Source organism: Eptatretus burgeri, chromosome 10 (assembly GCF_056783735.1).
Source record: "Eptatretus burgeri isolate ZD-2024b chromosome 10, Ebu_testis_v1, whole genome shotgun sequence".
Classification (NCBI taxonomy): Eukaryota; Metazoa; Chordata; class Myxini; order Myxiniformes; family Myxinidae; genus Eptatretus; species Eptatretus burgeri.
In genome coordinates this window covers 49,634,319-49,771,818 of record NC_140970.1, presented here as the reverse complement: position 1 = coordinate 49,771,818, position 137,500 = coordinate 49,634,319, and the positions used below count along the sequence as shown (strand labels likewise).

The following is a 137,500-nucleotide window of genomic DNA, read 5'->3' as shown; positions in this document are numbered from 1 at the left end:
CACACTGCATGGAATGCCTGTTACGGGTGCCACGGTGGCAAAGTTTTATCCTGTATCTTTTGGAGGTTCTATCAGGTTTTCCTTTGTCCTCGCGCCTGTTTCTAGAGCATTTGGTTTTTGCATTTGCTTTACAAAGGTTATATGTTTCTCTTTGTGAGTTTCAAAGCAAAATATATTTGATAATACCTGATTTCTGAGCCGTTTGCCGTATTAATGTGTTTTCTAAATTTCCAAAGTAAAATTTTTTCCACCCATCACAAGCAGCTGTTTATAAAGAATAATGTTTGTAAATATCTCCCTTAAACGTCGATATAAATGTAACGTTGTTTTTCGATAAAAGCTACTCAAGGTTTTTGGGTTGTATACAGAATGTACTTGCAGTTGGTAATCACACTGACTCCAACCTGCCGATTCCCGAAAAATTACTGATATCGGCCAAGCGTGTGTGTGTGTGTGTGTGTGTGTGTGTGTGTGTGTATGTGTGTGTGTGTGTGTGTGTGTGTGTGTGTGTGTGTGTGTGTGTGTGTGTGTGTGTGTGTGTGTGTGTGTGTGTGTGTGTTCACAAAGCATAACATATTCTCTCTGATTACTCCGCAACCCCCCGCCCCCCCCTTCACTCTCTCTGTCGTCTCTGGACGTATCCGGACAGTCGTTATGTCTGGACGGTGGATATCTCCATTTGTGCCTGGACGGTGGTTATGTCTGAGCAGGGTTTGTCTCCAGATGTGTCGGATGGTATTTATCTCCGGACGTCTCCGGATGGGAGTTTGTCTCCAGACATATCCGGATGAGAGTTTATCTCTGGACGTGTCCGGAAGGGAGTTTTTCTCTGGACGTATCCGAGCGGTGTTTATGTGTGGCGGGAGTTTGTCTCCGGACGCATATCTCCATAGGTGTCTGGACGGTGGTTCTATCCGGGCGGGGTTTGTCTCCAGACATGTCTGGATGGGAGTTTGTCTCCAGACGTGTCCAGATGGGAGTTCGTCTCCGGACGTGTCCGGGCGGTGTTTATGTCTGGATAGGAGTTTGTGCCCGGGCGGTGTTTATGCCTGGACGGGAGTTTGTCTCTGGAAATGTCCAGGTGGTGATTGTCTTTGGGTGGTATGGCTGGTAGAAAATGGATTCTATGCCACGCTCGAGTCTGTGATTCATCAAGGAAAGTAGATGCAGACGGAGGCCATTCAGCCCATCACGCCTGCACCACATCAACGTCACACCATTTTTTGAGCACAAGATTAAAAAAATTTTAAGTGCAATTTTTTAGGCCTCCGGTGGCATTATGTTTTTGGATTGTCTGTCCGTCCGTATGTATGTACGTACATCTGTCCATCCATGCAAATTCTCCATTTTCTCTGCAACCGCTTATCTGATTGATACGAATTTTGACCATAGATAAGACTATGGATGCATTCTATGCCACGCTCGAGTCTGTGGTTGACCAGTGCCCCAGGCGAGATACACTTCTCGTCTTGGGGGATTTCAATGCATCAACTGGAACTGATAGGGATGGTTATGAGACGTGTGTTGGTCCCCATAGGTCTGGAACTGTGAACCAGAAGAGCACAAAGTTCCTTGACTTTGCAAGAAGTCATGGACTTAGGGTGGCTGGTTCATGGTTTCAGCGTCCACAAGCTCATCGCTGGACTTGGTATTCCAATGCTGGCGGTGTGGCAAAGGAGATTTACCATGTGCTCGTCTCGTGGATGGTCACTGGAGGGATGATCCAGAACTGCAGGGTCTACCGGAGTGTTCAGTTCCTCAATACTGACCACCGGCTTGTTGTAGCAACTCTTAAGTCGCAGCTTCAATCCATGAGAATGGTGCCATCCCAGCCGAGACTGGATGTTGGCAAGCTCAAGGATGAGAGGGTAGCTGAGGAGTTTGCAAACAGGCTGAGTGGAGATTTTGGGGGGCTGGGTGCTTTGGGGGATCCAGAAGAGTTGTGAAGTGTGTTCAAGCCCACCGTCCTTGATGTTGCCGGTAAATGTCTTGGAACTCACCAGAGAGCGTAGAAGAATTTCGTCTCTCAAGAGACACTGGATACCATTGCCCAGAGTTGAAGGGCCAGGCTGAATAGCAGAGCTGAGCTGTTCAAGGAGCTGAGGCGCAAAACTGTACGTGCACTAAGGGTGGACAAGGAGGCCAGTTTGCGAGGAATCTGTGAGGAGGGAGAGCATCAGCTGTGGTCAAGTGATTCTCATCCCGCTTTCAGGGGAATTAACGCTTTGCGTTCATCCAAGCCCATCCCTCGGTGTACTGCAGTTAGAGCAGAGGGTGGTGGGCTCTTGACAGAGGAGTACGAAGTGGCTGTCGAGTGCAGCCTGTGGCTGCTGGTTGCATCATCGTTTGGGACGTGGCTATGCCGCTGATGCAGTGTCGCCCTTACCAATGCACTGGTACTCATTTTGCCGACATCGGAAGGACGACAGGCTGAGTCAACCTCCTGGTGCATATTAATTCAGCAGCCAACGGGGCTTTAACTCAGGACCCTAGGATCCAAGCCGTCACCCTAACCACGAAGCCAACACCAGGCTAGTACGAAGTGAAGGCCCACTGTGTCGTTTACTTTGAGCGGCTGTACCAGGCTGATCCACCAGCTGTCGAGTTGGACGTCAGGGGTGTTATTATCCCTATTGCTGACCCTCCAATCAACTGTGGTCCACCGTCGTTTGTGCAAACACAGGCTGCAGTGACCCATTTCAAATGGGGTAAAGCTCCAGGGATCTGTGGCATCCATGCTGAACTTCTCAAGGCTGGTGGAAATGCTGCACTCATTTCATTGCATGCAGTTATGTGCTCTGCCTGGAACACAGGAATCATCGCAACTAACTGGAAGAGGGGCCTTGTTGTCCCTCTCTGGAAAGGGAAGGAGGTGGAGATTGGGACCATACTCTGTGCAGAGCGTTGGTGCTGCCGAAGCAGTCTCCTTGGCTATTGGGCACAATCCTGGACGGGTCGCCACTCCGACACAGTATAACAGCATGCTGGCACACATTTTGCCGAACTCGGAAGGATGACAGGTTGAGGTAACCCCAACTGGTTTGAATTCAACACCTGAGCAGGATTTGAACTCAGGACCCGAGGATCCAAAGCCCACCACCCTAACCATTAAGCCAACACCAGGCATAAAAGGAAGGGTGATTGCCAAGATTGCAACAACTACAGAGGAGTGATGCTGCTCTCAGTGCTGGGCAAGGTCTTTGCTCAGATAATTATTGATCGGGTTTGCCACCATCTGCTTAAGCAGCGTCACTCCTCGGTAGTTGTTGCAGTCTTGGCAATACGTGCGTGATTTAAGGCATCAAGAGCAGTCAGGCTTTACACCAAAGAGGTCAACGATTGGCCATATCCTTGCTCTTCAGGTCCTCACCGAACGCAGATGAGAGTTTCGGCAGGGGCTGCTTGCAGCCTCTGTTGATCTCTGAAAAGCGTTTGATTCAGTGAATCGGGATGCCCCCTGGAGGATTTTTGGTCTTCGTGGGGTGCCACCACTCTGACCGATTTGATGTCTGAACTCTACTCTGGTACTGAGAGTGCTGTGAGATGTGGTGATACCATCTCTGACTTATTTACAGTTGTTACTGGAGTTTGTCAGGGGTGTGTACTGGCCCCCACACTTTTCAGCACTTGTATGGACTGGATTTGAGGGAGGATGTCGGAAAGATCAATCGTTTGGAAATGTCAAGATTTCTGACCTTGATTTTGCAGATCATGCAGTCATCTTTGCAGAGACTTTAGATATCCTTTTGGGGGCCTTCGAGGTTCTGAATGAGGAGTCGGAGCTACTGGGATTGCGGGTTTCCTGGGTCAAAACAAAGCTCCAGGCTTTCAATGACATCTTGGATGCTGCTATCCTGTCTGTACCTGTTTGTGGTGAGGATGTTGAGGTCACGGAGAGATTCACTTCCCTTGGCAGTGATATTCATGTATCTGCTGTGCTGGCTGAGCCAGAGGTCAACAGACGTCTGGGTCAGGCCTGGGGAGTTCTGGATTCACTGGATCATGGGGTGTGGTACTGCCGGTACCTGTGTGGGAGGATGAAAGTCCGAGTCTTCAGGTCCTTGGTGCTTCCAGTCTTGCTATTTGGATGTGAGACTTGGACTCTGACCATGGATCTGAGACGGAGACTTAATCGCTTTGGTACCAGGTCTCTTCGGAGAATCCTTGGCTATCGCCGATCGGACTTTGTGCCCAACGAGCGGTTGCTGAGAGAGACTCAAATGAGATTTGTTACCTGCATGGTCCGTGAGTGTCAGCTCTGGCTGCATGGACATGTGGCTCGTTTTCTGTCCGCTCACCTCCAGCCCAAACTGCTCAACCGATAGTTCTGAAATTTTCAGAGATTAATGTCACCGACCCTGCAATGGTCACGTATTGAAGTTTCGGAACATTCGGTCGACCGAAAAGGTCTGCATAGGCCAATGGGCCGATTTGAGGCAGATTTTGTAAAATCCTCAAATTTCATCTGATTGACTTTAAATTTGAAGACCATTTGCACATCAGGTGGCTGAATTCAACCAACTATTAATATTGTGATCAACATCGGCCAAAAGGCCAATTTGGGTCAAATTGTGCCAAATTTCCTTAAAAAATCCTCAATTTTCATCCTCTTCAAATTTCAAATCAATGGGAAATCCTCTTCAAATTTCAAGTGAATGGGATGAAAATTGAGGATTTTTTTTCGGAAATTTGCATTCCTCTTGTCCTTTTTTTTTTCTCATTCTCGGAATTTATTTCTGCAATTACCCTCTTTGCTATCTCCTTGTTTCTCTTGTGTGTTTGGAATCGCCGACAGTTTCTTTTTTCTACATTACAAAGCATTCATTCCTCATTTTTAGCTCACTTGGAACGTGGTCTGTCTGTCCGTTTGTCCATCCGCCAATCCACAAATTCTTGCAATTTCTTCTATGAAATTACACACACGATTTTGATGAAACTTTACCACAAACTTCGTCACCCCGTGTGTACCAAAGTTTGTTCATGGCATTAAAAAAATCAGACCCGAGAGGGGTTGATGGGGGTTGCCCCCCAAAATCGGTATTTGCTTTCTTCTCAGAAACCACAGATGCAATTCTGATGAAACTTGACCACAACTTTCATCACCACTGATGTGTCAAAGTTTGTTCACGGCATTAACAAAATCTGCATCTAAGAGGGTCTGTGGGGGGCGGGGGGGGTGCCCACCAAAATAAGTATTTGCCGCCTTCTCCTAAACTACAGACACAATTCCGATGAAACATTTCCACAATCTTCATCACCCGTGATGTACCAAGGTTTATTCACACCATACAAAAATTGGGGTGTATGGGGGGGGAGGGTTGGGGAGGTTGAATTTGCTTTCTTCTCCGAAACTGCACATACAATTTCAATGAAACTTGACCACAACCTTCAACACCCATGATGTACCAAAGTTTGTTCATGCTATTTTAAAAATCAGGGTTGAAGGGGATTTACTTTTGGGGGGGGGGTGTTTGCCCCCCCAAAATAGGTATTTGTGATAACATTGGTTCATTGGTACATTTGGCTGATTTCATCCCACATGTTGACTTCCTCCTCAGCATCCTTATTCTACCAGGTGAGCATCAGGGGTATTGCCCCTATTTTTAATACCTGCTTTTAACTTGTGTGTTGTTTTTTTTTTCTTTCTCCATATACCCAGCCGTTCCTTGCTTTCACTTGCCATCTCAGCAGAAGCATTTTTGACCTTGCGGGCTTCATTCGCTCGCTCACTCGCCTCAATGTCTGCCGCCCATTGGCTGTTGGGCATCGGGGATCGGCACCTCTCCAACATCATGCTTTCCCACGACTCGGGCTGCCTCATTGGCATTGATTTTGGCCACGCGTTTGGCTCAGCCACTCAGGTTTTTACTCTCTGATTTTCCCCTTTTTCAGTTCCACAATCACATAATGCCAAAAGTATGAAGTAAATTATTTTGTTGCGTACTCCATTACCTGTTCGTCTTACTCCTTTCCTATGACCAAAGACCTCCAGCTCTGAATCCCATGCGCTGTCCATTGTACAGCCACATTGCTCTTGTCCATTATGATCTCTAACATCATATTCTCGGATTTGGAGTCTTCCATTAGGTTACTCACTTCTCATTTTAACAGGTCTGAATTATCAGATACGTCTGAATTTTAACGGCCATTTTGTTGGTGCATGGGAGCACATTTGCATCTCAAAACAAGTTACCTCTTGCCTAGCATGTTAAGCTGACTTCCTGTCTACATTCTACTTCTTTCATTGTTAGGGGTTTCATTCTACTTGTGTACGTTTAATAGCTTTCATGCAAGTGTTTGCTTTCTCCAGCAGATTACTCTCTATTTTTATCTGTTCCTGAGAAACCTGTGTCCCATGCTTTGTTGCTCCGTCTGCTTTCTTGTCTTTATTGGTGTGTGTGTGTGTGTGTGTGTGTGGGTGTGTGTGTCTTTGTGTGTGTGTGTGTGTGTGTGTGTGTGTGTGTGTGTGTGTGTGTGTGTGTGTGTGTGTGTGTGTGTGCGTGCTCATGCGTTTGTGGTTTTTAGCTCACCTGGAACATAGTTCCGAGGAGCTGATGGGATGGCCCATCCGTCCATCCACAAATACTTTCAACTTCACTGAAAGTACACAAATGATTTCGATGAAACTTTACCAAAATGTTCATCACTATGTATGCACGAAAGTTTGTTCATGGCATTAAATAAAATCCATCGGTATTTACTTTCTTCTCCATGGCATATTTCGTGGGTTGTCCATGCCTACCAGTTGTTCCCTGGTTATTTTACCCAGCCGCTACCAAGTGAGCTCCCAATGGTATTGCCCCGATGCTTTTTTTTTCTGTAAACACACAAGGAAATATGTACTTTCTTATTCAACCACTCTCATAATTGTCTTCAGCATCTCCACAGCAAATTTGGCTTAAATAACGATGTTCTTCATCCACTCCTTTTTACGAGATATTCAGGGACCTGAGGCGTAAAACTGCACATACACGAAGGGTGGACAAGGAGGCCTATGTGCGAGGAATCTGTGAGGGGGTAAAGCCTCACCTGTGGTCAGGTGATTCTCGTCCTGCTTACAGGGGAATTCGCACATTGCGTTCCTCCAAGCCCATCCCTCGGTGTACTGCAGTTAGAGCAGAGGGTGATAGGCTTTGGACAGAGGAGTCCGAAGTGAAGGCCCGCTGGGCCAGTTACTTTGAGCGGTTGTACCAGGCTGATCCACCAGCTGTCGAGTTGGATGTCAGGGGTGTTACAGTCCTGATTGCTGACCAACCAATCAACTGTGGTCCACTTTCGTTTGTGGAAAAACAGGCTGCGGTGAACCGGTTGAAATGGGTGAAGCTCCTGGGATCTGTGGCATCCATGCTGAACTTCTCAAGGCTGGTGGAAATGCTGCACTCGTGTCGTTGCATGCAGTTCTGTGCTCTGCCTGGCACACAGGCATCATCCCAACTGATTGGAAGAGGGGCCTTGTTGTCCTTCTCTGGAAAGGGAAGGGTGATCGCCAAGACTGCAACAACTACCGAAAGGTGATGCTGCTCTCAGTTCAGGGCAAGGTCTTTGCTCAGATAATTCTTGATAGGGTTCGCTACTATCTGCTTGAGCTGCAGCGTTCAGAGCAGTCAGGCTTTACACCAAAGAGGTCAACGATTGACCGTATCCTTGCTCTTTGGGAACTCACCGAACGCAGGCGAGAGTTTCGGCAGGGGCTGCTTGCAGCCTATGTTGATCTCTGTAAAGCGTTCGATTCAGTGAATCGGGATGCCCTCTGGAGGATTCTTGGTCTTCGTGGGGAGCCACCAAAACTGATCGATGTGATGTCTGAACTCTACTCTGAAACTGAGAGTGCTGTGAGATGTGGTGGTTCCATCTTTGACTTATTTCCAGTTGTTACTGGAGTTTGTCAGGGGTGTTTACTGGCCCCCACACTTTTCAGCACTTGTATGGACTGGATTCTAGGGAGGATGTCGGAGAGATCAAGCTGCGGTGCATCGTTTGGGAATGTCAAGATCTCTGACCTTGATTTCGCAGATGATGCAGTCATCTTTGCGGAGACTCGAGATATAATTTTGGGGGCCCTCAAGGTGCTGAATGAGGAGTCAGAGCCACTGGAATTGCGGGTTTCCTGGGTCAAAACGAAGATCCAGGCTTTCAATGACATCTGGATTCTGCTATCCTGTCTGTGCATGTTTATGGCGAGGATGCTGAGGTCACGCAGAGATTCACTTACCTTGTCAGTGACATTCATGGCTCTGCTTGCTGTGAGCCAGAGGTCAACAGACATCTGGGTCAGGCCTCGGGAGTCATGGATTCACTGCATCATGTGGTGTGGCGCTGCCAGTACCTGTGCCGGAGGACGAAAGTCTAAGTGTTCAGGTCCTTGGTGCTTCCAGTCTTGCTCTATGGATGTGAGACTTGGACTCTGACCAGGGATCTGAGATGGAGACTTAATTCCTTTGGTACCAGGTCTCTTCAGAGAATCCTTGGCTATCGCTGGTCAGACTTTGTGTTCAGCGAGCGGTTGCTGAGAGAGACTCAAATGAGATTTGTTACCTGCATAGTCCGTGAGCGTCAGCTGCGGCTGTATGGACATGTGGCTCGTTTTCCTGATGCTGATCCTGCTCACCATATTCTCTCAGCGAGTGAGCCTCGTGAATGGAGGAGGCCAATGGGCCGACCATGTGCCTCATGGTTGCAGCAGGTGAATCAGCATCTCAAGGAGATGGGGATGGGCAAGCATCTGCCTCGGGGATGGCCAGACCGAGGCCCTGCAGTACCGGCGGAAAGTGGATGCAGCGACGTGCTGCTCCTGCGCATGCTCCCACACCCTACCTGACCTTTTTTTATCAATGATTATCGATTTGCTTGAACTTCACTCTCCTCCTTTCTCTTCATTCCTCTTCACAGATAGTGCATACCAAGGAAGGGTTAACTTGCTGAACAGTGATGAGAATTTTTTTTTAAACCAAGATAACTTTTACAAAGATGATGTCTCCTCCTTTCACGTTTTGTGGAATGAGACACATGGGGGACAAGTTTCTTTTCTAAGTGTCATACATGGATATGATGCGAGAACCATGCAAGTGTATTGTTTGAAATTTGATAAATTGCATAGTTGACCGATATACACTGTTTGACTTGATGGCTGTGATTACATGCTCATGCTTCAATTAATAATCATGAACCTGAAACATTTATCCAACCCACCCCAGTTCTTGCCTATCCCAGAGCTTATGCCATTTAGACTCACACGGCAGATCCTGGGAACACTGCAGCCATTTGGTGAGGCTGGATTACTGCGAGCTTCCCTAAGCCGCAGCTTACGCCGTCTGCGCACTCACCCAGATCTCTTGCTAAGCACGATGCAAGTGTTCATTACAGAGCCTTCACTTGATTGGAAGGTGAATTTTAATGCATAACATTTTATTAATACAACAAAATTTAAACATGCATTTGAATAAGATAGACATTATCAAAGCTTTTCGACTTGCACTCCTCAAGATAAAACTGCAAGCAGATGATTAAAAACCAAACTCTCACTTATAAAGTTACAATGTAATGTCCTCAACGTTGATTGGTTAAGAGAAATAAAGGACGATATTACCTGTGGTGGAATCACAGAGCATCTTGAATAATGAGTCAGGGTGGGGGGGGGATGGGAGGGGAGGGTCACGTTCAGTTGTTTTTCCCATGTGTTGGAACTTGGACACATCACTCAAAATCACAGCCATTTTATCAACGTAGTCACTCTTAGTCAGAATAACCACACCAGAGCCTTTATTTGGTCTACAAATCTGGATTTCAGGATTGGATTTGAGGTCACGTATCGTGACCAGGCAATCACGCTGCATATGGAAATCAGACAAATTGTACAATGGAGGCCACATACATCAGGTCAACCAACCCTATTCTTTGTAGACAGAATTTGTCTGAACTTTATATCTATTTTGGCTATTTTGGCTTGACTGTGTGACAACTGTACCAGAGTCATCGTTGAGTCATCATGAAAACCACCCCCTCCCCCCACTACTAACCCTCAGCTAATTAGCATTATGTTTCTGCCGGTTCTTGGTGATTTATCTCCACCTATTCATTATTCATGATAGTGCATTCCTGTTTCATTTCCGCTGGTTCATTTCCACCTACTCCTTATTCATGATGCTCTATGGTTCCACCAATCAGGCAATCTCGTCCTTTCTTTCTCTCAACCAATCAACTTTGAGGATGTTCCTTTGTAACTTTATAAGTGAGTGTTTGGTGCTGTTTCTTGATCTGCTTGCGGTTTTATCCTGATCAGTGCAAGTCGAAAAGCTTTGATAATGTCTATTTTATTGAAATGCATCACATTTTGCGGAATACAGTGGGAAGAACCACAATGCCCTCAGCAGCATTAGTGTGCAAAGTGGTTCCAAGGAGCTTCATCAAATGCTCTGATCTGCAAAATAATGTGGTGTTTTCTACAGGAATGGGTTTTTTTCTCATTGTTTTGAGTGATGTAACATGGGGTCTGCTTCCTTTTAGGGCTTTGAATTGAAGCAGCTGAGAAGGGGTGGTCAGTGGACTGAGCTTGTGGATACGACGGAGGTCGACTGGTTTCCCCGGCAAAAAATAAGCATCGCACGAAGGAAACTGGAGGGTGCAAACCCTGCAGCCATCACCTGGTTAGTACCTAATATGATCTTTACAAGTCATCAACAGACACCTTAACCGGCTCAGTGGCTTAACGGCTCGAGATTCTTTGTCTGGGAGGTCGGCTGTTCGAACCCTACCTCAGCCAAGTCATCCCAAAGACTTTAGAACAATTTGTGCTGCTTTCTTGTTTGACGCTCAGAATTTTAAAAGGAAGAGCACGGACAAACAACCAACTGGTGCCAATCATAGTGCAGGCTTGCTGGGCCTAATGGCCTCCTCCTGCATTGAAGTTCCTTTGAAGAGGACTTATCTATTATGAAAAGGTGTGTGTGTGTGTGTGTGTGTGTGTGTGTGTGTGTGTGTGTGTGTGTGTGTGTGTGTGTGTGTGTGTGTGTGTGTGTGTGTGTGTGTGTGTGTGTAAAAAGCAGCATGACCTTGAGCTTTAGCTTTAGCGGTTCCTGCTATTGTAGAAAAACAAAAATGGTACTGTTGGAAAGTTAATGAACAATTTACTTGGTTCGAAAGTGAATAATTAATTTACTTGGAACAAAATTTTGTGCCTGTTTAATCATAAAGATGCCTGTTTTAAAAGCCTGTCTTTTTCTGGGATTGAGAAAGTAGTGGGAACTTCAGCTTTATTATTATTTTTTTAATACAATGTCGAGGCTCGTATGAGCATGTGCCAGAACAGCGACGCACTGTTCTGGCACATGCTCCCATACCTGACCTGACCTGCTCGTATGAGAGCCAACACACAGATTGTACAATAAGGGGAGCAGGAGAGAAGAGGGGTGGGAGAGGGAAGGAAAAAAACAGTGGAGAACACAGACATAAGGAGATCTGTGGAAGGGAGAGGGATTGGGCAGGGTACATAGGGTCAACAGGATGGACACTACAGGGACTTTCAGGTCCTTACACGACAGGGACTTTCAAGAAGGAAAGCAGGGAATTTGAAGGAGGTGGGTTTGGGGTGGATTAATGGGGGAAGAAAGGATCATGGTTTTGGATGTGGGAAGATAAGAGATGGTGGTGAACAGGTGTTTTGAAGACCTGGTGGGAAGAGTGGGATTGAAGAGTGTGCGGGAATTTGTTCCAAAGGCGGGGAAAAAAAGGAATGAAAGAGTGAAGGTGAGCGGTGATTTTTGATTTTGGTAGTTTTGACAGATGAGGGTTGCTGGCGGACCATAAGCGCCCTGTGGAAATATGGCGGGGTTGGGTGGGGGGGGGGTGACATTTTGCAGAAAGGGCAGGTGGGCTGAGGCTGGAGATGACATGCAAGAAGACAAAGAGCACTGACCTGCCTGCAGTGAGAGAGAGAGTGAGAGACCTAAAGACTCAGGTCATTGCAGGTCAGGTCAGGTATGGGAGAATGTGCCAGAACAGCGCGTCACTGCGTCCACTTTCCGCCGGTACTCCAGGGGCCTCCGTCTGGCCATCCCCCCAGGCAGATGCCAGGCCCATCCTCCTTTCTCCTTGAGATGATGGTCACCTTCTGCAACCACGAGGCATGTGGTCGGCCCACTGGCCTCCTCCACTCATGAGACTCCCTCGCTGAGAGAATCTGGTGAGCAGGATCAGTGTCAGGAAAATGAGCCACATGTTCATACAGCCGCAACTGACGCTCACGGACTATGCAGGGAACAAATCTCATCCGAGTCTCTCTCAGCAACCGCTCGTTGGACACAAAATCCGACCAGCGATAGCCAAGGATTCTCCGAAGAGACCTGGTACCAAAGGAATTAAGTCTCCGTCTCAGATCCTTGGTCAGAGTCCAAGTCTCGCATCCATAGAGCAAGACTGGAAGTACCAAGGACCTGAAGACTCGGACTTTTGTCCTCCCGCACAGGTACCGGCAGCGCCACACCCCATGATCCAGTGAATCCATGACTCCCCAGGCCCGACCCAGACGTCTATTGACCTCTGACTCGCAGCCAGCAGAGACATGAATATCACTGTCAAGGTAAGTGAATCTCTCCACGACCTCAACATCCTCACCACAAACAGACACAGACAGGACAGCAGCATCCAAGATGTCACCGAAAGCCTGGATCTTAGTTTTGACCCAAGAAATCCGTAATCCCAGCGGCTCCGACTCCTCATTCAACACCTCGAGGGCCACCAAAAGGATATCTAAAGTCTCCGCAAAGATGACTGCATCATCTGCAAAATCAAGGTCCTAGATCTTGACATTCCCAAACGATGCACCGCAGCTTGATCTCTCCGACATCCTCCCTAAAATCCAGTCCATACAAGTGCTGAAAAGTGTGGGGGCCAGTACACACCCCTGACAAACTCCAGTAACAACTGGAAATAAGTCAGAGATGGTACCACCACACTTCTCAGCACTCTCAGTACCAGAGTAGAGTTTAGACATCAGATCGATCAGTTTTGGTGGCACCCCACGAAGACCAAGAATCCTCCAGAGGACATCCCGATTCACTGAATCGAACGCTTTACAGAGATCAACATAGGCTGCAAGCAGCCCCTGCCAAAACTGTTGTCTGCGTTCAGTGAGGACACGAAGAGCAAGGATACGGTCAATCGTTGACCTCTTTGGTGTAAAGCCTGACTGCTCTGGACGCTGGTGCTCAAGCAGATGGTGGCGAACCCTATCAAGAATTATCCGAGCAAAGACCTTGCCCAGCACTGAGAGCAGCGTCACCCCTCAGTAGTTGTTGCATTCTTGGCGATCGCCCTTTCCTTTCCAGAAAGGAACAACAAGGCCCCTCTTCCAATCAGTTGGGATGATGCCTGTGTTCCAGGCAGAGCACAAAACTGCATGCAACGACATGAGTGCAGCATTTCCACCAGCCTTGAGAAGTTCAGCATGGATGCCACAGATCCCTGAAGCTTTGCCCCGTTTCAACTGGTTCACCGCAGCCCGTGTTTCCACAAGCGATGGTGGACCACAGTTGATTCGAGGGTCAGCAACAGGGATTGTAACACCCTTGATGTCCAACTCGACAGCTGGGGGATCAGCCTGGTACAACCGCTCAAAGTAACCGGCCCAGCGGGCCTTCACTTCAGACTCCTCTGTCAAGAGCCTACCACTCTTGCATTGCAGGAGATACCAATAATCCAAAATGGCTTGGTTTCCACAACGTGAAGCAGAGAAAGGTGAGAGGCAGGAGCACCAGCCCAGAGGGGAGAGCAGTACTCCATTAGGCTGCAGACGAAAGTTTTCTATGTGGTCAGGAGCTCAGCTGTGCCAAGGAAGGACTTTGCACGATGGAGGATGCCCAGTCAGCGACTTGCTTTGGAGGTGAGGTTGGAAATGTGGCTTTCCCAGGAAAGTTCATGACAGATAGTGAGATCCAGAAGCTTGAATGAATGCTTGAATGATCCAGAAGCTTGGCAGAGTGCCAGACAATGTCAAAAGCACGCGATATGTCTCGGGAGATGGCTCCGATTTCATGTCTGGCATTGAGGACCTCCATCCATTGTTGGGAGAGCAGAAGCAGCATATCCAGGGTAGAGTAACCAGGTCTGAATTCAAATTGATTATCGGAAATCAAGCCATTGGAGACAAGGAAGGATTTCATGTCTGAAGCGATGATGGATTCCATAACCTTGCTGAGGACTGAGAGAAGGGCGATTGGTCTGTAGTTGCAGGTATCTATTTTTGCACCTTCTTTATGCAGATCGGTAATGCTTGCTGATTTTCAAGCAGATGGCAGATGACCTTGGGCAAATGAGAGGGTGAATAGAACAGAGAGAGGGTGAGCAAGAGCAGAAGAGCAGGCTTTGAGGACACGTGGGCTGATGCCGTTTGGACCGGTTGCAGAATCTGAGTCGAGGTTTGACAGAAAACTCTCCATGTTGTCAGAAAAAAAGGACACAGAGTCCAGGGACAGTTGGGTGTGACTGGGTAAGGTGGGTACAGAAAGTGATGTGTTTGGGACACAAGATTTAGAAGCAAACACGGAGTTTAGGCATTCAGCCTTTTCACGTGCAGTGTCAGCTGTGTGGCCATTTGAGGTAAGGGAGGGGGTGGGGGGGGAACATACACGAGAAACAGACTTAATTAGTCATCACCAGGATTTGTAGGAGGGAGACAGGTTTGAGAGTTTAGACTTGAGATTGGAAAGATGTTTTCTGACTCTCCTGAGGGTAGACACATACTTGTTCTGAGCTTTGTGGAAGGAACTGAGATTGCCTTCAGTTGGATTTGCCTTCCATGAGGCAAAGGCAAGTTGTTTCAAGACAACTGCCTCGCCACAAGCTTCAATGAACCATGGGGGGAGGAAGGGGTGGACAACCGAAGACGAGATGGGATAAATCTGTGCGTGACAGAGAGCAAGTTTCTTTGAAAGCATTCCCAGGACGAGTTGATGTCGGAGAAAGTGGAGTTGGGAGACCAGTCTTGAAGTTTGATAGCTGCTTGAAGATCCTGCCAGTCAGCCTGAGTGAAATGCCAGACTCAATGGTGCTGAGGTGGTTCTCTAATAACAGCCAAAGAGATGTTTATTTTGACCAAAGGAAATTTGTTTCCGTTTACTCACAACGGTGCCTGTTTTAAAAGCTCCACTTTCCGGGATTTAGCAGGAATGGGAGGTTAATGTAGCAGTAAAGAGGTAGCATTTATTATTCCGCAACAGCTGAAATTGTTTAGAAGGACAGGGGAGGAACACAAAAAATTATACAGGGTGGCCATAAAGTCTGGAAACATAGGTGAATATGCATTATAAATGGTTTATTGACATTGCATTACAATACATGATATGTTCAATGTGTTATCCCTCATAAGAAATACACAGTTCAATGCGCTGTGCAAAATTGCAATGAACGCGGTGCATTAATGCAGCATTTCCATTAATCCCTGCACATGCATCGCATTGAACTGTGTATTTCCTATGAGGGACAACACATTGAACATGTCATATAATGTCATTGAACATATCATGTATTGTAATATAATGTCAATAAACCATTTATAATGTACTGGACAACCCGTGAACCCTAGGTCTGTCCTTATTTTATTTTTTTTCGGAAATTTCAAGGGGCGAACCCGAATTTAGGTTGATATTTATGAGAAAAAATATATTTATAAAATATGAACCTGAAAAAGAATTGTCTTGGGGTTGCTACCAGCTGTCAAAAATTGTAAAAAAAAATGTGCATTTTTATGGTTTTTTTGTATTTTATATGTCAGATATTTTTCATGAATTTTTTGCGTGCTTACTGGTTTGTTCGAACGTGAATAACGTGAACACGAAAAAAATGTTTTTGATCCCAAAAAAGTGTTACATATGTCCCGAAACGTGGCTCAAAAATGGGAAATTTTTCCATTTTCAACATGAAATTATGTCTTTTGTTCTTGTACTGACACGGCTTGTTGTACGTATGAGATATTTATTGTTTAGATCTGTTCATGAATTCCAGCATGACGGAATCACCATTTGCACGAGACTTTTCTGGACTCAGATTCATATTTTCAAGTTATATCCCAAAATGTCATGCTGATAATGATTTTGTCATGACAAACATGACCAATAGGAATGATCAGTGGAAAATAAATTCCAAGACAAACAGCACTTAATTAGTAATCATTAATTGAAATTGTGTGACGGAATCACACACCAAAGGACATAGGTTACTGGAAGGTATCTTTATTACGAAAACTCTGCTCATATGCCGAATTCTTGCAACTGTGCGATACATATCGCAAAAGCTCAACTGATGAACTAATGAATTTCACCCGCTTGCTGCTCGAAAGTAGTCTCATCCAATTTTCCCGGCCGGTAAACTGTCGTGACGGAATCACAAAATATCCGTGACGGAGTCATGAGTGCAACTTTTTGATAAACAAATGGAATGGAAGCACAAACTATTCAATATAAACAACAAAACACAATGCATGAACGTACATTTCAGATACACCTGCGTAGACTACATGCACTCATCGCAGATGAAGTCCCCAAGCCCTTCATATGCTGAGCACTTTTCATGTGTTCACAGTTTGCATACACAACACTGTATCCAATCTTCGAATACAGGCTCAACATATTGTTCATTGCAAAAAATGCAATACAAGTTGAAAACGAACGAAAAGGGCAACACATGCGCTGGTCGTAGTTCGGCGAATTTCAACTTTTTGACAGATACGTTCGGATGGTCTTTGATGAAGAGCTGGTACGCCTCGCATACCATGACAGTTAGATGCCGTTTTGTCTCTCTTTTTTTTGGTTGACCAGGAGACCGGCACTTGCCACGCACATATAAGGAGAATACACAGTGGCGTCTTCGTCTTCTTGGGTAACAAGTGTGAGTCTGTGTTTGCGCATCGAGAGTTTAGTGCACTTTCGTAATTCCCTGAGCTGGTTCTCCGTCATTTGCAAACGGGCCGCAGACTTCCATGAATGTTCCATTGCTTTTCAGCTTCATGATCATTGCGATTGCTTTTGATCCGCGCTCTTCTTTCTCTCTGACGTTCGGCCGCTGTTTTTGCCATTTTCAATCTGAATGTTAAAGGAAAATGGATGGGGATAAATACATCATTGAATGATTATGATTGTTTGAAATATGATACTTCAAATTGATTCGAACAGAACAGAAGACCCCTAAGAACCAGGAACGCATGTGACGGAATCACATGGAATTGTGATTCGGTCACGGAAAACCGTGATTCTGTCACGGCCCGTGCACGTGACCTGGAGGCGGGAATATCCCTAAAACAGTTTTTTTGCAAAAAGGGTCAATTTTATGATTGGTTACTAACAGTGACGTGAATGAATCCTTTATTTTTGAACGCAGCGTAACTTTGATGTGCACCCTGACGGAATCACAAAATTTGCAAACCGAATGACGAAATTAAATGGCCAAATTTATCGGGTCATGGCGGTTGCATGGCAATAATCTAAAGTAATTCTTTGATTCATGTTGTGCTCTGTCTCGTGCTCTTTCCAACGATACCATGGATGCATATCTTACCTTGCGAATAAGCCACATGCGTCTGGATTTAAAGTGCCGCAGTCAGTTCGAAATGCACGCCACTAAAATTTCGTGGGTACGATCCGGATGTAACGTCATCATAGGTCCACAGCAAATGCAAACTAAATCGTTATCATTTAAAACATCAAAAACATGAAATTTGGTATTTTATTGAAATGTAAAACGAATTCTGCTGTCGTCAGAACGAAAAAATTTTTTTGCATCGCTTGTCCAGTTTTACGTGGAATTCATGTGTTGTATTGTCTGCTCATTACTCCATTGAATCACTGAGTTCATCAGTCAGTGACTGACTGACTGCCGTCAATTTCAGGTCTGGTATCCGGTCATTCAGGCATTTAGCGAAATTGCCTTTCATGAACTAATGATAACTATTCTGTCGTTTCAGAAGATATACTGAATTCAGACCTGACATTGTTAAAGCGAATAGATAAATATTCCAAAGTAAACGTTGATATATCTAAGGCAATGGTGAAAAAGTTGCTGGGACAGCTATGGTATTTATCGGTAGAACTGATACCATTATGTCTATTTGACTGAAACGTGTCAATTGAGACAAAAAGAAAAATATCTCAAATTCTAAAAGAACAAGACAATGACGATGATGAAGCACCGAAAAGAGCTGTTGTTCACCAGAAAGATATCATGCGCCGAAAACTGGAAGATTTCGCATCTCCGAGAAGCAGAAGTTTTTTTGATGTACTGCATTTGAACTCTGACTTTCTGCACAAAGACCCGGATCAATGGGAAACTGAAGATGGTTTCGTACAGAGCCGTACTATCGTCAGCAAGCTGAAAGTTGTGAATGACTGTGCAGAGCGTGGTGTAGCCCTGGCGACTGAGTACAACAGTCTTATTACGTACGATGAGGAGCAAAAGCAGTACCTATTACAAGTGGTAACTGATCACCAAAAACGATTGTAAGAAATCAACTTTGAACAAGTGAACTATCGCTCTTGTCCCGTCTGTTCAAAGACCCTGTCTGCAAACTGCGGAGTTCAAAAAACGCGAAAAATACATAAATATTGATTTTTTTAGACTTTTCAAGTTTCACTGAGATGGACTGGAAAAATCTTGCCAAGTTCAACAATATTTTTCTGCAGTATTTCAGATTCTAATGCACCAGAAAACATCACACATTACATGTTAATGTCATTTTGGCATAAGATTAAATAAAAGAAAAATATAAAATGAATTTCTTTTTTTTCAAATTTCGATGGACGGTTGCAACCCCTAAAAAAAATTTTTTCGGGTTCATATATTTTTATACATTTTTTTTCTCATAAATATCAACCTAACTTCGGGTTAGCCCCTTGAAATTTCCGAAAAAAATAAAATAAGGACAGCCCTAGTGAACCCGTTGGGTTCCCGTTGTGACAGCGGTTGATGAAAAAAATCATTTCAAGAAAAAAAACATAGCTCCAGTGAACTATACCGCTGAGGTTGTTAGCATTGATCAAATACTCCCGAAGAGTACTTCACCGAATCGAGAATTGATTTTTAATTTTTTTTTCGTTGCCCGATTTGAACAAAACTTGATACTGCACACCGTAGGAGAATGGTAAGGTGGCCCTAAAATTTTTGCGCTATTGTGTACCGTTTTGGCTGTATTATGGAAACATACATACATACATACATACATACATACATACATACATACATACATACATACAATATGAGAGTTTTAGTAATATATAGAAGATATCCACCTGTTTCCAGACTTCCAATTATGGCCACTCTGTATATAGTAATCTTTCTCAAAGCAATAGAAAACTAGAAGCGCACTCGATAGAGCACATACTTCTGCCAGGCTGATTTAGTTTACTTTTTGCATCCCACTGATAGGCCAGGCTGGATCTGGTTCTAGATTCTGACCTGAAATAGTATTTTATCTGCTTGTGCTCATCACCTAATAAACTCATCCACAAAGTTTTGTCTCAATACGTCTGTAACATTTTGAGATATCATGCTCAAAATCAGTTTTGGCCGTATCACTCAATGGTGAAGAATCACTTTTAAAATGTTCAGATCCGGATCCAGAATCAGAACTTCACCTCAATTGAATCAATTCTTCCTTGTCACACACCCAACCTGCCCACCACGTTTCATAGAATCCATCCACAACTTTTTGAGATATCTTGCACACAGACAAGCAGACAGGCAGTGGTGAAAACATAACATTCATCCACCTTCAGTGGGCAGAGATAAATATATAAAGTGCATGGAAGGAGCATTCAACAACCACAATCACAGCCATGACATGAACTACGTATTATAAAAGATCCTTTTTCACATGTTTTACTTCACTTTACATCCTCATTGACACTCACAGATAAACATGCAATATGTTTGTGAAGTACAATATGATGCATTTTCATGAGGTCCAATGCCATGCAAAAGTATTCACCCTCCACCAATAATGCTACATTTAGATGAATTATGAAATATGTCGAAACAATTTTTCCAAATGAACTTTTTTATTCATAACTGAAGGGATCAAACGAAACACTTTTAGTGTTGAAGGTGGTTACATGTCATGAATACCTGCAAAGAGTATGTACAAATAAAAATTCAGTTTTCTTGTAAAAGTACTCAGCCTCTGAGGTCAGTACTTGGTGGAAGCACCTTTTGCAGCAATGACTGCTCTGAGACTTTTTGGGTTGATTTCTACCAGCTTCGTACAGTGAGATGGTAAAATCTTTGCCCATTCTTGACGTGAAAATTGCTCCAATTCTGCCAAGTTTGATGGGGATGATCGTCGATGGACTGAAATCTTCAAGTCTCACCATAAATGTTCAATTGGGTGCAAGTTAGGACTTTGACTGGGCCACTCAAGAATATTTATTTTCTTCTTATTCAGCCACTCCAGTGTGGCTTTAGCTTTGTGCTTCAGATCACTGTCCTGCTGAAATGTGAATCTCGTACCCCGTGGCTGACTGGCTGGCTGACTAAAGTAGGTTTTCATCAAGGATTCTCCTGTATTTTGCACAGACCATTGTCCCTTCTATCCTAAGCTTGCCAGTCCGAGCTGATGAAAAAAAAAAACCCCCATAACGTGATGCTGCCACCGACATGCTTGACTGTAGGAATGGTGTTGACTGGGTGATGTACAGTGTTAGTATAGGCTGTTAGGCTGTTGCCAGATGTAATGCTTTGAATTTATATGAAAAAGTTCAGTTTGTCTCGTCTGACCACAAAACTTACGTCCACATGCCTGCAGTATCATTAAGATGCTTTTTTGCAAACTCCATACAAACTTTTAGATGTGTCTTTTTCAGTAATGGCTTATTTCTTGCCACCTGTCCAGAGAGGCCAGGTTTGTGAATGGAACAAGATACTGTTGAAACCCCCACCTCAGACATAGAACCTTGCAGATCTTTCAAAGTCATTGTTGGATTTACAGTGACATCCCAAACCAGTTGCCTGCTTGCCCAGCTGCTGAGTTTGGGTGGGTGATCTGATCTGAGTAGAGTTTGGATGATATAATACGTCTTCCACTTCTTAATGATGGATTTCACCGTACTCAAAGGGATAATGAGTGACTGAAATCTATTTGTATCCCTCTCCTGAACGGTGCTTCTCCACCACTTTATGTCTGACTTCTTTGGAAAACTTCTTGGTCTTCAAGTTTGCCTTGTGGTTGATCAAGTGAGTTGTACTTTAAAACTTCTTAGATAAGTGGGGGAGCTTAATTTTCAAGTTAAACCACTGATTACATCCAAGTGAAACCTATTATACTTATTTTGTAACTTTTCAAACAAATAATTTGCTCCTGAAGTGATTTTGGCTTAATTTGGCAAAGGGTTTGAATTCACTTCACTCGCACACACTTCACTCAAACACTTCACTCCGCAAAACACACGGTAGCATTTGTTGGGGTGGTGCTGAGGTGTCGTCCACCAAACGGCAGTCTATTCAGGTTAATCTGAGGCAGTCCCTTGGGGTGGGTGCCTGGAATCCTATCCCTAAGAGATGGGGAAGGGCCAGGTGTCTTCCCGGGGGATGTCAGATGGGGGCCCCTGGTGTACTGGCGGGAAGTGGACGCAGCAACGTGCTGTAGCACATCCATCCATTGGGACCATACTCTGTGCAGAGCGTTGGTGCTGCTTAAGCAGTCTCCTTGGCTATTGGGCACAATCCTGGACGGGTCGCCACTCCGACACAGACCAGCAAGCTGGCACTCATTTTGCCGACCTCAGAAGGATGACAGGCAGAGTCAACCCCACCTGGTATTAATTCAACAGCCGAGCAGGATTTGAACTCAGGATCCTAGGATCTCAAGGCCACCACCATAACCATTAAGCCAACACCAGGCATAGTGCATGCTCCTATTGTATGTATGTATTTTTGAATACTTAGGCACCTGAGTATAATCTGATTTTCTCTATCAATTGACCTTATTCACATTTCACCTGCATTTTTTTTTTGCTTTTTCACTTTGAAGTGGTTTATGAAGATTATATATCAAGTTTGATTTGAAAGCATCACGAAATAAGTTTAGGTGGCATGAAAATGTGAAAACTTTTAGTAGGGGGATGGAGGGGGCGTGAATGCTTTTGCAGGCCACTATATGTGCTCTACCGAGTGCCGTTCTTGTTTCCAAATGCAATGTCAGTAATTATTCTTTCCTTTCACAACTTTAACTGCAAATATGATTGTCGTAAAAATGGAAAAGCAAACTTGGGGACGTAGATAATTGACTGGTAATGAAAGAGGTGCGATTTGGCAGTCCAGATGCTTATCAGAACATGTCAGCAATGGCTTAAATATTTTATCATGTGAACTGATAAGAAGGTAATTTTTTAATCTATCGTTGTAATCCTTACTGGAGTTGGCTTAATGGTTAGAGTGGCAGGCTTTGGATCTGAGGATCCCGAGTTCAAATCCCACTCAGCTGTTGAATTAATACCAGGTGGGGTTAACTCGGCTTGTCATCCTTCCGATGTTGACAAAATGAATGCCAGCATGCTGGTATCCTGTGTCGGAGTGTCGACCCATCCAGGATTGTGCCCAATAACCAAGGAGACTGCTTAGGCAGCACCAACGCTCTGCACAGAGTATAGTCCTGATCTCCTCCTCCTCCTTACTGAGTATTTTCCTCTTTACAGGCTTGTTCTTTTATGGCTATTGCCACTACTACTACTACCATGACTTATTTTAATGGCCTCAATTATTCCCATTTTCTTGTGGGGAGGCCTGGGAACGTTTTTGGCCCAAGCTTTTCATGAATCATCTTGCCAGGTCTGACATATAACTGAAAGTGGCACAGATTTGCCATTTGCTTTGGGTGCTGGTGATAATTTGTCCACTCTTCACAAAAGACACCTTGGCATCTTTAACTTCCACTAACGGCCAGTGCTGGAAGACGGGTCCTCCAGCTAAACATCCTTCCAATGGATGGCGAACACATCGATGCCTCTTCCTGCATGCGAAGCACCAGGATGACAGTTTACAGCTGTGCCGAGATCTGAATGCAGGCCACACAACTCAAATGTGAGTGTACCTAACTGTAAGCTGTCCTGCCAAGCCTCATTTTATCCCTTTTACTGTGCTGAATATTAAGTACCATAATGACTGGTTTGAAGGAAAACCCATTTTTGTTTTGAAAACAGCAAACACAAAGTGTCAAAACTTTAATGTGTTAATAATTGCAATGCCTTACCCCTACCCAGTGAGGAACTTAAGCTGGGCCATTCTACAAGTTCAGCTCTGTGTGCTCTTCTCGCTGTTGCCAAAGGAGACCCCACACACAATGTCCGTGCTCGCTTACAAGACACAAATCTCTCACCTGAAGATCAAGCTGACTGTCTACTCGATCAAGCAACTGATCCCAATATTTTGGGCCGAACATTTGTTGGTTGGGAGCCCTGGATGTGACCATTTGCTGCCGTCCGTTTGTAATGGAGAAAATGAGGTCATTTGTTTTAATTTTGTATTTGCATCATCACAAAAATCTCCAATCAGCTTTATCATTCATGCTTTTTTTTATTGTGAAATAAAGTGGTACAAAGCCGACAGTTTACTTTTGTCAGTTTTATGAATCTAAAGGATGCATTTCGATAACAAACTATTTCAATGTGTTTATCATTAATCATGCTGACATTGTGCTCTGTCTCTCAAGCCTGTTGCTTGGGTAATACAAGGCCATCTTCATTCCTTGATTTCTGATTTCTTCCACTCTTACAGTAAGTATACTTGTTGCTATCAATGGAACCCTCCCCTTTCCTCTCCTCTTCTAACGAAGGCTGGAGTGCCCCAAGGAAGTCTTGGGCCCTGTCTTGGTCCTCATAAGCATAAAATTACCTCGTATGCATAAGTTCCTCATATATATATATATATATATATAATAAAATAGAAAAGTGCAAAGGAGAAGCAAGGGTTACATGTCAACATGAATGAAACTAAGGTTATGGTGAGTCGGGAAGAAGGAGAAAGGAAAGAAAGCAAACAATGGCTTTGTTAAATATGCGGAAAAGGTGTGGGATGGAATTAAATTCAATGCACGGGCAGTGTTACAGACGGTGTCGCAAATGTGTGGTGGTATCTATCGCAGGAAATTTGATTAAAATATAAAAAATAAAGCTGGGATTTTCATATGTAAAAGATGTGAGGATCGGTCATTTCAAGAAAATGATGAGCAAGAAAAATATGATCCTAAGCTCAGAATTAAATTTAGAAAAAGTTAAAAGTTTTTGTTACCTTGGAGACAACAAGAGGAACAGAATTTGCTGTTAAATCAAGAATAAAGTCAGCTTGGAATAAGTCGAGACAACTATGTGGTTTCATGATGCACAGAAGCATTCTATTATCTGTAAGGGTTAGTTTTTTTTTTAAGCCTGTATCAGACCCGTATTGGTGAATGAAAGTGAAACATGGGCAATGCGGATTGAAGATGGCAAAAGAATGGAAAGAACAAAGATGAGAATGATATGATAGATGAATGTATTGTCACTGAAATAATGAATTCCGAGCTCAGACATCAGGAAGATAAAAAATCAATACAAGTGAAGAATAACTTCAGAAGTAAAGATTTGGTTTGCCGTTTGCCTTCCCAGCAGTCAGTCAGGAGAGGAATTTTTTGTTGTTCATGGTGCCGGCTCTTCACGAAGGACACCGTGGGTCCACCAACTAATGCTGGCATCTGAGACGCCTGGTTTAATGTCCATCTGAGGAGTTGCATTCACATTGATGCCTCAACTGGCCTGCAAAACACCAGGATGACAGTCTTTAGCTGGGCCGAGATTCAAACATTGACGAGGCGGCTTCAAGGCAAGTGTGTGTGTGTGTGTGTGTGTGTGTGTGTGTGTGTGTATATGTGTGTGTGTGTGTGTGTGTGTGTGTGTGTGTGTGTGTGTGTGTGTGTGTGTGTGTGTGTGTGTGTGTGTGTGTGTGTGTGTGTGTGTGTGTGTGTGTGTGTGTGTGTGTGTGTGTGTACCTTCAGATCTAAGCCATCCTTTAACTTCAATAAATTATGCTGATGGAAATGTGATGGATGACAGCTCTGATTTTATGATTACCAGTTTCTTTGAGATAAAGCCAAGATGGAAGCCTGACCCACACTTCCATCCCACGTGCCTCAATAGACAGGAAGTTTGTATGTGTGCTATTTCCATACAAAAGAGTTTATTGTGTTTTCCAAAAGTGTTACTTGGAAGGTATCTGCATATAACATCTCACATGGTACTCGATTTAATTTGGAAATTTTCACGAGATATATGTGATCACAAAGTCAATGCCAAGGGTAAGCCTCCCCGAGCTTACCCTTGGTGATGGTCTGAAACCTACCCTTGGGCCACGATCCAATGATCGTCATAATTTTTTTTGGGATCACCATATGACCTTGATGTTCAACATTTAACCCTTTGAACGCAAGCAGCCGTTTTACCAGCCGTAAGTTCAACCTCCATATACCCAAGCGGCAGGTTTGCTGGCCGCTCTTCAAACCTCCAGATACCTGAGTGGCCAGATTTTTCTCCAGGGAGTCCAGATTGGGGCAGCTCAAAGTCCAAGGAGCTCAGGATTCAAAGGGTTAAGGATGGAGTGTAAATTAAGAAAATGTGTTCCCGTTTACAATCTATCCATAAAACACCCAAAATCATGAAAATTGGAGGAAAATGATTCAAGTTATGATCAAAAAGTTGGTTTTTGTTCATCAACTAACAATCCGAAAAAATTAGGTCAAGGACATGAATCAAATATCAGAGGGACAACACAAGTGCATGTCATGATGATGGAGAACTGATTGGAAGGCCAAGCGGTCTTTGAGATAACGCAATGGCATAATTGAGTGATGACAAAAAAAGTGTTTTTTTTTTTTCAGACCACCATTTCACCTTGATCTTTAACTCGGAGGGGTATGATGTAAATTAAGCGTAATTACACCTTGCTCTGGGCTATACAGAGAGGGAAATTTCGTTTTCATCGGATAAACCTCATTCGAGTTGTGGTGAAAATTGTTAAAATGTCTATAATTAGGTCATGACCTTAATTAGGTCAAGGTCAAAAATAATTGGTCAACCCCGCATGCTTTGATGCAAAATTTCATTCTGAATGTCCCTGCTTGCTCTGAGATACAGCTCAGAAATTTCAGATATTAGGGGTGCTTATATATAATAGATCCTGGGATCTGTGTAATCCATGCTGAACTTCTCAAGGCTGGTAGAAATGCTGTATTCGTGTCATTGCATGCAGTTCTGTGCTCTGCCTGGAACACAGGCATCATCCCAACTGACTGGAAGAGGGGCCTTTTTGTCACTCTCTGGAAAGAGAAGGGTGATCGTCAGGACTGCAACAACTACCGAGGGGTGATGCTGCTCTGTACTGGACATGGTCTTTGCTCGGATAATTCTTGATATGGTTTGCCACCATCTGCTTGAGCACCAGTGCTGAGAACAGTCAGGCTTCACACCAAAGAGGTCAATGAATGACCGTATCCTTGCTCTTCGCGTCCTCACCAAATGCAGACGAGAGTTTCGGTAGGGGCTGCTTGCAGCTTATGTTGATCTCTGTAAAGCGTTCGATTCAGTGAATCGGGATGCCCTCTGGAGGATTCTCGGTCCTCCTGGGGTACCACCAAAACTGATCAATCTGATGTTTGAATTATACTCTGGTACTGAGAGTGCTGTGAGATGTGGTGGTACCATCTCTGACTTATTTCCAGTTGTTTCTGGAGTTCGTTAGGGGTGTGTACTGGCCCCCACACTTTTCAGCCCTTGTATGGACTGGATTCTCAGGAGGATGTCGGAGAGATCAAGCTGCGGTGCATCGTTTGGGAATATCAAGATCTCTGACCTTGATCTCACAGATGATGCAGTCATCTTTGTGGAGACTCTGGATATCCTTATGGGGGCCCAAGAGGTGCTGAATGAGGAGTCTGAGTCGCTGGGATTACGGGTTTCCTGGATCAAAACAAAGATCCAGATTTTCAATGACATCTTGAATACCGCTATCCTGTCTGTACCTGTTTGTGGTGAGGATGTTGAGGTCACTGAGAGATTCACTTCCCTTGGCAGTGACATTCATGTCTCTGCTGGCTGTGAGTCAGAGGTCAACACGTTTTTTGTTGGGCCTGAAGAGTCATGGATTCACTGGATCATGGGGTGTGGCACTGCTGGTACCTGTGGAGGTGGACGAAAGGCCGAGTCTCTCACGCACAATATATGTTTGGCTGCCCTGATGAACCCCAGTGCCAGGGGTTTCTGCGCACGCATGCCGAGCATTCTTGGGCGTAATATATCATTTCAAAGGTTGTGTGTTGGAATGAACTGCACAGAGAGGGCACAGCATCAACTCTGTTATCATGCTCTCATACTTGTCCTTATTTCTACATTGCCATAATTTTGTGTAGACATGAAAGATCCCACCATGTTTCTGCTTGAAAAACACTTGGTATGCATTTGTGTTGTGTGTTAGCAATGACAGCCCACACAAAGGATCCTTCACTAATCTCCTTTAATCTGTGGACGTATCTCCTCCGAAACTGCCGGACGGATTGTCGCCACTTTCACCATGCGGGTGCTCTGTGGTCTAATGAACAGCATAGGCTATGTGAGATCGCGCCACACGGACAGGTTTGGGAATTTTTGGCGATTTTCTAATTTTTACATTAGTTTGCATGGCGACGTGACGTCACCGCTGACAGGCGTAATGACGTTATGACATCGGCCGTTCGTTGACGTCATTACGTCTGTCGTCGACAGACCGTCTCCACTGAGAGACAATGCCACTCCGATAAAACAGCGTCTGCAATGTAAAACCCTCTTCTGCACATGCTGACCACCCCAGAAGGTGAATTTGACACAAAAATGTCACAAGAAACATTGTATACAAAGAAATTCAATAAATCACATAGTGAACACTGGATATATATCGACGTCCTAATGAACCCTCACTTTAGAAACTTCGCGAAGAGCGCGGATTTGGCTAGTGAGTAATTATACTTACTAGTATATGCCCGTATGTGCAAACCAAAAAACTTAAAAAAAAAAAAACTTTCAAACAACCACACAGGCCGTTCCTTCGCTCTCGTAAACAACGACTGGATTGGGGCATTGTGCTTATCTATAAATGCGCATAAGAAATTGATAAATTATTAGAATACAGTAAGTCATCACTATCCGGAAGTAGTGCGTGCCCATACGGAATGTTCACATCATTCCACGAATTATCGCTTGCATTGAAGTAACAACTGCTGTGATACTTACACACACAGAGTTAATTAAAATCAAGTTTACCTCCCTGTCTTTGCGAGCCATGACATTCGCTGCCATTGACCATTGCCACTCCTCTGCCACGGTGACTCGTCCTTTCCCCATCGGCTACGCCTGCGCAGCAACGTGTCCTGTCATTGGTTTGGTAAATAAATGGCAGTAGCAACGTGTCTTGTCATTGGTTGGTAAATAAATGGCCATAACTTGGGAAGCACTTGTCCGATTAATATCAAACCTTGAAAAGGCACATTCTCAGGTCCCCAGCAATATATCTGGCAAGTTTCAATTAGATCGGACCAGTGGTTGTCGAGAAACAGCGGTCGCAGACACACACACACACACACACACACACACACACACACACACACACACACACACACACACACACACACACACACACACACACACACACACACACACACACACACACACACACACACACACACACACACAGCTGGAATTGAAGATAGATGAATGGTGGTGTATGAATATAATGCGCTTTGCTTGTTCATTACGGTATCCGACTGCCTCAAGATAAATGATGCAACGCGGGATTTTCGTGCTTCTTGTTTTTCTCCTACAATTGCATCTTGGACTTTCTGAAGCCCGAGGGTCCAAAGTCACAATTTTGGTGAAGTGAATTTAATTTTTAAAAAATCAAAGAAAAAGGAATAGAATCCAACAGCTCGAGCAACCAGAGAAACGTAAAGAATCTCTTATTGTGAAATTCCTGTCGTCCATGACGGTATAGTTCGCGGCAGCACATTTTTTTTTTTATTTTTTTTTTTTTTTTATTTTTTTTTTTTTTCGATCCTGTTCCTCTTCCATTTCCCCCCCTCCCCATTTTTTTTTATATAACTGCCGTGTGCTCAACTCGGCTGTGTCGATGTGTACTTTGTTTAAATTTAATCTCTGTGCTTGGCATGCATGACAACTAAAACCATCGTGTGGAGGAGGTAATTGTGACCTGAAGATCAACCTTTGCGGGCCTTATCCGACGGTGTGTTCGTTACCCGCGGCGAGCAGGTACCGTGCTTTTCGGCTTGCTGTGCTTTTTTCGGTGAATATTCCTAGTTTTTTTTTTTTTTTAGTCAATTGGTGAAGAGACGCTGGATTGGGATATCGGAGGTCACGTGGTTTTATTTCATTCTTGTATTCATGTTTGAACGTGCCGTAACCTCTTTAAATCCGATTCCATGAAGTAAAAGTTTCTTCATCGAGTCGGGTTCGATGTTCGCGCAGCAAACGGATCAACATAATGTGGAGACGCGGAGCCAAGGAGGATGATCTGCACAGCCAGGCGCTTCCCGTGGAGAACGCAAACCTTGGAGAACCTTTCGATCCGCTCGTACCTCCGCAGACCCCACAGGAGTATCTCAGACGAGTGCAGTGAGTATGATTTTAACAGCTTGAGAGGCCATGGTGCTCCGGGGCTACATCCAGCATGCGAGGGATATGTGGCACTAACAGTATTGTTACGGATCTGGAAGCCATGAGCACTCAACATTCAGGTCCCAAAAGTCAGTTATTCCGTTAAGTATGTGTGAAGTCAGATTCCCCTTCCTTTTGTCTGGTGGGAGGATCAGAAACGTGCGTTATGATTTTTTTTTTAGTTGGGTTATTAAATCCAACCATCCAACAAACCGACAACACCACTGAACGAGCGCTTCACTCGCCGAACCGGCGACTCACTGGCCGAGGCAGAATCTCTGGCAGTTCCTTCTCGGCTTCCACAAACTTTGTTACTTCTTTTTGACGAGTATGGGCATGCGTGGAGTGGGGGGTGGGGTGCCCCCCCCCCGGCATGGATGAAACCCCGTCCAGAAAGGGTGGACCCATGGGAGCCTTGTCCAATCAGGGCAAACCAAGGCCCCTCCCCGCTGAGGGAGGTCCATAAAATGACCGACACGTCCTCAGCGGAGAGTTCAGTGCAAGAGGAGTTTGGTGGACGAAGGGTTTTTGCTGTTACGAAGGGGTGGTTACGAGGAGTGGTCACAGGAGGTCTACGTTGTTGTTACGAATGGTTTTCTTTTTTTTGCTGTCACGAGGATTGAGCAGAGGGCCATCGAGGTGGCGAACGTGTCTCTGCTGGCCCTCTACAAGGAAGGACAGAGCGACCCTGACCCCCCTCCGTGGACCCCGATTATTCGCCACCCTAACTCCGCCACGGGCCTCGAGTTCCCCACGCGCAACTGGGGATCGGACCAACAACCTTTGCCAGGTGCCGCATCGCGGAGCACGCCCTCCCTCCGACGACCAGGTACAAGTTGAACTCTGACCCCCAGCTCATCTCACTCATCGGCTGGAGGGTCGAATAAAGAACCTCAGGTTTTCTTTTCATTTATGTGTGTGTCTGAGTGTGTTGGACCTGTCTTGGAAGTAGAACTGCATAAGTATTTTTTCCCATTGTAAATTCTTGCGTCGAATATTCGCTTTAAGTCTCGCTTCTCTTGTCTTTTATTTACTGTAAATAAATTATTAGAAATGTTCCCAGCTCGTTTCCGTCCTTCCTTTATTTGGTCCAGCATGGTCCGGGTCTGAGTTCAGACGGGGTTTCATCCCCGATAATCCGTTAATCGTAGCCGGAACGTCCTGGGCAGGAACTGCATCCGAGCCGGAGTTGGTGGTTGGAAGTTGATACTCCACTGTAGCTGGTCGAGTGATCCGGTTCCGAGGGCGTGAATCCCCGCTAGCTAAGACTGCGTGGTTACTTAGGTATATTGGATCTAGACAATTAACCCTACGCCACACGGTCGAGATATTGGCGTTTCACGGTTGATTAATCGACCCGCCGGCTTTAGACTTATCAGGAGCGACGACCTATAAATTCCGGGGAGTCTGGTGGGAGATGGCGTAAACTTCCCCACCTCGCGGTCGTTCTCGCCACCGACCCCCAGCCCACAACAGTATTCAAGGGGTTTGTTGAGCTGATAAAAGGGTTCACTACGTAGTCCTTTTGGAGAGATAGAGTGAGAACATGAGATGTGTTGAGGTTGAAAGACATTCCAAGTGTTGGACTCACTCCTGATTCTATCAATGTCTGCAGAGAGGAAAGAGGTGACTCCTGCCTACCTATCTCCAGGATGAGGGATCTCCAGGGTGGCAGGAATGGAGTCTTCAGCAAATAGATGAGCAGGATTTTTCCATAAAAATCTTGCTTTAACGAAAGACATTGTGGGGAAAAGGGCTGGCAGGATGCCCTGTACGTTTCTGTAAGAAGGAGAGCGTGCATGTAAACGTGGAGGTGTTTCTGTCTGCGAAGTGAAGTGCAGTCAAGCACTGCAAAGTGGAGTTGTCCCATTGGCAGTCGCTAATCGGGCCCTGTCCCAGAACAGTTTTGGGAAAAAAAGGAATTTTTTTTTTTAATGCAGCGTGGGTGATGAGCTCAGAGTGCAAGTCAAGTGTCCTGAAGGGGGTGTTAAGAGGTGCCAAACGGTGTGTTTTCAGGACCAAAAGGTGCTGATTAAGCTCTTCTGGTAGTTTGGTGGATTAAGTGCCTGGGATTCAGGCTTTGGTTTCTTTCTGACCACGTTTCTTATTCTCAGGCACTGCCATGCAACTCAGAGCAAGTTCAGCTCCAGGGGCCAAACTGTTGCTCTTGTTCAGTGTTCTGGAACTGTGACATTGAACTTTATGTTATTCTCCCCCACATCACCTCCTTTCATCCTGACCAGGATCATGCCCATGACACTTTGCTGTTGTGGAAAGACTTGGAAATTTTGCTCTTATGGAAAGCGATTGAGGTTCCATGTCTGTTTTGGAGGTTTTTTTATTTGATACATTTTTATTTTATTTTATTTTACAAGATTTAAGACTGGCTGAAGTGGAGCTGAATACACAAATCGCACGTCCGTCTGTAAACTAATACATGCCATGACGGACTTCACTTCCGACAGCCACTGAGCTTGAAGGAGGTGACGTCACGTACCAGCGACGCCATCGTTTATGACGACCTCGTTTTTCTTTCCACACTTTGCGAGGCAGTTTGGTTGGAATTTCCTCCACCCCATGGATGCCATCCCTTGTGGTTTGTCTGTGCTCTATCCTTTAAATGCTGAGCATCAAGCATTGGAAGCAGTATGACCATTTTTACCCTCGCCAGAGGAAAGGGTTTTGCATTTGGGTCCGTTTGTTTGCCCGCACAGAACTCTCATGTTTTTTCTCTGCAACCGCTTGTCGGATTGAGATGAAATTTTCACCATTGGTGTGACGACTAGTGTAGAATGTTTTGATGTTAATTATGACATCATAGTTCACGTGGTGTGGCAGCCATATTGGAGAAATGGAAAAATTTTGGACCTCTATCTCTGAAACCACACAAAGGAAAAAAATTGAAACTTAGCACACAGCAAGTACTCATGGGTAATGAGTGATTTTTTTGATGACATCATAGGTGCCATTATGACGTCATAATTGCATATGTAGAACGGCACATCCAATCAGTATGAACAATTTTGAGGGTCATCTTGAGATAAAATGGTCCACAGTAAAAAAAAAAAAATTAATGACGTCATCGGTCACATGATTCGGTAGCCATATTGTTTGTTTTTTTTAAAACCTTCTAAAGTCTTCTCTGAAGTGGCTGAACAAATCGAGGTGAAACAGTCCGACCGCCTATTCATAAGGAACAAATGGTTCACACATATGTTGTCATAGGTCATATGGTTTGGCAGCCATATTGGATTTACCCAAAAACCTATAACAAAGTACACCACTCAAAAGAAGTCCTGGCGAGTGTCTGCAATCTGATTGCTCTTTTTCTTGTTCGTCTTGGTTTGACTCCAGGTTGGAATCAAATACCTTACAGAAATTCTATACTTTCTAGATATTCCCTATTCTCTGAGATGTTCTCTTTCTTTTGTGGCAGAGCAACATCCACACTCGCACAATGTCCATCCAAGCCTTTTCCAAACTCCTGGAGTCTCATTTTTTTCTGTACAATTTCTAATTGTATTTTTCAATTCTGCCCTGCATACTTATTTGTTTTTTGTGAATACATTTACAGAGAGAGGAGGGAGGAGAGCGGGGTGGGGGGGCGAGAGAGGGGGCGTCACAATTCAAGAGAGGGGGAGACGTCACGAATGGCGTCACAATTAATGTTTATTTATTTTTTATTATTAATTTTTTTTTGCACGATTGACGGTCCGATCTGATTGAAACTTGCCAGGAATATTGCTGGGGACTCGTGGATGTGCCTTTTCAAGGTTTGATAATATGGAATAGGCAAAGCCTAGAAGCGAACGTAGAATTTTTCTTGCATTCGCTTCTGACTTTACATAAAACTTGTTCACAACTGTATACTTGCCAACTATACCGTGGTACGTGTTAGCGCCGCACAGCTGATGATTTTGACGCAATTTCCGGTTACTTCGGCCTGGATTAGGGATCAGCGAACAAATAATGTAAATCACGATTAAAAAATATTTCTTGATGATGCAGGAGATATCTTTATTAAAATTAACTTTGGGAAAAAAATAATTGAATAAATAAACGATCACTTCTAGTCAAGAATAAAAGAAATTAAAAGTTCCGGAAAGAGTTTCAAAATAATTCCCGGTTATGTTAAATACAAAAAAAAAATCAATGTCACCCCCAGGGTGACCAGTATCTTGCCAAAATGTGAACATGAGTGACATTTATTCGATTAAAGTTACTCAAAATAAGGGTTTCGTCGACCTTGATGCTTGACCTTTTTGTGACCTTGACCTTTATATTTTCGTACGGTTAATGGTATCTCTCCAAGACCGTTGTACATGAAATATCAAGAGATTTTGATGAGAACTGAGGAAATAAAATTTTCATGAAAAATCCGTTTTTTCGTCATGGCGTCATCAAATGACGTCATAGCGTCAAACTTTTGACAGATCTGGAAAGCACTTATCAAGCGCTTTCATATGAGGTATTACTCGATATGGTATCTAAGATTTCAAAATTTGACCTTGGGGTCAAAAACTTTCGACCTCCAGCGCTAACCATGAAGGTCAAGGCCGATCGCCACCAAAAATTAATCAGCTGAGCACCAGACCATGAACTATATTCCCATGAAGTTTGAAGACGATCCGATCAAAATTACTCAAAAAATAAGGGTTTCGTCGACTCCCCTGATTTGCGACAAAGTGACCTTGACCCTTGACCTTGACCTTGTAAATTTTATGCGCTGAAAGGGACCTCTATAGGACTCTGATATGCGAAGTTACAAAAATTTCCAATGATAACTGTGCTCTGCAGAGTGATCGATACGTGATTACAGACAAACAAAAAAAATAAAAAAACATACAAGCTGACTAACATATCTTGCTAAAACTTCCTTTTGGCAAGATAATAAACACTTCCTGTCATGAAAAAAAAATCACATTCGGAAGAAAAGAATTAACTTTGGGAAAAAAATAATTGAATAAATAAATAAACACTTCCGGTCATGATCTCCCGGTCATGAACATTCCCCATGACAAAAAGTGGAAAAAAAAAAAATAAAAACGGAAGCAAAATGGTCATAGCCAACAACACGGATTCACAATTGCTAGGGTATTGTGTTGTTTTTGTTGTTTCCTATTCTCTCATGTGCACGCGTTAAGTAATATTCACAAGATAGAAATAAAACCCAATCATGTTTATACACACCGCACGACGTTTAACCACAACCGGAAGCAAAAAGTCATAGCTAACAACACGGATTCCAAATAGCCAGGGGTATTGTGTTGTTGTTGTTGTTGTTGTTGTTTCCTATTCTCTCACGTGCACGCGTTAAGTATTGAGCTCACTTAATTCCCTATTAATCGGACGAGCGGTTCCCAAGTTACGGCCATTTATCTGTCAACCAATATCTGCGAGGGGGGGGAGGATGGGCGAGACAAGGGGGGGGTGCAAGAGAGAGGGGGCGAGAGAAGGGGCGAGAGAGGGCTGCACATACTGGCACTCACTTACGGGCCCGTACTAGTGTTAATAATGATGGTAAAAGAGGCTGTGGGTTAACATAGTTGCTTTTCTGTGTCATTCCAGATTGAACATCTGAAAGAATCCTACTAGCCAACTGAAGCAATGGCCAGTTCAGAGAGTCAGGCAGTAGTGCAACTTTTACCTGTAAAGAGACAGAAGTTGACTAACTTTCACAAGTGCATAATTTGTCAGATGGACTCAAACGAGACACTGAGGAAAGCCCGAGATACCTCCATACAGACACTTGTTGCAGCACTGGAACTCCGACGAGATGAAGTATACGAACGTTTAAAATCAGATTTTGACAGTTTGGCAACCACGGATGTTAAATGGCGCTCAAATTGCTACGAAAAATGGACAAGCAAAGAAAACCTGCATTACTTGCAGAGGAGAAGATCTGCATTCTCACCGACACCAGCAGAAGAATCTAAGATTGGCACACAATCTGAAACAAGTTTGATGGAGACTTCTAGGATATCCAGGTCCCAGTCAACGTCCAGTGACTGGACTATGTGCCTCTTCTGCAAGAAGAAAACACACAGAAGGGTAAAGGAGATGACCATGGTCAGAACTTTCCAAGCCTGTGAAACTATTGTGCAAGCAGTGACCGCAAAGGGCGACGAGGACATGTTACGGACTACTGGTGTTGTCAGTAACGATCTCGTGGCAGCAGAAGCTAGATACCACAGAGCTTGCCATGCCTCATACATCAGCAAAGCTAATCTGCAGTATGCTGGCTTCCATAAAGGGAGACAAGAAACTTGTTACGATATGGCATTCAAGCAATTGGCTGAAGATATCTCTGCTGACCTGAATGGTGGGAAGGCCTTTGATATGACAATTCTTCTGGACAGATACAATCATTTTCTGTGTGGACAGGCAGTGGCAGTTGACAGCTACACTACCCAGCGACTGAAACTTCGACTAAAAAAACACTTTGGAGATGACATTGTCTTCCATAAGCCATATGATCTTAGTAAGTCCGAGCTTTTGTACTCAAGCTCCATATCCCTTCAAGATGTCATCAACTCTGCCTATCAGTGTAACACCGCAACAGCCACGGGTGTACCAAGAAAACAGCCCACAACAGCGATGGATGATTGCGACAGGGTGAGTCTGCTGTACCGTACTGCGAAACTCATCAAGTCTGAGATCAATGAATGCCAAGACATATCAGTCCGACCACCTAATATCATGGATCTAACCCTAACAAAAATCCAAATCTGTGATACCAGACAGTCTTTACTGGCTACTTCGTGGGTCTTCCAGAGCTGACTGTCTGTCACTGCAAGAAGTCTCTATGTCGCCGAGCCGACTGTACATGTAGAACCAACCACATGCCATGCACAGAAGCATGTGCATGTTTGGCCGAAGAAACTTGTGAAAATCCAAGAACAATCTTTGAATCCAGTGGTGAAGAAGACGCTGAAGTTACAACAGATGACATCTTCATGCTTCCATGGCGAATGTGATTCCTTGTTGCCAGACACAAATATTACAAACCGCTCTAACGAATGTGCTTCCGTGCAACCATGCACAACTATTATGATTCGCTCTCACTAATGTGCTTCTGTGTTGTCATTCACAGCTCCCAGTGTCGATCATGATAACTATTATCATCCACTATGATGAATGAGTAACTTCCGTGCTGCCAAAGACAACTATTATACTCGGCTTTCACTAATGTATTTCCGTGTTGCCAAAGGCAACTATTATGCTCGGCTCTGATGTATGTGCTTCCGTGTTGCGATACACTAGTAAAAGACGAACGCTAAAAATAACAGTTACAGTTTTCTTTATGCGTGCCTCTGTATGTATATGAATTTCTGCAGAACAATACTTTCTTAAACGTTTGATTTCCAAAATGTATACATACCGGTAGTAATTGAGAAACACCGTTCACCTTCATATGAGAACACAATTAAAAATGTCAAAGTTTGAATTAGTGTGATATTTTAGCTTTGGTGATGCCATGGCAAAGGCCATTTTCAAATAACTGTACATACTCTGATAGAGAATTATAATAGGAAGCCAATGATACCTCAATATTGAAAATTGGTTGAGTCTAGACAAAGATATTCACGTTTACGTTACCCCTCCCCCTAAATTTTGCTAGCCCACAGTGACCCTCTTGGTAAGTACCCTTGGTATGTATAATGTCCTGTAGAATTTTCATGATGCCACAATTTGAAACCACATACTACCTGGAGATGTTCTAGAGGGTCTATTCTACCACCCTGTCAAGTCAAACCTTTTCTGAAAGGGGTGTTGAACGGATTTCCTTATTTGGCCTCATATGAGAAATGGCTGCTGGACTATTTGCAGAGTAACTCTGTTGAAAAAAAAGATGACGTGTAATGCTGGCTACCACCAGGTGGCGTTTCTGGCATACGTTAGCATGTTATCTGCGGATAGACAGATTAACAGACAGACTTGAATGCAATACACTCTGGTAAGGGTAATAACCAACTTGGAGTGAAAAAACAAGTCTTCATTCAGAATTAACAACCAGATCTGTACTGAGCTATGCAACTGATTCCTCAGTTTGATTGGTCATCCCACTCAAACACAGCTATCTGTAATCAGAGAAGTCATGGATGAATATTAAGGCTAAATTGGCTTTAATGGTGAACACTCGGGGCTTCATCTTGGCCCCTGAATCCCCAAAATTGCAATCGTAATAATAATAATAATGTCAACAACCGACCACCTCCCCCCCTTGTTTTACAATAACAGTGGTGATATATAAAGAATTATAGGCCCTATATTGCAGGTATGTCACCTGGAATCGAGTTAAATTTTTGTCTTTATTGAGATATTGGCCGGAATAGGTATTGTAACGGACTCTGTCTTCCTAACGGATGAAGCGAGACCACGAGGGATCAACTCCCAAGACACCAAGCAAGATGTGGTGCGGTGTGGTTAGCATTTATTAATTTAGATGCATAGCAGTTTCAGTGCACGCACGGTTCTGAGGGGAATTTGATTATGCCAAAGAATGATGCCGTGGGGGCAAAATGCACAGAAACTCACTTTCAAAGCAACAGGTTTCATATATAATTAATGGGGTGAGCATAGTAAAGAGAATAAGAGAAACCTGATTGGCATGCTTAGCCTGGACGGTGACGGTTTCAAATGGGAATTCTTACCTGGGCAGAGACACAGGATGAACTGAATGGTTGACAATGGTGTGCAGTCATACCCATGGTGAGTGTCAGGAGGGACAATGCAAGCTGGTCTCGCGATTTGGCAGACACGCCAATGACGCTTTGCAGCAAGCTTCGCCCTTCAGACCCTTCTGTGGTGGTTTGGTATGTTTTGCGTCTCTCTTTGGTTTTGTGTTTTTCCCCCTGGATTGGCTGTCTCCCTCTCCGTCTCTTCACACTGGGGTCTCCCTGGTTCTCTTGCATCTGCTCACTGTGGCGTCTCTCTGCACGTCTCCCCGTTTTCAGGGTGTGGTTGCCGTTGATTTTTCTAGCCAGGCCTCTCTATGCCCTGCGGAGAGGTCTCTCCCCATGCCCTGCAAATGACACGACACTTGCTCACATGGTGCATTCACGTAAGCAAGTGTCGTGCATGCACTCTCTTTGCCGAGGTCGCACACGTTGAAGCACCATTCTGCCAGAACATGTACAAGGGTTCTTCACAGCTCACGTGAATGCACCATGTTCAAGTGCAGTTATATAGTGTGAAAGGACAGTGGGGGTGATTTGAGAGTTAGACAGACACGAAGGTGACGATTACTATACATCCGATCCTGGTCTTTGCTCTTGGGGTAACAAACACTTATGATAATATTCATTAAGAGAAAACTGATGAATTATTAACCCCTAAGTGATTTTCATAACACTTTTCAGCATTTGTATAAAGTTTGGCAAGTTATTAAAAATAAAAAATTGGTTGTCTTTTATTTCTTTATTTAATTTTAAATGGTATTTGCACTGTTGGTCAAGGTTCTAACGGAAAACAATTTATTCTTCTTTTCCGTTTGCCATGACACCATGTGCTACTGTTCGCTATAACAGTTCCAACCGGGTCTTGGTGATCCTGGACTTTAACAGTATTGTGTGCGTGTGCCAGCCATCATTTGATCCTTTATCCCTGCCATGTGCATTTGTGCTGTTTGCAGAGTTGAAGCTTCACACTGTCCAGATGTTGTTGTGGCAGAAATCGACCCGAAAAAGTTGAAATCAAAAACGCAAGCTGTTGTCTCGAGTGTAAGTCTTTGTCAAAGCCTTGATTGCTTGCTACTCAACTAATACAGCCTGGTGTTAGCTTAGCAGTTATGGTGGCTGGCTTGGGAGCTTAGTGTCTGGAGTTCAAGCCCCTGTTAGCTGTTGAATTAACACCAGGTGCGGTCGACTCAGCTTGTCGTCCTTTCGAGGTCGACGAAATCGGCACCATTGTACTGGTTATAGGGGCATTGCATCAGTGGCATAGCTATGCCCTCAAGCAATGATGCAACCAGCAGCCATAGGCTGTACAAGAAGAAGAAGAAGAAGAAGAAGAGACACAGCTGATGATCCAGTTGTTTTAGTATTTAAAGAAGTCTGTGTGTGTGTGTGTGTGTGTGTGTGTGTGTGTGTGTGTGTGTGTGTGTGTGTGTGTGTGTGTGTGTGTGTGTGTGTGTGTGTGTGTGTGTGTGTGTGTGTGTGTGTGTGTGTGTCCTATGTCGTTTGTTACCTCTGTCACCGAAGGTGAAGCAGGTTATGTTTTCACCCTTCTCTGTCTGTTTGTTATTTGCAAAATCGAAGACTTTTTAAGTATATTGATCAGTCGATTTTGTTATTCTGTCTGTTTATCACCTTCAGATCACAATTTTAAACCGATCTTCACAAAACTTCACCACATGATAGAGTTTGTCATAAAGAAGAAGTCTATTGATTTGGAGGTCAACATAGGCCAAAAGGTCAACAGCTTAGGTGTTATTTCTAAAATCCTCAATTCTCAATTGATTGACTTGAAATTTGAAGAGGATTCATATTGCAGGTCACCGAATTCAACCAGCCAATTATTTTTGAGGCAACATGGACCAAAAGGCCAACATAGGTCCAAGGTCAACAACTAAGGTGGCATTTCTAAAATCCTCAATTTTCATCCCATTGACTTGAAATTGCCTGGTGTTGGCTTAATGGTTAGGGTGGCAGGCTTGGGATCCTAGGATCCTGAGTTCAAATCCCGCCTCGCTGTTGAATTAATACCAGGTGGGGTTAACTCGGCCTGTCATCCTTCCGAGGTCGTCAAAATGAGTGCCAGCTTGCTGGTATACTGTGTCGGAGTGGCGAGCCGTACAGGATTGTGCCCAATAGCCAAGAAGACTGCTTCGGCAGCAGCAACGCTCTGTACAGAGTATGGTCCTGATGGATGGATGGATGGACTTGAAATTTCAAGAGGATTTGCATATCAGGTCACTGAATTCAACCAACCAATTATTTTGAGGTGAAAATTTGAGTACCGTGCTCTGTACGTCGTCGTATTCTTGTTCTGTCTGTGTGCTTGTTTGTTTGTCAATTGCCTACAGGTCACAATTTTAAACCGATCTTCATGAAACTTCACCAAGTTGTAAAGTTCGTCTCAACTGAGAAGCCTATTGATTTTGAGGTCAAAGGTCATCTTGAGGTCAAATTTCTAAAATCGTCATTTGTTTTTTCATCCGATTGACTTGAAAATTAAACAGCAATTGCAAAGTGCATTACTGAATTGGGAAACCAACTATTTTTGAGATCAAAAGGTCAAACTTCTAAAATCAATTTTCAACTGAAAAATCGTCAATTTACATCCTATTAACTTGAAAGTTGAACAGGATTTGCATAGTCCATCACTGAATTGAGAAAACAACTTTTTGATGTCAAAAGGTCAAACTTCGAAAATCATCAAATTTCATCTGAAAAAACCTGACAGTTTTCATCCAATTGACTTGAGCTTTGATTAAGATTGGCAATTTTGATTTTAACGAAATGGACAATTTTATGTATCCATGGCAACCTTTGTAGAGGGCGTGGATTTTGCAATTATCGTGCTCTGCACGACGTCTCTTTTTATTTTTATTCTTGTTTGTCTGTCTTTGTGTGCAGGATATCTCAAAAAGTTGGAGACAAATTCGGCCGAAACTTGGTGGACACATTGGGTGTGTGACAAGGACGAACTGATTAGATTTTGATGACTATCTGAATCCGGATACGAGAATTATTTTATTTTTAAAGCAATTCTTCACCATTGAGAGATTGGACCCAAAACTATATAGTACTGTACAGCATGATATTTAAAAAACGTATTGGACCCAATATGTTCTCATGGATCAAGCATTACGTGGCGGAGGTATGTGCTCTACCGAGTGCCCTTCTAGTTCATAATGTATTTATCTTGCCGATCCATATTTACCTTCGCATTCTGCGAAAGGTTATGTTTTGGTCGGCGTGTATTTATTTATTTATTTATTTATTTGTAATCTTGTGATTCGTATAACTCAAAAAGTATTAAACCGAATTGCATGAAATTTGGTGGGATGATTGGTTATTAGCCAGGAAGCATTCGATTAGATTTTGGGATTGTTCGGGTCAAAGGTCAAGATCAAGGTCACGAAAAGGTCAAAATCGTCTTTTTACGATAACACGGTCAATTTTTATTCAATTTGCATGCAACTAACGCCAAAATGTTCAGAATTCAACGCCTCATCTTGTGATATGCAATATGACACAATGACGCCCATACTCTTGTTACCAGTTAGGGGTCAAAGGTCAGGGGGGGTCACGACCTTGAAAAATATGCGGTTTTTGTCATAACGCGGTCAATTCTTGTCCGCTTTACATGAACCCAGCACCAAAATGTTCAGAATTTAATGCCCAATCTTGTGACACAATGACGTCATAACACATGTCACCGGTTGGGGTAAAATGTCGGGGGGGGGTCACGCCCTTGAAAAATATGCGGTTTTCGGCATAACTCAGTCAATTCTTATTCGATTTGCATGAAACCAGCATCAAACGAGATTACCTTCTCTTGTTGAAACGTTGTAGTCACCGAGCTTGCGAGTGAAGACTCGCCAAAACGACGTGAGTTGATTGTTGTTTAGTCCGTAGCCCCCGAAAGTCGGGGGGGGATCATAACATTATAGATATGTTTTGTGTCATAAGACCATTCATATGAAACCAGTTCCCCACACTCATACCAAGAACAAAAAAGTAGTGGCGGCGAAGGTATGCGCTCTATGAGTGCCCGTTCTAGTTTTCTCATGTTTTATTTATTTATTACTTATGTTATGTTCTGTCCCTGCAGAGAAATCACATTCTCAGTTTGGTATATGTTTTTCTATCTTTACATCTGCCTATAACAGTTGTTTTAGAGTTCAGTGAAGGCTCAAAATTGTTGAGAGCTCCCTATTCCCCGAGCTTGCACATTTCCTTATTTTTCTTTCTTTGTAAATTAATCTTTAAATGTTGATTTAAATCTTGGCTATTTTGAGCAGTTCGACTTGCTTCTTTTTCAATTGGCTGGTTCGGATTGGCTGGTCAATTCCCATAGCTGCTCTTTCACATTGTATGTGGATGTAGGCCACAAACGCCACCTGGTGGTAGCTAGTCCACAAATACACGGTATATATTTTTTCAACCGAGTACCTCAATAAAGTTTGTACAATTAAAATGTGAGTACCTCAATAACGTACGTAGAGTTAAAATGTGAGTACTTCTATAAAACCACACTAGTAGGGTAAGAATACTGATTCTGGCTCACTTTTCCCCATGTAAATGAATGGGGGATTTTCAGCGATTCATATTTTTTTCCCTAAAAATAAACCCCCTTTTTATCCCAAGGTATATTTATTTGTCTCCCCTTTTAACCTGGAGGTTGAACCTCATTGAATTGAACACCTGGGGGTTGAACAGCTCACTCATTGAACCTATAAAGATTTGTTCATTCTCAAATTCCTTCAATAGTTTAATTTTCTTTGCACAATAATCCCCATCTAAAATATTGACAAACAAAACATTTGAATCTTTATATTTTTGAAGATACCCCATTTGTGCCATTACGAAATGATAAACTTCTCTTAATGCTCTCATCTGACCACCTCCTGAGCCACATATCATTTTGAGATTATAGTAAATTGTTTTTTCATTGTTCAATTGATAACCATCAAAGTTTTCAGTCCATTCAAGGATATTCATTTTTTTCTTTACATCCTCTAACTTACTAGTTTTTAAATTAATTCGCTTATTTGTTTTATTTACCTTTGTTTTAGTTATTTTTTCAATAAGACTTATTTGATATTTTTCACATTCATTATGTTTTCCATTTATATACCAAGACTGAGATTTTCTCCACTCTTTAGTTTGATTAATACTTGGTTTAACCATTTATATATTGTGAAAAACGCAGCGGTAGCCCTTAAAAACCCTAACCCATCTTCCCATCGTTAAAACATAATCTATTTTATACACTCTATCATACAATATCCATATGGAACACAATCTATTCCATTATCTAAAATAAATCTCTTATCATCAAAGGCTCCTAATGCCTTTTTATTTACTTCTTCACTATATATGTTATGTTTATAACTTCTTATTGTATTCATTTTCCTATATTCTTCTTTCTTATTCATCAAACAATTATAATAATTTCTAAAAGTTATTGATTTCTTTATTACATATTTCTTTATTCCCTTTAACCTCTTATCAATCTGTTCACCATACTTATAAGCATATGCCTTTGCTCTCAATCCAATAAACTCACTCATTACTTTTCCACCCAACTCATCCTTAAACTTACCAATAACCTTTTCATTCTTTTTGGAAAATAACTCACTCTTCTTGCTGAAATTACTTGTATCATATACTCCAATATTTTTCTTCATATCTTCATAAACATCATCAGTTTTTATATCTAGGATAAAACTATCAGTATCCATATACAACAATGAAACATTTTCACCATACTCTTTCTTTAAGTCATTATACAAATAATCATACATCAATATCTTTGATAAATCAAGAACTGTTGTTCCAATATAAATTGGTTTATCCATTACAATACTTTCCTTTTTCATATGAATTGCAGAAAAGTTCTCTGAAAAAACCTCTTCTCTCTCAAAACTTGGTTTATTTATCAATCTCGAAGCTTCTTTCCAAGATGTTGCGAATCTAATGTTTTGCCTGTTTCTAACATTTTCCATAGTCTTTCCAAATACAGCATTATTCATTAATTTATAAAAGTCCCCTTCAAATTTTACTTTTGTATTTGCTCTCATATCTGTATTGAATTGAATATACTTTTTCACCCAAGGACTTTGTTTAAATTTTAAAACTCTATGAATTTTAGCTACTCTCAATCCTTCTCTCAAAAACTGTTTTAAGCTTCTCTGATGCAAAACATATCCCTCTTTATCATAGAATGTTGTTAATAACTTTTCTGTTGATTTACCTTTAATATTAAAACTTTTATGATAATCACTTAACCATTCTTTCTTTGGGGTTTCTTTCTCACATGCAAAAGGAAGATCTTTATGCTTATTATGAAGATCACTCGGGTACCTCAAATCAACTTCAAAATAATAACCTTCTTCTTCGTCATTCAATTCCTCTTGAGAAGAAATAACAATATTCATCAAAGCCTTTTCATAATCCTTTTCTTCCACCCACTCTAATTTACCATAAGGCAGAGATTGAGACATTGCCCATCCATACAAATTATTAGCATCAAAATACATCAAATAATTACTATCTTTTTCACTATCATAATTTGGAAGATATTTATTATTTGCTTTAGCATATCTTTTTGAACATACTTGTGATATTCCACCTCTCTTGGACTTCTCAATCATCAAAAGCATATCCACATCACTGATTAAATCTATATCTTGTTTTGTCATTTTCAACATTGCACTCCAAGCTAAACCAGGAGCTGTGAAATAGTGGGCAGGATCTAATCCATAACAATTTTTATTATGACAGAGTGATCTAAAAGCTTCAAACACATCAGCTAACAATAAAACATCTGTTTTTAGATATAAATCATGATATTCTCCAAGGTTCTTTATCTTAAATATTTTCCATATTTCTTGTGCGTGTTTATATTCCTTATCACTTATCTCTTCTTCATAAAGGTTATTATAGAAACTTTCTTTTGAAGGAAGTTGTGTTTCTTTAAATCTCATAAATGAATCCATATAATCATAAGGATAAATTCCCTTACTTGTAAGAATTTTCTCTTTACTTTGAATTTCATTCCTTGTTTGAATTTCCTCTCTCGTAAGAATTCCTTCTTTAATCAGAATTTCATCTTTAATCTGAATTTCCTCTTTAGTTCGAATTTTCTTTATAATTAGAATTTCATCTTCAGTTAGAATTTCCTCTTTACTTTGAATTCTCTCTTTAATCTGATTTTCCTCTTTAGTGAGAATTTCCTCTTTTGGAAAGAATGAATTAAGATTTGGAAAAGAGTCCGTGGAGCTTAGATTTGATGCGAGGTAGGCTAGTGGTGTTCCCATAAACTTGTAAGAATCTAAAAACCTAATACGAGTTATAGGTTTTGTGAATATCATTTTTGAAAATGAAATATACTTTTGACTTGTGTTTGTTATAGCAGAAATATTCCCTGGTGTTTTTGAAAGTTCATTTATAAATAGATGTGTATCATAGTTGGCGCTGTTGTGAAGAAAGACTGGAATAAAAGAAGGTAATTTATAATTAAGATTACAACAGGAATGAGCGGGACCTCTATATTTACCAGTAAGATGACAATGGTCTCTAACTTTAGACTCCTTAATTTCCCCCTCACAAATATGACAGATATTGTTCATTCTAAATTCTAATTTTTCTTCTTTGGTTAATTTCATCGGTTCATTTGTTTCTTTCATTAATTTAGTGAGTCTTATACAATCCTTTTCTAATCGTTTTACAAACTCTTGTGAAGCATTTTTTCCACGATAATGTTCAAGTTTGTTATACTTTTCTCCAACAGATGATTTGATATAATAACAGAAACCACAAGGAATATGTTTTTGATATTTATTTGTATATGGTTCTTTTAGATTAGGAGAAGCAGTATTTATCTTTTTAAGGATACATTCAAAATCAGCGTATATCACAAATGGGTGCATGATAGATTTATTATAATCTTCAAAATAAATCTTTTCACCAGGTTTAGGCATTGTAATTACAGCTGATTTATGATTACTACAATATTTTGAATGTTGTTCTAATCGTTCTTTTGTATGAAATGAATTAAGACATCGCTTACAAGGATATATTTTGTTTGCTGTTCTGAATACCTGAGAAGAGATTAATCTTGATAAATTATTGATGTATGTGTAATGTGAATTCTTTCCAACACTAAAATATAAAAGGTCAATGTGTGTTTCTTCATTTTTATAGTTGTTTGAAATTTTTAATATTTGAACTTTGTTTGTATCCGTTAATCCATATACATTAATAGAAAGATTATTCTTTTTCTCAAATTTAGGAATATCTGTTAATGGCATTGGGAATTTAAAATCTTTAATGTCCAAGGTATTCTCATATTTCATATATTGTTTTACTCTTTCTGAATTACATTTTGGTGGATGTAAGTGAGCAAGAACAGACCAGAGAAAACATTTATTATCATTGTTCTTAATATTAACAACTGCCTTCTTTAGTTTTATTTCTTTTGGTAATTCAATATAAGAAGAAGCTTTAAGAGGGTTTGATTTTAGAATGTGTATATCTAAAAAGATGATTTTTTTAATATTGAATCCACTTCCTACCACTGTATTATCAACATCCTCCTCTTGTCTTGATAGTTCTTCATAAACCCCACTATTCAAAAAATCTTGAAATGATGTTATAAAATGAAGATCTGTTCTCATATAAGGAGTTTGTTCTTCATCTTGTCTTTTCATATTCATTTTCACTCCCATATAAAACTTTAAAGTTTTTATTTCTTTTAATGTCTTTTTAATAAATTTTTCAACATCGGGTTTCACTATTTCAATTGATTCAGCTATTGATGATGGACTGGGTTCTCCAAATTGAAAAATCCTTATTTTTATATGCCCTTTAAATGCCTCATCAGTGTTTTTAATATAATAGTCTCCCTTTACTTTAAACTCATTTTTCTTGTGTTTTTGTGATTGAAGATGTTGATTATAACTACTCTTCAAAACATCCTTTGAACAGATATCACAATGTTTTCTTTCCAACTCAAGAGGAGATATTTGATGAAATAGATTAAATGTGTGTTTGTTGGTTCGGAGGTGTTTTCTATAATGTTTATATTCGTGATTACAAACATCGCAGTACGTTGTATTCACCATATTTATAGAATAAAACTTTGCTTAAACTAAAATTTTCTTGATGAAAATTTCGTTTAATTTATAGGTGAATCTGTGCTTAAAAACATTTTATCCTCCAACTTTTTCACTTAATAAATACAATGTTTCAAGACACAAAAGACAAGTTTCAATCAATCTCTTCATCTGTTAAAGATACTGAGAAATATGTCAAGGATGTAAAATTGAACAAAGATAAATATAACAACTATTGGATAAAAACTATTATGGTAAATAATATGAGTTCTTCAATTTCCTTCAGTGGAAGGGCTTTTAGTATACCTGGTAGAACATCAATTAAAGTATCTCTAACAAAAGTTTCTCCTCTCCTTCTAGTAATATATTCAAAACTAGAAAAAGCAATGAAACAAGAAAAAGTATCAAAGAACAAAAACCTTATGGATGAAGCTTTAGAAAGAAAAGATAAGACCATCTGTAATATGCAAGGAGAAATTTGTATTTTTTTCAACAACCCTAAAGATGTAAATCTTGATGAAATAAAGGATGTTAATATATCAGGTGAAATGACATTTCGTTCAATAGTAGTTAACGATAATTTTAAAATTACCTTTAATATAAAAAATGTTGTCGTTGAATCTGATAATGAAAAAAAGTATATCGATATCGATGGTAATATACAACTGAAAGTATAGATGAATTTCAGTTTAAGTAAAGTTTTACTTTATAAATATGCTAGACTTTCCTGATTCTCCATATGACAAATTTGAGAATTGTCCTGCGTGTGAAAGACAGGGATTAAACACAGAGTCAAAAGCCTATAAACAATGTATATTCTGTGATTATCTTCTAATTAATGATAATAAAAAATATAAAAAGGAAAATAATTCTTTTAGATTTACACCAAAAATGAATTACTTTACAAGATTGATTAGAGAAATGAATGTAAAGTATGAGGATGATAACACACCTTTCCTTACAAGGGAAGAAACTGAACGTATAAGAGAAATGTTCAAAGGATTGTTGTTGTATATTATTCATGGATGTAATTTTCAGGGAAATATCAACACAAGATATTGTATAAATAAAATAATGGATTATCTTGAAATTAAACCTGAACTTAGGATAAAATATAGAGTTTCTAAAAAAGCCAATAATAAATTAAATAACCTGTTTTTCAAATATATAAATGAATGATTTTTTACCTATTTGGGAAAATAAGATAAAATTTAACAACCATAAAAATCTCCCAAATTCATTAAGATGTCTCATAGTTGGTTCAAGTGGATGTGGAAAAACCTGCTTACTTTTAAAAATGCTCCTCACTCCCAACTTTTTAGATTATGATAATTTAATAATTTTCACAAAGTCGAAGTTTTCAACCAGAGTATCAACTACTCTCACAAGGTTTTAATGCTGGTCTTCAAAAAGAAGATATAATAGGTTTATTTAAACGTCAAAAAAACCTAAATGATTATAACATTGAAGATATAATTCAACTATTTTGTGATACACAGAGATGTAAAAAGAAATCAAATCTTATAACTTGTATTCTTAGTGATAATACGGATGATATACCGTCTCCCCAAGATTTGGATAAATCAAAAAAGAACCTCGTTATCTTTGATGATTGTGTTAATGAGAGAAACCAAACGGTAATGGACAGCTACTACACAAGAGGGAGACATTCTTCTTGTAATTGTATTTATCTTAGTCAATCGTACTTTCAACTTCCTCGTCGTTCCATCAGAAACAATGCTAATACTTTTATTTTATTCAAGTTAAATTCAATAGATATCAATAATTTTTGGAGAGATAATTGTTCTACATTATGTAGTAAAAAGAAATTTGAGGATTATATGAAGCACACGACTGAAAAATATAAATATATTGTTGTGAAACAAGATGAGATATTAAGGGATATATTTTTTGTTTTATAAACAATTACATATATAAATGACAACTATTATTATAAATCTTGTGGGTAAATCTGCTTCTGGAAAAAACTTTCATAAATCAAGGTTCTTGTGTAGTACAAATGAGAATATTGTAAATTTACTTAAAAAAACACCCCGTGATACGCATTGTATCAACAACAACTAGAGCAATAAGACCTGGAGAAGTAAAAGGTGAAGATTATCACTATATTTCAGTGGAGGAACATATGCGATTGAGGAATGAAGGACAAATATTTGAGGAGGTTTCTCTTGGTACAACAAAATATTCACATTGTAAGAGTGAGTTAAAGAAACTAAAATCTGGTGGTGTTGGGATATTAGAAACTAATCCAGAAGGAACGAGACAAATTATTAAATATCTGAGCGGAGTGAAGATTTTATCATTCGGTTTTGATGTTGATGAAGAAACTCAACACAAACGTATGAAAAGCAGAGATGCAAGGATTAGTGAAGAAGAAATTACAACTCGCATTAATGTTAATAAAGAATTTGATGAAATATTTAAAGAAAAGGATTTATTTGAACACATCTACTTGAATGATGAAGAAAAGGAAAATTTCCCTGTTGATCTTTACAATTCATTAAATGATATTTTACAATAAATAAATGGATACAAAAGAAAGAGCAAGAAGATTTAAGGAACATCAAGAGTTGGTTTCAAAAGTTGTAAAACAACAGGAAGACATAAAGAAGAAACGCAGACAGAAACTAACTGGCGAAGAAGCATTTGAAAAAAAAACAAGAGAAATTTTTTAAACCACTTTTAAAAACTTCCCAAGAAAAAATGAAAGATGTTTCCACAGTTCCCACAGTAGAATATACTCCTAGAAAGCTTCAAATGTTAAAAGATTTCAGTCAAATGACGGAGGAAGAATTAGAGCATATTGGAGAATTAGAACATGATGAAGGTTTATTTCAACAACTGGAAGAGATTAATCAACCCCCTGATTATATTGTGAATGCTGTTCAAAACAATGAATATTCAGCGGATTCAAAAACCAAAGCAGGACTCATTCCAACAGAACAACCAGCAATATTTCATCTTGTTCAAGAAAAGGTATTGATATTTAATGATGAATTAAGGTTCTTAAGTTCTGCTCAACCCCTGTTAAACTAACTCCGAGATTAATGTTTCTTCTCACAAAAGATGGAAGACAAGGTTCAACTGTGAGGGATGAATCAAAGTATATTGATAAACCATTGGATATGGAAAATAATGATGATAGAGTATATATTGATTTGCTGAACACTCTAAATTATAAGGTTATTCTTTCTGGTAAAAGTAGGAAGAATGAGAAGGAGAAACACATTATTCAGGCTTTAAGTATCCTTGGTTCAGGTATTAGTTTTCTTCCAAATGACCCATCGCAATTAGTTAATAGACTGTTATTGTTGTTCGGCAGTAAGAAGGCTGGAAATAACAATTGTTTTAATGAAGCATCAGCCATTTTAGACCAGTTGATGAACATGAAAATAATTAATAAATCTCAATATAAAGACATTTTATCTCATATTAAATAAGATGAGAAGCACAATCCTGAGTTTTAATTTCACAACAAGCGACCACACATCTTCATTCCCATACCCACTACAACTTGACACAACAAAAGAATATGAGGCATCTTTATTGTCCATGGAGACTTATAATACCTTATTTAATATAACCGAGAAAAATGACAAGTTTAGTTATAATCCGGGAAGTGGATACAAAACGATAACAGTCTCACCGGAGCATACGAGATTTCTCAAATATCTTCCGAAATTGCTCGTCTTATGAAAGAACAGGGTGATGAACCAAAAAATATTGTTATAAACATTCAAAAACATACTTCAAAATCAACGATTAAAGTTAAAAATAACTACAAGGTTGATTTCACAATTGATAATTCATTTAGAGAGTTATTAGGTTTCTCCTCAAAAAGATTGAAACTAATGGGACGTTTTACAGTGATAATGTCATTCAAATATCCTCAGGAATAAATTCGGTGTTAATTCACTGTGATTTGATTGATGGTGCTTATAATGATGGATTAAAAACAAATACAATATTTTCATTCAGCGCATACTCAACCCCAATTGGTTATAAATTCAATATGGAGCCTAAAAATTTGGTTTATCTACCTGTGTCAGGAAAAACCATACACAGAGTAAATTTTAGGATAACCGACCAAGATAATCGTGTGATCTCTTTTAATGGAGAAGTTATATCCATCAGAATTCACCTACGTGAAGTTTTTCAATAAATAAATACGATGGTTATTGTGAGGAAGCACGAGTTGGGAAAATATAAAATAATTACAGGGGATGGGATGTTCCTTTCCCGTACTACAAGGGTGAAGGTATGTATCTTGGTAGAGGATACTATAAACCTAAGAGACAAAGGGGTGTTGGACATCAATTTAGAGGAGATGGGATAATTGATACTCTCATGGGTATTGGTTCAACTATTCTTAAACATAAAGACCTAATTGGTTCAACTGCTTCTGCTGTGGGAAATGTAGCAGGTGCTGTAAAGAGTATAAAAGATGCTCAGAAAGAATCTCATAAATTACAAGCAATAAAAGAAATTAAGAAAGGTAAAACTCAGTTGTCCCCCCAAGAACGACAGAAAATAATTCAAATACTTGGATCAGGGTTTCAAAAGTTTTAACATCTTTTTTCCTAAATAAATACAAGTATGGAAGCAATTGATAGTATCTATGATTTGGATGATACTATTATTATCTCAAACTCCACTAAAAAAGAAGATTACTTCAAGGTAAATGCAATAACTGGAACAGACTGGAATACAAATGGTACAAAAAGTTTTGAAATAAATAATCAACAAACCTATTTGAATCTCTCCGAAAGTTTCTTGTTGTGTAAATTTAAATTCACTAAGGCTGGGAATAACACAAACGCTACACTTGTAAATGATTTCTTCTGGAAAATGTTTGATAGTGTGCGATTGTATATTGGAACACAAGAAGTTGAAGCGGTTGATTATGTCTCTGCTGTATCTGAAATGATGAAATTTACACTCTATACATTCAGTGATAGAATGGGAAAGGGGTCTGTCGAAGGTTTTATTCCTGATATGTCAACGGGAACAAACACAGACCCTGGATATATTCAAAGGAAAGGAATGTATAATGATGATACAAAAGCAGAAAATAGTTTTACTGTGGCAGTTCCTCTTAAAGGTATATTTGGATTTTGTGATTATGATAAAGTTCTGTATGGTCTTAAAATTAGATTTCAACTACAAAGGAATGATAATGAAAATAGATTGCTTTTTGGTGTTGGTAATGCTTTTGGTGATCAGAATAAATTTGTAATTGAGGAGATGAGTTGGTATATCAGTGAATATACTCCTAATCTTAAAACAGAAGAGATGTTGAATCGAAGACTTAACTCAAAAAAACCACTCAGTGTATCATACCTCAAAAGAAGATGTCAACACGTTAAACTCAATCAAACTACTTACACGTGGAATTTGGGTGTTCTGGAAGGAAAGCCACGATATCTGTGGATGATTTTTAAAAAGCCAGATGGTGATACTGCGACTGATAAGAATAATGCATTGAGTGATAATGCTAAGGTGAAACAACTTCGTGTTTCTCTAGATGGAACATTTTATCCACGAGATAGATTGGAAATTAATTGGGAAAAAATGATTTTGCTGAAGCATACAAGTCTTACCAAAAGGTGTGTGAAAGTAATGGAAATAAAGAACCTATTTTGGATATGACAGCATTTAAAAGTTTGTATACAATCTATACGTTTGACCTGAGCGCTCAAAAAGAAACTATAAAGTCTAATCGAGTGGATACTTCCCTATACATTGAAAGAGGAGAGAGTGAAGAAGTTGATACATATTGTTTGCTTTTGGAAGAAACAGAATTGCAGATTAATACAGATAATGGTGTGATGATTAGTCTCACATAATTTTTTGTTAAATAAATGAGTGGCAAAGTACCAACTGGGGTATATGTTAATCAAATCAATCTTCATAAACTATCATCTTGTGTTCAAAATCAAAAGCCTTGTACGATTAACGTTAATACAATTCAGAGAAAAGGAGCAGTAAGAATTGATGTTTTGCTCACAAGAGAACAGGTTAAAATCTTGAATGACACTGGCTCACTTAAAATTAAAATGACAAAACCAATGTTGAAAAAATATTCAATAAGAGAGACGAGTGGAGGATTTCTCCCATTTCTAATTCCTTTATTTGCTGGTTTAAGTGCGGTTGGAGCATTGACGGGTGGTATTTCAACAGCGGTCAAAACTGCCAACGAAAGGAAGGCTCAACTCCAGGCTCAAAAAGAATTGGAAAGACATAACAAAGAGTTGGAGAAACAAATTAGTGGAAGTGGTGTAATTGTAGATTTTGCTGAAAAACTTGAAGGTCTGCCTGATAAAGCGAGATTGTTAGTTGGAGATATGCTTTCTTCTATAGCACAAGCAGGTGTAAAATTAACTAAAAGAGGTAATGGATTATATCTTTCTAATAAATAAATGAGCATTGATGAGTGGTTGAAAGAATTTGGAAAGAATACAACATCAAATTTACAACTTGCCAAATATTGTAAGAAATTAAAAATTCATAATGTGGTTATTTGTATGAGAGATGAATTAACAAATGTGTCGAAACATGCAAAGAATATTATTATGAACTTAGAAGATAATGATGGGAACGGTTCTCATTGGGTTTGTATTTTTAATAGTCAAGACAAATATTATTTTGATAGTTTTGGTCTTCCACCACCTGTTGAAGTCATAAAATTCTTACAGAATGGTGTTTATCAAACATTTCAAGTCCAAGAATTAAATTCCAAGTGTTGTGGTCAATTATGTCTATATGTGTTATTTCAACTCAACAAAAATAAAAAATTTTATGATATTATTTTTAATCTAATATAAATGACTTATGTTGGTAAAGATGGTTCTATCTTTGGTGTATCTCAAGAACTGGATATTGATTTATCAAATTATTATACAAAGGCACAGGCTGAACGATATAAATATAATATAAACAAAAATATTAACATGAAAAATGCTTATAAATTAAAAAATTATCCAAGCCCGACTGACGCGAATGACTTGGTGAGATTAAGCGATTTATCACAATATATATACTTAAATAAAACGGCTGTGTATTCTAAAGATACAGAAGTGTTGATATTATCTCCAGGTCATACAGAATTCACAGTTCGAATTAAAATAAATTTTTATAAAGAAGGGCGTATCGTTTGTATGAGAATAGAACAATAGGGGTATGATATGAATGATTTAGGGTATAATTGGTCATTTAAAATTAACCTCGAAGACCTGGAACAATTAAATCAGTCTCGTAAGGAAGAATATTATCCACTTGGTATCGAGAATGAGTTTTGTGGAGCCACGATTAGTAAACAACAAATAAAAGAATTTAATAAGGGTAAATATAATAATGGTTTTGCCCTTGTTTATCTCATGAAAACAGAAAAAACAGGATTATATATAATAAGTAAGGAAATACAAAATGATTTAACTATGGGAAGATGGGGAGGTGTTTCGTGCCATAATATTATTCTAACATATATTTCTAATACATAAATGACAGCAAGAAGGCTTCAAGAAAATTATCATTTCTGTGTCCAAGCATACCTTCAAGAAAAGGGTATTCGGTATTTTAATAAATATGTTCTACAACATAAGAATGAGGTATTTTCAATAAAAGATTGGCATTATGCTGATGTTGATAAACCGACAACTTTAGATTTAATTAGAATGTTAAATAATGAAAAAATTATAAGGTTAAGAAAAGGTAAGGCTCTTTTAGAAATTCAAAAGAAATTTTATTGGTTTCCTGTTGTAAAAAAAATTATTTTGGATACAGGAATAACAAGAAATCCTGATGAATATATGTATAATATTCTATGGGGTGTAAACGATTCAAGGATAGTAAGGGATGAGGAAGGAGTTGAAGAAGAGAGGGAAGAGGAGGAAAAGGAGGAGGAGGAGAGAGAGAAGGAGGAAAAAGAGAAGAGAGAGAGGGAGGAAAGAGAGAGAATGAATAAATATCAAAATATGGAAACCAGTGAGATTCAAAAAAGAATAGAGGTATTAAAGAAATTAACTTATCTCACCAGGGAGGAATACAAAGAATTAAAAAGTCTATTTGCAATACTTTCAACAAAACTATTAGCATCGTCAAGCTATTCATTTTAATTCAAGTTTTTTCTTAAATAAATGGAGGAGAGAGTGAAGGCATTTCTAAGGATTCTTTATGTTTTAAAAATTAAGATTCAAATGTGCATGTTGGAAACTAAAAAGGTTTTTGCACTCTGCAGAAATTTTTCTCATAAATAAATGAGTTATTGTCTCAAATGTAAAAAGAAAACTAATACTAAAAATAATTCATATATTAAAAGTAAAAATAACAGGGTTATACAAAAAGGTATATGTTCGGTGTGTGGTTCAAAAAAAAATCAATTTATCTCCAAACACAAACTCGGAGGAGATATACAAAAGTTTTTATCAGGAAGTAAATTTACAACTACTGGAATACCAGGGGAATTACATCTTCCAGGGTATTCTTTCTGTGGTCCAGGCACAAACTTGGATAAAAGATTAGATGAGGCAGACAATCCTAAATCCTGGAGTAAACCAATCAATAGAGTTGATGAAGTGTGCATGAGACACGATATTGATTATGGGAATACCACAACGTTGGAAGAAAAGCATGAAGCCGATAGAGAAATGTTATATAATTTGTCTCTGATACAAAATCCAACCTTGAGAGAAAAAGTTGATAGGTTCATCGTGAAGAAGATGATTAGTGCTAAATTGAAACTTGGACTTGGAAATTCAAAAGACTTATAGGCTCTAATGATGCCATTAAGACTGAAGAGCAATTAGCTGATGAATTACATAAACCAATATTCACAAAGTTTCAGAGAAGGAAAGTTTATTCCAAGGAAGTTGATTATATCTGGTCTGCTGATTTGATTGAACTCAATAATGATAAGGGGTACAAGTATGCTTTAACCGTTATTGATTTGAGGAGTAGATATGCGTGGGTTGTCCCTTTAAAAAACAAAACAGGTAATACTCTTATGTTAGCTTTTCAACAGATATTTAATAAAAGTAAGAGAAAACCTAAGAAATTGTGGACTGATGAGGGTAGAGAGTTTTATAACAAGACATTTATGAATTTTCTAAAAAATAACAGTATTACATTATACAGTACCTTTAATGAAGGGAAGGCAGTTGTTGTTGAACGTTTTAATCGTACCTTAAAAGAGAGACTATATAAAAAATTCACACAACTCGGTTCACAACAATGGTCATCTTTTATTCAGGATATTGTGGATAAGTATAATGACACGATTCACACGTCAACGAATATGAAGCCATCAGAAACATTTACAAAATTAAAATATGAAAAAGAGATTAATGTCAGAAAACCTAAGTTCAAAGTTGGTGATATCGTAAGAATATATAGGTGGAAATCTCATTTTGAAAAGGGTTTTACTGAACGATGGACGAAAGAACTTTTAAAATTGTTGATGTAATAGATACAGTTCCTTGGACTTATAAAATATATGATTTGGAAGGGGAAGAGATTTTAGGTTCATTTTATTCACAGGAATTACAAAAGACAAAACTAAGCAGATAATACACCTTTGTGGACACTCGAGGGCCAAGTCCGAGGTGTATAACAGTATATAATGTGTGTCAAGGGGGACGTTCTTAGATCTGTGAACCCCAAACACAGAATCCTCAACTGAATAGTCAAGGCTTAACTTTTGTTTGTGTGTGTGTGCAATGGGAGCAATAGGTTGGCGCTTCACTCCCTCCTACTATACACCGTTGTGGACACTCGAGGGCCAAGTCCGAGGTGTATAACAGTATATAATGTGTATCAAGGGGTGGACGTTCTTACATCTGTGAACCCCAAACACAGAATCCTCAACTGAATAGTCAAGGCTTAACTTTTGTTTGTTGATGTGTATGTGTGTGTGTCCCAACCCTCACATTCAAAATCTCAACCCCAACCCTCACATTCAAAATCTCAACCCCAACTCAATCCTCGCCCAACACAATGTCTTTTTCAAAATGAGATTTCCACCTATATATATATATTTTTACGTTTTTTTTTTTCTTCTTCCAATTCTGTCTTTTAAGGCTTTCAGGTTTGATGACGTAGAAAGGGGGAGTAAGCCTGCACTTTCTTCCCAGAACGAACAATGTATATTTTTTGTTTTTTTCTCTTCTTCCAATTCTGTCTTTTAAGGCTTTCAGGTTTGATGACGTAAAAAGGGGGAGTAAGCCTGCACTTTCTTCCCAGAACTTTCTTGATCTTGCTCCCATCAAGCACCATCCAACAAAGAACTACATCGATAGGTTTAGATCCCAAAGAGTGATAGCAACTCCAAAAGTCTCCAAAATATAAATAAATAAAATAATAATAATAATAAATAAATAAATAAATAAATAAAAGCCCCCAAAAAAGTTTCAAGTGTCCAACATAAACCCAACTTTCCAAGTCTTCAAGGTATAACCACATTCCCGTTGAGTTTCCAAGATATGTATCACATTGTGAGTTATCAATCCAGAACCCACATTTCAAGTATTCAAAGTAAAACCAACTTACAAAGTCTCTTAAGGATAACTCATTTACTGATTTTTTCAAAATTTGTGAGTCTCCAAGGTAGGCCCCATATTTAGAACCATCTTGGCAGAACCCTTTTCCTGAGTCTCCAAGGTAGTTATTTAAACCATCAAGGCAGAACTCATTTACTGATTTTTTTCAAAATTTGTGAGTCTCCAAGGTAGGCCCCATATTTAGAACCATCTTGGCAGAACCCTTTTCCTGAGTCTCCAAGGTAGTTATTTAAACCATCAAGGCAGAACTCATTTCTTGATTTTTTTCAAAATTTGTGAGTCTCCAAGGTAAAACTTGTATTCTGGCTCATCAAGGTATAACTTGTTCAGTGGGTATTGTCTTGATAACTCACAATGAGTACTATTGCTGTAAAACTCTTTTTCAGGATTTTGCTGGTCTCCAAGGTATAACTCTTTGGTTGGGTCATCAAGGACGAACTCGTTCTGTGGGTCTTGGTCGCTCATAAGGTCTTCAACCAAGCCAACAATTTCCCCCCAAGTTGTAGCAAAAGCAGTATTTTCATTTCGTATTTCAGACACAATTTCCTGTGAGAGAAAATAATAATGTATTAATTAAGTTATTTAATTATTAAATGAGTATGCTTCAATCAAAGTTTGAAAATAGGAAAATAAAAAATCTTACCTCAATAGATAAGAGGTTTGAATCCAGTTCATCAACTTGAAGGTTTAGTTCCATAGAAGACAGAGAGTTCCAAGGAACACCAAAGTCATCCCACTCAAGGTCTTCAACCAAGCCAACAATTTCCCCCCAAGTTGTAGCAAAAGCAGTATTTTCATTTCGTATTTCAGACACAATTTCCTGTGAGAGAAAATAATAATGTATTAATTAAGTTATTTAATTATTAAATGAGTATGCTTCAATCAAAGTTTGAAAATAGGAAAATAAAAAATCTTACCTCAATAGATAAGAGGTTTGAATCCAGTTCATCAACTTGAAGGTTTAGTTCCATAGAAGACAGACAGTTCGAGACAAGCACACAGAACACCATTGCCAGCAAAAACAAATGTTTAAAATGGAGCCTGGGTTTGAAGCTTTTATAGAGAAAGACTGGTGGGTGTGGTTTCCTTTGGAAATTCCCTGGGCAAGCCTAGGCAAGCCTTCATTGGGAAATTTTTCAAAACCATAACATCCTGTAATTTTCTAGTGATTTCTTTGTGAGTCAGAGATGAACTGGAAATGATGTAAGAGTGGGCGGGGCTTAGCAAAAGTAGGCGGAGCGTAGGAAAAGTGGGCGTGGCTTAGAAAAATACCTTATGAAAAGTGGGCGGAGCTTAGCAAAAGTGGGCGGGGCTTAGGAAAAGTGGGCGTGGCTTAGAAAAATACCTTATGAAAAGTGGGCGGAGCTTAACAAAAGTGGGCGGGGCTTAGCAAAAGTGGGCGGGGCTTATTGAATACCTTGTGGAAAGTGGGTGGGGCTTAACAAAAGTGGGCGGGGCTTAAAGAAAAGTGGGCGGGGCTTAACAAAAAATAACCTGTGGCTCAGGAGGTGGTCAAACAAGAGCATTAAGAGAAGTTTATCATTTCTTAATGGCACAAAAGGGGTATCTTCAAAAATATAAAGATTCAAATGTTTTGTTTGTCAATATTTTAGATGGGGATTATTGTGCAAAGAAAATTAAACTATTGAAGGAATTTGAGAATGAACAAATCTTTATAGGTTCAATTCAATGAGGTTCAACCTCCAAGTTAAAAGGGGAGACAAATAAATATACCTTGGGATAAAAAGGGGATTTATTTTTAGGGAAAAAAAATATAAATCGCTGAAAATCCCCCATTCATTTACATGGGGAAAAGTGAGCCAGAATCAGTATTCTTACCCTACTCACACTCTATAAAACCCTCAGTGCACTCTGCCTTGAATTAAAATGGACATACAATGCAGTACAAGGGATTTAAATCTGTAATTCTAGGTTGAGAGGGGATTGATAAAGTGTGATCAAAGGCATACAATTCTTAGCATCCCAAAGCTTAATTTATTTATTTTTTTTGAAAATGTAATTATAATTATTCTTGCAGATATCTATTTGAGAGGTTTAATCCAATATTTCAATAACCCCACCCCCTTCCACTCCCCACTTCCACCCCCATTCAAGCCTTGTGGTTGTATTCCTGCCCCAAATGGTATGGCACCAGACCTACAATTACAACGGAAGCAAATAGCTGCTTTTTCATCTCTACGACAGGTATGTAATAAAAGATGACTTTATCAGGGTACATGCTGTTTGCTCGTATAGTTGATTGAAGTAATTTTTGTGTGATATCACATTTACCTCATCCTGTTGATAAATCTCGAGTATTGGAATTTTAGCATGTTTGATGTTTGCTTACAAATTTGCTCTTTGAATGTTGTCTTTCAGAGAATTGTGAGACTACGTGCTGTACACAAGTTAAATGCACAGGAATTAGAATTGGTAAATATATATATATTTTTTTGCTACTCAGTTTTGTTGTATCCTCATTTATTGAACACAGGCACAATGTCAAATGTTTGACTTGCGGTTCATTGTGAGCAACTGTTTGTGCTGCACTTTCAGCCAGAATGTGAGGATGAACAAGGGTGGAGATTGTTCTGCTTGGGCCAAAAGCATTGCCAGAAACAAAATGAGCAGACGGATTTGAAAGAAGATGTGATAGAGACTTCGCAGTATGGTGTAGATTACGCCAAGGTAATTTCCTCGCACTTTTGCATTTTTAAATCATCCCCTATCTTGAAGTTTCTAGATGATGGATGGCAGAAGGAGTTTATGTTGGTGAGACATAAACAAATTGCTTCTAAGAGAGGTACTGTCGTTTTTCTGATGGTGTGTACAGACTCTGAGCAGGATGGAAAGCTTGATGCAAATGCTTTTTCTGTAGCAAGATGCTGGAGAACAAATTCATTTGAGTCTTTAATAGTTGTGACCTAAATTTGCCAATGTGCCCCTCAAACAGTTGATGGGGAGCTTTTCAGTACAAAAGATAAAACACTGCTGCCTGTTCCCCAAAACAAGCCAAAAGTTTGGCAGTGAGAATTGCTGCTACACCAGACCGATATCACCGATATAACCATCTCCTCTTGATGTGCTTGTGTGTATTATTTTATCAGTTTGATACAAAAACTTTTTTTGAATTTGATTGCTTCTCATCGTCTGGTCTGGTCTGGTCTGTTCTGTTTTGTAACTACTATATTTGTGGTGTACAAGTTGATGTTGAGTATCGGTCTGTTTGGCAAATTTCCCCATTTTGCTTTCCTTCATAGATAAGTCGATTTGGAGCACAAGACAAAGCTCGATCAACAACGGTCGTTAGAAAAACTGTCAGTCAGAACAATAGAGTTGTTAGTAAATCCCTGACACTCACAATGCATCACTGGTGACAGTAATTCTAGGATCATGAATATCAATGAGCTCTTTTGTGCATATTATTTGAGCTACTTTGTTGGACGACCTTTCAGATAAATTAGGAACGGAAATAGTTTTTCAATGTTTGTTGTTATATATATATATATATATATATATATATATATATATATATATATATATATATATATATATATATATATATATATATATATACACTAGCAGGGATACCCGTGCTCCGCAAGGGAATCCTGTGGATGACGGTGGATCTGAAGGAGTATATGTCGCAGTTAATTGTAAAATTGTAGAGGCTGCCACCATTATTTTTTTTTCATCACCACTATAATATTATATTTTCCCCACCATGTTTTATATGCAGAAGACTCTAGTTCAAAAATGTTAAGATTTATTGCCGCATCAGATAAAAAACCATCATGCCTCAACAATGTGAGGCTGGTTTCATGTCATCATTTGTGACTTAATTTATACGTCGGGCATAACCCAGCCTGGCCCAGCGTATTTGATTTATTTACGTCTGTTGTCCTGAAAACGTCAAAATTATAACCGTTCTTGAAGTAAGAATTGGGAGATGTGTATTATGAAACGGCATACCTCTGAACGCCTCTGTCGCTGTTGCCGTGCGCGTGCAATTCGAGAATTCAAATTTGTTCGCTTTCGCAGTGGCATAATGTTTCGGGTTTCAAAGCTGTTATAACAGGAGGAGAATGTGTATGTTTAAAAAGTCAACGAATACGAACATTTTGTGTTTCAAAAAACCCGAGCGTTTTTAACCATGAAGCCTTTTGAACCATGAAGCCTTTTGTTACGATTAATACGCCGGCGCACTATTCGAAAGCCATTTTTTTTTTTAAATGGAAATTTTATTATTATTTTTTTTATATATATATATTTTTTTCATTTTTATGGAAAGTCACTAAGCGCATCCTGGAACTGAATGTTAGGTCTATATGTGTGTAAAGTTTCATCAACATCGGTTCACTGGTTTAGGAGCTTATTGGTTACAAACAAACAGACAGACAGAAGGACTGCCATTTATATAGTAGATATACAGTGGTGCCCCCAGAATCCGAATTTAATTTGTTCCAAGAGGCTGTTCGGATTCCAAAAAGTTCGGATTCCAAAACTATTTTCCCAATAAGAAATAATGGAAAGTGAATTAATCTGTTCCTGGACCTCCAAGAAAACCCACTTTCAAGACACTTTCAACTGAAATTACCCATGTTGAAGGTAAAATAAGATGAGTAAATGACCTTTTCTGAGTCATGAATCTTCTTCCAAGCCTGGGGCATGAGCAGGAGTGTTGTCGCTTCTTCCATCAGGTCTGGATACAGCTCCGGCCTATCAGTGGCCATTGGGATCTAAAACGTAAACTGTTCAGCCTGGTGGAGGTATGTAATTAACCATGAAGCACCAAATGGTGTTTTATATCCCAGTACACTCTGTGGAGACACAAACGTGCCGTTTTCACCGCACAGTTCCACGGAGATAATCAAGAGGTGAAGCGATTGGGTGACGCAGCATGACGTCACTTCCATGCTCACGAAAAAAAACGTTGAGTTCGTCAGAGGGTTCATTGAATGAGTTCGCTTCACGACGGGTTTTCGCGCTTTTATCGCTTCTTTATTTTTCAGAATCCTACACGGTCGATTTCGGCAGCTCGAACATGGCAGCGAGATCAGACACACGCGTCCCGCTCTCATGCTTAGCGATAAGTTCTTTCTTCAACTCAATTGTCGTTCTCACGGACTTCCTCTTACTCCTATTTGCTTCACTGCTCTTCTTGGTTGCCATGGTGAATGCACAAGGGTGAAAATTGAAGAAAAAAAAAACAGCACAAATCAAGGTGAAAACACGAGGTAAAGTAGCAATCGACACACGAGAGATGCTTTCACGACTATTTCCACCGCTGAACTGAATGAACAAAGCGCGAAGATGCGGGTCAAACAGTCGGAGGAGACTCATGAACAAACATGAACGCCACGTTGTGTTCGGTTTTTAGGGCAAACTTTTCTCGAAAAAATTGTTCGGATTACAATTTGTTCAAACAATAGGGCGTTCGGATTCTGGGGGCACGACGGTATATATGTATGCAGTATGTAAAACAAGCTACATCTATAATGTAAAAGGAGCTTGGTCTTGGTGTCCATCCGTCCCTGCCTGCCTGTGTGCGTGCGTCCGCAGTTGTCCTACAGGCGATAGCACTAATAAAGCCTAATCTGCAAACGGTATGATATAGTTGAGCAAGGTGAGGATAGATAGGCCAGTTTCAATTTGCATTAAAACAAAAACTCTTCCTCCTTCATATTCTCCTTCACTTATAATAATAGTCTCATTCAATTCCATTACTCATATTGATTAGACTCAGAAAATGCTTGCTATATTCAATACTCCCCCCCCCCCCCAACATTTCCACTTTATTCGTATAACAGTCATACATCGGCCGAGCAAACAATATTTCTGATTATACACCGCCTTTTGCTCTACTTGCAACACAGGTGAGAGAAGGATATGAAACAAGCAGCTGATATTTGAATATATTTATTCACACAATTTTTAAAGGGTGAAAGTTAATGTTTTGTCAAGTACTCCTTCAAGTGATCATCATCAGTACTGGCTCATAGCACATTCTATTATGTCGCATTTCACTACATAATAAACATGAACTCCTGCCACTTATTGTAATACAAACACTCAATGTTTGTCCACCGAGCTTTGCAGGCACGATTGGCTTTCTTGGTAGTCTGCAACGTATCCTTCGCTTTATGCCAGTCCCAAACGCACTTCTCTCTGACTGTTTCCTATGTGCAGCAGCCAGTCCCACCATTCTCCTCAGTGAACTTTACAACTTTCAACTTAAAAGCTGCCAAGTACAACCTGCGTGACTTTATGGGACGCATATTGGAGTTACTTGGTAAGGATGGATACACATGATTCGGATTGAAAGGGATGGATGAAACTTAATTGGTGAGTGCGTATTTGTTATTGATTGGATAATTTAGCACGCGTCGGTGAGAGGATTAACATTTGATTGGGTGAGCAATCGGCAAATGTTCCGGGCAATGACTTCTGTTGTGCTTTAAATTTACAATTACTGGCAGAGTATCCGTCCTATGGGCAATCTTGTTCCAAGCATGCAACACGTTCTTCTGACGCATACCTTTATTTGGGCAATGTATAGGCAACTGACAACTCTGTATGGGCAAAAAAAAAGCCTGGGTTACGTTCATGAAGTAAAAACATACTGTTGCGGATCCGGGGTGGTGGGATTCTCACGCGGTCCCTGGTGCCACCCTCACCACCACCGTCTCCGGGGTTTATAACGCCGGCCGGCTCGGCACAGGCCTCGGGTCACGCGTCTTCAATCACAATACCAACGTACTCCTTGTACCTCGCCGGTTGGGGAGATAAATCCCCTAGTTACAGACTGGTTTGTCAGAGACCGAGCAGAGTCTACCAGTCTGTAACCACTTTGGTTTTATATGCCAATCGAACAGGTCGTTCCTCGACGCGGCAACTTCATAAGAATTAACCAGATTTATTGGGGAACATCACAACAACAAGCCATAAACACAACAATGTTTATACTAACTATCTTTAACCCGTTCTTAACAAGGGGACTACAGAGTACAGGTTTCGAGGGGGTCCATACCAAGATATGCCTTAGACAACGTGTAGACAAAACAGACAGACTGCATGCAGACAGAGTACTTGGTGATGTCCCATGGACGAGAGGAAAGTGTTCAAAAAGCGCGAAGATCACTCGCAATAGGCGAATGTCCACGGATTCGAACTCCCGCTCGAACGTGCCGCATGGTGAAATGGAGCTCGTACTCTTGCTTCCTCTCGCACCGCGCACGGTCTCCGCGCGCTCTGACCTCGCGTAGGGTCGACGATGGGCCTCAGCTGATCTCTCTCTCACGGTCCAGCATACAAATCCCGGCCTGGCCTGTTCTCCAGACAAGGCCCAAATCGAGGTTGACGGGCTCCGGCAAGCGGATCGGCAAATGTGACGAGCCGTTGGTGTGAAGTACGGAGGCTCCGCGGCCGGACGCAGGCCGAATCTGTCGATCACCTCCCCGTCCGAGTCGATCGTCGACTCCACGTGCCGGCAGCCTCTCAAAGCCGACTTCCGTTTTTGTACCGGCAGATTCCACCACGGTTCGTACGGGTCCTTAAAACCCATAAAAGTCCAACATTTCTGAGTTGTACAATTTAAGTACTTAAATGTCCTTAAATTTCAGGAAAATGTTCAAAAGTCAATAAAAATCAGATTTTCCTGTTATTTGGTGAAGGGTGTTTCATTTTCCTCGCACTAGTATTCTAAACAAGGATAAATGTGTCCAAGAGCCGCATCCTCAAGGTTTTGTCTTCACTAGAAGAAGAAGAAGAAAAAAAAGAAAAAACAACTTGCGATATTTCGTCACGTGCCTTGACGGAGCCAATAGCGAGAGCTGTCATGGACGATCGTCGTTCATGGACGATCGTAAAGATACCTTTGCCAGGCGCGATGATTTTACTGATGTAACTGGGTGTAAAGACTTCCCATTGAAATTTTGTAAGCACAGGTGGGTTGAGAATGGTCTTGTCTGCAGCAGAGTTATTCTATTGTGGCCTCACCTGAAGTTATTTGTTGAGGCATGTGAAAGCAAGAAGAAGCCGAAACCAACCAGCAACTCTAACAAAACTCTGCATGGTGCAATGAATGATAAGCTATCTGTCGCAAAACTGTCTTTTTTTCAGGTCAGTAGCCAGTGCAGTTGAACCATTTTTGGCCTTGTACCAAACAGACAAGCCAATGGGTCCCTTTCTTGTTCATGATATTGAGAGATTTGTCAGAAATTTGTTAGAGAGGTGTGTTAAGCCAGTTGCATTACAAAATGCTTCTACTGCATACGACTTGTTAAAGCTGGATCTTGAAAAGGAAAGGGTAGAAAATAAAAATATTGAAGTTGGTTTCAAGGCTGAAAGTGAACTGAAGTCCCTCCTGAGAACCAAGGCCATCAGTGAACGCCAGGTGTTTCAGTTCAAAGAAGAATGTCGGCTATTTGTGGTGAAATGTGTCAACAAAATCTTTGAAAGGTCTCCTCTTAAGTAGAGTTTAGCCAAAAATATGGCTTCTCTGGATCCCAGGTTGATGGTGACTGATCAAGAACACTCAAAGTCCAAATCCAAATGCCTGTTGGAAAATTTGGTGACTCTGAACAGAGTTTATTGTGATAATGTAGATATGTTGGTTGTGAGTTACAAATAATTACTGCAGGATGTAGTAGGGTGTGAACTGAAGTCGAGGTTCAAAGACTTCAAGGTTGAAGATGACAGGGTAGATGTGTTACTCTATGAATGTGTGGGTAAAAACAAGAAGTTTGAGAAGTTGTGAGGGGTAGTTCGGAAAGTGTTACTAGTTTCCCATGGTCAGGCGTCTGTTGAGAGGGGTTTTTCCCTCAACAGACAGATAGAGAAGGACAACCTGGGTGAAGGCATGCTTGTGGCACTGAGGCAGATTATTGATTATTTTGTACTAGTAGGTTTAATGCTCAAAGTTGAAATCACAAAGGAACTGCTATCCTCAGCCTCCAGTTCTCGACATAAATACCATCTACATCTTGAAGAAGGGAAAAGAAAGAAAGGGCAAGAAGCCATCCAAAGAAAACTAAAAATGGTTGAAGATGAAGTGTATGGTTTGAAAAAGAGAAAGGTGTTGGAAACTGACATAGAAGGTCTGACCACATTGTCAGCAAAATATGCAGATGAGGCTGAGGCAAAAGGTGGAAAAACTAGCCACAGTCTTCTGGTAAAATCAAATGCTCTCAGGCACTCTGCCAAGCAAAAACGGGGGGAACTCAAAGTTCTAGAAAGAGAAATTGAGGAGAAGGCTAAATCCTTGCCTGCTATGTCCTAATTGGATATTACAATGACATGTAGCTAACAAAATGTAAAGTTCTGTAGTGTAGAAGCAGTCTGGAGCTGCTGCAAGTTTGCAGGTGGCAGCACCTACAAAAACATTTTAACATAACAACACATTAACATTGAGAGTGCTGCCATCTGGAAACTTGTGACTGCTCCTGGCTGATTCTACAGTCACTGTGAAGTGAATTTGCCAATTGGCTGTGTGGCGTGTTGTACCTTGTTGACTAAATAAGCTCCTGCTGTGTTCTGTATGTTCATTATTAAAATAGATTTTTTGTAAACTTACTATCTTTGTTAATTTCTCGGTGACTCACCTCAATTTAACCCTGGAATTTCTAGGATGTGGTCCTTAAAAAGGGGTTATTTTAGCCCTTAAAAGTCCTTAAAGACATCTCAAAACAAGTGGGAACCCTGTCCACACTGTCCTCGCTCGCTTCCAAAACACGAGCAGCCTCTCAACTGACTGCAGTTTCCCCAACTGCCAAAACTGAGCCTCAACCTGAGGTCTTCGCTTTCCCTCTCGCTCGTTCCTTCATCGACACACGAGCCCGTTTTTACGAAGCATTCGTTTCTCCCTCTTCGTTGCCTTCGACACACGCCTCTCGGCGACTAACTGACCAAAGGCTCCGCCCCTCCGCGTCACCTCCTCTCCAGGCCACACCCTCTCTCTCAGCCACACCCCCCTACGTTCGTACAGGAGAGGAAGAAGAGTTATCTCTCGTTTCACCACCACAGTACGAACATAAAAACAGTCTTTTACACCTCCCGACACACATATGACGGCCATTTCACCAAACAACCTATCTATACATGAATTTAATGGGGGATCTGAGCTAATCCTATACTAGTAGTCCCATAAGGGCCATTTCCGTAACAATATCTTCTGCTTGTACTAAACACTTCACTGCACTGGAAAACATGGGGATAGGAATACTGCACTGTAAATGGTGAGGACTTGTAATACCTTTTCCCACCTGGAGGCGGTGCAACATGATGCACATTTACGTGGAGAATTTGAATCACCCGTACCTCCCTCCCCCCCCCAAAAGACCACCAGCAAAGATATTAACAAAACACCCCTATACATTTCATTTGGATCATGCTGAACCTACTGTATGCAGCAAGTCTAGATGGAATCAGCCCAGAACTGTTGAGGGAGTAGCATGACGAGCACCGGTCCATGAATTATAGTTAGGATAACAGTTTATTTCAGAAAAATCACACTGCAATTTTTTTTGTTTTTATCCCCCGTCGCGTGGCGGAAGGGGGATATTGTTTCATTTTTGTAATTCAATATCTTAAACCAGAGAAAATCGATTATGAGTACAAGTCAAGGCCGGGGCTCCAAACTGACTCCGGAAACAATGTCAGCACAAGCACTGTTCGTTGAGAGCTTCATTGAATGGGTTTCCATGGCTGAGCAGCCGCACACAAGCCTAAGATCACCATGCACAATGTCAAGCATCGACTGGAGTGGTGTAAAGCTCACCGCCATTGGACTCTGGAGCAGTGGAAACGTGTTCTCTGGAGTGAGGAATTACGCTTCACCATCTGGCAGTTCGATGGATGAATCTGGCTTTGGTGGATGCCAGGAGAATGCTACTTGCCTGAATGCATAGTGCCAACTGTAAAGTTTGGTGGAGGAGGAATAATGGTCTGGAGCTATTTTTCATGGTTTGGGCTTGGCCTCTTGGTTCCAGTGAAGGGAAATCTTAATGCTACAGCATACAATGACATTCTAGACGATTCTGTGCTTCCAACTTTGTGGCAATAGTTTGGGGAAGTCCCTTTCCTGTTTCAGCATGACAATGCCCCCATGCACAATGTGAGTTCCATACAGAAATGCTTTGTCGAGATCGGTGTGGAAGAACTTGACTGGCCTGCACAGATCCCTGACCTCAATCCCATCGAACACCTTTGGGATGAATTGGAACGCCGACTGTGAGCCAGACATCATTGCTCAACATCAGTGCCCGACCCCACGAATACACTTGTGGCTGAATGGAAGCAAATCCCCACAGAAATGTTATAACATCTTGTGGAAAGCCTTCCCAGAAGAGTGGAGGCTGTTATAGCAGCAAGGAGGGGGGGGGCTTTTGCCCCCCCCCCCCAATTGTGTGAATAACATGAATGTGAATGCCTTTTTGATGCTTTGAAGATGTGTTTTCGCATCTGTAGTGAGCGTTGTATTTCATTTTGAAACCTGAAATCGTTTAACTTGTATAAATGTGTAAGCGGTGTCGGGCAAGGGAGCTTGTACAATGCTGTTGTTGCACAAAGGCATTTGTAGTATTGTCATTAATCCTGTTGCTCATGTATTTGTCTTTACAGGTCGGTACACCACCTTTCCTCAGTGTGGTCAGCCGCATGAACCAGGTATTTGAACATGTTCTTTATCTTTTTTTTGACACCCACAAGGTTGTGTTATTCTTCAATAAGTAATTCATCAAGTTTGAAATTGGTAAAATCATAAATGCAAAAGCATTATATTTGCTTCATGAAGGAATTTGCAACCACAATCTGGTGTGTGCTATTCATCATCCACCAACTGTATTGCAACTACCTTGAAGAGAACTACCTTGTACCTCTGATGTGTGTCATTGGTAGATGACAGTGATTGCAGTTCTTGAACACCTTTTTGCCTGGTTCCAGGAATCTGGATTTGTAACAGAGCTGGTAAGTTTTGTACTATGATGCCGTTTGTACCTGACAATTGTTATTCTTCAAATTGTCAAATTGAAGGATGGTTTGATTTATTTAGGCTTGTGGAGGAACTGGATACAAATCACATACACCTGCAGACTATTGCAGTGCCTTCAGGAAGTATTCACACGCCTTGATTTAGTTGGTTTTTTTTTGCCTTTTGTTGTGTTACAGCCTGAATTTAAAATGGATTCAATTTAAATTGTTTGTCACTGATCGACACAAAATACCCCATAATGACAAAGTGAAAACATGTTTTTTGAAATTCTTATAAATTAATTGAAAATGAAACACAAATATCTAACTTGCATAAATATTCAGCCCCCTGAGTAGCCTGGTGTTGGCGCAGTGGTTAGGGCAGCAGCTTGGGATACAAAAGGTCCTGAGTTTAATCCCCGTTGGGCCACTGAATTAATACACCAGGGGGTTCACTCAGCCTGTCATCCCTCCGAGGTCGGCGAAATGAGTACCAGTGTGCTGGGCCGGTGTCTTCTTCTTCTTCTTCTTTTGGCTACTCCCGTTAGGGGTCGCCACAGCGGATCATCCGTATGATCCGCATAGTGATTTGGCACATGTTTTACGCCGGATGCCCTTCTTGACGCAACCCTGGTCGCCTCTTACGAGACAGGGATATGGTACACCTATTTTAACCGGGGTATACACCGGCCCAGTATACTCATTATTCATTTCTCATTTCACGAAATTTTCACGAAATGAGCCCAGGTACTCATTTCACCGACCTCAGAGGGATGACAGGCTGAGTCAAACCCTTGGTGTATTAATTCAGTGGCCCAACGGGGCTTGAACTCAGGACCTTTTTGGATCCCAAACCTCTGCCCGAACCACTGCGCCAACACCAGGCTGTACTGGGCCGGTGTATACCCCGGTTAAAATAGGTGTACCATATCCTTGTGTCGTAAGAGGCGACCAGGGTTGCGTCAGTAAGGGCATCCGGCGTAAAACATGTGCCAAATCACTATGCGGATCGTAACGGATGATCTCCTGTGGCGACCCCGAACGGGACCAGCCGAAAGAAGAAGAAGATTCAGCCCCCTGAGTCAATTGTCAAGTCAGGCCAGGCCAGGCCAGATCAGATCTGTGACTTACAACGGATATCATGTAAATCTGTACAAACCTGTTTCATGGTTGTGTTGTCGGCGACGAAGCCTTCTCTCCCACCAGGTTTTCTGGAGAGGAGGGTGTATGGACATGACACTCAACAGGATTAAAAACAAAACCTGTTAAAGGGTGGAGGAGCTCCTTGCCAGCTCATGGCCATCCATATCTAGTGCCCAACTGTGTCTGCGGACGTCCTCCTGCAGTTGGGTTACTTTTTTTTTGAGGACGTTGGAGGTAGCATTTGCACTCCGGCCACTGTAAAACCCTTCACTCTGCAAAATTCAAGAAAACTGGAAAGAAAATAGAAAACCCACTCTGTACGAGTCCCTCCTGTGCAGCCGCCCTCTGCAGGGCAGCTCACCGGATGACAGGATTGGGGCAAAGTCTTGGGGTCCCCCACTCTTTGATGATGGGAGGAAAACCACGGGGTAATCTTCCTGGGTCAGATTGCGGTGGTGCTGAGGTGTCGTGCACAAGACTGCGGCCTCCTCGGGTTAACCTGAGGCGGTCCCTTTGGGTGGGTGCCTGGAATGTCCCTTCCCAAAGAGAGGATGATCACCTGTCTCTGTTATTATTTAAGCTCAAGCGTTTGGATATCGGTATTGCAGAACTCTCTGAGGTTTGGAGACCGGATTGCGGTGAGATCATGGTGGGCGGTTACACTTACGATGGGACTGGGCGCTCTGATGGTGACCATGCCCAAGGAGTTGCTATACCTGTGTCCAATTTGCTGACTCCAATGATAATTGAGGTAACAGTGGTCAACGATCGTATTCGGAGACTCAGGCTTCATCACTCCTTGGGTGTCGCTCCCTTAAGTCTCTGTACATGCCCCGACTGAGGCGAGTGATCTCACCGTGAAGGCCGCATTCTATGCCACGCTCGAGTCTGTGGTTGATCAGTGCCCCAGGCGAGATACTCTTCTCGTCTTGGGGGATTTCAATGCATTGACTGGAACTCATGGGGATGGTTATGAGACATGTGTTGTCTCCATGGGTCTGGAACTGTGAACCAGAATAGCACTAAGTTCCTTGACTGCAAGATGTCAGGGATTTAGGGTGGCTGGTTCATGGTTTCAGCACCCACAGGGTCATCGCTGGACTTGGGATTTCAACGCTGGTGGTGTGGCGAAGGAGATTGACCATGTGCTCGTTGATGGTCGCTGGAGGATGCAGGGTCTACCGGAGTGCTCAGTTCCTCAATACCGACCACAGGCTTGTGGTAGCAACTCTGAAGTTGCAGCTTACATCCAGGAGAATTGTGCCATCCCAGCTAAGGCTGGATGTTGGCAAACTCAAGGATGAGAGGGTAGCTGAGGACTTTGCGAACACGCTTAGTGGGGATATGGGGAGTGCTTTGGGGAATCCTGAAGAGTTGTCGAGTGCCTTCAAGACCACCATCCTTGATGTTGCCGGTGGATGTTTTAGAACTCACCGGAGGGGAAAGAAGAATTTTGTCTCTTCAGGGACACTGGATAACATTGACCAGAGTCACAGGGCCAGGCTCAATGGCAGAGCTGAGCTGTTAAGGAAGTTGATGCACAAACTTTACATGTGCTGAGAGTGCACAAAGGAGGCCTCTGTGTGAGGAATCTGTGAGGGGGGTTGAGCATCACCTGTGGTCAAGTGATTCTCAACCTGCTTACAGGGGAATTTATGCATTGCGTTCCTCCAAGCCCATCCCTCAGTGTACTGCAGTAAGAGCGGAGGGTGGTGGGATCTTGACAGGAGTACGAAGTGAATGCCCGCTGGGCTGGTTACTTTGAGTGGCTGTTCCAGGCTGATGCACTAGCTGTTGAGGTGGATGTCAATAGTGTTACTATCCTGATTGCTGACCCTCCAATCAACTGTGATCCACATTCATTTGTGGAAACACACGCTGTGATGAACCAGTTGAAATGGGGTAAAGTTACTGGGATCTGTGGCATCCACGCTGAACTTCTCAAGGCTGGTGGAAATGCTGTACTCATGTCATTGCATGCAGTTCTGTGCTCTGCCTGGAACACAGGCATCATCCCAACTTACTGAAAGAGGGGCCTTGTTGTTCTTCTCGAGAAAGGTAAGGGTGATCGCCAGGACTGCAACAACTACCAAGGGGTGAAGCTGTTCTCGGTGTCGGGCAAGGTCTTTGCACCATCGCCCAGAGCAGTCAGGCTTTATACCAAAGAGGTCAACGATTAACCGTATCCTTGCCCTTAGAGTCCTCACCGAATGCAGGCGAGAGTTCGGCAGTGGCTGCTTGCAGCCTTTGTTGATCTCTGTAAAAAAATTGATTCGGTGAATCGGGATGCCCTATGGAGGATTCTTCATCTTTGTGGCGTGCAACCAAAACTGATTAATCTGATGCCTGAACTTTACTCTGGTACTGAGAGTGCTGTGAGATATGGTGATATAATCTCCGACTTATTTCTTGCTGTTACTGGAGTTCGTCAGGGGTGTGTTCTGGCCCCCACACTTTTCAGTGCTCGTATGGACTGGATTCTGAGGACGATGTCGGAGAGATCAAACTGCAGTGCATCGGATGGGAATGTCAAGATCTCTGTCCTGATTTTGCAGGTGATGCAGTCATCTTTGTGGAGACTGGATATCCTTTTGGGGATCCTTGAGGTGCTGAATGGGGAGTCTGAGCCACTGGGATTACAGGTTTCCTGGATCAAAACTAGGATCGTCTTTCATTGACATCTTGGATGCTGCTATCTTGTCTGTATCTGTTTGTGGTGAGGTTGTTGAGGTCATGGACAGATTCACTTACCTTGGCATGGATATTCATGTCTGCTGGTTGTGAGCCAAAGATCAACAGACGTGTGGGTTGGGCCTGGAGAGTCATGGATTCACTGAAACATGGGGTGTGGTGCTGTCGGTACCTGTGCAGGAGGGTGAAATTCTGAGTCTTCAGGTCCTTCGTGTTTCCAGTCTTGCTCTATGGATGTGAGATTTGGACTCTGACCAGGGATCTGAGACGGAGACTTCATTCCTTTGGTACCACGTCTCTTCGGAGAATCCTTGGCTATCGCTGGTCGGACTTTGTGTCTAACAAGCGGTTGCTGAGAGAGACTCAAATAAGATTTGTCACCTGCATAGTCCGTGAGCATCAGCTGCGACTGTATGGACACGTGGCTCGTTTTCCTGATGCTGATCCTCACCAGATTCTCTCAGCAAGGGAGCCTCGTGAGTGGAGGAGGCTCATAGGCCGACCACATGCCTCGTGGTTGCAGCAAGTTGATCAGCATCTCAAGTGGATGGGGATGGGCCAGGCATCTGCCTGGAGGATGGCCAGACGGAGGCCCCTAGAGTGCTGCCGGAAAGTGGATGCAGTGACGCGCTCTTACAGCGCATGCTCCCACACCTATCCTGACCTGATTGGAGACAATACTTTGTAGAAGCGCCTTTGGCAGTGATTACAGTTTCAAGTCTTCTTGATTATGTCTGTATCAGCTTTGCACATCTGGATTTTGGGATTTTCTCCCATTCTTCCTTGCAGATTTGCTCAAGCTCTGCCAAATTGGATGGGGAGTGTCAGTGAACAGCAATCTTCAAGTCTTTCCACAGATTCTCAATGGGATTCAAGTCTGGGCTTTGGCTGGGCCACTCAAGGACTTTTACGTTCTTGTTCTGAAGCCATTCCGGTGTAGCTTTGGCTGCATGCTGGGGGTCATTGTCCTGTTGGAATGTAAATCTTTGCCTCAGTCTGAGGTCTTTTGCACTCTGAAGCAGGTTCTCCTCAAGGATTTGCCTGCATTTGGCTCCATTCATTGTTCCCTCTATTCTTACAAGTCTCCCAGTCCCTGCATCTCAAAGGCATACCCATAGCATGATGCCACCACCACCATGCTTCATGGATGGGATGGTGTTCGATGGGTGATGAGCTGTGCTTGGTTTCCTCCAGACGTAGCGCTTTGCAATCAGGCCAAAGAGTTCAATTTTCATCTCGTCAAACCACATAATCTTTTGCCTCATGCTATCAGAGTCTTTCACGTGCCTTTTGCAAACTCCGTGCATGCTGTTGTGTCCCTTTTTTTTGGAATGGCATCCGTCTAGCCTCTGTCCCATAAAGCCTAGATTTTTGAAGTGCTCCAGAGACTGTTGTCCTTCCGTCAGGTTCTCCCATCTCAGCCAAGGAGCAATGTTGTGCTGTTAGAGTGGTCATTGGATTCTTGGTCCCTCCCTGACCAAGGTCCTTCTTGCCTGGTTGCTCAGTTTGGTTGGATGACCAGCTCTAGGAAGAGTCTGGGTAGTTCCATATTCTTTCAATTTCCTAATGATGGAGCTTACTTTGCTCTTGCGAACTTTCAACACTCCAGAAATTATTTTATACCCTTTTCCACGTATATGCCTCCTCATGATTCTATCTTGGAGTTCTATGGACAATGCCTTGGTCTTCATGGTGGAGTTTCTGTTCTGACACGCACTGTCAACTGTGGGACCTTACATAGAAAGGTGTGTTTCTTTTTAAATGTCCAATCAATTGAATTGGCTCCATGTGGACTCCAATCAAGTTGTGGAGACATCTCAAGGATGATCAAAGGAAATTGGATGCACCTGAACTGAAGATGGAGTGTCATAGCAAAGGGGTTGACTTGTTTTAAAATTTTAATTTTTACTTTGTAAAAAATTTTCAAAACAAAATTTCACTTTGACATGATGGGGCATTATGTGTATATCGGTAACAAAAAAAAAAATCTCATTTTAATCCATTTTAAATTCAGGCTGCAACAACAAAATGTGAAAAAGTCAAGGGGTATGAATACTTTCTGAAGGCACTGTACATGAGACACCACCAGAATTGACTTTCAGACAAAAACAGCTGAAAAGTGCTCGAAGCTGCATGGTGATGAGGTTTGTTGTGTGCTTGCGCACAAGCTGTCTGGGTTAAGTGTGTATCCCCCATTTTCAAAAATAATTGGTTATTGTTTGCTGGTACGCTGGCCAAATTACTAATTCCCGCTTTTTAATACACATAGGGCACTGCATCACTGGCATAGCCTTGTCTCAGTCTTGATGCAACCAGCAAACCGATTCGAGTCAAATAATTACATTTTCATCAAATTGTGCCAGTCGATTCCTGACAGGGTCATATTTAACTGAAACTACAGTATTCTTCCATTCGAAAATTCCATTTCGTGTCTGCAAGGTCGGGGGTTCAAACCTCGGCTGAGTCGTACCAAAGACTTTTGAAATGCAACGGGCTGCTTCCATGCTTGACGTTCAGCATTTAAAAGGATAAGAGCGTGGACAATCCCCATAAGTTGGCATCCACGAGGAGGCGGAAAGTCCTTTTTAGGATATTCCTCGCTGAGTGCGGTGAGAAAGGCAGCCCCAAGTGGTCTTCAATGACAGTTGATGGTAGGTACGTGAATGAGTAAGAAGATATTTTGCTGTGTTAAAATTGCTTAACTCGCCGAACTGTAACGTTACATGTACATGTACAAGCATGCAGTTCCACGCATGGACTGTGATGGTGAGCGACCAAATGCAGTGTTTTTAAATATTTCAATATATATATATATATATATATATATATATATATATATATATATATATATATATTTAACATTATATACGAGCGAAGTTCACAAATTCAAATTGTAGTTCATGATATTTGAATTGAACTTCAGCAATGATTTTCTGTTGTTTGATGAATGTTGTATTGCACATCTCTAAATTGCTCAGTCCATTCTTTTCTGACATATTTTCTGTTTCAAATAGAAAAATATAATATTTTCTGTTTCAAATACAAGGACTTGATGAACTCAGTGACTGATGCTCAATTACTCACCACACTGTGTGGTTTGGAGAAGAAATCTTCAGTTGAGATTTTTCATCCATTGTTGCCCAATTCCAACTTTGTGTTTAGGGGCGGGGAAGTGCTTTCGTAAATACGGCTGAACACATGGACAATCACCACAAATCAGAGCTGCATCAGCTTTGCTTGTTGTTTGAACATCTTTTAATGGCACAACATCTTCCTGATCATCCACCACTCCTTTCCATGATGTTCAACTTTTGAAAATTGTGGAAAATGAATGTCAATTTGATTTGATTTTTGGGTCAATGTTTAGCTTGTATGAAACATGGTGTTGGCGCAGTGGTTAGGGCAGTGGCTATATATATATATATATATATATATATATATATATATATATATATATATATATATATATATATATATATACACACATTTGATGTGTACTTCACAATTAGACAGAGCTATGCTCTCTATTGATAATATCTGTCCTTTAATAATGGCTACATTATCCTTTGACAGCAGACACCAGTCACCCAGGCCAGTGTGTGTATACTCTGCACTCATCCATCCTTTTTGAAACCAATGTGCAAATTTTGTACCATATGGTGCAGTCATTCTCCCAAGAATGTCACACCGTTTAACACAAAGCAAAAACCTGGTGATGACTTGCCCTTGCAGTGTGGCAGCTATATTTAAAGCATGTTTACTTGTGCCATCCGTGGGGAAGTGGGGACGAAGGCCAAAGTCACATTTGCTCTACGGCGAGGATACGGCAGCCGTACGCCCTCTGAATTGACAGAAACGTGCGGCGGCCGCAGAGATTCTGCGGTTGCCTCAGGGTGGCCCTATGCCGTTTGGCTATCTTTTACAGGCTGTCGGGGTCGCCGTGGAATTATAACGTGGAGTTATAACTTTTTTCATTTCCACGTTGGCCGTAGCAATTCGACATGCCGTAGTTGTGACGTAGTTGTGTTCCACATCGACCGTACGTAGGGCGTACAGTGGGCTTGTGTTATTCGTGTGGCTGCCATAGTTTCTTATCAATGAAAAATGAACTTTGCCCTAAAAACCGAATACATTTTAAACTTGAGGGGGAGCACTCGGTCGAGTGCAAAATCTCCGCCGCCAATACTGCTGGGTCACTCAAGTGAACCTGATATCCTATTCATTCAATTTGATGTCAACAGTGCTCACAGAGTTATAGTTTGCAACTTTCCCTTTTACTTTTAACTTTTACATACTCAATTCATTCGTCATAACGAGATTCCTTGAGACAGAAATTAATTTTACGTGGGTATATCCACCTGAAGTTCCAAAATCAGCTGTAATTATAATTTTGGCATGGTTTTTGTTGGAAATCACTTATAACATGTAGAAATGCAAGAAAAAAAATCGAAATTTTGTTGAAAAAAAAAGTTGCAAATTTTTTTTTTTTTTTTTTTGCGAGGGGGGTTGGAAATCACTTAAAACATGTAGCAATGCAAAAACAAAAATTCAAATATTTTTTCAAAATGGCTGCCATAGTGGCCATATTGGACTTTGGACCATGTCCAAAATCTCATGGCATGATCCTTGGACCATACCGAATCCCCCCACCAAGTTTCGTCGAAATCCGTCGAGGAGTTTTTCCGTAATACTGTTCACAAACAAACAGACGGGTGAAAACAGTAACCTCCGTCCATCTTCGATGGCGGAGGTTAAAAAACCGAACACAACGTGGCGTTCATGTTTGTTCACATGTCTCCCCCACCTGTTCGACCCGCATCTTCGCGCTTTGTTCATTCAGTTCGTTGGTGAAAGTCCTCGTGAAAGCATCTCTCGTGTGTCGATCGCTACTTTACCTCGTGTTTTCACCTTGATTTGTGCTTCTTTTTTTTTTTACTCATCTTGTGTTTTAATTAATAACAAAAAAGCAATCCGATCACGTGGTGTGACGGACTGTCGGGCAAGGATTTAATGCCACAGAAAAACTGGTTGTAATTTGGAATATCCATGATTACCTCAGCCCGATGCGTTAGATGAAAGTGATTGTGGTTCTGGGGGCATCATGTTTGATGAGCTGCCCTGGGGGCAGCGCTCGCAGAGTGCGCGAGCGATCGGAACCCAGGCCGTAGCACGAGCCTGTGTGGACCTTTGGATTGGTGATTGTACCAGTTTACATACAATACACTGCCACCGAAGGTCATTTACTCATCTTATTTTACCTTAAACATGGGGAATTTCAATTGAAAGTAGGTTTTCTTGCGGTCCAGGAACAGATTAATTCACTCCATTATTTCTTATTAGGAAAATAGTTTGGGAATCGAACTTTTTGCAATCCAAACAGCCTCCTGGAACGAATTCAATTCGGATTCTGGGGGCACCACAGTACTGGTATATTCCGAACTGTTATATTTTTATTTCAGTAAAAAATAACTGGTATATATACCCACTCGTTACCATCCGTCTGGCCGCACGTTCGCCTTAGGGCCCCCCTGCAGTCGCCTTGCGGGCACCTTGAGGCTACCTTGCGTCTGCCTTGAAAATTCTATGGCCGCCGCAGGGATGCCCTAAGGTCACCGTGCGACATCAAATCAAAAACCGTACGGCACCCCCACGTTTTCGGTCTCCACCATTTCTAAATATGCTGTGCGGCTCCCCGAAAAATAAAAACATATGTGACTGCTACATTGTGTGACCGTGGAAATACTGCGGCCGCCGTATAATTGCTAGTGGCCGGAGATTTTGGAGACCCCATGGCTGCCGTGGCAAATGTGACTTAGACCAAAGTGAGTCACAAATGAGTGACACTTGCCCCTGTAATATCATCGATAATACAATTGTATTACACAATGCACTGTTGGTGACAGGAAAATTGACTTTATTTATTGATTTGCTCTTGTATATACAGACAGTTTAAGAAGTCGTCTTTATTGTATTTTATTTTGTCTCGATGCGACAGTTTATACCTGACAGTATGAAACAATTATTGGCAGGGTTGTTGGCTGTTTGCATTGCTTACCTGCCTTGAGAAGCCTCTGCTCCCAGAAGCACATGCCCTGCTGAGACAGCTTGCACGGGCCTGCGCAGCACTTCGTGCCAGTCTGGTACGCATTCCTTTTCTCAGCTCTTCACAGTTTTCCTTTTTTATGCTTCTGCAGCCGAAGGCCAAAGCATTGTGTTTTCAAATTGCCTGGTTGTTCATCCGTCCATTGTCGAGGTTTTTTTTTTGTTTCCAAGATAAATGTGAACCACTGAAGGATTCCAACAAAGCTTGACACAAATAACACTGAAATACAAAGATGAATGGATTCAATTTTGGGTTAAACAGGTTAAAGGTCAAAGCCTCCTCCCCTCCCTCTTCATCAACAGTGTGGACATCAAATATCCGGGGCCTTCACTCAAACCCGACATCTTTCCATACAGGTAGCCACTGACAAACCAGACATAATCGGCCGAACAGAAACTTTCCTCCCTCAAGACGTCTCTGACTCCCAAGTATCTCTCCCTGGTTACTCCCTTCTCCGGTATGACAGATCTGAGCCTTGTCCTGGTGGAGGAGTTGCTCTCTTCATCAAAGACTCTATTCCTCACTCTCCATGCACTGCCCTCACTCCCCCACACTCCCAGGAATACCTCTGGCTACAGTTTCCCCTCCACTCCCACCTCATGTTTATATGTGTGCTGTATTGTCCACCAAACAGTGATGACTCCATTTACACCTTACACCATTTACACATCACCATCCGAAAACATGGACCAACTTCTATCTTCTCATCCGAACTCTCTTTTCCTCATATGTGGTGACTGAAATTGTCATCATGCCAGTTGGCTTGGTGTGGGTACCTCTCTCACCTGCCATGGCACTTCGGCAAAAGACTTCTGCGACTCATTGGGACTAACTCAATCGGTCAAATTCCCGACCGCGATCTCAACCAATGGAACTCTATCTCTTCTGGATCTGAAGTTGACAAATTTCCCTGAAAATATCTGCTGTTCTTCCTCCGTTCCAATCGGTTCTTCTGACCACGTACTTGTCAAAGTGGACATCTCTCTGGCTGTTGTCAGAGAACCACCTCAGCACTGTCGAGTCTGGCATTTCACTCAGGCTGACTGGCAGAGCCTCCAAGCAGCCATCAAACTTCTGGACTGGTCTCCCATCGCTACTTTCTCCAACATCAACTCATCCTAGGAATTCTTTCAAAGAAACTTGCTCTCTCTCTCGTGCACAGATTTATCCCCTCTCGTCTGCAGTTGTCCTACCCTTCCTACTGTCCATGGTACACTGAAGCTTGTGGCGAGGCAGTTGTCCTGAAACAACTTGTCTTTGCCTCATGGAAAGCAAACTCAACTGAAGGTAATCTCAGTTCCTTCCATAAAGCTCGGAACAAGTGTGTATCTACCCTCAGGAGAGCCAGAAAACAACATCTTTCTTATCTCAAGTCTGAACTCTCAAACCTCTCTCCCTCCAAATCTTCCTGGTGTCGAATCAAATCTGTTTCTGGTGTACGTTCCCTCTCCATCCCTTACCTTATCTCAAATGGCCGCACTGCTGACACCGCACATGAAAAGGCTGAATGCCTAAACTTGGTGTTTGCATCAAAATCTTGTGTCCCAAACCAATCGTTTTCTGTACCCACCTTACCCAGTCGCACCCAACTGTCCCTGGACTCTGTTTCCTCTTCTTCTGATTGGAGAGCATGCTGTCAAACCTCGACTCAGATTCTGCAACCGGTCCAGATGGCATCAGCCCACGTGCCCTAAAAACCTGCTCTTCTGCTCTTGCTCACCCTCTCTCTGTTCTATTCACCCTCTCCTTTTCTTAAGGTCATCTGCCATCTGCTTGGAAATCAGAAAACGTTACTGCTCTCCATAAAAAAGGTGCAAAAACACATCCCTGCAACAACAGACCAATCAGCCTTCTCCCAATCATCAGCAAGATTATGGAATCCATCATCGCTTCGGACATTAAATCCGTCCTCTTCTCCAATGGCTTGATTTCCGATCATCAATTTGTTTTCCGACCAGGCCACTCGACCCTGGATATGCTGCTTCTGCTCTCCCAACAACGGATGGAGGTCCTCAATGCCAGACATGAAATCAGAGCCATATCACGTGCTTTTGACATGGTCTGGCACCCTGCCCTGCTCACCAAACTCTCTCCCTGTGGTATCCAAGGCCATCTCCACTCGTGTCTCGCAGACTTCCTCTCCTGTCGCAGTCAATGTGTGACCCTAAATGGAGTTCTCTCATTCTCTCTTCCTGTCCAGCCTGTAGTCCCTCAAGGCAGCGTTCTGGGCCTTGTTATTACCTTCGCCTTCTGCGAAAGGTTATGTTTTGGTCGGCGTGTATTTATTTATTTATTTGTTTGTTTGTTTGTTTGTTTGTTTGTTTGTTTGTTTGTTTGTTTGTAATCTTGTGATTCGTATAACTCAAAAAGTATTAAACCGAATTGCATGAAATTTGGTGGGATGATTGGTTATTAGCCAGGAAGCATTCGATTAGATTTTGGGATCGTTCGGGTCAATCAAAGGTCAAGGTCACGAAAAGGTCAAAATCGTCTTTTTACGATAACACGGTCAATTTTTATTCAATTTGCATGCAACTAACGCCAAAATGTTCAGAATTCAACGCCTCATCTTGTGATATGCAATATGACACAATGACGCCCATACTCTTGTTACCGGTTAGGGGTCAAAGGTCAGGGGGGTCACGACCTTGAAAAATATGCGGTTTTTGTCATAACGCGGTCAATTCTTGTCCGCTTTACATGAACCCAGCACCAAAATGTTCAGAATTTAATGCCCAATCTTGTGACACAATGACGTCATAACACATGTCACCGGTTGGGGTAAAATGTCGTGGGGGGGGGGTCACGCCCTTGAAAAATATACGGTTTTTGGCATAACTCAGTCAACTCTTATTCGATTTGCATGAAACCAGCATCAAACGAGATTACCTTCTCTTGTTGAAACGTATTCACCGAGCTTACGAGTGAAGACTCGCCAAAACGACGTGAGTTGATTGTTGTTTAGTCCGTAGCCCCCGAAAGTCGGGGGGGGGGGGTCATGACATTATAGATATGTGGTTTGTGTCATAAGACCATTCATATGAAACCAGTTCCCCACACTTGTACCAAGAACAAAAAAAGTAGTGGCGGCGAAGGTATGCGCTCTATGGGTGCCCGTTCTCGTTTTTCTGGTTTTCATCAATGATCTCTCCGACTCTCTGGAAAATCCTCTTTATCTCTTTGCTGATGACTCCACCCTTTGCTGTACCATCTGTCATCCTTCAGACCGGCAAGCAGCAGCTTCTTCGCTCACTGCAGATCTGGATAAAATCACAAGCTGGTCCAACCCGTGGAACATGCCTTTCAATCCTGACAAATTTCACACTCTCACTATGTCTCTCCAAAAGGACCGTTTGGAAACCCATGCACCCCCCCCCCCCCAATCCACTTTCTCAACAATCCTCTGGAAGAAGTCCTTTCATTCAAGCTTTTGCGTCTCACTATCTGCCACGATCTTTCCTGGGAAAACCATATCTCCCATTTGGCCTCCAAAGCCAGTCCACGACTGGGAATCCTCCGTCGTACAAAGTCCTTCCTCGGCTCACCTGAGCTCCAAAGCTTTCGTCCACAGCCTGATTGAGTACTGCTCTCCCCTCTTGGCTGGTGCTCCTGCCTCTCACCTTTCTCAGCTTCACGCTGTGGAAACCAAGGCATTTCGGATCATTGGTATCTCCCGTGGTGAAGCTGAGTCTTTGAGCCTCTCACTCTCTCACCACAGGCAGGTTGGTGGTCTTTCTGTCTTCTCCCATCTCCTCTCCTGTCTTGCCCCCCTGCCCTGTATGCTTATATGTCCCCCCCCTTCCATATTTCCACAGGGCGCTCAAGGTCCGCCAGCAACCCCCTTCTGGTAAAACAACCAAAATCACGAATCACTGCTCACCTTCACTCTTTCATTCCTCTTTTTTTTTCCCCGCCTTTGAAATAAACTCCCACACTCTCTTCAATCCCATTCTTCCCTCCAGGCCTTCAAAACAGCTGTTCACCACCACCTCTTATCTTCCCCCATCAAAATCCTCGATCTTTTCTACCCCTGTTAATCCACCCTAAACCAACCTCCTTCAAATTCCCTGCTTTCCTTCCCGAAAGTCCCTGTAATGTCCATCTTGTATACCCTGTGTTCCCTGCCCCATCCCTCTCCCTTCCACAGATTCTCCTTATGTCTCTCTTCCCCGCTGTTTTGTCCTTCCCTCTCCCACCCCTCTGGTCTCCTGCCCCCTTCTTGTGTGTTGTGTGTTGGCTCTCATTCGAGCCTCTACAATGGACAAAAAAAACCCCCTGTCTAACGTATTACCTTAGTTTTTCGTGCCTATTGTATATATTCATTATGATGTCCTTCAAAACAAAGTTTCCTGTTTGGAATAATTTTCAATTTTGTTTGATTGGCAGACAGACAGAATAAATTTTTTTTATCTCGCTCCTCTCTGCGCATGTGCGATCGGGACAGATTCATAGCCAAAGTACGGTAAAATGAAAGACTTGTCTTGCGATTGATGTTCTGATTAGTGTTCAAAATATATAATTTGATTTAAATAAGTTGTTCATCGATCATACATTGATAAGACGGACAGACAGACACATGAACCAATTGCTGAACCCCACTTTTTGCTTTGCTCAGTGTAATAATTTTTTTTTTAAATCAGATCCAGATCCAGATCTTCACCAAAATCTAATCAATTCATCCTTGTCACACACGCAACCTGCCCACCAAGTTTCATCTGAATCCATCCACAATTTTTTGATTTATCCTGCTCACAGACAAACAAACATGAGACAGATGGGGTGAAAACATACCTCCATCCACCTTCAGTGAATGAGGTAACAATTGTAGGAAGGGGAAGCCTCTCTACTCCAACCTAACATCTCCAAAACGCATTCCATCACCTTACCATTAATCCCCCTCTGCTGTGGTTTTAAGTAACTGATTTACCTGCCTCCCCACATGTTGGTGCTCGAAGAGTTTGGGCCTAGCCTAAAAATTTCCATCCTTGCCTCTGCACAATATCGGGGCTAGGAAGTGTGGCTCCCTTTGCCTGACTATTCTGACACAGCACCCCCCGAGCCACTGGGGCCACCTCCAAACTTACCTGCTCCAGCCAAATTATTGGGAAGCCCTCTCTGGCTTCTCCCTCGTGCACTGTTGGCATAAGTGACAAGTGGTGCTTTGAGTCTACTCCCTGGGTAATTGGGTCCACCAGTTTGGACACCTCTTGGGGCCCTTGGTCTCCCAGCACCCAGGGTGCCTTTCCCCCAAAAACCTACACTCAATGAGCCACACTCCCAGATCCTGCACCTTTACAAATAAACATTTTTCTTCACTCGGCACCAACACACGAAAGGCATCCCATTCCGAAATATCTGAATCCTCTCGATCTAACGCTAATAAAAATGAGGATACATCTTGACCGGGGGGTGTACCTGCTCCTCTTCTTCATCAAATCCTCATCATACCATTCACTGGATCATCAAATTACTGAATGAGGAGGAATCAGAAGCAACGCTTTCCTCTCTTGTCTTCAAATTCAAAGAAATATCCCCATGTCCTTTTGAAATGTTACTCCTAAAATCTTTTACACATCAAATCCTCAGGCTTACCCAGAATGTCCCTCAGCAGAGATCTGCTTCTTCTCCATTCATTCCTTCACACCATCACACATACCCCGCTCACAATGCATCACTCACTCCCCGAACTTCAGTTCAATTCCACCGTTTGTCTTGAAATTCGGTTCAGGTGTAGAAATTCTCGAGTTTATCGCATTCCATCTGTAATGCTTATAAATGTCCAGGTAGTTTTATTTTTATGGGGAGGGAAGGGTGAAGGGGTTTGGGACGGTGGATGGGGGGAGGGGGACGGGGTTTGGGAGTTTCTTTATCGATAAGAAACCATTGTGGCCTGTTCCAAGTCAAGGGATTGTTGAGCAGGCTGAACAGAATGGCAAATTAAGACCCCAGAATGTTGACAGAGGGTTGACTGGCTAACCATGGATGATTCCTTGATAAAGAATAATTAAATAAGGCCATTTATCTTCAAAAGGGGTGTTTAAATTATCCCAAACACCCAATATTTCATTCATGCACTCCTTTGAAGTTCCCTAAGTATGCATGCAAAGTTTCAGCCTGTTAGGTTTCATAGTTTTGGAGTTATGGAGGAAACACACACACACACACACACACACACACACACACACACACACACACACACACACACACACACACACACACACACACACACACACACACACACACACACGCCTCCTGCGCCTGTACAGCTTGAGCGACCCAAAATGGTGCTTCCATTTTGCACCCAAAGCACCCATAATGGTGCTTCAATTGCTAAGAGACTGCACACCTCTTTGAGAAACTGACTTTCAATTCTGCCCTTCGTTGGTGTGTCACTCTTCTGGAATCCCATGCTGACATACAAATCCTTCTATGAAGGCCTGTGCTACAACCCCAGCCTCCTGGTTCGGGATTGCATAAGCCTCCTGCAATTTGTTGAAATGGTCCATAACCACGAGGATGTATTTATGACATTGGTAGGTGTGGGATGGTGAGCCCAATATTTCCATTGTCACCTGCTCAAAGTGGGCCCCCACTCAAAGTGGTAAAGTTGTAACAGTGCCCTCCTCCGACGTTCCAGACATTGAAATCGTGTTGCAATTTTTCCAACCACCACGCAATTTGACCCTCAGGGTTCTTTGAACCACAATAGCCATTGCTGGAAGGAATGGTCAGTTCTTACCTCAAATTTTATTACATACAAGTACAAATGGAAATGTTATTGCAGACAGTATAGCCAATAACTCTTTGAGTGACACTACAATTTAATTTCGTCCTACTCATGGCCTGACGATAACATGCGATCACTCTTTCCATGCCCCCCTACGCCTGAGACAAAACCACTCCCAAACCTTACTGGCTTGCATCCGTATCCAAGGTTAAAAAAAAAAAAAATCAGTGGGGTAAGCCAAGATGGGTGGTCAAACTTTAATTTGAATGGTCAAGCACACCTTTAATTTTAAGAACACACCTTTCATTTTAATTTTTGTTCAATTGAACCTCATCCCCCTCTCCATAACCTGGTGAATGGGCCTGGAAATCTCCGCAAAGTTTGCTACTAAGCACTGGTCGTAAGAGCATAGCCCCAAAAACCTCTACACCTCTGATAGTGCAAAGTACGGGTCACTCTACCACTCTTACCTACCACTCTACCACTCTTACAAATTGCTCATTCCTTTATTTTGGCGGTGTTTTGGCCACAAACCGCGAACATGATCGCTCCCGAAATTGATGAAAAATACCCTGGGTTCCATAACATGAAGCAAAAATATGTGCACTGCTTTTGTGCATATAATCCATCATGGTTATATAGCTTGGATAATTATAATTGCACTGGGCCATGCACTGACACCAGAGGCCAAAGGCCTGAGGCCTATGCACCTTCACAAAATGCCGTACATATGATTATTTTTTTCCGGTTACAATTGTGGGTGGATTTGGGCCAACTTTCTAACCAATGGGGTGAAGACTGTCTGTCCATATACATGGTCCAAAAACGAACTGGCTTTTATATGTACGAGCTGAAGGTCTTGTCTATGACGGGCACTTAAGTGCTGTTCTTCTCCAACAGCTCATATATCCATGTTCTGTGATCGTTCCATTTTCTTTTCTTTCTTTGTATACAATGTCAAGGCTTGTAAAAGCGAACACACACAGCGTATAACAAAGGGAGCAGGAGACAAGAGGGAAGCACGAAACAGTGTGGAGCAGAGACATTGGAAGATCTGTAGAAGGGGGAGGGATGTGGCAGGGAACATGGGGTACACAAGATGGACACTACAGGGACTTTCAGGAAGGAAAGCAGGGAATTAGAAGGAGGTGGGTTTGGGGTGGATTATCGGGGGTAGAAAAGATCGAGGTTTTGGATGGGGGAAGATAAGAGGTGGTGGTGAACAGCTGTTTTGAAGACCTGGAGGGAAGAATGGGATTGAAGAGTGTGGGAGTTTGTTCAAAAGGTGGGGAAAAAGAGGAATGGAAGAGTGAAGGTGAGCAGCGATTCGTGATTTTGGTAGTTTCATCAGAAGGGGGTTGCTGGCGGACCTTAAGTGCCCGACGGAAATATGGGTGGTACAGATCACAGACAGCAAGGGGGGTGGGTGGTGAGGCCAGAGAGGAGACGAGAAGACAGAAAGACCACCAACCTGCCTGTGGTGAGAGAGTGAGAGACCCAAAGACTCAGCTTCATCTTGCGAGATACAAATTATCCTAAATGGCTCGGTTTCCACAGTGTGAAGCCAAGACAGTTGAGAGGTGGGATCACCAGCCCAGAGAGGAGAACAGTACTCCATCAGGCTGCAGATGAAAGCTTTGTATGTGGTCAGGAGCTCAGGTGTGCTGAGCAAGGACTTTGCACGATAGAGGATGCTCAGTTGGCGACTGGCTTTGGTGGCCAGCTTGGAAATGTGAAAATTTAGTTTCAAATGAAGTTTTGTGTGCACATATATCTTTACGATTGAATTTTAGCTTTAGTTTTAACATCCACTTCTAAGCTAGCCCACACACCATAGGGTAGCACAGACACACACACCACCAGGAGGTGCTATTTCGACTACATACATTCATACATAAATACGAGCTGCATTATAGCAAGAAGAAGGAAGATTCGATTCTCATGTTGAAGAATTTTTAAACTTGTTTAGCTTGAAGATCCTTTCCCCTTTGAAAATGGCCATCTGTGGTTGGTATTCGCAGTACGGTTTGTATCTTCCATGTTTTTACTTTGCTAATGTTCATTGGCTCTTCATCACGTTTACACACACTTTTTCTCCATGTCTCTCACTCTTTCTCTCCAGGACAGTCTGGAGGATGAAAGACTGTCAGCACTGAATCTGCTAATCTGTCTTGTGGCCAGGTAACAGTGCATACAACCACACTGATTATAATCACACCAAACTCATCATCTTGTTTATTCAGAATCTTAATTTATTTATTTATTTTTAATAAAATAATGTTTCTCCTGTTTTTTTCCCCAGGTATTTTGGACAAACAGACCTAGCAGACAATTGAGTGCACCACTTTCCTTGTCTTCCTTTAATGTGATTTTTTTTTTTCATAATAAACTGAAATATCTTAAAAAAAAAAATTGTGTGTTGAGCAATGTGAAGCAAAGTCTCGAAGAGGATGACAAAGGGTAAGCTGTTTATTATTATGGGACCGAGCGATCCTGGCTGGTACCCTATTACTTTTGTTGAGATTATTGATTTGCATAATGCATTATACTTCCACCGTCGTTTTGGACGTTAATTTGCTTTTAAATTCATTTTCTCTGCAAATGCTTGTCCGATTGACACACAATTTTCAACATATGAGCGACGACCCATAGATTTTTTTTTTTAAACTATAACTATGATGTCATATGTCACATCATGTTGCAGCAATGTTGGAAAAAAGGAAACACTTTGGACATCTCCAAAACCACTCAACATAAACAATTGAAACTTGGCACATGTCAAGTACTCCACATGGAAAATAAAACTTGATACTCATGAAGTCGTTGGCGAAGTGGTATGCCAGAAAACGGAGAAATTGGTTGAGACAACTTAAATTAATGACATCAGTGATGTGGTCTGACAGCCATATATTTTTGAAGAATAAACCTTTAAATTTTATCTTCTCCAGAACAGCTAACAAGATTGATGCGAAACTTCATACACATGATTGACTTGTCTTGGGGAATATACTTTGCTAATTTAAACATCATAGATCACTTGGTCTGGCAGCCTGGTGTTGGCTTAGTGGTTCGGGTGGTGGCTTGGGATCCTTGGGGTCCTGAGTTTGAGCCCCGCTGGCCAGTGAATTAACATCATGGGGGTTTACTCAGCCTGTTATCCTTCTGAGGTTGGCGAAATGATCACCAGTATACTGGTAATTATCCCTGCTTGTCGAAGGTGACTAAAGGGTTTGCGTCAGGAAGGGCATCTGGCTGTAAAAACATTGCCACAAGAAAGGGTACCATGATTGGAGCCTGCAAAAAGCTGACCCCTGCTCAGGGAAAAACGCTTTAAAATGGTGTGATGATGAGATCATTTGGACTGGCAGCCATGTTGGATTTCCGTTAAAACCTTTAAAAATAATCATCTCTCAAATGGCTGAATTGATGAATGTGAAACTAGAACGGGCACTCAGTAGAGCGCATCCTTCGCCAACGCTACATTTTGCCCCCCCCCCCCCCAGAAACCGTTGATTGTGAGGGTATTTAATCCCATACCACATCTGCCATCTCATATGTGTTATGATTGCTTAAAAACATTAAATTTCTTGCTGTTTGACACTGATTCACGTACATTGTACAATTTCTGTATGAACTCCCTGACCTTTTTGGGTGTCTGTGTCAAGTCAATCTGATGACAACTGGTCACATTATAAGAAATCAAATATTACACATCACAGGATAGGGAATTGAATTCTAAACATTTTGAATCTACTTGCATGCAAATTGTATAAGAATTGACCGCATTATGATAATAAAGGTCGTTGACCCCCCTGACCTTTGACCCAAACCGCTAACAAAGGTAATGACGTCATTGTGTCATATCGTATATCACAAGATTGGGCATTGAATTCACAACATTTTGGCATTGGTTGCATGCAAATTGGATAAAAATTGACCGCACTATGGCAAAATGACGATTTTGACCTTTTCATGACCTCGACCTTGACATTTGTACTCTTAATTTTGTAATTGGTATTAGAGTGTGGGGAACAGAACAGTCAACATTTTGGTGTTGGTTTCATGCAAATTGGATAAGAATTGACCGTGTTATGACTAAAACCTCACATTTTTCAATGTCGTGACCCCCCCGACCTTAGACTCCCAACCGCTAATAAGGGTTATTACGTCATTGTGTCATGTCACATATCACAAGATGGGGCATTGAATTCTGAACATTTTGGCATTAGTTGCATGCAAATTGGATACAAATTGACCGCGCTATGGTAAAAAGACGATTTTGACCTTTTCATGACCTTGACCTTTGACCCGATCGCTCCCAAAATCTAATCAAATGGTCTTCGGATAATAACCAATCATCCCACCAAATTTGCTGCGATTCAGTTCAATACTTTTGGAGTAATGCGAATAACAAACAAACAAACACACATATTCACAAATAAATAAATACACAGCAATCAAAACATAACCTTTGCAAAAAAGTTTGCGAAGGTAACAAGGATGTCGTCGACCACCCATGGGGATACAAGGATGATACCTAAAACATCATTGGTAACATGATATGACGACTGTATCGGATGGAACGAAAACCTTAAAAAGGATTCCTCATCGATCGATGCAAAACTTCACACATGATGGACTATAAACAACCTGAATGGCTGGACAGATCGAGGGGAAACTTCACACAAATGTTCCCCAAGCCATGCGTGTACAAGTTTGTGAAGGAATAATTGATGGGTCACATTGTTTGGCAGTCATATTGGATTGAAGAAAAATATTAAATTGTGTTTTCTCTGGAACCACTTAATCAATCCGTCAAACTTCACATTTCTGATCCAGTAGTGATGGGGAATACATGTTTTAAATTTCAACTTGATTGGACGCATGGTCTGGCAACCAGAATGATTTAATATTTTTGATCTGGGTTCATTTTGGTTTTTTTGAACAAGACTCACTTGGCTCTGCCTGGATGTGTTTGAGGGTAGAGGAGTAGCAGCTGAAATGCAAAGGTATATGATAATTGTTGTCTGGGATAACCATTCAAATGAATGGAGAGAAAGGGAAAAATTTTCTGACCCACACCCCAAAAGCTCAAAATGGGAGACTCACTTCCTCCCCACCTATCCCCTTCCCTCCCAAATAAGCAAATGAAAAATTGAGACACTGATTAAAACACTTCTTCCCCCCAACATAATCACAGTCCTTTTATATTTTCATTATACTCAAATAGCAAACGAATAAATATTTTTTCATGTTCTACTTTAGGGAATAACTTGATTTTCTTATAACATTCATTTCCATTGAGTATATTCACAAAGAATAACTTGGAACTTGGTTCTTGGTTTAAGTATCTTTGTTGAGCAAAGATGCTCAAAATCATTTGAAGTAAGCTGTTTTATTTTTGCGTCAAAATGAGTCAGCCTGGAGTCTGCCAAGCTCCCTCGCCCGAAGCAAAAATGAGACTCATTTCATATGTGAGACATACCAGAAAAAACCCATTGTTATCCTTTCATTGACATCATCAACTTTCCTATTTAATACCAAATGTGAACTTAGTATGTTTTATTCAGAATATGGAGCATGCAGATGATTACTCCAACCTTGCAGATCAATCATTTTCACAAGATGAGAGGTGAGATCCTTAAACCAATTCATTATTTGTTGTTTTATAACAGAATTAAATCAATATAGTGTGGGATGAATGTGTGGGGCTTGTGTGTGTGTGTGTGTTGCTTATGTCGGTGCACCTTCTGTGGGTGGGGCTTGTGTGGATGTGGCTTGTGTGGGTGGAAACAAAGAAGGGGTGGAGCAATTTTTTAAATTAAATTAACATGTGTGTGGGGAACGAACAAACTAATCACTAATCATGTGGAAATTATGGATGTGGGTGTGGCTTGTGAGGGGGGGGGTTGTGTGGGTGGAGTCAAAATGGGGTGGAGTTGATTTTTTATTTTTATTTTCTTTTTTCAATTTATTATCTTTGTCTTTTGTAATTCCTGTGAATAAAATGAACCTAAAATCTCTTACCATTCAAAATCACATAACTTGTAAGTCCAAGGAACTGTACTGATAACATCAACAATTTTAAAAAGTTCATTTGTCCATAGCTTTGTATAACCTTTTTCAAAATGAGATTTCCACCTGTATATTCTTACTTCATCACCAACTTTGAACTTAGGCTTTGTCATTAATCTCTGTCATATTTTAATTTTGTAAATGTTTGTGATGGTTTCATTTTCGTTGAGGTATGAATCATATCATTGTACTTATCTACAATGTCCTGAATTATAGATAGCCATTGTTGAGAACCAAGTTGAGTGAACTTTTTATAGTCTCTTTTAAAATACGATTGAAACTCTCAATAACAACCGCTTTTCCTTCATTAAAGGTGCTGTAAAATATCATGCTGTTATTGTTAAGAAAATTCATAAATGTTTTGTTGTAAAACTGTACCCTCATCAGTCCACAATTTTTTTTTAGGTTTTCTCTTGCTTTTATTAAATATCTGTTGAAAGGCTAACATAAGAGTATTACCTGTTTTGTTTTTTAAAGGGACAATCCACGCATATCTACTCCTCAAATCAATAATGGTTAAAGCATACTTGTACCCCTCATCATTATTGAGTTCAATCAAATCAGCGGACCAGATATAATCAACTTCCTTGTAATAAATCTTCTGTCTATGAAACTTTGATTATTATTCCCGCGCTTTCGAAGAAAAGCAGGAATATTGTGATTGTCTCCGCCGTCTGTACGTCCGTCTGTCTTACCCTGTAACTCCTCCTATACCGTTTGAAATAGGAACTTGAAACTTTGGGACATAGTAGATATATGTATGGGGAAGTGCACAACACTTTCGGATTTTTGATATGACCCCTAGGGGCCGGGCCAGAGGGGTTGGGGTCATGGGGGTCGATAAAAAAATTGTCTTATCGCTTTTTAAATCAAACATATTCTTGAGTTATACATTTAACAACATATTTTTTTAAACACATGATGATCAGAGGGTGCTTGGGGGGTCGAGGGTGCTTAGCGGATAGGGGGTCAAAATAGCTCCTCCTACACCTTTTGAGATAGGAACTTGAAACTTTGGGACATAGTAGATATATGTATGGGGAAGTGCACAACACTGTCAGATTTTTGATATGACCCCTCGGGGCCAGGCCAGAGGGGGTGGGGTCATGGGGGCTGATTTTTTTTTGTTTGTTTCGTGTATTTACCATTGTACATGGTAAATTATTTTATAAAGAACTTACTTATGTGGCCCCCATTAGTGACAAACAGTCACAGGTTTTACTGTAGTTGTCTCATTGATTATAATTATAATTAATATTATACATAGTTCATTCCTTTGATTAAATTGATGCACAGTTCTATATTGCTGAACAGTGTTAAATTAATGTTTCATGAAATATTGACATGCTTGCAATGACTTCTGATTTAGTAAACACAGTAAGTCTTTGGTCATAAATCACATCAAATAGAAAAGAATAGTCAGTCCATTTTGCAAGATAAAATTTCACCAAGCGTTAATGGGACAAAGCAGTGCGCGTGGGAATATGCGATGGTGTGCCATCGACAACATCGTTCCAGTTTTAAGATTGCGTGAATTTTGCATTGCATATCAAATTTAATATATTTCAAGTCAAGTACAAAGAATTATGGCAAGTTTATAAAAAAATATTTTTACTGGTTGAGATTCACTGAGTCAAATGGCATATTTCAAAATCTTTTTGCATGATCTAATATACATGATGTAATAATATGAAATACATAATTACCTCGTTGGTTTATGTAATTCATCAGCTAATTGCTCTTCAATCTTAATGACATAATGAGAGCCTATAAGTTTTTTTTTTGAATTTCCAAGCCCAAGTTTCAATTTCGCACTGATCATCTTCTTCACGATGAACCTATCAACTTTTTCTCTCAAGGTTGGATTTTGTATTAAAGATTAGAACTACGTTGTCGATGGCACATCATCTCATATTCCCGCGCGCACTGCTTTGTCCCATTAACGCGAGGTGAAATTTTATCTTGCAAAATGGATTGACTATTCTTTTCTATTTGATGTGCTTTTTGACCAAAGACTTACTATGTTTACTAAATCAGAAGTCACTGCAAGCATGTCAACATTTCATGAAACATTAATTTAACACTGTCCAGCAATATAGAACTGTGCATTAATTTAATCATAGGAATGAACTGTGTATAATATTAATTATTATAATTATTCATAATCAATGAGATAAATACAGTAAAACCTGTGACTGTCACTCATGGGGGCCACATAAGTTCTTTATAAAAATTTACCATGTACAATGGTAAATACACTTTAAAAAAATCAGCCCCCATGACCCCACCCTCTCTGGCCTGGCCCCGACGAGTCATAATCAAAAATCCGACAGTGTTGTGCACTTCCTCATACATATATCTACTATGTCCCAAAGTTTCAAGTTCCTATCTCAAATGGTGTACGAGGAGCTATTTTGATCCACTATCCGCTAAGCACCCCCTACCCCCCAAGCACCCTCTGATCATCATGTGTTTAAAAAATGTTGTTAAGTGTATAACTCATGAATATGCTTGATTTAAAAAGCTATGACAAATGTTTTTTGTTTTTTTTTTATCGACCCCCATGACCCCAACCCCTCTGGCCCGGCCCCTCGGGGTCATATCAAAAATCCGAAAGTGTTGTGCACTTCCCCATACATATATCTACTATGTCCCAAAGTTTTAAGTTCCTATTTCAAACGGTGTAGGAGGAGTTACAGGGTAAGACGTACGGACGGCGGAGACAATCACAATATTCCTGCTTTTCTTCAAAAGCATGGGAATAATAAATTATACAACATTTCTCGATCCGCTTCATGTTTTTCTTCCAATGTTGTGCTATTTCAATAATCAATATCGTAATATTGATTATATAATCAATAATAATAATATAATCAATAATAATCAATAAAACCTCATGCACACTTCATCAACCCGATTGATAGGTTTGCTCCATGGTTTAGGATTCTCAGCCTCATCTAATCTTTTATTCAAGTTTGTTCCTGGACCACAGAAAGAATACCCTGGTAGATGCAATTCCCCTGGTATTCCAGTGTTGTAAATTTACTTCCTGATAAAGTTTTGTTTATCTCCCCCTCATTTGTGTTTGGTGATAAATTTACTCTTTTTAGAGCCACACACTGAACAAGTGCCTTTTTGTATAACCCTATTATTTTTACTTTAAACAGAAGAGATATTTTTACTCTTGGTTTTCTTTTTACATTTGAGACAATAACTCATTTATTTATGTGAAAACCTTTTTAATTTCCAACATGCACTTTGAGTCTTAATTTTTAAAACATAAAGAATCCTTAGAAATGTCTTCACTCTCCTCCATTTATTTAAGAAGAAAAAAATGTAAAACTTTAATCAGTCAATCACACCAACATCATCAATAATATAATCTTTTCCTTCTTTCTCTGCTTTATCTTCACTTTCTTGTTTAAATCTCCTCCCTGAAATCGATGTTAATACTCTTGATGCATATATTTCCAATAGACTTGTCAATTCTTTGTTTTCCTCCTCAGTGCGTTGAGATTGATTTATTTTCTGTAATGCCTTTGATCTTTTTATAATCTCTCGTTTCCATATTTTTATATTTATTTATTCTCTCTCTTTCCTCCGTCTCTTCTTTCTCTTTTTTTTTCTCCCTCTCCTCCTCTCTTGCTTCAGTTTCTTCAACTCCTTCCTCATCCCTTACTATCCTTGAACCACTTTCACCCCGTGGAATATCATACATATATTCATCTGGATTTGATACGATTGTATCCACAATTATTTTTCTCATAATAGGAAACCAATAAGATTTGTTCATTTCTTAAAGAGTTTTATATTTCATCCCCTTTTGAAGTTCATTTTTATTTAATATTTTAATCAAATCTCCATTTGTGGGTTTTTTTATATCAGTATCAGGCCAGTTCTTAATTGTTCGCAGTTCTTAATTGAAAAATGCCCATGTCCATGGTACAATTCATAAGGAATGTAAAATCTAACACCCTTTTCTTGTAACTATTCTTGAATGCAAAAATTATAATTTTCTTGAAGTCTTCTTGTTGTCATTTATGTATCAGAAATATATAATAGATTAATATGATGACACGTAATACCACCCCATCTTCCTGTTGTTTAATCAGTTTGTTTTCCTCGGCTTTGTATAATTATCCAATTTCCTTCCTTCTTTGTCATATAAACTATTGCTTCACCATCATATAATTTCCTATTCCCGAAATCGTGTATTTGTTGTTTGCTAATCGTGCTTCCACATATCTCCTGATTCTTACCAAGAGGATAATATTCTTCTTCACGAGACTGATAAAAATCGTGTCGGTCTTCTAGGTTTAATGAAAACGACCAATTATATCCTAAATAACACGTTATACCTCCATTTCTCTCTTCTCATATTAACTATACTTCCTTCTTTATAAAATTCAATACTAAGCAGAAAATTGAACATAATAAGAAAAGGTGTACGGTTTGTTGGACCAGGTGTTGTGGTTGTAAATTCTACTTGTTTAACAAAACGTGCTGTTTTATTTAAGGATATATATATATATATATATATATATATATATATATATATATATATATATATATATATATATATTGTTGTGGTTACCAGATTCGCAAACCACCATTCAGGTCCCTTAGGTGAGGTATCTCGGTAAGTGCATGTGTAGTTAGGCCCAAACCCGTTGTCTAGTGGGAATACATGTCATTTATACGTGCTGCGACTCTTTAGGATAGCCGTTTTTCTTTTACTATCTTTATTTTGGACCAATCGCCACCATCACAACCACAACAACAACCACCAACCACAACGCCGCTTCACCACAACCGCCATGACCTTTACCGTCACAACTCGCCACCATCGCATCACCGTCATCTCGCGCCACTCATGGGCACCGATGCTGGACTCGTGTAGGGCGCACGTTGAACAGCGTGTACAAAACCACGGATTTTCTGCTTCAAAAACGGATCGAAAACGACACACGCCCACTTTTTGCCGTCCAATCGGTGAGCGAGGGGCGGGTGGCCCCGCCCCCAGGGCGATCGATATATGCAAATTTGTGGATCAAAAAGCCTTCACGCCCACTTTTTCTCGGGCCAATGGGGAGCGAGTTGAAAGGTCAAAGGGAGGGGGTCAAAGGCGAAGTTACGGGGGGATAAAAGGACGGTGTTCGTCAGTCAAAGGAGTCGTAAGGGTCGGAACGAGAAGAGGAGAATCAGCAGAACGAAGAGGGTCGCAAAAGAGAACGAGAGGGAGTCAGAAGAAGGAGAACGAGAAGGAGTCGGAACAGAGAGTCAAGACTTCGCGGGCGGTGGAGCTGCTCGTCGTGTGCGTTGGAGTCGGAACGGAGGGGACGAGCTGTGGAGAGGCGGCGAGGGCGGACGAGGGGGTGCTCGCGTCGTGCAAGGAGCTGCGCGCCCGAGGAAGGCCGGCAGCGCGACCTGGCCGAGGTGGAGACGCTCGTCGCGGGATAATAAAGATCCTCTATACCCCGAGCATCAGCAACCCCCTCCTGTTTCCCCCCGCGCTGAGATAGTGCGACCAAGGGGGCCCCGTTCCCACCCCCTGCCAGGCACTGTCCACGAGGCCCGCGGGTTGCGGGGCCATCGCCGCTCCGCGTCTCATCACCAGACGGGTAGGCCCGACCCGGACTCGGCCTCAGGCCTACCTCATTCTTGGGGTATTTCTTTTCCTTGGTTTTGGGTATGTGTTGTCGGCGCCGTCTGTGAAGTAGAATTGTATAAGTGTTGCCGTGTGCTCGGTAGTCGGTATTAGCTCTGCACTGTGTTTTCACTTTTATGTTTGCTTTTTGTGTAAATGGAATTGTGTTTTCTTTTTTTGTGTGCATTTGGTGGAATTGTATTTGTGTGCTTTCCGTTCGTCGCGAATAAATGTGCTTTATTGTTGAACTGTTCTCCCGCTTCGCTTCGTCTTTTCCTCCATTGAATCCCCATCTTGCTTCACGTAAAGGGTTGGTAGTGGGCTGAATACGCCCGATAATTAATCGAACCGTCGAGGTCGACGATAACACCGCTCGGTTATTCTGATAGTACGGAACGGGTCGCTTAAGTGGCCCGTGTCCGAAGTCGACCTGCGGCGAGGTGCGATCGCCCGGTCTACCCTCCGCGTGGGTACTTAGGTAGTTCGAATTTGGCGAGCAACCCTATCCCACGCGGGGGCTGATTGGCTCGATCGCGGTGAGACCGAAAGGTCCACCCGTGACTGGTTCCCGGCGTTAGTCCGAGAGGGTCACGACTGGATTGTCCGTCCGGTGGGCGACGTGCCGCGATTCGAGTTACGTGGCCGTCGCACGCCGGCGGGCGCGAAAACCGCAACACTGGTGTCAGGAGTGGGATACAAATTCATCGCCCTCCTCGCGGCACTGGTATCGGAGAACAGGAAAACGGGCTCTCCTGTCTCCGGCTAAATTCACGGGAATCGGTCCAGGGGTGAGAGAAGCGACCCCCGATTCCCTCCAAATTACGAGCGAGCTAAATTAACCCTTCACGAGAAGCAAGATGGCGTCTCAAGGCGAGCGGGAGCCGGGGGTATAAGAAATGTATATGTGTAATAATGTAGAGTCCATGGCCCAGGATGGAATCCCCGAGCAGGAAATGTTGATTGTGCAGGAACACGGACTCGCCCAACTGAACCCAGGGCCCGAGGTGGGTGCGGCCGCGGTGTATGACACCTCCCCCCCCCTCTCCACCAAGACCCTTCCCCAACCCCTGCCGAAACGGCTCACTTGAGTGCATCCGACATGGCCCAGCTATTCACCATGCTGGCACAAATGAATGCGGCAATGACAAATGAAATAAAAAACGAAATGAAAGACATGAACAAACAAATAAACGAAAAGATGGATACATTCACAAACGAAATAAAACGCATGAAAACTAAAATGGAAACAAACATGAAGGAAGAAACGAGAAAGCTACGGGGTGAGACGCAGAACATGGGCCGATGCCTGCAGGCGGGCATGAAGGCCGTGAGCAGGGAACTTAAAATGGCGACTCCACGTGTCGGAACGAACGAGCTGGAAGGGGGTGCAACGGCTGACAGGCCCGCGGTGGAGGCGGGTAAGGAAAAAGTAATTCGGGAGACAAGAGACGAGGTGAAAGTAATTGGGAGGGAGAGAAAAGAACAATTAATACGGAAAGCAAGGATGAGGTACGCGGAGATCGTGAAAGAGCAAGGAGTGAAAAACAGGGAAGGACGGGATCGACTTAAAGAGAAAGCAAGGTTGACCTACATAAAGATAAGGGAAAGACGCCAGAAAGAAGCAGAGACCAATAAACACGATGAAGACGGGGTAAGTGACGCGCACACACACACGGAGGTAGTGGAGGACAATGGGGGTGAGCTCGCGGAGCGTGTGGGGACCCGGTGCGAGCAGCTGGATGACCTCCTCCAGGAACAAGGGGAGGGAGTATGCCCCCTTGAGGCGAGTCACGACCAGGTGAGTTCGGTCGTGCTTTGCGAGGTTGAGGGGACGGGTGCTGTGGACGGGTGCACGGAGAGCTTGGGGGGTGTAGAGGCCCCGGAGACCCTTGTGGGGACACAAATCCCCAGTGTGGTTGTCCCTGTGTGTGTGGTGCAAGGTATGAGTGCCCCCGCGTGTGTGAGTGAGGCACGGTGTATGAGTGAGGCACCGCGGGTGAGTGCCCTCGCGTGTGTGGGTGAGGCACAGCAGTTGAGTGCCCCCGCGTGTGTGAGTAGTATGGTTTGTGTGAGTAGTGAGGCACGCGTGAGTGAACGGCCGTGTGCAAGGTCGCTGTGTGCAAGGGAGACCGTGTGTGTGAGAGAGCGGTATGTGAGGGAGATGTCGGTTGGCATGCGGGAGCACGCAGCCGCATCTCCCAGTGTGAATGTGATGGTGTGGACTGTGTGCGTCGTAACACGCAGGTGTGCGTGGGTTGAATGGCGACGACGAAGGCGACAGAAGAAAGAAAGCCGAGTAGCGGCTGTAGTTGTTTCGAGGACCGTGCCGGGTTCACCCAGCAGTGAGCACGCGGTTCGTGCTGTGCAACGCACGAGACCGCCACGTGCTCGCTTGCGAGAGTGAAGTCCCGGTCCGGAAACGCACGCGGTGGATTTGCCGATCCCGCGGACGGACAAAGTTTAGGCAGGTAAATGGATTTGGACCGGACGGGTTCTCCACGCGATCGTGTGTGTTCAGCTCCAACGGGCAAAGCACATGTGTTCGCGTGGGGAACCCCTCGAGACGTGTGGCTTGTTTTTTTTTTATGCGCACGGTGACGTCATGGCTGCACGTGGGGTTGGAATCCGGCAGGAGGGGTATCTCTGCCGGATGGTCCCGTCCAAGGAGGGACGAGGAACACGTGCAGCTGCATGACGTCACGGGCAGGTGCAAAGTGCGCGAGCTCTGAGTTGCTGCGCAGGTGCTGCGCATGGAAAAAAAAAAAAAGAAGCAAGCCTCACTTTCGGGTGTACAGGATTCCTGGGCAAGGGGTGGAAGACCCCCTTACCCTGGGCACAGGATGGAAACTAGTTAGGGGGAAGGGTTAGCTTAGCTAGACCGACTTCATGGGGCAGGGGTAAGTCCTCATGGAGTCCGTGGAATGGATTAGTTAGATGGATTGTAGCCAGATTTAGGTTGGGAAATAAAATGAATGATTTGAGAACAGTGACAGACTTGTGGATGTGTAGAGGGGACGTAGTTTAGCTACGTAGGTTAAAAGGAACGTGCTGTAGTTTAAGGGACGACGTGGGAGCACGAGTTAGTTAGGGGATGTAGTTAGGAGGATGGCAGAGTTCAGCGGTGTGTGTGTTGAAGAGTTGTTGGTGAGTGAAGTGGAAGCATGTGCTTGGTGAGTGAGTGAGGCCAGCGGGTCTGTGTGTGTGGAGTGAATGGGGAATGCATGGTGCGATGAGTGATTGGGGGGAGGAGTGACTCCCGCCCAAGGGACCCCGGGGTCAGAGTAAAGTGAGTTAGCGGGGTTAGTCAAATTGAAAAATGGAGGTTGTTTTGTTGTTGGTGGGAAAGTAGGCTCGAGACCCATTTGGAGGGGTGCAGGAGCCCTGTTGACGGGCTTGGGAGCGTGGCTGCGAAAGGTGAGTATCGCTGAGTGGGTACCCCGGGCACCAGGCTAGTCGGCCGCGGTAGGCCATGGGCCCATGGGGGGCCGGGATAGAGTAGTGGGCACGGGTGCGCCTGCTTGGTGCAGGGGCCCGGGGCGCCATTAGCCGCGTGGGCAGTGTTGTGGGCACGGGTGACCCTCGGAAAGGGGCCCGGGAGGCCGGCCTGCCACGTGTGCGTTTCAGGGGAGGTGCCATGGGGGGCACTCCCCGGTGTTAGGGAGCTGGTAGGCTCGGAGGCAGTGTAGTGCCCGGGGTGCCATAGCGGGAGATTCGGCAGAGGGTCGTGCCTGCCAAAGGGAGCCACGTGTCCCAGCCAGGAGACCGTGTGAGGGCACGGAGAGAAAATTGGGGGGGCGAGGCCCGAAATTGTAAGGACACCAACACAGGCGACGGGAATCTGGGTTGTTAGAACCAATAGTTTAAGCGAGAGGCGCTTGTTGAAAGCCCCGGGGTAGTTTAACAGTTAAATGGTTAGGGTAGATTAGGAGATGTACCCCTCCGCACCATCCATCCCCTCGCTGTCGTTGTGGGCCGCTGGACCTACTTGGTGTTAAGATCGCCGAACTCTGGGGAGGCCATTCTGAGGCTTCGTTGGGCCTCGACACAGGACGTTAGCTCTCCCTTGTTCCCCTCCGGGAAGGGAACGTAGGGGTTGGGAGTAGGCTAGGTGACAGGATAGGTTAGCCGAACAAGGATGATAAAGGGGGTTAGGGGACGATTTATAGTGGGGGAGTAAAAATAAAAACAACAGAAAAAAAAAAAAATTAAGTTGGGGCTAAATTGGTTTTTCACAAATTAAGGGAGTGGGTATGTACAGTGACAGGCAAAGGCGATAGGGTGGGAGGGAGACAGGTAGGTAGGTCCGAGCCCGCCTTCCAAGTGGCCAGCACCACCGCACTCCCTCCGCCAACTTCCACTGACGGCAAAGGCTGGCCAACTTCATCGGCTGGCCGTGTTTTTCTTCGAGGCAGAGGCTGGCCAGCTTCATCTGCAGCTGCTGTGCTGCAAGGCCTGTGCCGGCTGGATCGTCTGCCGGCTGGCTGTTTTTCTGCAAGGCCTCTGCCGGCCAGTTCATCTGCTGGCTGTTTTTCTTCAAGGCCTGTGCCGGCCAGTTCATCTGCCGGCTGTGTTTGCCTGCAGCGGCCTTCTTCTGCGGGCTGTGTTTGCCTGCTGCCTTTGCCATGCCATGCCCACTGCCCACGTTCACCAGCCCCGTTCAATTTTTGCTTTGCCCCCCCCCCTGTTCATTTCCATGTGCGCCAGGATCGTAAAAGCAACAGTTTGCAAGCTGCGAGAACTGCCCTGTTGGCAGCTACAACACGGGCCTGCAGTGGCAGCCCGTGCACCGTGTTTTGCGTCCATCCATTCATCCATTCATTCGTTGTGCTCATTGCGTGTGCCACTTGAGCTGGCACGGAGACTGCGTTGTGCAGCCCAAGCACCGTTGTGGTTCACTGCGTTCAGTTCAAAAGGGAAGGCTTTGGACTGCGTGTGAGCAGCCAGCCACGTTCCCTGTCACCTGCATTGTTTGAGCCAGAGACTGCATGTGGGCAGCCTGGCTCCCTGCTAACTGCTTTCTTTTTGCAGAGTTCAATGATCCTGGGCCATGGTTTAGTGTAAAATTTGTAAGTTAAGGTTAAGATGTACTGTAAATATGAGTGTGCCCCCGGCATGTATGTCTTAGCGCCGGCAATTTTATTTAAGTCGTCCGTGTGAGTGAGTTTGTTTAGGTAGTTACGCAGCCCTCAGGTTATTTATTTTGGGGACACGAATACCATGAATGTCGCACTCAGGGATCCGTAGGTAAAGTGTACTAGGGGAAAACTACACATGATGGCACACGAAAATTTGACGACTCGGGACGAGTCTGTAAAAAGGGAAGGGGGTAGTGTTGTGGTTACCAGATTCGCAAACCACCATTCAGGTCCCTTAGGTGAGGTATCTCGGTAAGTGCATGTGTAGTTAGGCCCAAACCCGTTGTCTAGTGGGAATACATGTCATTTATACGTGCTGCGACTCTTTAGGATAGCCGTTTTTCTTTTACTATCTTTATTTTGGACCAATCGCCACCATCACAACCACAACAACAACCACCAACCACAACGCCGCTTCACCACAACCGCCATGACCTTTACCGTCACAACTCGCCACCATCGCATCACCGTCATCTCGCGCCACTCATGGGCACCGATGCTGGACTCGTGTAGGGCGCACGTTGAACAGCGTGTACAAAACCACGGATTTTCTGCTTCAAAAACGGATCGAAAACGACACACGCCCACTTTTTGCCGTCCAATCGGTGAGCGAGGGGCGAATTGGCCCCGCCCCCAGGGCGATCGATATATGCAAATTTGTGGATCAAAAAGCCTTCACGCCCACTTTTTCTCGGGCCAATGGGGAGCGAGTTGAAAGGTCAAAGGGAGGGGGTCAAAGGCGAAGTTACGGGGGGATAAAAGGACGGTGTTCGTCAGTCAAAGGAGTCGTAAGGGTCGGAACGAGAAGAGGAGAGTCAGCAGAACGAAGAGGGTCGCAAAAGAGAACGAGAGGGAGTCAGAAGAAGGAGAACGAGAAGGAGTCGGAACAGAGAGTCAAGACTTCGCGGGCGGTGGAGCTGCTCGTCGTGTGCGTTGGAGTCGGAACGGAGGGGACGAGCTGTGGAGAGGCGGCGAGGGCGGACGAGGGGGTGCTCGCGTCGTGCAAGGAGCTGCGCGCCCGAGGAAGGCCGGCAGCGCGACCTGGCCGAGGTGGAGACGCTCGTCGCGGGATAATAAAGATCCTCTATACCCCGAGCATCAGCAACCCCCTCCTGTTTCCCCCCGCGCTGAGATAGTGCGACCAAGGGGGCCCCGTTCCCACCCCCTGCCAGGCACTGTCCACGAGGCCCGCGGGTTGCGGGGCCATCGCCGCTCCGCGTCTCATCACCAGACGGGTAGGCCCGACCCGGACTCGGCCTCAGGCCTACCTCATTCTTGGGGTATTTCTTTTCCTTGGTTTTGGGTATGTGTTGTCGGCGCCGTCTGTGAAGTAGAATTGTATAAGTGTTGCCGTGTGCTCGGTAGTCGGTATTAGCTCTGCACTGTGTTTTCACTTTTATGTTTGCTTTTTGTGTAAATGGAATTGTGTTTTCTTTTTTTGTGTGCATTTGGTGGAATTGTATTTGTGTGCTTTCCGTTCGTCGCGAATAAATGTGCTTTATTGTTGAACTGTTCTCCCGCTTCGCTTCGTCTTTTCCTCCATTGAATCCCCATCTTGCTTCACGTAAAGGGTTGGTAGTGGGCTGAATACGCCCGATAATTAATCGAACCGTCGAGGTCGACGATAACACCGCTCGGTTATTCTGATAGTACGGAACGGGTCGCTTAAGTGGCCCGTGTCCGAAGTCGACCTGCGGCGAGGTGCGATCGCCCGGTCTACCCTCCGCGTGGGTACTTAGGTAGTTCGAATTTGGCGAGCAACCCTATCCCACGCGGGGGCTGATTGGCTCGATCGCGGTGAGACCGAAAGGTCCACCCGTGACTGGTTCCCGGCGTTAGTCCGAGAGGGTCACGACTGGATTGTCCGTCCGGTGGGCGACGTGCCGCGATTCGAGTTACGTGGCCGTCGCACGCCGGCGGGCGCGAAAACCGCAACAATATATATATATATTGTGATAAATCACTTGATCTCACCAAGTCATTCACATCAGTCGGGCTTGGAGAATTTATTAATTTATAAACATTTTTCATATTAATATTTTTTTGCTGAACTATATTTCTGTCATTTGGCCTGTGCCTTTGTGTAATAATTTGATAAATCAATATTCAGTTCTTGGGAACACACCAAAGATAGAACCATCATTCAAGATTTTCACCTGTTCTCTTGTGAGCAAAACATCAATTCTTACTGCTCCTTTTCTCTGAATTGTATTAAGGTTAATCATACAAGGCTTTTGATTTTAAACACAAGATGATAGTTGATGAAGATTGATTTAACATATACCCCAGTTGGCACTTTACTACTCATTTATTTATCAAAAAAATGAGAGATGAATCAGAACAACATTATTATCTGTATTAATCTGTAATTCTGTTTCTTCCAAAAGCAAACAATATGTATCAACTTCTTCACTCTCTCCTCTTTCAATGTATGGGGAAGTATCCACTCGATTACACTTTATAATTTCCTTTTGAGCACTCAGGTCAATCGCATAGATTGTATACAGGCTTTTAAATGCTGTCATATCCAAAATGGGTTCTTTATTATCCCCCGCCAACCAACGAAGTTGGTGGGGGATAGAGAAATGGATTCCGTCCGTCCGTCCGTCCGTCACATTTCGTTTCCGAGCTTTACGACAAATCCCCTAAGATATATTTATGAAATTTGGTACACATATCAAGCAAGTGATGAACTGGTGCCTTTTGATATTTAGAGATTTCCCCCAAAAAAATTTGTCACTTTCCATGGAAACAAGTTGGGTATTAAGAAATAATTGAGGTTAACCTTTGTTTCCAGAGCATAGTTGCAAAACTATTAACTATTTCTTTATGAAATTTGGTACACACATCAAGAATAAATTGAACTGGTGCCTTTTGCTACTTGTCCTCATTTACTATGGCGGGGGATATCGAAGACTTTGTCTTCAACGGATGCTAGTTTCTATTGCATTCACACACCTTTTGGTAAGACTTGTATGCTTCAGCTTAATCGTTTTTCCCCAATTAATTTCCAATCTATCTCGTGGATAAAATGTTCCATCTGGAGAAACGCGAAGTTGTTTCACCTTCGCATTATCACTCAACGCATTATTCTTATCAGTCACAGTATCACCATCTGGTTTATTTTTAAATGGGCCACAGATATCGTGGCTTTCCTTCCACAACACCCAAATTCCACGTGTAAGTGCTTTGGTTCAGTTTAACGTGTTGGCATCTTCTTTAAAAGTATGATACATTGAGTGGTTTCTTTGAGTTAAGTCTTCTATTCAACATCTCTTCTGTTTTAAGATGAGGAGTATATTCACGAATATACCAACTAATTTCATCAATAACAACTTTATTCTGAACAGCAAAAGCATTATCCATACACCAAAAAGCAATCTATTTTCATTATTATTATTCCTTTGCAGTTGAAATCTAATTTTAAGACCATACAGAACTTTATCATGATCACAAAATTCAAGTATGCCTGAAAAGAGGAACTGCCACAGTAAAACTATTACCTGCTTTTGTATCATCATTATACATTCTTTTTCTTTGACTATATCCAGGGTCTGTGTTTGTTCCCGTTGCCATATCAGGAATAAAGCCTTCGACAGCTCCCTTTCCCATTCTATCACTAAATGAATATAGTGTAAATTTCATCATTTCAGATGTAGCAGAGACATAATCAACCACTTCAACTTCTTGTGTTCCAATGTACAAACTCACACTATCAAACATTTTCCAGAAGAAATAATTTACGAGTGTAGCGTTTGTGTTATTCGCAGCCTTCGTGAATGTAAATTTGCACAACAAGAAACTTTCGGCCAGATTCAAATAAGTTTGTTGATTATTTATTTCAAAACTTTTTGTTCCATTTGTATTCCAGTCTGTTCCAATTATGGCATTTACCTTGAAGTAGTCTTCTTTTTTTAGTAGAGTTTGAGATGACGATGGTATCATCCAAATATAGATACTATCAATTGCTTCCATACTTGTATTTATTTAGGAAAAAAAATGTTAAAACTTTTGAAACCCTGACCCAAGTATTTGAATTATTTTCTGTCATTCTTGGGGAGACAACTGAGTTTTGCCTTTCTTAATTTCTTTTATTGCTTGCAATTTATGGGATTCCTTTTGGGCATCTTTTATACTCTTTATCGCACTCGCAACATTTCCCACAGCAGAAGCAGTAGAACCAATTAGGACTATGTTTAAGAATAGTTGAACCGAGCCTGGTGTTGGCACAGTGGTTCGGGCAGCGGCTTGGGATCCAAAAGGTTCTGAGTTCAAGCCCCGTTGAGCCACTGAATTAATACACCAGGGGGTTCACTCAGCCTGACATCCTTCCGAGGTCGGCGAAATGAGTACCAGTGTACTGGGCCGGTGTATACCCCAGTTAAAATAGATGTACCATATCCCTGTGTCGTAAGAGGCGACCAGGGTTGCGTCAGGAAGGGCATCCGGCGTAAAACATGTGCCAAATCACTATGCGGATCATACGGATGATCCTCTGTGGCAACCCCGAACGGGACCAGCCGAAAGAAGAAGATGTTTAAGAATAGTTGAACCAATACCCATTGGAGTATCAATTATTCCATCTCCTTTTGTTCTAAATTGATGTCCGACACCCCTTTGTCTCTTAGGTTTATAGTATCCTCTACCAAGATACATACCTTCACCCTTGTAGTATGGGGAAAGGAACATCCCATCCCCTGTAATTATTTTATATTTTTCCAACTCGTGTTTCCTCACAATAACCATCGTATTAATTTATTGGAAAACTTCATGGACGTGAATTCTGATGGATATAATTTGTCCATCAAAATTAATCACGCGATTATCTTGGTCGGTTATCCTAAAATTTACTCTGTACATGGTTTTTCCTGACACAGGAAGATAAACCAGATTTTTGGGTTCCATATTGAATTTATAACCAATTGGGGTTGAGTATGCACTGAATGAAAATATTGTATTTGTTCTTATTCCATCATTATAAGCGCCATCAATCAAATCACAGTGAATTGATGCCGAATTTATGCCTGAGGATATTTGAATGACATGATCACTGCAAAATGACCCATGTTTCAATCTTGTTTGAGAAGAAACACAATAACTCTCGAAATGAATTATTAATTGCGAAAGTTTTTTAAGTTTAATCGTTGATTTTGAAGTATGTTTTTGAATATCTACAACAATATTTTTTTGGTTCATAACCCTGTTTTCATAAGGAGAGGAATTTCGGAAGATATTTGAGAAATCTCATATGCTCCGGTTGAAACTGTTGTCGTTTTGTATCCACTTCCTGGATTATAACTACACATCATTTTTCTCGGTGATATTAAATAAGGTATTATAAGTTTCCATGGACAATAAAGATGCCTCATATTATTTTATTGCATCGAGTTGTAGTGGGTATGGAAATGAAGATGTGGTCGCTTGTTGTGAAATTAAAACTAAGGCTTGTGCTTCTCATCTTATTTAATATGAAATAAAATATATTTGTATTGACATTTATTAATTATTTTCATATTCATCAACTGGTCTAAAATTGCTGATGCTTCATTAAAACAATTGTTATTTCCAGCCTTCTTACAACCTCACAACAATAAGTCTATTAACTAATTGTGATGGGTCATTTGGAAGAAAACCAACATCTGAACCAATCCTACTGAAAGCCTGAATCATGTGTTTCTCCTTCTCATGCTTCCAACTTTTACCAGATATATTGACCCTTTAATTAAGAGAGTCCAGCAAATCAATATATACTCCATCATCATTATTTTTCATATCCAATGGTTTATCAAAATACTTTGATTCATCCCTCACAGTTGAACCTTGTCTTCCATCTTTTGTGAGAAGAAACATTAATCTGGGGGTTAATTTAACAGGGGGTTGACCAGAACTCAAGAACCTTTAATTAATCATTAAATATCAATACATTTTCTTGAACAAGATGAAATAATGCTGGTTCTGTTGGAATGAGTCCTGCTTTGGTTTTTGAATCCGCTGAATATTCATTGTTTTGAAGAGCCTTCACAATATAATCAGGGGGTTGATTAATTTCTTCCAGTTGTTGAAATAATTCTTCATCATCATATTCTAATTCTTCCTCCATAATTTGACTGAAATCTTTTAACATTTGAAGCTTTTTTTAGGAGTATATTCTATTGTGGGAACTGTTTAAGCATCAATAATTTTTTTCTTGGGAAGTTTTTTTTTAAAGTGGTTTCAAAAATTTCTCTCATTTTCTTTCAAATGCTTCTTCACCCATTAGTTTCTGTCTGCGTTTCTTCTTTATGTGTTCCTGTTGTTTTACAACTTTTGAAACCAACTCTTGATGTTCCTTAAATCTTCTTGCTCTTTCTTTCGCATCCATTCCTTTATTGGAAAATATTATTTCCTGAATTATAAAGTTCAACAGGGAAATTTTCCTTTTCTTCATCATTTAAAGTAGATGTGTTCAAATAAATCCTTTTCTTTAAATATTTCATAAAATTCTTTATTAATATTAATACGAGTTGTAATTTCTTATTCACGAATACTTGTATCTCTGCTTTTCATGCGTTTGCGTTGAGTTTCTTCATCAATATCAAAACCGAATGATAAAATATTGACTCTATTACCACTCAGATGTTGAATAATTTGTCTCATTCCTTCTGAATTAGTTTCTAATATCCCAAGACCACCAGATTTTAGTTTCTTTAACTCACTCTTACAATGTGAATAGTTTGTTGGACCAAGAGAGACCTCAAATATTTGACCTTCATTCCTCAATCGCATATGTTCCTCCACTGAAATATAGTCATAATCTTCACCTTCTACTTCTCCTGGTCGCATTGCTCTGATTGTTGTAGATTCAATATGAATCACATGGTGTTTTTTTTAAAAACGTGGAATATTTTCATTTTTACTATTCAAGAACTTTGGTTTATGAAAGTTTATTTCCAGAAGCTGATTTACCCACAAGATTTATAATAATAGTTGTCATTTATATCTGTTATTGTTTATAAAAAAAAAAAAAAAAATATATATATATATATATATATATATATATCCCTTAATATCTCATCTTGTTTCACAACAATATATTTATATTTTTCAGTTGTCTGCTTCATATAATACCCAAATTCCTTTTTTTTTAGCTCACCTGTTCGAAGAACAGAGAGCTATAGCGATACCCCCGGCGTGAGCGTTAGCATGAAAATGTTAAAGTTTTTGGTGCAAGTTATTTAGAAGCTAGCCATTCATTATTTTAATATGTGTTCAAGGATGCTGATATTTGGCATGGAGGTCCCTTTGGGGTATATTATTGATGTCGTGAAGTTGAAATTAAAAAATAATTTCAAATGTTTTAAATTTTTTACCTGTTTTATACTTAACTTTTTTGTAGCACATCAACGTTAATGTTTTTGGTGCAAGTTATTTTTTAGAAGCTTGCCATTCATTTAATGTGTACTAGGATGCTGATATTTGGCATGGAGGTTCCTTTGGGGCATATTATTGATGTCGTGAAGTTGAAATTAAAAAATAATTTCAAATATTTTAAATTTTTGACCTGTTTTATACTTAACTTTTTTGTACCACATCAACGTTAATGTTTTTGGTGCAAGTTATTTTTTAGAAGCTTGCCATTCATTTAATATGTGTATGAGGATGCTGATATTTGGCATGGAGGTTCCTTTGGGGTATACTATTGGTGTGGTGAAGTTGAAATTAACAAATGATTTAAAAAAAAAAATTTCAACCAAAGATGGTGTCAAAGCCACCCAATGCTCGCCTGTTTATACTAGACGCTTGCCATTCATTTAATATGTGTCCTAGTTTACCGATTTCAATATACAAATACAGTACATATATTGCTTTAAAATTATTTGGACCAGACTTCACTGCAATGCTTTATAAAAAAATATTATAAGACTAGTCTTTTGAAAACGATAAATGTATAAACAGGCGAGCATTGGGTGGCTTTGACACCAACTCTCTGGTACTACATCATGGAGAACAATTGTCTCCAAAAATGGTTTATATCTATTGAATTGAAGGAGCGAAGTCAGCGGCATCACTCGGCGATAGGAATGTTTCAACTGCATTTTTTTTTTCTTTTTTTGTCAGAGCTGGCAGATGTGTCGTATCTGCGATCCGTCGTTGCCCGAAATGTCGTGAAGCGGCGCATGACTGTATATGTATATATATATATATATATATATATATATATATATATATATATATATATATATATATATATATATATATATTTGGGTGGTCCAAAAACAGCAAAAATAAATAATTCAGATGTCTCCACAAGCCTTAAATTGTTCCACTATGATTCAATAACGCGCATAAAAAATTTAAGTGGAATGTAGGTGATTTCGAGGTCGCTCCATATGATGACTTTTAGTTTCATGAGTTGGTTAAATTTGGGTATAGTCAGGTACGATTACGGGTACTTATGGATGTCCGAGGTGGAAATGGAGTGCATTTTCGAACTCAATGGGGTCGATTTACTCCAAGAAATGACTGCACAGACATTGAATTCACTACCATTTCGAAAACATGACCTAAAACAAGATTTATCATTACTGGAGTTGAGTAACGAATCCTACTCATTTCGATATTTTCTAATCTATAATTAATTTGTGGTCCGTCGAAACATTTATGAGAGTAAATCGACCCCACTGAGTTCGAAAATGCAGTCCATTTTCACCTAGGAAGTTCAGAAGTGTACGGATTCGCTTCTCACCATACCCTAATTTTTCAATCAATGGAATTACAAACGATGAGAATATTTACCAAATATCATTTACCAAATACCACTATCATCTCCGCCTCTATTGCTTTCTCCACTCCCGCCTGAAATTATTTCCAGCCGGCCCAACATCCAGTGTTTTGGATTCAATGATTCACGAAAAATATGTCAGTTATTTATTTAGTTATTATTATATTAAATTAGGGTATGGTGAGATGCGAATCCGTACACTTCTGAACTTCTGAGGTGAAAATGGACTGCATTGTCGAACTCAGTGGGGTCGATTTACTCTAAAAAAATGTTCAGACGACAACAAATTAATTATAGATTAGAAAATATCAAAATGAGAAGGATTAGTTACTCAACTCCAGTGATGATAAATCTTGTTTTAGGTCATATTTTCGAAATGGTAGTTAATTCAATGTCGGTGCAGTCATTTCTTACAGTAAATCGACCCCATAGAGTTCGAAAATGCACTCCATTTCCACCTCGGACATCCAGAAGTACCCGTAATCGTACCTGACCATGTCCTAATTTATTCAAGTCATGAGAGTAAAAGTCATCATAGGAAGCGACCTCGAAATCACCTCCGATCAACTTAAATTTTTTATGCGCATTATTGAATCATTGTGGAATAATTTAAGGCTTGTGGAGACATCTGAAATTTATATTTTTTTGCTGTTTTTGGACCACCCTAATATATATATATATATATATATATATATATATATATATATATATATATATATATATATATATATATATATATATTATTCTTCTTTTGGCTGCTCCCGTTAGGGGTCGCCACAGCGGATCAACAGTTTCCATTTCGCGCTCTCCTCCACATCTTCCATTGACACTCCAACCACCCGCATGTCCGCCCTCACCACATCCATGAATCTCTTCTTTGGCCTTCCTCTTCTCCTCCTGCCTGGCGGCTCCATCTTCAGCATCCTTCTCCCGATATACTCCACTTCCCTCCTGTGCACATGTCCAAACAATCTCAATCTCGCCTCTCTAACTTTGTCTCCAAACCGTCCGACCTGCGCAGTCCCTCTTATATACTCATTCCTTATCCTGTCCATTCGAGTCACTCCCAATGAGAATTGCAGCATCTTTAACTCTGTCACCTCCAGCTCCGCTTCCTGTCTTTTTGTTAGTGCCACCGCCTCCAAACCATACAACATAGCTGGTCTCACTACCGTCTTATATACTTTCCCCTTAACTCTTGCAGCTACACTTCTGTCACAAATCACTCATGTAACTCTTCTCCACCCACTCCATCCTGCATGCACTTTCTTTTTCACTTCTATCCCACACTCTTCGTTACTTTGGACAGTTGATCCCAAGTATTTAAACCCATCCACCTTCCCCACCTCAACTCCTTGCAACCGCACCAAACCACCACCCTCCCTCTCATTTACGCACATGTACTCCGTCTTACCCCTACTGACTATCATTCCCCTTCTCTCCAGTGCGTACATCCACCTCTCAAGGCTCGCCTCAGCCTGCTCCCTACTCTCCCAACAGATCATGATGTCATCCGCGAACATCATAGTCCATGGAGACTCCAGTCTGATCTCGTCCGTCAACCTGTCCATCACCATTGCAAACAGGAAAGGACTCAGAGTCGATCCTTGGTGCAATCCCACTTTTCCCTTAAACCGGTCTGTCATTCCAAACGCACACCTCACCACTGTCACATTGTCCTCATACATATCCTGCACAATCCTCACATACTTCTCTGCCACTCCCGAATTCCTCATACAATGCCACAACTCCTCTCTTGGCACCCCATCATAAGCTTTCTCTAAATCCACAAACACACAATGGAACTCCTTCTGGCCTTCCCGATACTTCTCCAGCACCATTCTCAAAGCAAACATCACATCAGTGGTGCTCTTTCATGGCATAAACCCATATTTGCTGCTCACAAATCGTCACCTCTCTTCTCAACCTAGCTTCCACTACTCTTTCCCACAACTTCATGGTGTGGCTAAACAACTTTATTCCTCTGTAATTTCCACAGCTCTGCGCATCACCCTTGTTCTTGAAAATCGGAACCAGTACACTGAATCTCCACTCCTCCGGCATCCTCTCACTTTCCAAGATTTTATTAAACATTCTGGTGATTGTTTTTATTAAACAAGTAACCATTTCACCATTTAGTAAATCACCATTTAGTAAAGGTGATTTTATTAAACAAGTAACCCCACTGCCATCTCTCCTAGGCACTTCCATGCCTCCACTGGTATGTCATCTGGGCCAACCGCCTTTCCACTTTTCATCATCTTCATCCTTACTGATCCACCCCACTTCCGGATTCACTATCTCCACCTCTTCCAATATCTCTCTCTCTCTCATTTTCTTCATTCATCAGCTCCTCAAAGTACTCCATCCACCTTCTCAACACACTCGTCAGCACATTCCCATTTACGTCCTTTATCACCCGAACCTGCAGCACATCCTTCCCAGCTCGGTCCCTCTGTCTTGCCAATCAGTAGAAATCCTTTTCCCCTTCTTTTGTATCCAACCTCTCATACAGCTCATCATATGCCTTTTTCTTAGCCTTTGCCACCTCTCTCTTTGCTTTTCGCCACCACTCCTTGTACTCCTGCCTACTTTCTTCATCTCTCTGACTATCCCACTTCTTTTTCGCCAACCCCTTCTTCCTTATACTTTCCTGTACTTCCTCGTTCCACCACGAAGTCTGCTCATCTTCCTTCCTCTGTCCAGATGTCACACCAAGTACCTTCTGAGCTATCTTCCCCCCAACTTCTGCTGTCGTTGCCCAAACATCCCACCCAGCTTTACCACCATCCAACACCTGTCTCTCCTCCTCCCTAAATTCCACGCAACAGTCTTCCTCCTTCAGCTTCCACCATCTGATCCTTGGTTCAGCCCTCACTCTCTTCCTCAACCTCACCTCCAAAATCATCCAACAGACCACCAATCGATGCTGTCGAGCTACACTCTCCACTGCCACCACCTTACAGTCTCTAAGCTCTTTCAGGTTGCAGGTTGCATCTAAGATGTAATCCACCTGTGTGCACTTTCCTCCACTCTTGTACGTCACCCTGTGTTCCTCCTTCTTCTTGAAATACGTATTTACCACTGCCGTTTCCATTCTTTTTGCAAACTCTACCACCATTTGCCCTTCCACATTACTCTTGTTGAGACCGTACCTACCCATCACCTCCTCATCCTCTTTATTCCCTTCCCCAACATGCCCATTGAAATCTGCTCCAATCACCACTCTTTCATCCTTGGATACACTCTCCAACACTTCATCTAATTCACTCCAGAAATCTTCTTTATATTCCATCTCACACCCCATATGTGGTGCATATGCACTGATGACATTCATCATCACTCCTTCAATTTCCAACTTCACACTCATCACTTGGTCCGACACTCTCTTCATCTCCAATACCCTCTTGACATAATCTTCCTTCAGGATTACCCCGACACCATTTCTCCTCCCATCCACACCATGGTAGAACAGTTTGAAACCATCTCCAATGCTCCAAGCCTTACTCCCCATCCACTTGGTCTCTTGTACACACAGTATGTCCACCTTTCTTCTCTCCATCATATCAGCAAACTCTCGCCCTTTGCCAGTCATCGTCCCAACATTCAGAGTTCCAACTATCACCTCCACACTTCTACCCGTCCCCCTCTCCCACTGCCTCCGGACTCACCTTCCCCTCCTTCGCCCAGCAGTAGCACAATTTCCACTGGTACCCTGCTGACCACCGGTACCGGTGGCAGTCGTTGGTAACCCGGGCCTCGACTGATCCGGTATGGAAATTCGTTTTGTTGTAGGTTTTTACGCCGGATGCCCTTCCTGACGCAACCCTGGTCGCCTCTTTCGACACACAGGGATATGGTACACCTATTCTAACCGGGGCATACACCGGGCCCAGTACACTGGTAATCATTTCGCAGACCTCGGAAGGATGACCGGCTGTCAACGCCCTGGTGTTATATGACTAATATATATATATATATATATATATATATATATATATATATATATATATATATATATATATATATATATAGTTATGGCTGTGGGAATTCGCAAAGCACCATTCAGGGCCCGTAGGTGAGATAACTCTAAGTACATGTGTAGTTAGCCCCAAACCCGTTGTTTAGAGGGAATTTATGTGATTCATTCGGGCTGCGACGCTTTGAGATAGCCGTTTTTCTGTTCTATCTTTATTTTGAACCAACCACGCTCCAACCGTCAGGCAACAACAATGCCAACAGCCACAACCTTTACCTTCACAACTCGCTCCCGCAAACATCGCATCACCGCCATTCCAAACGGCACCATGGCTATCGGCCACCGCCGGAAACCCTCCACCACCTTCACCTCCCTCCTTCTCCAGCCATTCCCGCACCACCTGTGAGCATTGAGCGTCGGGCTGTCCTGGGCTCGTACAAGATACGCGCCGAGCCGCGAGTGCAAATGGCGGCCTTTCCGAGGAGAATTCGGATCAGGAATGCTACACGCCCACTTCTGATCCGTCCAATTAGGAAGCGCGGGGCGGCTTGGCCCCGCCTCCAGGCGCGTCTGTCTGGAATCGAGATATGCAAATTCTTGGATCAGGGGAGATTCACGCCCCTTTTCCTCCGTCCAATCGGCGAGCGTGGCTCCGCCCTCGAGGAGATCCAGATCCGGAAATTTGCATATTGTTTTCTCCTGCCGGCCTATAAAACGGCGAGCGCGAGGCGAATGAGAAGAGTTGTTGCGCAGAGAGTGAGTTTTTGGTTGGAGTTGTTGCGAGGCAGTCAAGTCGGGTTGGAGAGCGGAGCGGAGTGGAGTCGGGAGGCGAAGGCGTCACGGTGGTTTTCTGCAGTCGGCTGAGGAGAATTGGGGGAAGAGTCCAAGGAGCTCGGGTCCGAGGCAGGGAAGACTGCGATCGGCGACTAGGTCGCGGTGGGATCACTCGTAGTGGGACCCAAGCCAGCCAACCATTCTCCTTCCCCCAGGGCATCAACAATCCCCCCCTTTCCCCCGCGCTGAGATAGTGCAAAAAGGGCGCCCCGTTCCCACCCCACTCCAAGCGGTGCCAACAAAACCCGCGAAGGAGCACGAAGTCGGGGAACCGCCGCGCAGCCACATTTGCGGCTCGTCACGAGGACGCGGGTCGGACCCCCCCCCCCCCGGTCTCGCGGACCTGACCGCTCCTTCAGGTCCCGCGCACACATTGGCCGACGGGCCTGTCTGCCCCCTTGCCTATGAGGGTGGCTTCTTTCCTTTGCTTTTGAGTAAATGTGTGTCGGCGCCGTCTGAAGTAAAACCGTATAAGTGCTGCCGTGTGTACGTGTAGTCGGTAGTATCTCTGCGTCATTGTTTCTTTTGTTGCATTTGATATATGTGCATTCTGTTTGGCTGTATATGTGTGCTCTCCGTGTGCCACGGAATAAATGTGCATTATGTTGAACTGTTTTCCTGTTTCGCTTCGTCTTTTCTTTACTTGAATCTCCATCTTGCTTCACGTAAAGGGTTCGTTCGTAGTGGGCTTAAAATGCCCGATAATTAATCGGAACCGTCGAGGCCGACGATAACACCGCTCGGTTATCCCGATAGCAAGGAAACGGACCGCTTAAGCGGTTCGTGTCCGGAGTCGGCCTGCGGCGAGGTACGATCGCCCGGTCTACCATCCGCGTGGGTACTTAGGTAGGTCGAGTTTGGCGAACAACCCTATTCTACGCGGGTGGCTGATTGGCACGATTGTGGTGAGGTCGAAAGGCCCACCCATGACTGGCTGCGGGCGATAGTTCCCGTAGGGTCACGACAGAATTGTCCGTCCGGTGGGCGTCGTGCCGCGATTTGAGTCACGTGGCCGTTCGCACGCCGGCGGGCGTGAATCGCAACTATATATATATATATATATATATATATATATATATATATATATATATATATATATATATATATATATATATATATATATATATATATATATATATATATATATATATATATATATATATATATATATATATATATATATATATATGTATGCCTGGTGTTGGCTTAATGGTTAAGGTAGTGGGCTTGGGATCCTAGGGTCCTGAGTTCAAATCCCGCTCAGCTGTTGAATTAACACCAGGTGGGGTTGACTCTGCCTGTCATCCTTCCGAGGTCGGCAAAATGAGTGCCAGCATGCTGGTATACTGTGTCGGAGTGGCGACCCGTCCAGGATTGTTCCCAATAGCCAAGGAGACTGCTTCGGCGGCACCAACGCTCTGCACAGAGTATGGTCCTAATGGATGGATGGATGGATATATATATATATATATATATATATATATATATATATATATATATATATATATATATATATATATATATATATATATATATATATATATATATATATATATATATATATATATATATATATATATATATACATATATATATATATATATATATATATATATATATATATATATATATATCTATATATATATATTACAAAACAATGCATATTTTCAGCATGCATGCACTGTTAAATATGTAGAGAAATTTAAGACAGAAAAGTGCATTTTAGCAAGTCGAGTGCACCACCACCACCACCCCCCCCATCACCACCACCACCCCCCCCCATCACCACCACCCCCCATCACCACCACCACCCCCACCACCACCACCACCACCATCACCACCACCACCACCACCATCACCACCACCATCACCACCACCACCACCACCACTGCCATCACCATCACCACCACTACTACCATCACCACCACCACTCCCATCACCACCACCACTCCCTTCATCACCACCACCACCCCACCACCACCACCCCCATCACCACCGCCACCCCCCCCATCACCACCCCCATCACCACCCCATCACCACCCCCATCACCCCACGACCACCAAGGAAAATAAACATTTTTTTATCGAGTCAAATGAATGCATTCATGGCAAAAAAAATTCCCTACCGACAATTTTTTTTGGCCATGCAATAGGAAACAAATGTTTGTTTTTTTGGCCTAATCTTCAAAATCTTCAGTTGAATAATGACTCATATTTAATGAGGAGAAAAAAAAAACATTACCATCTATATACTTTTTTCATTAATAGATGAAAAGCACCACAGAGCCTTTTCTTCCCCAGCACCAGAGCCTTTTCTCCTCCTCATCCACCCCTCCCCCAGCTATTCTGCAATCCCCCACACTCTTTCAACAACCCTCCTTACCTCCCCCCCCCTCGTCCCTTGTCCTACCCTTCCACCTCCTGCACCCAAAACCTCCTCCCCTCCCTCTTGATCAACAGTGTGGACCTCAAATATCCGGGGCCTTCGCTCAAAACTTACAGATCTTTCCATACAGGTTGCCACTGACAAACCAGACATAATCTGCCGAACAGAAACTTTCCTCCCCCAAGACGTGTCTGACTCCCAAGTATCTCTCCCTGGTTACTCCCTCCTCCGGTATGACAGACCTGAGCCTCCTCCTGGTGGAGGAGTTGCTCTCTTCATCAAAGACTCTATTCCTCACTCTCCACGCACTGCCCTCACTCCCCCACACTCCCAGGAATACCTCTGGCTCCGACTTCCCCTCCACTTCCACCTCATGTTTATATGTGTACTGTACTGTCCACCTAACAGTGATGACTCCATCGACACCTCACTATTCGAAAACATGGACCAACTTCTCTCTTCTCATCCAAACTCTCTCTTTCTCATATGTGGCGACTTCAATTGTCATCATGCCAGTTGGCTTGGTGTGGGTACCTCTCTCATCTGTCATGGCACTTCAGCAAAAGCTTTCTGCGACTCACTCAATCGGTCAACTTCCCGACCCGGATCTCAACCAATGGTACTCCATCTCTTCTGGATCTGATTTTTGACAAATTTCCCTGAAAATATCTGCTGTTCTTCCTCCGCTCCAATCGGTTATTCTGACCACGTCCTTGTCAAAGTGGACATCTCTGGCTATCAGAGAACCAACACACTGCCGTCGAGTCTGGCATTTCACTCAAGCCGACTGGCAGGGTCTCCAAGCAGCCATCAAACTTCTCGACTGGTCTCCTATCGCTACTTTCTCCAACGTCAACTCATCCTGGGAATTCTCTCAAAGAAACTTGCTCTCTCTCATGCACAGATTTATCCCCTCCCGTCTTCAGTTGGCCTACCCGAACTCCCGCCCTTGGTTCACTGAACCTTGTGGTGAGGCAGTTGTCCTGAAACAACTTGCCTTTGCATCATGGAAAGCAAACCCAACTGAGGGTAATCTCAGTTCCTTCCATAAAGCTCGGAACAAGTGTGTATCTACCCTCAGGAGAGCCAGAAAACAACATCTTTCGAAGCTCAAGTCTGAACTTTCAAACCTCTCTCCCTCCTCAAAATCCTGGTGGCATCTAATCAAATCTGTTTCTGGTGAATGTTCCTCCTCCATCCCCTCCCTTACCTCAAATGGCCGCACTGCTGATACCGCACGTGAAAAGGCTGAATGCCTAAACTCGGTGTTTGCAGCTAAATCTTGTGTCCAAAATCCATCGCTTTCTCTACCCACCTTACCCAGTCGCACCAAACTGTCCCTGGACTCTGCGTCCTTTTCTCCTGACAAGGTCGAGAGCTTGCTGTCCGACCTCGACTTAGATTCTGCAACCGGTCCAGACGGCATCAGCCCATGTGCCCTAAAAACCTGCTTTTTGTTCTTGCTCACACTCTCTCTCTCTCTCTCTGTTCTATTCACCCTCTCATTTGCTCAAGGTCATCTGCCATCTGCTTGGAAATCAGCAAACATTACTGCCCTGCATAAAAAGGTGCAAAAACAGATCCCTGCAACTGCAGACCAATCAGCCTTCTCCCAATCATCAGCAAGGTTATGGAATCCATCATCACTTCAGACATTAAATCCTTCCTCTTCTCCAATGGCTTGATTTCCGATCATCAATTTGGTTTCAGACCAGGTCACTCGACCCTGGATATGCTGCTTCTGCTCTCCCAACAATGGAGGAAGGTCCTCAATGCCTGGCAGGAAACCCGAGCCGTATCCCTGGACATATATTGCGTGCTTTTGACACGGTCTGGCACCCTGCCCACCAAACTCTCTTCCTATGGTATCCAAGGCAATCTCCATTCATGGCTCGCAGACTACCTCTCCTGTCGCAGTCAACGTGTGGCCCTAAATGGAGTTCTTTCATCCCCTCTTCCTGTCCAGGCAGTGTTCCAGGCCCTGTTCTTTTTCTGCTTTTCATCAATGATCTCTCCGACTCTCTGGAAAATCCTTTATATCTCTTTGCAGATGACTCCACCCTCTGCCGTACCATCGGTCATCCCTCAGACCGGCAAGCAGCAGCTTCTTCGCTCACTGCAGATCTGGATAAAATCACAAACTGGTCCAACACGTGGAACACATGTCTTTCAATCTGGACAAATCTCACACTCTCACTATATCTTTCTGAAAGGACCGTTTTGAACCCCTCCCCACCCCACCCCCCCCCCCCATCCACTTTCTCAACAATCCTCTGGAAGATGTCCTTTATTTCAAGCTTCTGGGTCTCACTATCTGCCATGAACTTTCCTGGGAAAGCCACATTTCCAACCTGGCCTCCAAAGCCAGTCGCCGAATGGGAATCCTCCCTCGTTCAAAGTCCTTCCTCGGCCCTCCTGAGCTCCTGACCACATACAAAGCTTTTGTCCGCAGCCAGATGGAGTACTGCTCCCCCCTCTGGGCAGGTACTCCTGCCTTCCACCTTTCTCGGCTTCACACTGTGGAAACCAAGGCATTTTGGATCATTGGCATCTCCTGCAATGAGGCTGAGTCTTTGGCCCTCTCACTCTCTCACCACAGGCTGGTCGGTAGTCTTTCTGTCTTTTACAGTCTCTTCTCCAGCCTCGCCCCCCCCCCCCCCCGCTCTCTCTGTGATTTGTCCCCACCACATTTCCGCAGGGCGCTCAAGGTCCGCCAACAAACCCCTTCTGGTAAAACTACCAAAATCACGAATTACTGCTCACCTTCACTCTTTCATTCCTCTTTTTTTCCTCGCCTTTGGAATAAACTCCCTCACTCCATTCAATCCCATTCTTCCCTCCAGGCTTTCAAAACAGCTGTTCACCACCACCTCTTATCATCCCCCATACAAATCCTCAATCTTTTCTACCCCTGATAATCCACACAAGCCCACCTCCTTCAAATTCCCTGCTTTCCTTCCTGAAAGTCCCTGTAATGTCCATCTTGTATTCCCCATGTTCCCCACCCCATCCCTCTCCCTTCCACAGATGTCCGAATGTCTGTTCCCCACTGTTTTGTCCTTCCCACTCCCGCCCCTCTTCTCATGCCCCCCCCCCTTGTTGTGCGTTGTGTTAGCTCTCACACAAGCCTCGACAAGGTATTTTTAAAAATATATTTTTAAAAAGACTACTACATTTTTATATTAAAGGTAATTTTAAAATGGTCCTAAACTACCACTGAACACAATGTCATTTCACCTGATATATTAACATCCTTTATTTCATCAAGATTTACATCTTTAGAATTGTTGAAAAAAAAAATACAAATTTCTCCTTGCATATTACAGATTGTCTTATCTTTTCTTTCTTCAGCTTCATCCATAAGGTTTTTATTTTTTGATACTTTTTCTTGTTGCATTGCTTTTTCTAGTTTTTAATATATTACCAGAAGGAGAGGAGAAACTTTTGTTGGAGATACTTTAATTGATGTTCTTCCAGATATACTTAAAGTCCTTCCACTGAAGGAAATTTAAGAACTCATATTATTCACCATAATTGTTTTTATCCAATGGTTGTTATATTTATCTATATTCGATTTTACATCCTCCACATATTTCTCAGTATCTTTTACAAATGTAGAGATTGATTGAAACTTGTCTTTTGTGTCTTGAAATATTGTATTTATTAAGTGAAAAAAGTTGGAGGATAAAATGCTTTTAAGCACAGATTCACCTATAAATTAAATTAAATTTTCATCAAGAAAATTTTAGTTAAAGCTAAGTTTTGCAATATAAATATCATGAATACAATGTACTGCGACGTTTGTAATCATGAATATAAATGTTATAAAAAACACCTTCAAACCAACAAACACACATTCAATATTTTCAGACATATCTCCACTTGACCAAGAAACAAAACATTGTGATAGATGTAATATTGATATCTTTAAAAAAAATTACAGTAAACACCTTTAATCATGAAAACACAAGAAGAATGAATGAAGAAAGGGAAGGGGCTATTAATTCTCTATTGAAAACACTGATGGGGCATTTTAAGGACAGATGAAAATAAGATTGTTTTGCTTTGAAGACCCTGGACCATCTTCAATCATTGAAGCTGTTTATATGATTAAACAAAGGATTGAAACTGTAATTAAAAACACCTTAAATGAAATGAAAACTTTTAAGTTTTATGTGGGAGTAAAATTGAATATGGAAAGAGAAGGTGATGAAACTACTCCCGATATGAGGACAAACCCTCACTTTATCACATCATTTCAAGATTTTGTAAGATGTGATGTTTACGATGAACTCCAAAGACAAGAACAAGATGTTGATAACACTGTAGTAGGTCGTGGATTTGCTATTACAAAAATAATCTTTTTAGATATATAAATCTTAAAATCAGATCCTCTTAAAACTGTTTCTTATCTTGATTTACCAAAAGAGGTAAAACTTCAGAAAGCATTCGTTAATATTCAAAACAAAGATAATAAATGTTTTCTATGGTCTGTTCTTGCTCACTTACACCCTCCACAATGATAACCTGAAAGGGTTGACCATTATAAGAAATACGAGAATACGCTAAATGTTAAATATTTAAAGTTTCCAATGTCATTGAGAGATATTCCTAAATTTGAGGAAATGAATAATCTATCTGTTAATGTATATGGATTAACGGATACAAACAAAGTTCAAATATTAAAAATTTCAAATAACTATAAAAATGATGAAACACACATTGACCTTCTTTGTTATAGTTTGGGGAAAAATTCACATGATGCTGATATCAAAAATTTCTCAAGATTAACCAAATCACAACTATATCAGAGAAAAATGTAAAACGTATCCTTGTAAGAGATGTCCCAACTCCTTTCACACAAAAGAACGATTAAATCGACATTCAAAATATTGAAGTATTCATAAATCAACCAGAATCAATTTACCAAAAGCAGGATCAAACATATCATTCCAAGATTTTAACAAATCTATAAAACATCCGTTTGTGATATATGCTGATTTTGAAAGTATCCTTGAAAAGATAGATACTGTTTCTCCAAATCCAAATAAATCGTACACAAATACATATCAAAAACATACTCCTTGTGGTTTCTGTTATTTTCTCAAATAATTTGTTGGTGATAAATACAAGTTAGAACTTTATAGAGGAGAAGATGCCTCAGAGGAGTTTGTAAGACAATTGGAAAAAGACTGTATAAGACTTCGAGAAATTATGGTTAAAACCTAAAAACCAATGTCATTAACAAAGGGAGAGAAAAGGGAATCTACTGCAGGAAGAACAGTATCTGCCATATTTGTGAGGAGAAAATTGAGGGAGAGGTCAAGGTTTGGGATCATTGTCATCTTACTGGTAAATATAGAGGTTCTGCTCATTCCCGTTGTAATCTTAATTTCAAGCCCCCAAACTTTATTCCTGTCTTTCTTCACAACAACGCTCGCTATGACACACATCTATTTACAAATGAACTTTCAAAGACATCTGGAGATATTTCTGCCATTCCTAACACAGATCAAAAATACATCTCATTCACCAAAACAATTCATACATCCCCCATAAACCATATCTGATTTCTTGACACATGCAAGTTAATGTCAGGTATGGGTTTCTACCGGTACTCCAGGGGACTCCGGCTGGCCATCCCCCAGGCAGATGCCAGGCCCATCCCCATCTCCTTGAGATGATGGTCAACCTGTTGCAACCACGAGGCACGTGGTCGGCCCATTGGCCTCCTCCACTCACGAGACTCCCACGCTGAGAGTATCTGGTGAGCAGGATCAGCGTCAGGAAAACGAGCCACATGTCCATACAGCCGCAACTGACGCTCACTGACTATGCATGTAACAAATCTCATCCGAGTCTCTCAGCAACCACTCGTTGGACACAAAATCCGACCAGCGATAGCCAAGGATTCTCCGAAGAGACCTGGTACCAAAGGAATTAAGTTTCCGTCTCAGATCCTTGGTCGGAATCCAAGTCTCGCATCCATAGAGCAAGACTGGAAGCACCAAGGACCTGAGGACTCGGACTTCCGTCTTCCCGCACAGGTACCGGCAGTGCCACACCCCATGATCCATTGAATCCATGACTCCCCAGGCCCGACCCAGACGTATATTGACCTCTGACTCACAGCCAGCAGAGACATGAATATCACTGCCAAGGTAAGTGAATCTCTCTACGACATCAACATCCTCACCACAAACAGACACAACAGAAAAACTACTTACAAGTTTATGGCAAGTCCATTATCTAACTTAACATCAAATATTAAAAATTACCAAATCTTAACTCGCATTTCCCAAATCAAGAAGAGATTATATCCGGATGACTATGGATTCATTTGAGAAGTTTAAAGAAACACAACTTCCTTCAAGGGAAATTTTCTTTTGCAAGTTGAATAAAACTCATATTTCCGATAGAGATTATACACAAGCGAAAAATGTTTGGGAGAAGTTTAATATAAAGAATCTTGGAGAATATCACGATTTGTGTGTTAAAACTGATGTATTGTTATTGACTGATGTGTTTGAGACTTTTATAACAGTCTGTCGTAATAAAAATTCTTATGGATTAGACCCCACTCACGATTACACAGCCCTGGGTTTGGCTTGGAGTGCCATGTTAAAAATGACAAAACAGGATTTTTAATTAATCAGTGATCTAGATATGCTTTTAATGATAGAGAAGGCTAAAAGAGGAGGAATATCTCAAGTATGTTCCAAGAGATATGCAAAAGCAAATAACAAATATCTTCCTGATTATAAGAATGAGGACAACTTTTACCTGATGTATTCTGATGCTAACAATTTGTATGGGTGGGTTATGTCTCAATCTTTACCTTATGGAAAACTTAAATGGGTTTATGAAAAAGTTTTACAAGACATTGTTATCTCCTCTCAAAAATAATTTTATGAAGCTGAATTTGGATCTTATTTTGAGGTTGATTTAAAATATCCAAAAGAACCTCATAACAAACATAAAGACCTACCCTATGCCCCTGATAAAGAAAGCCCAAGAAAAGAATGGTTAAGTGATTACCAACAGTCATTTAATGTAAAAGGTGGTGGTGGTCGTATAGCAGCTTAGCTGCCGGGGTAGCTATCATTTCTTGAAGCGCGACTGTCGCTGATGCAGTGCCCCTATACCAGTACACACACTGGAACTGGTACTCATTTCGCCAACCTTGGAAGGATGACAGGCTGAGTCAACTCCCTGGTGTATTAATTCAGCGGCCGACAGGGCTTGAACTCAGGACCCTCGGATCCCAAGCTGCCACCCTTGCCACAAAGCCAACACCAGGCTTACAATATAAAAGGTAAATCTCCAGAAAAACTGCTTACTACATTAAATGATTAAGAAAGTTATGTTTTGCATCAAAAGAACTTGAGGCAATATTTGTCTGCTGGGTTGAGAGTGAGGAAAATTCATAGGATTTTGAAATTTAAACAGTCATTGGTTAAAGAAGTACATTGCTTTCAATACAAAAAGGAGAACAGAAGCAAAAACATATTTTGATAAGGACTTTTATAAATTAATGAATAATGCTGTATTTGGAAAGGTTATGGAAAATGTTAGGAATCGGCAAAACATAAGACTTTCTTCATCTTGGAAACAGGCTTCAAAATTAATTAATCGACGAAGTTTTAAGGAAGCGGAGGTGTTTTCAGAAAACTTTTGTGCTGTTCATTTGAAAAAAAAGAGAGTATTGTAATGGACAAACCAATTTATATTGGAACATCAATTACTGACTTGTCAAAGTTGTTAATGTATGACTATTACTATAATAATTTAAAACCAAAGTATAAGGATAATGTATCATTGTTATATTTGGATACAGATAGTTTTATATTAGAAATTAAAACAAGTGATATTTTGAGGATATGATTGATAATATTGATATACTCGCAGGGATACCCGTGTTCTGCACAGGAATCCCGTGGATGACGGCGGGTCTGAAGGAGTATATGTCACAGTTAATTGTAAAATTGTAGAGGCTGCCACACACACACACACACACACACACACACACACACACACACACACACACACACACACACACACACACACACACACACACACACACACACACACACACACACACACACACACACACACACACACACACACACACACACACACACACACACACACACACACACACACACACACACACTTTTAATAGTGTGGATACAATATTCGCAAGATAGAAATCAAACCCGATCGTGTTTATACACCGCACAGCGTTTAATATTTGCAACATAGAAATCAAACCCGATCGTGTTTATACAGCATTCAATAGCGAATGTAGTGAGCTTCATATTCAACGCGTGCACATGAGAGAATAGTAAACAACAACACAATACCCTGGCAATTTGGAATCCGTGTCGTTGGCGATGACCCTTTTGCTTCTGGTTTTTGGCATGGGGAATGATGCGTCCCTGGAGATAAAGGCATCGTCTGAGTCATGAAAGACCCAAATATCAGACATGGTGTACATTTCCTCTACTGATTTTCATAAAGATAACTCCCGCATCATCAAAAAATAATTTTTAATCGTGATTTACATTATTTGATCGCTGATCCCGAATCCAGGCCGAAGTGACGTAAAAACGTTATACAGTAACAATAAAAATGGTTTTTATAACCATGGTTATAACAATAATGAACAAAGAAAATGTTAATAAAATATGACTTACAGATGATAATTATATCATTATACGGTATAATATGCATACGGTCATTTTTGCAAGTATGTCGAATTCATAATTCGGAAACCGGGAAGTCAGAAGTCATTGTCTTCAATTGACTGTTGCATTATTTTTTTCATTCTATTGCAAATGGCGTTGGTCCCATGTCAATCGGCTGAACTTGAAAAATTAACGTTACGCAATCAGGTGATGACATCATAATTCGGAAAGCAGGAAGTCGGAAGTCATTGTCTTCAATTGACTGTAGCATTATTTTTTCATTCTATTGGAAATGGCGTTGGTCCCATGTCAATCGACTGAACTTGAAAAATTAACGTTACGCAATCAGGTGATGACGTCATAATTCGGAAACCGGGAAGTCGGAAGTCATTGTCTTCAATTGACTGTTGCATTATTTTTTCATTCTATTGCAAATGGCGTTAGCCCCAGGTCAATCGCTCTGAACTTGAAAAATTAACGTTACGAAATCAAGTGATGACGTCATAATTCGGAAACCGGAAGTCAGAAGTACAATTAAATTCTTTTACATCGGGACACTCCCGGGTACATGTTCTGTCAGCATGTGAAGTTTGGTGAGGATCAGTCCAGTACTTTTCACTTCACACATCTTCATCGGTCACAGAGAAACACACACAGACAGACACACTTTCAACTTTTTATATATAGATATGATACAAGTAATTATAAGTCAGGTGATGTGTTGTTTTCATCAAAGAATAAAAAGGTTATTGGTAAGTTTAAAGATGAATTGGGTAGGAAGGTAATGAGTGAATTAAGAGGATTGAGATCAAAGTCTTATGCTTATAAGTACATTGATAACAATAACATTGAAAGGTGTGATAAGAAGCTAAAGGGAATAAAGAAAAATATAATCAAGGAAACAATAAACTTTAAACATTATTACAACTGTTTAACCTTAAAGAACGAAGAGTATAGAAAAATGAATACAATAAGAAGTTATAAACATCAATTATATACAGAAGAGGTAAATAAGAAAGCATTATGAGCTTTTGATGATAAAATATATATTTTGGAGAATGGAAGCAATAGTCTCCCTTCTATTTATAAGTATGAGTGTTAAGATATTGGGTTGGGGATTTTAACGGACTACCGCCGTTTTTTTTTTTTGTTGATTTATTTATGATAGAACCATGCAATAACCAAACCAAAGAGTGGAGATGTAATCAGCCTTGGTATTTAAATGGGAAACATAATTAATGTGAGATATATCAAGTAAGTCTTATTGAAGCTTTTAAAATGATAAATTAAAATTATAATAATAAATAAATAAAAATTGAATAAATAACAAAGGTAAAAGTGCATAAAACAAATAAGTCGATAAACTTAATTACAAATAAGTTGGAGGATGTAAAGAAAATATATCCTTAAATGGACTGAAAACTTTGATGGTTATCAATTGAGCAATTGAAAAACAATTTACTACAATCTCAAAATAATATGGCTGATGAGGTGGTCAGACAAGAGCATTAAGAGAAGTCTATCATTTTATATTTGCTCAACAAAGATACTTAAACTAAGAACCAAGTTCCAAGTTATTCTTTGTGAATATACTCTATGGAAATGAATGTTATGAGAAAATCAAGTTATTCCCTAAAGTAGAACATGAAAAAAAATATTTATTCATTTGCTATTTGAATATAGTGAAAATATAAAAGGAATGTGATTATGTTGGGGGAAGAAGTGTTTTAATCAGCAAGTCTCAATTTTTCATTTGCTTATATGGGAGGGAAGGGGATAGGTGAGGAGGAATTTAGTCTGCCATTTTGAGCTTTTGGGGCTTGGGTCAGATTGTTTTTCCCTTTTTCCACATTCATTTGAATGGTTGTCCCAGAAGCAACAATTATCATCTACTTGCGAATCCTATCCAGGTTCCTCCTGATGACTTCATCTTTGCTTTTTCCTTGTCTGGGTTCCTTCTGATTACTCCCATGCAGTCAGTCCTGTACCTACTTTCTCTTCCATTCGATTTGAATTCAATTTATTTTAATCCCATTCTAAATTCAATTGAATAATATTTTTTAAAACGTCATTGGTTAGGGTCAGGTGTCCGATCAAAGCAGGGTTGCATCAAAGTGGGTCGTCTTGGTATCTGGTCATTACTCCCAGAAGTTATAAACTTATCGTTCTAATTATGTAACACACCAGTGCATAAACGTCACACAAAATACACCACACGAGCATTCCTGGCAAGGTTCTGCAATCTCCGATTTGCTCTTTTTCTTGTTTTCTGTTTGAGATGCTGATTTGACCTTGAATGAAGAGGTAAGTTTTTCTCACATTGCCTTGTCTGGCAAACTTTGTGGTTTACTTCAGTGCCTGGAAGGCATTGAAGTAAAGCACAATCAGATATTAAAATACTGCCTTTAAGGAAATGCCACCTGCACCCCACTTTACAGATTGAAATACAAACGTGATGTAAATAATGCAGTCATAATTGTCAACATTCCTTTTCTTGCATTCTCTTTTTCATGCCAATGTTGTTGGTATTTCAACAAAAGCCAGAGGTTGACCACTGTGATTAAGTGGGTTGTGTCATGAGACATGGCTGGAAACTGATAACTCCCTGTGACACGCATTCAAACTAAACCATGCAATCTTTCTCCACAAAATACTTTTGTCCATGTTATTTTTCTTTTAGCAGTCACATCAGGAAGTAATGCAATGCCACTTGAGACCTTTTATTACCTCTGCTACTGAAGGTGGATGGAGGTTGTTTTCACCCATATATCTTCATTTAAGGTCAAATTCGTCAACCATACACTGAAGTTTATGATTGAGGAATTTCAATTTAATCTTGTATTTAGAACATGAATCGGAACACAAACCTGCAGTTAAGCAATACTTTGGCTCTGAATTTGATAAATGGTATGGAATCTCATCCTGCATGTGCAGGTGCCTCGAGGAGATAATATTTTTAGTCTGTTGAACTGCCTGTCTGGAAAGCAAACAATTTAAAATCATTCAAACAGGAAACATAATTTTTAAGGACACAAACCACAGGCACAAATCATGAATGCAACATGTTAAATATGGTGGTGTAAAAGATGCTGCACCAACGGTGGTATACTTTCAGAAAAAAAAATTCAACAACCTGTATAATCTTTATTTAATTTCAGTTGAATTATATACTTCAACACTGTGGTATACAAATCGTATTCTTGACACTTTCCAAAACCCGTTTAGCAGGACTTGAACAAAATATTATGGTATTTTACGTCATCACGACCAATCAAAATTGTCACTCGCACACTCCCCACGTCCTTTTTTCAAGACTGCGCAGGTTAAGGTATTCTATGAACTCTCATTTAAAACATTTTGAATACGCAGAGAGAAGACACTCCTTGGTCATGCTATTTCAGCTGTGGATCCAGGATTAATGGAAGAACCATTTTGCATTTGTTGAACGTACAGTCCCCAACCTCGAAGGTGCAGTCTCACATTTTTAATTCTCATGCACTGGCTTTCCAATGCCTGTCACGTTTCCAGCCCCCAACCAACCACTTTCTCTTCTCATGCTCATCTTTTTCTTCCCCATTTGATGCAGATGCAACATGGTGAACCACATTTTCAAAAACAATGTTCAGCAAAGTTAGGCCCTACCATCCAGGTCGTAGGTCGTGATTAGTTCTGCAACAACATCCCACAGCATCTGTGGTGTGATGTCATGACACACTGCCTGTGAGGGATAAAAAGGAAATATAGATGGGGAAGAATGCAGCACATACTGGTGATATTTTATTTGACACCGATGACACCCTCTGTTCCACTCACCACTCTTCCTCCCTCCCTCACTCACTCACTCAATGCTACTTTTTCTGTGAATTTTATTACCTGCCACCAATGAAGCCTGGCATTGTTATCCCCTGGGATCTGTACCCCATGGCATTCCAGAGCCAGATAGACTGCTCCCACAGCCACATGCTGAGGCTTAAATCTCTGGAAGGCCTCTCCCCGCAGGCCACTGTCTCTCAAGAGTGCCCAGGCTGTCTCTGCGACAGGTACCTTGCTCCAAGGAGTGTGACCCAGCCAGTCACGAAGTGACATCAAGTAATACAGCAAGTACTGCAAAATGTAGAAAAAGAAATCCAGAGGGATTAAGGAGGTGATGATTATGGACAAATGATTCATGTGCTGAGCTTGCAGTGCACACCCTTTGCATACACACTTTCTGCATGGACGACCAACACTAATTTCATGACTCAATTATTCCCACTCCATTATGGAGTTTGCCGGGGAAAGTTTTTGGACCGAGTTTTTCACATTATGGCTCTGTGTGTCTGTCTCGTTCTCTCGTTCTCTCTCGTTCTCTCTCGTTCTGTGGCTGCTGGTTGCATCAATGGTTGGGACGTGGCTATGCCGCTGATGCCGCGTCCTCCTTTCCAGTACACTGGTGCTCATTTTGCTGAGTCAACCTCCTGGTGTGTTAATTCAGTGGCCAACAGGGCTTGAACTCAGGACCCGAGGATCCCAAGCCCCCACCCTAACCACTAAGCCAACACCAGGCTTGCGTTATGGCTGGACAGGCGTCACATTCAACTGAAGGTGGCAGGAATTTGCAATTTGTTCAGGGTGCCAGCAATAATTTGCCTACTCTTTATAAAACATTGAGATCTTTAACATTCATCAGAAAACAGTGCTTTCAAACGGGTCCTCCAGTTTAATGTCCTTCCAATGGACAGTGTGCATATTAATGCCTCTCCTTGCAAGTGAAACACCAAGGTGACAGTTTATAGCTGGATCAAGAAATCTGAAGAACGAGTGTGCCTACCTCAGTTATAAATACTGCCTGTGCTATACAGCAGGGTGCATGTACATGTTTCTTCCAATTGTATGCATCTGGTTAAGCCAGGGTTCTCTCTTTTACTTTCACCCATCAAAATAGCAAAATTAGTTCAGCTCCAAAATACATCTCATGAATCCTTGGTCATGTGTTAATATGCAATTATTGGTACCCTGTGTGGATGATCAAATGTGAGTTTGAAGCCAAGAACCCGCAACACAAGGAATTCGCACTGTACAAGGCTATCGCGCAGTTCCCAATACCTTGGCCCCAGATCCAATGGCTGCGCATCACGATGAAGACACCTGCAGACAAAGGTAGGGCGACAGATATGCCCACATTTTAAGTTTTGACAGCATACGGGCACCCACAAGTCATTAAGATGTCAAGGACAAGGTATTTTTGATCCACTTTTATTAAATTTGCAGATTCTTTCAAAAGGGGTTCTTTGTATATGCAATTATTATAATTAATCCACAAGTCGAACGCTAGGAACACCACAGCCTGTGCTCAGTGAATGCTATTCTGGCCTAGTTTACAGCCTGCACACTATCAGATTTTATGACTTCTTCACCTGAGTCCTCATATTGCTGAATTTCAGGTTGGCAAGGGGTCAAAGTGAGGCCGAGAAATGGAAATCTCATCCTTAGAATTGCTGGAAAATGCCGAGATTAGTGGAAACCAAGGGCCAATGGGAAAAGAGGAGTTCGGTTCCTGGGCTTTGAGAAAAATAGAGGAAGGTGGGTCCTATTTGAAAAGCTAAAATAAACAACTCAATAAAATACAGTGTACAACTCGAGGGGGAGCACTCAGTCGAGTGCAAAACCTCCGCCGCCAATACTGCTGGGTCACTCAAGTGAACCTGATATCCTATTCATTCAATTTGACGTCAACAGTGCTCAGTTATAGTTTGCAACTTTCCCTTTTACTTTTAACTTCTACATACTCAATTCATTCGTCATAACTAGATTCTTTGAGACAGAAATTGATTTTACGTGGGTATATCCATCTGAAGTTCCAAAATCAGCCGCAATTATAATTTTGGCATGTTTTTTGTGTTGGAAATCACATAACATGTAGAAATGCAAAAACAAAAAAAAAAATCGAAAATTTGTTGAAAAAAATTTGCAAATTTATTTTGGGGGGGGTTGCAAATCACTTAAAACATGTAGACATGCAAAAAAAAGGAATCGAAATTTTGTTAAAAAAAAGTTGCAAAAATTTTTTTTCTCTAACAACTATTTTTTTTTTTGGGGGGGGGGGGGGGGGTTGGAAATCACTTAAAACATGTAGAAATGCAAAAAAAAAAATTAAAATATTTTTTCAAATTGGCCGCCATAGCGGCCATATTGGATTTTGGACCAAGTCCAAAATCGAATGGCATGATCCTTGAACCAGACCTCACCCCCCCCACCAAGTTTCGTTGAAATCCGTCAAGGAGTTTTTCCGTAATACTGTTCACAAACAAACAGAAAGAGGTGAAAACTAACCTCCATCCATATTTGATGGCGAGGTTAATAAACAAAAATACAAAACTTTTACCTTGTAAATTTACTTCAAAACGAGGTGTTTTTTTACAAAACAGTAAGGTGGGTGAGGAAAAACATATTACTTACTTATTCATACTATCCTCTGCCATCGATAGAAAACACAAGACTTAGCTCAGGATGGTGATGCTGTCAGAGGGGGGTACGACTGTGCTGGTTCAAAAGATATGTGATGTAGGTAGAACTTACAATGGCTGTTAAATCATCAGGGGCACGATGAAAGCACCTGCTGCATTGCCACATCAAACAAGGGTAAAACTATCCTTGGCCACCTTAACCCGGAGCAGATCTTTCCTACTTGGAAAGGAAGGTATCAGATGGCATCCTTTTCCAAAATAATCCCATCTCTTTGGCATCTGCCATGGTTGAACTGGAGCCTCCGGCCCCGGGTGCCTTGTGGAAACATTGGTAAATCCGCAATGGTTTCTCCCCTATTACCACATTTGACTCGCATTCACCACACATTCAATTCATTGATCTCATAATGGCGGTCCACAGATGCTGCACTTTGACCTCTTGCCAACCTAACAACTTGATTTTTCTTCTCACAATGTTATAACCTTTCTCAGCCTTTTAATTCAATGCCACAACTAATTTTGTCCATTTTACATTTGAGCGCCATTATTAACTGTTGTGCGTCGACTCGATCTTGTAGCGCTAGTATTACAGGATTTCCATGTCATTTCCTGTTCAACGACAATTCATGATTAAATTAGCTTCGTTCCCATATACTGGTCTGATTACTACAAGAAACAACAAAAGGCTCATAATGGCAGGTAAGTGTACACGCGGACACAAACAATGACTCTGCTCAAAAACCACGATTGGCCGAAATGAAATACTTTTCCAAAATATAATTAAATCGGAACAATAAGTTGCCCATGATTGGTCAAAATTCATGAATTTGAGGGTTTACTGTGTATTATATTCCCAAATTTTGTCTGAAAGACCATTCCGCTTCATGATAATTTTACCGTGTAAGATTATTCACAAATATGGAAGTAAAAGCAATAATCTTTTGTCGGCACAGGTGGATTTTTTCATCGCAGCAGCACTTGAATTTTGTACTTTCTGTGAAATTTGAGTGCCACTGCCACCTTTGCTGTCAAACTGATCATCACCGAATGGCCCTTCACTTCACTTTGGAAATGTGCCCCATTTAGCACAGGCTCCAAACTTTTACCGCTCACGCTCTGCAGCCTGTATAATACATGGTATCTTGATTGGGCCTGATGAAATAAATAAATAAAAAGACATTTGTCTTGCAAGGTCAAACCACGTGATGTGTGTTGGCCATAAGCCAGAATCACTCCAACATGCAAGTTGTTTATGACAAATAACGCTGAGACTTACAAAAGAATTTGGTGCAATAAGAGAAGCGAGGGATCACCTGTAGCCCACGTTGATGATGTCTCGCAAGCGTACATGTTGCTCCTCAAGTTTTCCAGAGAGGTAAATGCAAGCGAGAGCCACCAGGTATGGGTCATACGCAGTGAGCTGACATGATGAGAAGAACCGGTGGTATGCACTGCACGCCGTGGCCAACGGGAGTGAATGGAGGCCAAGTTTCACTCCTGATGATGCAAAACCAGATCTCAATATCACACATCATTTGAGGCCCCTTTGCCTTCAATATCACCACAAAATTAGCATTCCACATCGACTTAAAATGAATGCTTAACTATTTCCGATACCCATCACCAATGCGAAAAAAATAGACATTGATGAGGTCTCAAGCACATGGATGATGTCAAAGGAAACATGATTGAGGTCTCTGCAAACAAGCAATAATTTACTGTATTCTTCTTCAACCAAATGTCTGGCAATTCATGATCAATTGTTGGTGTTTTTGACTTTCTTTCTGACCATTTGCCTTGAAGTGACCCTGAGGTCAAATTCCATAACCTGTTTAGATTTAAATAAAATAAATAAATACGAGTTTTCTCATAAATAACGGAGGCCATTTGGCCCATCAAAGCCTGCACTATGGATGCTAACATATAACTGTTTGTCTGTCTAACCGTTTTGAATGCTGAGCACCAAGCAAGGAAGCAGTACGTATCATTTTTAAATCTTTGGTATGACGAGGTTGGGGTTCTAACTGCTAACCTCTCAGATTTATAACAGACGCTCTATCCATTATACCCGAGTCCGATTTTGTCCCTCATTTCCTCCGGTTCTTGTTATTCCTATAAATATGCACCTATCATCTTTCCTGTGGAGGTATGAGCTACCATGAAGTTGAACTTGAGTATTTATATCATTTGTTGAGTGCAGATAGAAATTGGCACGTTGCAACGCAAAGTGGAAGCTAAGTGAGAAGGCCCCCAGACCTAAAAATGTTTCAGAACTAAAGTCATTTTTTGGAATACTGAATTATAATGGAAAGTTTGTCCCAAACTGCACCCCATCTTTGATCTATCAAACCAGCACATAACATGGGCATGGTCTGCAAAGTGAGATGAGGCATTTGTGTACACAAAAACACACTGACAGGTGACGTTTTGCTTCCATGTGACATGAAGAAACCAATGGTGTTAAGGGTAGATGCTAGTTCCCAGGGGTTGGGAATGGTATTAAGTCACAAAATGGATTGAAAAGATTGATAGCATATGCCTCCAGAACCCTGCTGAGATCATTGTTCGTGAAGTATGTTCTTCTGCAAAATGTCGTGTCCGATAACAGACCACATTTCATCACAGATTAATTTGCAACGTTTCTGAAATTAAACGGCATCGATCACACCTTCTCTACCATATCATCCTGAAAATTTTTTTTTTCAGACATTCAAGTAAGTGGTTGAGAAATCTGAAAAATCACAGACGTTGTTCCACAAAATAGCAAAATACCCTGATGGTCCGAACCCTTAAATGAGATCATTACCTCCGTCACCGAAGGTGAAGGAGGTTATGTTTTCGCCCCTTTCTGTCTGT

General features: G+C 41.7%; 4 protein-coding genes across 8 annotated transcripts in view; 2 read left to right on the top strand and 2 right to left on the bottom strand.

The window, feature by feature from the left end:
• Positions 1 to 23,577, top strand: part of PRKDC (protein kinase, DNA-activated, catalytic subunit) — a 324,360-nt gene extending 300,783 nt beyond the window's left edge. For all 3 annotated transcript variants that reach the window (XM_085898246.1, XM_085898245.1, XM_085898249.1), the window contains 4 exons: positions 5,660 to 5,861; positions 9,195 to 9,383; positions 10,504 to 10,643; positions 23,235 to 23,577. In XM_085898246.1, coding sequence (XP_085754372.1) covers positions 5,660 to 5,861; positions 9,195 to 9,383; positions 10,504 to 10,643; positions 23,235 to 23,439 — 736 coding nt within the window. In that variant the 3' untranslated portion in view covers positions 23,440 to 23,577. The remainder of the gene's footprint in view (positions 1 to 5,659; positions 5,862 to 9,194; positions 9,384 to 10,503; positions 10,644 to 23,234) is intronic.
• Positions 23,578 to 29,101: 5,524 nt separating this feature from the next.
• Positions 29,102 to 90,299, top strand: GEMIN2 (gem nuclear organelle associated protein 2). 2 transcript variants are annotated; one of them, XM_085898250.1, is made up of 11 exons: positions 29,102 to 29,297; positions 29,514 to 29,660; positions 39,337 to 39,424; positions 60,180 to 60,269; positions 60,444 to 60,497; positions 60,621 to 60,752; positions 69,684 to 69,728; positions 69,960 to 70,028; positions 79,895 to 80,005; positions 88,818 to 88,876; positions 88,998 to 90,299. In XM_085898250.1, the coding sequence occupies exons 2-11, from the start codon at positions 29,530 to 29,532 to the stop codon at positions 89,029 to 89,031; spliced, it is 813 nt and encodes a 270-aa protein (XP_085754376.1). In that variant the 5' UTR covers positions 29,102 to 29,297; positions 29,514 to 29,529; the 3' UTR covers positions 89,032 to 90,299. The 2 variants fall into 2 exon arrangements, with proteins under 2 accessions (XP_085754376.1, XP_085754377.1); XM_085898251.1 differs by lacking the exon at positions 29,514 to 29,660 and having other exon boundaries at positions 29,116 to 29,227.
• On the bottom strand, positions 57,521 to 60,173 carry LOC147018527 (uncharacterized). The gene is made up of 3 exons (XM_085898253.1): positions 58,982 to 60,173; positions 58,708 to 58,884; positions 57,521 to 58,610 (listed from the first exon to the last, which is right to left on the bottom strand). The coding sequence occupies exons 1-3, from the start codon at positions 59,072 to 59,074 to the stop codon at positions 58,314 to 58,316; spliced, it is 567 nt and encodes a 188-aa protein (XP_085754379.1). The 5' UTR covers positions 59,075 to 60,173; the 3' UTR covers positions 57,521 to 58,313.
• Positions 90,300 to 131,322: 41,023 nt separating the features above from the next.
• The window catches only part of CCNQ (cyclin Q), a 10,921-nt gene continuing 4,743 nt past the window's right edge, over positions 131,323 to 137,500 (bottom strand). For both annotated transcript variants that reach the window (XM_085898244.1, XM_085898242.1), the window contains 4 exons: positions 135,958 to 136,141; positions 133,193 to 133,325; positions 132,072 to 132,302; positions 131,323 to 131,916 (listed from right to left, as the gene is read on the bottom strand). In XM_085898244.1, the coding sequence (XP_085754370.1) occupies positions 131,830 to 131,916; positions 132,072 to 132,302; positions 133,193 to 133,325; positions 135,958 to 136,141 (635 nt within the window). In that variant the 3' untranslated portion in view covers positions 131,323 to 131,829. The remainder of the gene's footprint in view (positions 131,917 to 132,071; positions 132,303 to 133,192; positions 133,326 to 135,957; positions 136,142 to 137,500) is intronic.

Coding starts and splice junctions, on each gene's coding strand:
- LOC147018527 (XM_085898253.1), bottom strand. CDS start 59,074: ATGGTGTTCTGTGTGCTTGTCTCGAACTGTCTGTCTTCTATGGAACTA. Junction 58,885..58,981: donor CAAACCTCTTATCTATTGAG/GTAAGATTTTTT, acceptor TTTCTCTCACAG/GAAATTGTGTCTGAAATACG. Junction 58,611..58,707: donor CAAACCTCTTATCTATTGAG/GTAAGATTTTTT, acceptor TTTCTCTCACAG/GAAATTGTGTCTGAAATACG.
- GEMIN2 (XM_085898250.1), top strand. CDS start 29,530: ATGTGGAGACGCGGAGCCAAGGAGGATGATCTGCACAGCCAGGCGCTT. Junction 60,498..60,620: donor ATGCACAGGAATTAGAATTG/GTAAATATATAT, acceptor CTGCACTTTCAG/CCAGAATGTGAGGATGAACA. Junction 70,029..79,894: donor CTGGATTTGTAACAGAGCTG/GTAAGTTTTGTA, acceptor AATTATTGGCAG/GGTTGTTGGCTGTTTGCATT.